Source organism: Vulpes vulpes, chromosome 3 (genome assembly GCF_048418805.1).
Source record: "Vulpes vulpes isolate BD-2025 chromosome 3, VulVul3, whole genome shotgun sequence".
Taxonomy (NCBI): Eukaryota; Metazoa; Chordata; class Mammalia; order Carnivora; family Canidae; genus Vulpes; species Vulpes vulpes.
The window spans coordinates 30,172,683-30,281,026 of NC_132782.1; the positions used below are offsets into that span (position 1 = coordinate 30,172,683).

The 108,344-nt window shown below is 39.0% G+C and overlaps 1 protein-coding gene across 2 annotated transcripts; it reads right to left on the reverse strand.

Moving 5' to 3' along the window:
- Window positions 1-4,434: 4,434 nt before the first annotated feature.
- On the reverse strand, window positions 4,435-104,371 carry CALCRL (calcitonin receptor like receptor). Of its 2 annotated transcripts, XM_026013528.2 has the most exons (16): window positions 103,889-104,362; window positions 84,548-84,615; window positions 48,285-48,375; window positions 48,019-48,107; window positions 46,853-46,945; window positions 44,449-44,584; window positions 41,843-41,953; window positions 41,637-41,749; window positions 40,112-40,203; window positions 23,443-23,569; window positions 20,120-20,273; window positions 18,605-18,665; window positions 18,453-18,519; window positions 13,078-13,296; window positions 12,883-12,924; window positions 4,435-7,494 (listed from the first exon to the last, which is right to left on the reverse strand). In XM_026013528.2, the coding sequence occupies exons 5-16, from the start codon at window positions 46,901-46,903 to the stop codon at window positions 7,279-7,281; spliced, it is 1,389 nt and encodes a 462-aa protein (XP_025869313.1). In that variant the 5' UTR covers window positions 46,904-46,945; window positions 48,019-48,107; window positions 48,285-48,375; window positions 84,548-84,615; window positions 103,889-104,362; the 3' UTR covers window positions 4,435-7,278. The 2 variants fall into 2 exon arrangements, with proteins under 2 accessions (XP_025869313.1, XP_025869314.1); XM_026013529.2 differs by lacking the exon at window positions 84,548-84,615 and having other exon boundaries at window positions 103,889-104,371.
- Window positions 104,372-108,344: the final 3,973 nt, after the last annotated feature.

A 108,344-nucleotide genomic window follows, 5' to 3' on the forward strand; every position in this document is an offset into this window, starting at 1 on the left:
GCAGGACCATGAGTTGATCAATAGGCTTATTATCAACTGGTACAACTAGCTGTTGTTGTTTTTTAAAGATTTTATTTATTTATTCATGAGAGACCCAGAGAGAGAGAGAGGCAGAGATAGAGACAGAGGGAGAAGTAGGCTTCCTGCAGGGAGCCGGATGTGGGACTCAATCCCAGGTCTCCAGGATCACTCCCCGGGCTGAAGGCGGTGCTAAACCGCTGAGCCACCCGGGCTGCCCAACTAGCTATTTTTTTATGGCTTTTGCCAAGAATTATTGAATTGTGACTGACTGAAAATAGCAGGTAAATGTAGAGTTTAGTACACATAATAAAAGCACGAAATAGATCTCTTGGAAAAATGGAAAAAGTCTTAACCATGTAAAAAGTACTTTTCAATTGGGGTCAGGGAAGGCTTAGGGTAGAGCTCAATTAGGGAACATCTAACTCATTATCCAAACCAAGAAATGTTTATCTAGGAAAATTGCTCAGGCTCCTTCCCTAATATCTGTGGAGCCAGAGGCAAGAGTACAAATTGAAGCCCTTATATTTGACATATTTCAAGTATTTAAAGGAAGCCAGAAGAACATTAAGTAGTTTTGTTCTTTCTATATTTACAACAAAATATGCCAAACACTCAAGAAGATTAGTTTCAAATTTAGATTTCTCAGAATTCTTAGAGTTTTGTGCAGGGATGTGCTGGTATTGGGTGAACAGGCCCCTGGCCTCAGAAAGCCCTTCCGCCCATCCTCAGCTCCGCTTGTGCTCATGCAGATCTAAGTGCATCCCCCAGCCTGCACATCTTATTCTATCCACTTCTCAACATAAATAACGATGCTACGGCTACTCCTTGAGACCAGGGGTGGGCATAGAAGAGCCGAGGTCCATCATCAGACAAGGACATCCAGCCCAAAGACTTGTATAGTTCCTGAGTATGAGGCATGAGCATAAGCCATTTGGACTGGAAGCTCTGGGGTCCCAAGGTGCCCAGGACGTGACTGGGGGGGAAGATTAGGCTCTAGGTGGACATGTTTTCTTGGCTCAGATAACTTCCAATCACATGGAAAGAGGTCAATCTAGAATAAGGCCAGAGTTGGGGTTTCTAAAGCACCAGGACAAGAGCACAGCCCCTTTCTCATGGATCTGAGGCCAATGCTACAAATGCTAAACTGAAATGACACCAGGACAACATGCAACAACCCTCGATTCTTGAGAAAACTGGAATGTATTGTTAGCTTAAATTTATGGAGCACATACTAAAGGATGAACTGCAGTCTAGAAAACTCCTGCATACATAGATCTGGATCAAACAGGTGTTTTCTAAAAAGAGCCCTTTGTAGATTATTGGAAATGAAGAGTATCCTTATGCAAACTTTGAGTGAGTAACACTAAATATACGAAACAGATAGAGCTGGGCAAGGTTTCTGGACACAAAACCAAAAGGGGAAGAATGATTCTGGCTGCATTTGTTACACGAGCATGAAAAAAAGAAAAAGGTTAAAGTGACCTAAATGAACTTTAAGGAGAGATAATTTTGAAGTTCGGGAGGAAACTGGATGTCCCATGAAGAAAGAAGATCAAGAAGACAGCCATCAACAACTGTCTGGACATAGACTTAGGCAATAAGATAACTTTTACAGAACTCTTATTTCAGAAAAGGAAACAGTATCAGATTTATAGGAAGACTGTAAATTTTAGTTTTGTTATTGCTTTATTAGGTGATGAACAATACATCGGGAACTTCTGAGGAAACAATGGGGTGTTACGAATCAAATGTTTGTGTTTCCCCCAAAATTAACATTGAAGCTCTAACCCCCAATATGACTCTATTTGAAGACGGGGCCTCTACAGAAGTAATTAAGATTCAATGAGGTCATAAAGGTGGGGCCTTGATCCAATATGATTAGGATCCCTATAAGAAGAGATAGCAAATTGTTCACTCATTATCTCTCCACATGAACCAAGAAGTCACGTGAATGCACAGTAAGATGGTGGCCAAGCCTAGAAAAGTGGTTTCAGAATGGAACTTTGGTCTTGGTACCTTGCTGGCACCATGATCTTGGACTTTCCAGCCTCCAGAACTGTGAGAAATAAATTTCTCTTGATTAAACCACTCAGTCTATGGTAGTTTTGTTATGGAGCCTGAGCAGACTACAACATGGAGTAAATAGAGACTGGGGATTAGATATATAAATATGTTTACAGGAAATGTTGGATCATAATGGGATAGAATATAACATATAGCCTGAACTAGGATAAAGAGGTCAAGGGAGGGGTCCTGGGTGGCTTGCAACTCTTGACAAAACTTTGTTGATCTCAGATTCATGAGTTCAAGCGCCACATTAGGCCTGGAGCCTACTTAAAAAAATAAATAAATAAAATTAAAATTTAAAAAGAAGTCAAAGGAAAGTTAAAAATAGATTTTGAAGGGCAAAGTGAAAAAGCAAAAATATTTTATGAAACCTCTTAAAATAAAATTACATCATAAAAATATTTGAGTTTTCAGGAAGCCAGAGAAATGCCTTCTTACTGGGGTCGAGAGAAGCGAATGTGGATGGAATTTAGAAACAACAGGCTATCCAGCCAACTTTGTTATAAATGTAGGCTGAATGGTGTTCCTTGGGGTTTAGGTGCCCCTACATTGTCCATGAGTGCGGTTTGCATCCCTGAATCTATTAAATCAGTGAAATTATATGCAAAATCTTCTCTGCTTATACTAATAACTCGAAACAGACAATTGGCTTGCCCACTCCTTTCCCAGGCGAAAATTAATGAGGAGGATGGCTGTTTTCTACGGACTCCTATACTTACCAGATGATCATTTCAACGCATTTTCCCTTTTAAAGCCACAATGGCAACCATACCAGTCATGCGACTTGCTAATAAGCCCATTTCTTACACCTGGTATTCCAGGGATGGCATGTTTTTGAAGAAGAAAAAATGAGAACGGAAAAGAATTACTGATTTTCTGGTGACAATGTCATCTCGCTCCCTATCCAGATTATCATTTTTGGCTCTGTCTCCAGCAAAATATTTAAGAGTGTAGTCTACACACTTCTCCTCCCCATTCTCATGTGCTAGTAAAACTGTTTTTAACTGTTAGGCTACAAAATATGGCAAAGCTTATCTCCTATCTACCCCTGCCCCTTGTTTAGAGCTTTCATAACTATTTATGAAATTGAGAATCATCACGTCTGTTTTCAAAATAATTATCTGCCATTATTTTTATTTGGGCCATATGTACTTTACAATTTATCGAGGGGCAGATTGACATCTTTATGGCGATCTTCCTATTCAAGAACATCAGGTGTCTTTCCATGATCTGACTGATTATTGTGATTGTTCATAGTGTTGAAACATATTTCACTCATTTCTTATTTAATTTGTTCCTATATATTTTACCTTTTCTTGATGCTGCTACAAATTTGCTCCTTTTTACCCCAGCGCACCTTATACCTGGTGGCTTTATCTACATATGGGAAATACTGACCTGTGTACATTTACTGGGTGGGTTGCTACATTTCTGAATTCCCCCACTGCTTAGACGAGCATTTCAGGTGCGTCCAAGTCTATCATTTCTTTATGTATTTATTATACTTATTGCATGTGCCTCATATTGTTCTCTCATTGAATAGGCAAGATATAGGTTAGAGTCATTAAAGTGTCCTTTCTAGTGCTCTCTTGTATGTCCTTGAGGATTATCTTTACCTTTCATTATTTTGAACTATTTTACAGATACATTAGTTGTAGAAAACTGATCATGAGATACATTATTCTTGATCATAGAAATAAACATTACTCAGTAGACTGCAACTGATTATTGCCCTAAGAAGAGAGCGTGTCTTTATAAATTCATTTCAGCATTTCATATATTCTATATGATATTTTGAATTCTTCCATGAATCGTTGTGACATCTTATCCCCTCGTTAATGAACTAAACAAAATCCATGACATGGTTTCATCTTATGTTTGTGAGTCATGATTATGTTCTCTTTTTAAAATTGTCTTTAAATAGTTTCTTTCCTTCTTTTTCTTTCTGCTATTCAATACAAAACTACACAATGGAATACATTGGAGAGAGGAGAGAAATCCCTGTACATTTTCCTATTTCTGGGCATCCTTTCTTTCATCCAAGGAAGGAATTTGAATATATTGCAGGTTGTGTGGAGTATTGTAGCTTGAAACACTAATTCATAATATTTTTTCATATCCATAATTTAAAAAAAAAACAGTTTAAGGGGTGTTTTTCTGGTTTACTGGAGATTTTAAAGAGAGTAAAAGAGATATAGTCATTGATTTTAAGTAGTATTCCACTGACCACTGTAAAGAATTAGGTTTGTAAATTATTTGGGACTTCGGTACACATAAGTGAAAATCAAGTTTAACTCATACCTTTAATATTTTCATATGCTCAGAAAATAGAGATTAAACATTAAGTCGACATAACATGATTTATTTTAATTGATCAGAATATCTTGTTTATGACTTACAGATAAAAGAAATGGTGGTTAAAACCAAATTATTAGCAGATTAAAACCAAAAGAAATTAAAATAAGTTCACATTTTAAAAAATTAAGCAGTAATTACAGCACTATGCCTACCACTAATTCTATGTACACTGGATTACACTTGAGCAAACACCAAGTTCCAGAGTGGATATTTTACAAATAAGTGCACTGGAAAATAACTTTAGAAAATTAAAAAAGGACAGATTAGAATTTTTTTAATTAAAATGTGACTTTCACAAGTACTTACAGAAAAATAGATCTATATTTTGAAAGTTAGAAATTTCCCTAATTAGTCTTTAGATACCAAAAAAGTTTCCTTTTAAAAAGTATTAATTTTATCTTTTCTTTGTAAGACATAAAGGAGATCTTAATCAGCACTTCTGCTTTAGAGAAGTCTTATATTTAAAAATATTATTCGTAAAAAAATATGGGTATAAAACTAACACTGAGTAATTATTGGATGCTTTCACCTGAAGACTGCAATAGATAATTCTCGGCCAGAAAGGAAATCTGATCTGAACTTAATATGATAAAATCACAATAAAAAATACTGGAAAATTACAGTATTTAGAACTAGAATGCCCATGGAGAATTTGAAATTTTCTACTGTAACTTATGGTTGAGACTTGACGGTTTGTCTGGAAGAATGTGGAAATATGTGCACCTTATCAAGCGAAGGATTGGAATCTGTGTCTTTGAATAATAAGCTAAAAAGTGAGTTTATTTAAAGGAATTTTTGTATAATTTGGACAGTAGTAAGTAGAGAACAGCCTGCATTCCTTCTTAAGACAGTTTGCTATAAAATCCATAAATCTGAAACTGACAGCAAAATCTTTGCATGTACACAGATAAATTATAAAACTATCGACATTATTTAATTCTTACTAATTTAGATAATCTTCCTGGACAATTTCAAATGACTTCTGAACTCACGCTCTATTGACAGCTTAAGAAAGAAACTATGATTACCAAGTCATTAGTTTAATCCATTTTAAGCAAATTAACACACATACACAAACATAAAGTGATTTCTTCTCAAATTGACTTTTACTAATTAAAGGGATTTTCGTTTTTCAGAAATTTGAGTGGAAAATAACATTAGGGAAACTGAATCCTATTTAAATGTCACTTTAATTCATTAGCAAGGCTTGCTTTCATCTTAATTAGTCCTTAAATGTTCTGATAACAATTCTTCTTCACTGATATATTCAAGTCTTTCACTGATTTTTAGTATTGTATAGTATGGTAGCTCTAGTAAAGTATTGGGGAATATATATATATATATTTTCTAGGTCTTTTTTTAAAAAAAAGTAATCTGGAATATTTCCAAAGCCATATATATTTATACAGTAAGAGAAAAGTAACATTTTAATGGTGTAAAAACCATAAGAGTGGCAGATTGGCATTTATTACTTAGGAATCCTTTAAAGCTTCTAGATTAGAATGCAAGTTCATCGTCAAAATAAAAGAAATATGTCAAGCATATCTATTATTAAGTTATGAAAGAATCACCTAAGCTAATGTAATAAAACAATGGCCTTGAGTTTTTTTTAATAAATATTTTATATCTTATCATAGATATTTCCATTTTCTTGGTTCTCAAACAAACTTCTGATGCTGGCATCTGGTTGTCTTTAAAATATTTACCAAATATAGAATTCCAGACTCTATTTTATTATAAAATCAGCCCAGACACAGTATCAGATATTAACAAGCATACCTTGTTACATTATGCATTTGTTCTTTTAAAAACTTACCTAGATTGTATGTATTTGATTTGAGACTATAAAACAGAATAACAGAGTATTTACAAGCTTATTTTCACAACAATTTTTTTTTTTTTTACAAATTTCCAAGAAAGTAAGAAATCCTTCACTGATTTCCTTCATGTAAAATAATTGCTAGGTTGTCTACACAGTAGAAATGGAAGGGGCAACACTTCTATTTACAGGTACAGGGAAACTGACTCCCTTCCACTTGTGTAGTAAGATAGGAAAGTAGCTGAGAAGGTGTTTGTAACATCAACCAACACGTCTCCGTAACGATACCAAAGTAGGATTGCATGTCCTACATCCTATTCATCTAATCTAAAAAAACAGATGTGAACTGGATATAACTGTGAAATATCAGCCAATGAGTAGCCAATAGCAGTTCCGCTCAATCACTTTTCTTGGAGAGAAAAGGGTAAGCCAACAGAAATGGTTACTTCTTTATCAAGTCCATTGGAAAGTGTAACTAGAAAAAGGGCTAAAATACTTGCTGTGTTTTAAAAAAAAACTGCACCAATGAATATGGGAGAAAGATTTTAAAAACACACAAATGAAAAGTTAATTTTTCCTCTGTGTCCATAGGCCTTAGCTAGCTCTCTAGTCAACAAGAGTAGAATCGCGCCCACGGTGTATATGAACTTTTAGTCTTATTTGTCTGTGAATTCATGCAGTGTTATACTAGAACTGACACATACCAGCCTATACGAGTTGACTGTGCTCGTATTTCCCAATTTCACATTAGGTAAAGTCAAATTGGTAGCCTGAAATCAGCCGTGGTGGGAATATACCATAGAAACTGGAAAATATTACAGATCAGGATTTTTTTTTCCCCCAAAGAGCTAGTTGTTCAACATTTGACAACACACTACTGAATCGAAGTGCGGGTTTTCTTTGTGGCATTCAAGAAATTCATTTAATGTTGAAGTCTTCTGGTTGTAAAGTCATGGATCCAAGTCCTTTAATTAGGAGTGGCACAAAATAGTTAAGCAGTAGTCCCTCGATTATCAATCATATAGCTTCTCTGGCTTTAACACAACATTTTCAATATCATGGATGCTTTTTCCATTTAAGTGTTCGCTAGGACAGTCATGACTATAACCTGTACCATCACTGATTGTTGACACTGTGTAAGATGCACTACGAAGAGCGTCTGAATGGGAAAAGCTGTTTCCAAATTGGATTTTATATTGATTCCAATTTCTTTTCAGAATTGCTTGAACCTGTCAATCAAAAAGAAACAGAAACGACAAGAGCAATCCATTATCTGAAATAAAGATACTGTATTTAAAAGTACAATTAAATAACTTAGGTAAAACTTAAAAAAAAATAATACCTCAAAGATGTTAATTAGTGAATAATATTGCTTTATTTTCTTAATTAAAAAAATTAAATTGGGAACATTAGGAAATTTAAATTTAAGAAATTCACTGCACTACTCTTATTTTTAGATCCCATTAATATTGTTTTTTAAAATTTTATTTTTTTATTCATGAGAGACACAGAGAGAGGCAGAGACACAGGCAGAGGGAGAAGCAGGTTCCATGCAGGGAGCCCGACATGGGACTTGATTCTGGGACCCCAGGATCACGCCCTGGGCCGAAGGCGGTGCTAAACCGCTGAGCCACCAGGGCTGCCCCCATTAATATTTTCTATGCTTTATCTTTGAAGCTTTAATAATGCATATGAATGTATTATTGTCAAGTAAGTAGTTAATCTAGACCTCCATTTGCAAGCTTGCATGTGTAACAGTTTTATATCAGTATCTTAATAATAGAATAAGAATATAATTGAGTATAAAAGAAGAGACAAAAGATATAAAAAGAAAAGAAGTTAGGGATACAGGGAATATAAATCATCATCATCATTAACAGCAACTACTTTTTATTGAGTGATTTTCATGTGCCAAGTATTGTGCTACCTTTTGAAAGAATGATCAGGGATTTTGTCCTCCTGAAGCTTATTACCCAAAAGCAAGAAAGTGTGAACAGGCAATTACAAATGGGATAAGCCTGTGAAAACGTGCAGGAATGTCACCGCTCCACTATATTGTGTTTGGATTCCCCTCTGACGGGATGACTCTGATACTTAATGACTCCCTTCTTCTCTAGGAGTAGAGATTGGGACTGGTAGGCCATATACAGAGACACTAAATATGTCTCATGTTCAAAACTGAGAAAAGAAAAACATGATTTTCTTCATATTGAGTCAGGGAGTAGAAATGAGCATATTCAAATGTATCTCCAACATGGTAACCTGGATATTTCCGGGTGTCTGATGACCGGGCAGACCAGTGTGGGCCTATCTGCTCCTACGTTGTGAGCGTACTGGCCACGTCCCTATGACCTAAGCTAGGTCTGTCCAAACCATGTCAAGCTTTGAATGGTCTTCCCCAAGCTCTCTACTGCTCTCTGACACTTGGATTGCTTCCTCAGAGGGAATCTGAGTATCACTAGGAACAATTTTCCAGTAATCCATGTACCAGAAATGTATTCATACAATAACTGTTTAACTTTCTCCTAATTACATAGAATTCCTCAACTTTCCATTCACTGTATTCATGTGTAAAGATTCATATTAAGCTTTTAGAGCTGGTTTATTTCACTCTTCATTTTTTTTGGTCTAACAGATCAAGAGAACTCCTCCAAATTATGAACGATCTATTACTAATAGTCATTCCTAGAAGATGTTTTAATGAGAGAACTCTGTGGGATACTTCAAAGTCCTTTTAGAGTCTTCTGTACTCTGTCACTTAAAATGAACACAAAGTTTTTACTGTCTCACTCTGTCTCGGCATGTAGAAAAGTGAAAGACACATATACAAAGTCAACAGGTTTCTTTAGTTAGAATTCAGAGTGAGTTATTAGAATTTCAGGTACTGCATTAGAAATGCAGTAAGTGTTTTAAAAGTTGTATTTTTATGAAATTCAGAAGCTCAGGACTTTCAAGCTTATTTGTATATATTAACTGCATCTGAAGGGAATAGCTTAATTCTTGTGAATTTTCTTTGAAATACAAGCATTTATAGGACAACAAATATATTTATTTTGAAAAAAAATAAATACTATTGCTTCCTTCATGGTTTAGTATTGCCTTTCTTAATTCTCCAAATAGCATGTTAATTAAAGTAATTTAAAATAATATCTGCATATGTAATATCTTCAAAAGCATAAGTAAGTGACAAATGGGATGTCTTTAGAGGGTGCTTTTTAAGACAATACTAAAAGATTTATAACGAAAATGACTTGGCCAATTATCTAGATATTTCTTACGGGAATTATTTTTTGTCTTGATTTTCTGCTAAATTCACTTCACTTTGTTACTAAATGATGGACTGACTAAATATATTTACTATATAGTTTCTGCTTGCAAGGAAGTGGAAGGTAACTTTACACAAAAGATTCTACATAAATGTAGGGAAGCAGCTGACAAGAAGACATATCTTAGCTGTGAATGTAATACTTATGTTCTTAAAAATGAAAGCTTAAATTCAACTCCAACAGTCAAAATGACCTCTGAAATATCTGTTTGCTCTTAAACTATCTGCTTTGATTACAATCATCACCCTATTTCTTCCTTATGACTAAATCGTCAGAAAACCCATGGAAGTTCAATTTCCTGAACTGTGTGGACTTATTTACTGAAGTTAAAAATGAACCTAATTAAAGACCCACGGGGCTTGTAGGCATCTGTTTATATTATTCTCTATAAGGATTCATATTTTTCATCTGCTTCCTCTAATACAATGTCCTACCTGTTTGACAGAACATTAAAGTGGCCACTTACGATACACTTTTAGTGAGAAAACTGTAATGGGGAAAGATAACAAGGGAAATTGCCATTGGAAGGGAAGATAGCCTGATGTTATTAAAGATATGAAAACATTTTTCATTGTTTTACACAGGAGTGTTACACAAATAGTGAGGCCAGCTGTTTTTAGAATGTGACATTACAATTTTATATGCCCGTTAGCACTTGATAAGGAATCAACTCTATACTCCTTAACCTAAATTAATTAAATAATAGTTCATAGAGCTCCATATAAAAATGCTATCTAGTTCTCATCATAGAATACTGGTTTGCTTATTCTCAATAAATCTTTTTGTTCACTTTACGAAAGCATCCCTCTCAGGTGCAGCTAGATTTACCCGTGAGGTTAGGGAGGGCCCTTCTCCTGACTAAGTCTCTCGTTCATGCTAAGGGTCCACAGTTTGGGCTGAGTGGGCTAGAGATGTGATGAATGTGGCCTGAGCATTTGGCCCACCACAGTTATTTAAATAGTGATAAATGCAAAAAAGAAGATTTGGGCTAAAAAAAGAAAATAAACAAAATGTGAGAGTCAAAAAAAAAAAAAAAAAAAAAAGAAGAGTAGAGACTAAGCTAAAGGGAAGCTGTGTGACCTCTGTGGAAAGCAAGCAGGAAACGTAAGCCTGAGCAAATGATTTTAAGAAGTACATGACATAGTTGGAACTGCACAAAATGAATTTGGCAGCTGGTACCTTCATGTTATGAGAGTGGGAAAGACTAAGAGGCAAAGAGACAAGAAAGGAGGGATGATAGTATTTCTTAAGATGAGAAATGAGTCATCTGCAAATAGGGACTGTATCTTGAGAGGAGAAGAAAGGGGGACACATATTGGAGATGTTACGAGGAACCAAAGGACTTGGCAACAACTGGGCTCAAACACTTTGTACTATTGTAATTTTTTTACTGCCAAAATTTTCTCAATCTTAGAGCATGGCGGAAGATCAAGGTCTGTTGTGTTCTGCTTCCACGGGGGATGTGCAGCAAGAGGGTTTGGCATCAGCTTAGATATTCCCCGGGCAACTCTTCCAAATGAAAAGTCCAACTTGAGATAGATTCCAATACAAATATCACTCCCATTTGTACGTATATTTTTGAAAATGAATGATTTGACGGACCTAATAAGGACTCTGTACTGTCCTGGTCATTGATGGGGGGGCGGGGGGCACGGTGCTAAGACCTTTGGGTTTCTAGCTCACACTAATCGTTGTGGGACTTGTGTAAGGAACGTGCCTTTATTTCCCTTGAATAAAAGTGGACTCTGAGACTCCAGGAGGTTCAGAACATTGCCCCCCAGGTATGACAGCCAGGAACAAGGTGGCATCTCTGGGGTCTGAATGCATTGCTGGGTCTATGCCTTTATTCTGCACTGCTTCCCGCCACAAAACATTTTACTGGGGGTGATGATTTCTACATTTAGAAATCACCCTTCATAAAAATGAAATCTGTGCCTGCAGGAACAGAGGTGTATAGTTTGCATTGCATGTTCTTTGGCACGGAGGCCATTTCTCTCGCACCTACATGTAATTATAAAACCCCATATAGGCAACAAATAAGACCATCTATTCATCGAGGAGACAATCATCGATTTATAGAGGTCCATAATAAATGCTATTTAAATTTTAGTATCAAAACAAATGATTTCTCTGTTTCTTCCTCATTGGATTATCCATCTGTACTTCTCGTCGGCTCAGAAAAAGTCACTCTCATTCACCGTATAGCAGAAGAATCATGGAAACACCACTTAAAGATATGAAAGACAGCCTACTACGTTTGAAAGTTCTATGCTCCATTGAAAATAAATAAATAAATGAAATTTAAAAATTTAAAAATCAATAAAAGCAAACGTGAGACTTCATTATACGCTAAGGGAAAGAAGTAAACTACCATTGCAAAAGGAAGCAATATTTTATAGTATACATGATTTCCAATGTCGATGTATTTTTTAGGGATAGTTCACACAAAGTTACACCTACTGGTTCATACGTTTTCCGTCTGAAGCTTTGTGATAAGCTTCACAGTTACCAGGTATTCAAGTCTCACTCGGGTGCTGTCTAGATTTCTAAACTCTGTTGAATTTACCAAAATCCTCCAACAGGTTAAAATTTGTCAAATGGATTAAAAAACAGATGAAGGGCTTAAATCAGTACCGCCCAAACCACTGAGCTCTAACACTGTTCATATGCATAAGAAACACAGTCCCAGTTCCTAAAACACCTGAAACTTTCTAATCAGGCGAGCCATGGATCTTGAAATCTTGAAATGTCCAGGAGCACATCACCGTGTTACAAATGACAACATTCTGTTCTCCTAAGTTTTCTACTAACTGCATGTCCTCCCTGTATAACTGAGAGTTTAATTTTTTAAAAATCGTTTTGTAACCACCATAAAACTGTTTTCCAAGAAGACCACATTATGAGCGAGACAAAACAAAAAACAAAGGGAGAACATGAAAATGAACCAATTCTCTTTTCTATTAGAGTGTATGTTTTATGGGTTCAAGGATTGCCTAGCACTACACCTAGGACAAAGGCCAGACTTAATAGGATTAGTACAGGAGGTAGGTCAGAGGCTACATGAATCAAAGTCATTGATGGAGTGTTTTAAAGTGAAGCCAGATTTGCCCTACTCTTGAACTCCAGGATGACCCAAGCTTTTGGGAAGAGGAATTGCATCCTACGTTTTTATCCTGATCAAAATGGAACTTGAAATTGTTGTTCCTAGAGAATGCATGATTTTCTTTCTTTAAAGAAAAAGATCTATTACAAATAGAAAAGGATAAAAGGAATAAAAAACAAGTGCCATACCTCTCCATTAAAGAAACAGAAAATTGTAGAAACCAAAAGACCCTGTAAAAGAAAAATAGAATTTTCTGATTCCAAGCGGAAAAGACACATTATTTGTAACCCACATGCTACGTACATAGTCAAAACCAAACCCAAGCTATGTGCCATTTAACACCAAATTTCACAAGCTGCCTTCCTGATTCCAGGACACCGTACCTGGTAGTGCATGAGGATGTGCATGATGTAGTCATAGATCTCCTCGGCCATCCTTCCTTCAGGTCGCCACGGAATCAGCACGAACTCAATGCCGAGCAACGGCACCAGAATAAGAGTCGCTCTCACAGCTTTCATGTAGAGATTGGATTCCGCTTGGTGAGTGACTTTCAACTTGGTGATGAGAACACGTACGATATTTAATAGAAAAAAGAGATTCACCTAAAAAAAAAATAAAATGGCATACTGAAAATTATTTAATATTTAAAACTAAGGCTTATCGAAGGATCTTTGATTTTTACGTCTTAGATTATTTTCATTGTATAAGAATACGTTCTATTACAGAGAATATAAGACTTACATATTAATTAATATTTCTAGAATTGTTATTTGTTAACAAGCACGTCGGTTTTAATGGAGTTAGGTTTTAGAAAAATAAAATCATGGTGGAATCATCGTGGAACAGATTAAGGAATATCTGAGTGTTTTTCTCAGTTCTTTTTCTTATGCAATTTTTTTTTTTAATTTTGCTATGGCCCCCAAATTAAATCTTTTGAACATTTTCAAAAAGCTCAAATAAAGAATTGTTTATAACAAATATTAATTTTTCAAGTGTCTCCTCTGTATCACTGTCCATACTAGTATTTCCAAATACATATTATACCGTAATAACCATTTTTATCTTTTTGGTTTCTCCTTCCTTTCTCTTTTGTAACCCTCACAGCTCCCCGAGACAGCACTGTAAGTGTCTTCATCATTCTAAGGAGGCTGATGGTACGTTCACACCAGCTGATGTTCAACCCAGATCATCCTAGAGCTAAGGCAGCTTTGGCATCCCCAGGGGCCTTCTGTTAATTACTTTCCGTAATTACATACTTGCTGTGTGTTCACAATTTTCCCCAAGAGAGATCATTCTCTTTGAAAGGGAGATGTAAAACTTCAAAAATACGGAGCCTGGGTGGCTCCATCAGTTAGACGTCTGCCTTCGGCTCAGGTCATGATCCTGGGGTCCTGGGGTCAAGCCCCACCCCGGGCTCCCCGCTCAGTCTGCTTCTCCCTCTGCTCCTGCCCCCACCCCTGCTTGTGTGCACGTGCTCTCTCGCTCTCTCACTAATAAATAAATAAAATCGTTTTAAAAATAAAGCTTCAAAAACATAGTGTGGTTACTAAGTTAGGAAACAGAGCTCTGCTTTAATCTCTCTCTCTCTCTCTCTCTCACGTTGGATACCACTAGCTTAATCTTTATCCAAGTCAATACCTTTTGTGCTTGTCTATTTTTCCTGTCCCATATTTTACACTTTCCATAAGATTATGGCTCTTAACTGCAGAGGAGCCCGACGGGGGCTATATTATGCTATATTCTCTTTCCTTTTTCTTCACCCTCCCTTCTAACATGTGTGCTTTAATCCTCTAAAACTTTTAAAACTACATGCTGCTGAGTAATCTGTATCTCTCCGCCTGCATAAGTTGGAACAACAACGATGGCGTCTCATTTCACGTAGACAACAATGAACAAGTAACATACATTTGCTGATTTAAGGCATGTGGTATGGAAAGAACCAGGCTTAAAAATACTCCACTACTATTCTTAGAGAATTTAACGGAACATATGCTCCAGAGATCTACGGCTCACTGCGATCCTGACAGAAGCACATCTATGAAAAGTAACATGGTGATAGACCCAGGAATGTCTCTGCTACAGACAAAAGCAGAATAAGCCATTTCAACAGGTGTGAGAGGGAAATATGACAAATCAGCACAGCAGCTGTTATTCCGTCCATCTTATTATAATCCCTTCCTAAGCGCCCATTGCTGTTTTAAAGTTTTGACTAAGTGGAAATTATTACCAGCCCACAGAAGAAAACACAATAATGCCTTTTTTTCTGCTTACAAATTCAGAATATAAAATATTTTATGATCTCTATATGCAAAAATCAAAAAATTATAAAATCAGTAGAAATGTTGCAGTTTAGATGGCTGTTATGTGGAAACTTCCAAATGCAAAGGCCTTCCCCAAAATGGCAAATCTGACTTAAAAATGTGAACCCAGGAGCCGGAAAGTCATCCTACTTTATTGTCTGCAAATATTACCATTTATTTTGAATAAGAATGGAATAGGCGTTTTAAATTTCAGATGAGCTATATCTGAAATCTCATTTATCTGAGAGCAGAATGAGTGAAGGTGGAGAAAAGAAACTCGTGTTTACTCCAGTACTCATAGGGACCCCGTAGATGTAGGCACCACAGGACGTTTACGTGTGACGATACCGTCCTGGGGTCCCTGGAAGGAGGCGGTGCACATCAGCACGGGGATGCAGGAGGACTAGAAGCCATCCCCAGACCGGGACAGCCCGCTTAACTGCACACTGAACTGACTCAGAAATCTCTCCCTGAACACAAATTAGATGTGTCTTCTGTCGACTTCCCTTTGGCCAGATCCCAACAGTGCTGTAGCCACTCGAATACCACCCTGCTCAAGGGGAAACGGGTCAGGGGAAGTCTGAGGGGAAAGACACTGATTGAGGCCGAAATATTTTCTGTGTCAAAGTTGCACCGAAGCATGTGACCATGTAGACGGCAGCCAAGGCCCCTCCCAAGGCCCTGGAATCAACCAGAACCAGTGAGGAGCCCTAGGACTTAAACTAAGACACAACCATTTATCCTGTTAGAAAAATAGGCTCCTGCCCTGTGTTCAAGCCAAGAAAATGGAAAAAGACTCACGCAAACACTGTGGTTTTTCACTTCCCTTCTTAGGAGCCGCCTGATGGGCTATGTTTCTACGTGACCCTTGACCCTTGACTGCACCACGAATTCCCGCCTCCCGAGCTGACGTGCAGGGGCTTTTCCAAGGACTGTGTCGGCTGCAATCACATTCTTCACTTGCTCAGTGCTTTGACTTACTTCCTGACCCCCCCGGACATAGGCATTTGAATTACTTACCCCCCTGCAGAATCAGAGCTCTCGGACTAAAATTTTGCCTTATATTTGTTCTGCAAGCTCCTGCGTGGCCGAACAACGCATCTGAGTTCTTTGAACACGCCTTGGAGCAGAATCACGGTATTGTGGGGAAATTACAAGAAACTTTTAAAAAGCGTTTTTTTGGGAGAGTTTATTGTATTCTATGCACCGGGCTGACAAGATGCATCTCATTTAGTCCTTACAAAACCTGACGAGGTATCTGATCTTTTTATTCCCTAATCACGGGAGGGAGCACAATGGCACTGAGAGATTAGACACCAGAAAACACACACACACACACCAAAAAAAAAAATAAAAATAAAAATAAAAATAAAAATAAAAATAAAAATAAAAATAAAATAAAAAAATTAAAATTAAAATTAAATTAAATTAAAATTAAAAATTAAAATAAAAATTAAAAATAAAAATAATAAAAAATAAAAATTAAAAATAAAAATAAAAATAATAAAAAAATTAAAATTAAAATTAAAAATAAAGCAGAACTGGCTCCGATATAGACAGCCTGATGTGGGCGAGCTAGATTTATCGCCGGCTCTCTAGGACGATGAGGCCGGGGTATTGTAAGGTGCAGCTTAAGTGCAGTGTGTCACCGTGTCCCCAGGGTGTGCAGGGCAGAAAGGAAGGAAACGCCTCTGCCTGTGAGATTCTCACTAGCGTCTACATTAAGGTATTTTAAACTTCCCATAGTGATTCAATGAATCCCACATGTTAATTTTCCAGCTGCCTCTTGCGTAGCCAGGCGCAGCTCAGAAGTTCAACACTTGCCAGGCTAAGCCCTTTATCTGTACTAAGTCACTGAACTCCTTGTTAAAAGGACTAGAGGTCCCTATTGTTATTTATCCTTCATTTTACCAATAAGGCACTTGAAATACAGAGTGATTAATCCCATTGTCTCAGGTCCTACAGCAAGTAGAAGGTGGAAGGAGAGCGTTCAAGGCCAGGCTTTCAGCCTCCAGGAGTTTCCCTTCCAGTTGGGACAAGCCTTTGAGGATGGCTTCACCAGGATTCTTTTTTTTTTTTTTTTTTTTTTAAGATTTATTTATTTATTTATGATAGAGAGAGAGAGAGAGAGAGAGGGGCAGAGACACAGGAGGAGGGAGAAGCAGGCTCCATGCCGGGAGCCCGATGCGAGCCTCGATCCCGGGACTCCAGGATCACGCCCTGGGTCATAGGCAGGGGCTAAACCGCTGAGCCACCCAGGGGTCCCCTTCACCAGGATTCCAATACCACTGTACGCTACACTGCATCTAGCAAATATAGCAAAACAATAGAAGAATCTCTGTGTAAAAAAAAAAAAAAAACAAACATTTGAAAAGAAGGATTAGGAAGCTCTGAATGTTGACTGAGAAACATGCCACCTTTATCTTTTTATGTATGATGGAATGTCAGCCGTAATCCTAATCTCAGACATTAATTGCGTTCTGGTCTCTAATGCTCTATGGAAAAAAAAAAGCATATTGATGTGAATTTATTTCCCCATTGAAATAATGTAATGAAAACACAGAATGTGACTGTTTCCCTGTGACCACACTTGAAAACATCCAGTTGGTGTGTTAGTATTAAGTGATGATCATTATAATAATAAAACAACAGGGTCGCCCGGGTGGTTCAGTGGTTGAGCGTCTGCCTTCGGCCCAAGGCACAACCCCAGGGTCCTGGGATCGAGTCCCGCATCGGCCCCCTTCATGGAGCCTGCTTCTCCCTCTGCCTGTGTCTCTGCCTCTCTCATGAATAAATAAATAAAAACTTAAAATAATAATAATAAAACAACAGCTTAACCAATACTCTCTTTTTCCAAATTAGACTCTTCTCTTTATTGAAAAATCCCCCTCGTTACCATCGCAGGTGTAGAGGTTTTCCCACTTGCCCTTCCCTGTCGTCAGCTCTACGCTCTGCTCTGCGCCCAGGAAAGCCCAAGGCCTCTCTAAGGGCAGCATCCCTGCCCAGGCTGCTTGCTCTCTGACATTTACGGCATTTGGCCAAGTAATCAGGGCCGAGAAGAGAGAAGTTAGAGTATTTCTTCCTCCTTCGTCTTCCCTGCCAGACTGTGGTTTGGGGCAGTGGCTGTGTTCCTCTACTCGGGGCCACCGCTCCTTGGGACCAGCCCTCCCAGCACCCGCCCAAGCCCAGTAACACTCTCGTCCCCTCGTAGGTCTAGAACCATTAACGACTTCCCGCTACAGGGCCCTGGTGCGGGGCCATTCCTTACCAGTTAGCTCCTTTGCCCTTCCTGCCAACTCCTCAGCTGGAACACTTTTGTTAAACCGTCTTCAATTAAACACTGTGAACATGTCATTTATGTCCACCAGGATCCCGAAAGATCCCATAGGTCAGATGATTCGGGGGATAAAGTTGAAATATGAACCATGATGAAAAAAGGGAAAATTTAAGTTACCTACCAGTAAAGCAGCACAAATCGGACCATGGATAATGTAGAGGAGATGAGTATCGGAACTGATCCAGCAGCTTGGGGAGAAGAAACGGGAAAATCATGTCAAGGATTTTCATTTTATTTAGTTCCAATAGAAATCGGAAAGAGAGATTATCTTACTTGTCATTGTAATACAAGCTTCTCGCAACTGCGTGTATACAGGCGGGGATCAGTGGAAATCCTGTAAATAGCAGATAAAAAGAAGATAAACAGGCAACCTTCTCTACAGATGGAATTCCTAAAATGTGTCATAAAATATGAAACTCGGGGGTCTCTAGGAGCAAAAATAACTGGTCATTATATGAGTGAATATCATCTGTACGGTCAAGCAGTAAATATGGCAAAGTACGGGGTGTTGATATATTCAGGTTTGTGTGTCCGTGTGTGTTTTCTTCTAACAGAAGTCGTTCCGAATCAGTGGACTTCAGAGCCAAAGGCCATAAGTGCGCTGCCTAAGCCCCAAGGCTTAGGATTTATATGTATTTTCTGTGATAAGGAATTAGCCAGTATTTCAGAGACGGTCAGAGGTGGGAAGTTGAGACTGACCAAGTGAAGGAGGAGAGAGGGTTTATGTATTAGATGTTTTGCATGTTTTTAGCTTCCTACTTCAGATCTTTCCAACATGAAATGAAGAAACGTTTTATAAAGGCGACCTACACGAAATATTCCACGTACCCTGGCGATTGCGTGTGTGTGTGCCCGTGCCTCTGTATATCCGTAGCTATTGTCTTACTGGGTAGACAGGCAGGTTGATGTACATAACTATAATTTCAGTTATGTCCTGGAAACTAGTCTAATTGAGTTCATTTTCAGCATTTTATATTTTGCACTATTCTAGTTGTTTTTTAAAACATACACTAAAGCACAAACCAAGAACAGACTCTTAATTACAGAGAACAAACAGGGTCACCAGCAGGGAGGGGGCTGGGGGGTGAAATAGGTGATGGGGGTTAAGGAGGGCGCTTGTGATGAGCACGGGGTGACGGATGGAAGTGCTGAAGCTCTCTATTGCACAGCTGAAACTAATATAATACTGTGTGTTAGCTAACTGGAATTAAAATAAAAACTGAAAAAAAACGCAGAAAAAAAAATATGCTAGAGGTGTATCGTTATTTGCTGCGTGAATAATACCACAGCAGGAGACTGTGTGGAAAAAATCTTTTGTATGGCTTTGTTCAACTACTGATCTCTCTATTCTTGAGATAAAATGTTATTTTTTTAAAAAGCAAACTTTTTTAGACTGGAATTTCAAAGCTGGCTAAGCCCAGTGCGTAGGGATTTTTGCACATAGAGAAAAGGAAATTCTAACAAGATGAAGACCGAATCCCTAATTCATGCTTCTAATTCTATTGTGTTAGCCGCTGCATGTTTAGCCAAGATACACACCGGAATATTAAATAGAAAAAAAAAAAAAAAGCCCAACAACATTGTGTTATTGACCTGTGACTCCTGGAAACAATGAGTCAGTGGTTCTCAGTGTATATATGTTTCAATTTACAGCAATAAGCAAAGGTTAATCACCCGATGTTGTTTAAGGATGATTAAGAGCAAGTATATTTTGATTACCAGGGAGCTCTGCATCCTCCAAGAGCTTTCTGAAAACGTGAGTCCGCGGACACGCGCGCTGGCACTTACCCCAGCCGAGAAAATAATACCACATCAGGTGTTGCTTCTCCGCAAACACCGCCACCACAATGAGGGTGTGGAGGTAAATGCCTTCACAGAGCATCCAGAAGTAGTTACAGCCCATCAGGTAAAGATGAATAAACTGAGACACTTTACAACTGACCTGTGACAAAAAAGAAAAAGAAAAAAAAAAAAAAAAGAAAGAAAGAAAGTCACCAATAGTTAGTGTGTGAATTCACATGTAGCCCAACGGCCTGGTGTAGCTTCGTTATACAGAAACATGGAATTTTCTCTCCTCTCCACAAAATCGTACACACTCATGACTCAGATTTGGAAAAGGCAAGTCTTCATCTTCATCCAGTCTTCAACCAGGGACCCTGAAAAGTTATAATGATATATACCCCCCCCCACCTCGCGGGAAATGTGTGAACTCCAAATTTATTACAGGGATGAACGTGTATTTTCCAAATACGCTTTTTCAGGACGAGTGCCCAATAATCAAAAGTCCTGCATTTGACTGCTACCGATGCAATCATTACTTAGCAAATAATAATCTAATGAGCCCATCTTTTATCTTAATCAAATATGAGGTTTGAAGATTTCATGTAAGTGCAAAGAAGAAAAAGTTAGGGTTCCTTCCTCTTTTCCTGCGATCTCCACTTTCTCTTCTCTAAAGGAGATCAGAAGAGGAAGTTTCAAGCGCAGAGTAAACATCAAGTCAGAGATATGTTTTGCTCCCTTAGAAAGGAGAATAAATTTAAACCTCTCCCAGAAATATATAGCCGATTGCTCCCATCAGCTTCCAATTTCCAGTCTGGTCAATAAATATTTTGTGGCAGTTATCATTATTTTTCTAAATAAACTTCTTTTTCCATTAAAGAGAAAACCAGAAGTGACATACACTAGAGAATACACAGCGGGACCTCCTAGGATAGTAGTCGTGATGTGCATGTTAGTTAGCTTAAAATACTTTTAAGAGGTCGTTCTATTTAATCTTTAATTCTGTGGAGCACTATTTAGCACCCGTCACGTATTTTACGGGTAGAAAACTCAATACTGGAGAAGGTAAGTGATGTGCTAATATTCGGACAACATCGATCGAAGCTACACCCTGAACACGAGTCTTGTAATTCCAATTTTGTTTTCATGCCTCCACACAATACCTTCTTCCCGCGGACGTTTGTAAAACCTGTTCTTCCATTAAATACATCGGCAGAGAGCACCGCGTTAAATTTTAAATAAAGTATCTCAATGTCAAACGTAACTTATAACAAAGTCCTCCCAAGGGTACAAGTGAGTTATCCAACTATATTATAGAGAAATAAGAGAGTTTCGCTTCAAATTTTTGTATGTTCTAGTTTTTAGACATGCATATCTAATGGGCTTTTTACTCCTGATTTCACTTAAAACATTCATCTATAAAGCCACTGTGATATGGGCAGCCCGGGCGGCTGAGCGGTTGAGCGTCGGCCTTGGGCCCAGGGTGTGACCCCGGGGTCCCGGGATCGAGTCCCACGTCGGGCTCCCTGCATGGAGCCTGCTTCTCCCTCTGCCTGTGTCTCTGCCTCTCTCTGTGTCTCGAATGAATGAATGAATGAATGAATGAATGAATGAATGAATATATAAATGAATAAATAAATAAATAAAATATTTAAAAGGCCACCATGATAAAAAGCACTTAAACATGCTTCATAGAAGTGTTTCTATGGAGGGCACTGCTGACATAAACAACGGATTCCCCGAGAACACCCCAGAAGCACAGTACAGCTCGCCATCTGTACGGTAAACACGTGTAAATGTGAGATTTCGAATCTCTGGCTCCGCAGCTTCGTGACAAAGCTTCTCTTCGCTCTAGAGAAAGTCCCTCTCGAAGGGCAGGCCGCCAGCCCGTCCTTTACGTTGCTCATTCTGTCCCAGCGCCTTTCCTGGCCCCGTGACAGCGAGAGTGGAGCATACACAGGGCCACGCAGTCCGGGTGCATATGTGCAAACGCTGCAGGGAATCTCAGGATTATGGAAATTACCCTAAAACACATGTAAAACGCATAGAGTGTTGTTTGTTGATGCCCCCAGTGCAAATTCCTTCCCTTTCCTGATTTCAGTGACTAGGTGACTTCATCTTCAAAAGACCACGTGACGGACACCCTGCATACACGCTCCTGCACAAATCCGGGTCCAGGGCTCTCGTACGGATACCACAAACACTATGGTAGCAGATGATCTTAAATACTTGAAAATATGTTTGCTATTTATGCCGATAACGTTAAATATGGCTCAGATGTGCACTTAGCTTGCATAAAAGATATACACTGATGATGTACATAAACTTTAGTTTATGTTTTGAAAATATGGCTTTTGTGTTAGGACATAATTAGAATTATGCTTTTGGGAACAGACCCCACAATACTGAGAAGAAGCTGCTAGGGAAGCAGGGACGGAGGGGAGCGGGCGGTGCGCGGGACGGGGAAAGGGGAGTCGCAGATACAGGCCTCCAGGGTCGGAAGGAAGGAGTCACAGGAGCGCAAGGTGCAGCGGGCAGATGTCACCACTGACGCTGACCAAGCCTATGGGCCAGGGTGGTGCAGGGCGATGGGCAGGAGCCACACTCCCCGGGAGCAACGCAGAGCGCTGTGGAGTCACTAGGTCACGCCCCGGAAACTCCTGTGACAATGTGTGTCAACTATACCTCAATAAAGAAATTCCAAAAGCAAAACAAATTGTGCTTCTAGAGGGGTTAGGAGGAAACAATTCGTAAATATTGGCTGAGATCCGAGGACCTGGTGGAGTCCTTTAAAAGTCCAACCTGAGGAGACGTTGGCATTACCCAGGGGGTGTATGATTCATTTTCCCACGGGGTTTTATTAACTATTGAAAGTCAGCCCGATCCCAAATACATCATATTAACGTCTTTCTGTCTTCACGCCTTGTGTGTTCGACCTACATCTGCAGTCAGTTGCTTCGATTGGTTTCTTAAATTCGATAGTGAATGTCACATGGTCATAAGCCCTTCTTGTCCCACCAGCAGCAGGACTCCAGCCATAAAGGGGGGGGGGGGGTATGTATGACGGATATGAATCATGGAAGCAAAGAGACACGTTCCTCCTTTGGACAGTCAACCTTCACAACCTGGGGGGGTCTGAGATGCATCTGCCTGCGCAGGCTGGAGTCTAGATGCACGTAGTCCTTATATGCCAGACCTTAAAACACCAACATCCAGTCCTGACACACAGTCACACATATCAGGACACCCTACACCCCCACCCCCCACCACCCCCCACACGTTTCTTTCCCTCTAAACTCTTGAACCGAGGGGAACAACCTCGTTTTACTTACAGGATTTGTGGCCACTAACGCCTGGTTGTTGGCCACGGCGGTGAGATGAATGATCGTCACAACAGAGTTACAAACAAAAGAGAAGAAGAGGTTTTTGTGCAAGGTGATCCTCTGGCAGCTTAAGCTCCTAAAAGGCAAGAGACACCAAATATTTCATTTTTTATTTACAATCGTCCGAATAAGACACATTCACAGTTCCTAGTAGCTGCTCCAGATCTGCGAGAATCATTTTTTTTTTCTCCTCAAGATTCACTCACGATAGAATCTTAATTAGAGAAAACTTGTGATTCCTTAAAGAGAGACAAACGGGTTGCTTCAGTGCAGGTAGACATACGCAGGAATAGAAATCTGCTTGTACCAAACTTTTACGTAAATTTCTTCTGTGAATCTCTCAATGTGATTGATATTTTAATTTATTCTGGAAACACAGAAACTGAGATTCAGTGAGGTTAATTGATCAAAAGAAAAAAAAAAAATCCTGCAGCTAATTAATTTGAAAACTTTGGATTTATGTATCAGAATCTTACACAGATCACGCTCTTTTCATCATGCCACGTCGATTGTTCTGTCCAAATAGCCTGTTTATGATAGTGTGTGGTGGTTCTATCCACAGAGTCTCTGGGTGGTGGTAGTGATTAGCACACCAACCCTGAGAAAGGTAACGTTGTGTTCAGGATGGATAAATTGATAAAAAATATATACTCAGCCACCAATGATGTTTGTTCACCTTTCCTCAATTTTTTTCTATTTGAGCCAGCCACACGAGGGTATAAAAATATTACCACCTTGGGCTGGAAGTCCTCCCACATAAAATTAAAGAACTGGCCATTTGGAATTCATATAGAAATGAATTTTAGGAAAAGTCACTGTTAATGATAAGTCATGCGTTCCTCGGATCGAAACCACATCTCCTCTACCGGATTGCCCGCGTACGACCACCTTACCCGGGCTCAAAGATCAACCCAAGTTCTCCCTCCTTCATGAAGCATTTTATCCGATCGCTTATATTTAAACTAATACAAAGGAATCCATTTGAAACTGAATATTTAACATCAAAACAAAACACTTGTGGGAAGACAGGAACGATTTCATTACAGAGACTTAAAAGTTCATTTTGTACTTTTACAGAATTACACAATATTACTATGGTCAACCTAGATAATCCCCCCTCCGTAACACAAACTAATGACTTCTCCTCTGGAAACTTCCAGGAGATTATAATTTAATTTTATCACTGCATCACCTTACCCTAAATAAACTATGTGCCCGGGATATTATAGCTAGGCTGGAGGCCTGGGTTGTCTATATTTAAAAATGCAAGGTTTACGCTGCGTTGTCTCTGAAATTTCTTCCAGCTAGAGATCTGCGATTTTTATACACAGCTTTAGTATTTTAAAGGGCCTAGAAGCGAATTCAATCCAAACTAGTATTTACTGATTTTCCATACGTGCCTTCCACAGAAGCGGGTTCTAAGAAGGAAACTATGAGTGGGATGGTTCTGGGTCAGTCACTGAGCGTGACAGTCATTTGGGGGCAAGTGTGCCAAGTCCAGCCGGAGTCCTTTAAGACAAACAGCTGGAAGATGCTGGTATTTTTGTATTAGGGTGTCTTTGGTCCGACTTTGCAGCGCATGAGAGCAATGAGAGGCAGGCAGGGACCAAACAGAGTATAGATGACATTCTATAGAGAAAAAAAAAATCTTCAGAAGTTTTTTTAACAGAGAAGTGGAATGACGGCTGTTACTATTTAAGTAAAGTCAACATCGATGCAAAGGTGGCTCTATTTTGACAAAATAGGGCAGCCGGGAGGAGAGCTTTGTGTTCCCTGAGAGTGAAGCAAATAAATGAATGTGAGAATAGGTCTAGAAAAGAATATTCTTTTCCAGGCATTTGTATCATGAGTGGTTTTTTTTTTTTTTTTTTTTTTTTTTTTTTGTAATCACTCTTTTATGATGAACACTATGAACACATAAAATTTGTCCACGTGGTCTTATTTTAAAATGCCTTCCTTGAGCTTACCCTGTGTCCGTGCAGTGCCAACTATTGTTTAGGGAAAAACTGCTTAATAGACACTTTTCTTTTTTTTTCAGAATGGAATTTGAATAACTCAACTATCATCATGGGAAAAATAAAATAAAAAATATTTTTCTTAGCTGGCCTATTTTGCCCTTTCCTGCTGAGCACACTTATATTTAGGTCCTTTGGTTAAGACATGTATATAAACAACAAAGCTTCATAGTTTTCAAATTATGACCAAAATACTGGGAAGGTTTGCTTAGACAGCAAATAAGAAATGTTTGTAAAGAGTAAGTTGTAATGAAGGAAAACAAACACTAAAGGAGGCCTGTGAAAATAGCAATTCATGATAGAAGAGCCAAAGGATGAGCTAAGGAACAGTAAGTGAACAGCATTTATATTGACTATTGGTGTTTGTAATATTCATGTTTGCGAAGATTAAAAATAAGTAGATGAAATGCTAACTGTAGTTAGTTGAAAACAATTTTAATTTTTTTAATTAAATTTTAATTTTCTTCGTGCACACTTAAACTTCCTTTTCTACTCTAGGAGAGCGTGTATTTCTGTTCCCCAGAACAGAAATTTCTGGGGAACAGAAATACACCTTTCTGATGAATCTGCTCCCACCTCAATCTGGCGTGAAAGTTAAGAACTTTAAAAATGACCTGCTGGCATCTACTCTCTTCTAAAGATAGAGTTACCATGAGTCCACTAGCAAAAATAAATTGCTTCTAACTCTCTTACTCTGTGATACATGGATATTCCACACTTTCCCCTTGGAGAGCCAAAATAAGGCCATATTATGGGCAAAATTTCGAAATAATAAAATGAAATCCTATTATAAATAAAATATCTAACATAAAAGCCAAACCAATCCTTAAGAGGATGCATGAAATCATTTCAATACAGAGACCTAAAGCTTATTTTGAGTGTCTTACAAAATTATCTAGATAATACGGTCCACATACATATTCAAGCCAAATACTTCTGCTTTAGAAACCCTATATCCAGTTTAACTGTTCATGTGGTTGTGTTGAACTGAACCACTGCAAAGTAAATTCACCTTGTGCTGTGTAAATATGTCCCACTATCTACAATATTCGCCTATGGCTGTGGTTTTAGTTTTTTCCAATTCTTCCTCCAGGTCCTGTGCAACTTAAATGCAGACAGATGCTATCTGACACATGTTTTCTATCAACGTTTGGGGTAAAAAATGTTCCCATTTTTCTAGTGATGCATATTGTTTTTCTCTAAACATATTCATTGACACATGTAAGTTCATCAGCATGAATAAAATCAATTGGTAAATGAAAACCAAAATACGTACACGGTTAAACACATTGGTTTGTTTACATAAAACCCTACAAATATCCAGGTATTTTTTTTTCAGATGTCAACCTAAAACCAGTTTCATCTACTCTAAGTTTTAAAATGTGCCTATTTTACTCAGAATATTAAAACAATTGTTTCATACACTTGGAGAATGTTTTACAAAGTCTCTCTGCCTTCTTTGTAAGTTATAATGTCCCTTTCTACCCTAGCATAGCCACAGAAGAGAAGATGTGGCTTGTGGGTTTGGATTGTTTCCACCTCATATTTTTACATATAATTATTTTAGAATACTATTTCAGTACATAATTTGATGAGCAGAATGATCGAGGCAGCTGATGGAAGCATGTCAACAACCCATTATCCTTCATGTGTAAGGGACCTATGCCTTTCAGGTCTCTTTTGGAATGATTAGGAGGAGGAACCATCCAATCCATACACATACTTCAAAGTGGGTTTTGAAACGTGGCCTGAAGGTTTTTAATTTAATTTTTATTTTTTTTAATTTTTAATTTTAATTTTAATTTAATATTACAAACACCTGGACTGTGCTACCTACTGACACTATGACTTGGGCAAGTTATTTTAAAACTCTAACCCTTAGTTTCTACATCTGTAAAATCCAGGTGACAACAGTACTTCATAGGATTAGCTGTAAACTGAAGTGAGATTATTAATCACGTCTAGAGATTAGCATAATATCTCATCCATGTTAAGTGAGCTATTATTTAACACAGTTATCACGTGGCTGACTTTAATCAAGTTTTCTAATGGTCTTCTCTCACAAATAATAAAACAGCATCAAGTCTCACCTTAGTAATCTAAAACTGTCCGTATTTTAGGTAATACAATGGAACGGTGAATTGCCGTCTTTTTGTCACAAAGTAAAAGAATTTAGCGTTGGAAAGACAGTGTCCTGTGACGAAGAGCAATAGATCAAGCAACCTGATTTATCTCCCAAGGAATTTCTTCCTTTCCAGAGTTGTCTCCAAATTACCATTTTCATTATCATACAGGCCCTGAATATGAAGGACTTACATATTTATTTGAGAGAGGACACGCACGCCTGTGGGTGAGGAGGGGCAGAGAGAGGAGAGCGAGAATCTCAAGCAGACTCCCCACTGAGCACAGAGCTTAATGCAGGGCTGAGGTCATGACCTGAGCTGAAATCAAGAGTCAGACGCTTAAGCGACGGAGCCACCCAGGGGGCCCCATCCAGGCCCCAAATGTCACCCTGCCCCGCATTCAAAGTTCAGCCACAGTATCAACAGAGTACTTGCCTTTGTCTTCCATTTGGTTTTGACCTGAGGTAGAAATTTCCAAACTACTTTCACTCATTACTATTCCTGAGCAAAACTAGTAATGAAAAGAGGAAATATAAGCAATAGAAGAACAGCCCGGTCTACCAAGTACTGCTTTCTTATGCTAGTGTGTCTAATTTAATTCCCTAATGCTTAGCTCTTTTCCCAACAAGACACTAACCATGTGTCTGGGAGGACAGCTCATGCCAGCTGGAACACTGCGAGAAAAGCAGGCAGAAAGCAATAAATCTACTACAAGGAGAAGGAGTACAGCTATCTTTTGTCTACGGAGGGGACCATGGACTGGATGGGTTCGACACAAAGTGATACACTCTCTTGGTAGCTCTCTCCGGAGGCTGCTGCGGGTCCACTTGGTCGCACTAGGAAGACCACAAGAGTGTTTCAACCGAGGTGATCAACGGATCCAAGAAGCTCCTGCTCCGTCAGACTGCCTTCTGCCTTCCTTCCAAGACTGCTCATTTACCATAACATATGAGTACGGGTGCACGAGGAACAAATGGGCGTATTTTGTGTGGCCAAATGGTGTTCTCGCATGTGTGAGCTGCCCCATGCAAGAGCGCTTCATGGTCTTCTAATGGGCAGGAAACCAAAAGTAGGAACAGTCAGGCCTCCTCTTACACCCCTCAAAAAACCCCCCTTAGAGATAAAATTTATAACAGTAGCTGCCACCATTAATTGAGCTTTTAGAACATCCCAGACACAGAGATAAGTACTTCACATTCATTATGTCATATAATAATAAGCCCTTGCAGTGTCATTATCTTTTTAATAAAATGGAAGTAGGTTGCTTCCGATCACAATCCTACTAAGTGATCTGTCGAATTTGAATGTTGAATTTTAAGAACATAATTAAGGTTTTTGTCTCTTTTACTATACATTTCATCACTGAGAACTGTTTATTGATGCATAAGTAGTATATTTTACACTATTTCTAGATTTTGAGGAAACACTTATGAATAATACAGATGTCATTCATGTGAGAGTAGAGGGTAAATACACACATAAGTTACGTCATGGGATTCCTGATAGTGTTACATGTTTTTTAGAAACTAAAATAGGATTAAGAAATAAAAACTATGACCAAAATGATGGGGAGACTCAAGATAGAACTGAAGAGGAGAAGATAGGGGAGAAAACCATTCCAAGCAGATTAAGAAGATACCCTGAGCCAAAGTCTTTTTTTTTTTTTTTAATTAAGCTTAGAGTTTTTACAGGGCACAAAGAACAATGTGAATAAAGGCATAAGGCAAGACTCCACCTTGTTTTCTTTTTATTTCAAGTTGAAGAAAGTAAAAGAGCATAATTTACTAAAAGAATTTTTGATTCTGAAGCTCATACTCATTTGTGTTACATTTTAATGTTCTGTTAGCAAATGTTAACAGCGTATTATCCAGTCATTTTTGGTTTTTGTTTTTCCTAACTAAGAAGATGGTACACGTCGTAGGGTTTACTTTGGCTTTCTCCTAATATATAGTCATATCTGTGGGTACAGTCTAGCAAAATAAACTAGGCCCACAAGAGTGGAAAACCAAATTGCAAAATATATCATGACTTTGAGGAGGGAACGTTATATTATTTATGCTATTTCAGATCATGAAGTTTCAATCCATTCAAGTGCCTACAGTCTTAACATCAAGCAATGGGTCATTTGTTTTCTTAAAATGATTTGTCATTCTATTTCCGTGAAAATTTAGCTATGCTTAAATAGCACCTATGTCTTAACTTGCTCACGCAAAATAGATTACACTTATGAAGAAGTTGTATATTTATCAAAAATATTAACAGAAATATGTGATCCTTAACATTTAGTTATAGCTTTAAATAATAAATTTGCTGGTGAAAATAAGCCCAAGATCTTTAATTCAGTTACTACTTTCTATTTCTATACCTGGGACTCTTCTCCGTAAACCAGTAATAGCAATTATATTACAGTGGAACTGATTTTTGTTAGAGAAAATCTATTGGTTTTTGTACTACTCCCTCCTTTTTTAAATCTGATACTCTAATGTGGGAATACAATGCTTTTATTATATAATTACAGTGGACATATTTAAAAAGCTTTCCAACCAAGACTCGCATTACTGAATAGGAATGTTTTTTGTTCTCACCATGTTTAGTTTGAGGCGGATGGATTTTTCACCACATTGATCAAAGTTCATTTTTTTGGAAATAGAATGAGTATGATCTAATAAAATATTACATGAAAAACTATGGTTAATTAACCAATATTCAGTGTTAAGCTGAAGGGAGCTTAGGATACATAAAGCAGAAGAAAATGTGTCTTGGAACCCTAGTGCATTAAGGAACTTACCAGGAGCGAAATGGACCAAAGAGTTGAGAAGGCCAGGATGATCCTGGGGAGGCCCGGAGACAGATGTTACTCAGGGACCACGTGATGACTGTTTCTGAACTCAGCCATTGTCAAACCTCTGATAGGGCACATCTGCCAGGTTTTAAACAACTTACTAAGTCAAAGTTCTGATTTCCCAAAACAAACATGTCAGGATATGGTCTGTAGAGTAAGACTCTGTGCTCTATGTTCCTCTGTAGGATCTCCTTACATGGTTAGTCTTGTTTAAAATTGACTTGACGGTTGAATCATGAACAGTTTTCAGGTGACAATTCTTAGCTTAAAGAAGAAAACTACACGTTGTTCTAGTTCAAGACATATGTGAAGAAACTGGAATTGAGTTAAGTGTTCACAACATTGATTGACTATATTTAGAACAATCTAAGAAAACAAAGATGAGATTTGGATCACTTGTCCTGAAAAGCAGAAATATAAGCATTAAAGGATTATTTTATCAGGAAAGCTGGGCCTAGGGATGCCTGGGTGGCTCAGTTGGTTGAGTGTCTGCCTTCAGCTCAGGTCATGATCCCGGGGTCCTGAGATCGAGTCCCACATCGAGTCTCCCTGTGGAGAGCCTGCTTCTCCCTCTGTCTCTCCCTCTCTTTCTCTCTGTGTGTCTCATGAATAAATAAATAAAATATTTTAAAGAAAAAAAAGAAAGTTTGGCCTATCAACTGCGTAGAATTTTTGCTGAATTTTATTTAGGACCTTAACTACCTAGAAATGACATCATTGTCTATATAGTTGCAAATGTGCAACTTGGCTTTGAAATTACTTGGAGTCAGTGTCTGAAATGTCAGCAAAATTAAGATGTCAAAAAAAAAAAAAAAGAGCCATTCCCCCCCCCCCCCCCCATACAAGTCAGATGTTACATGTGCTCCTTTATGTGCAAGAAGATGGAGCCCTTTATCTGGGTTGAAAGTAAGAGCAAGATTTGTTATGCTCTCAAATTTTAAACAGTAATTAAAATATAATTTATAACTAATTCTGGTAAAGTTTATTTATTTTTTTTATCTAAAGGGTTGTGCTTTGTTTTTCTAAGGATCATTATGAGTAAGAGTCATTGCCTCTCAGGGCTTGGCAAATCCCAAAGCTCTGTCTCTCTGTTCTCCTCCCTTTTGGTTCCCTTTCTTTTTATCTCTCGCTCTGACTCGTTCCTTTAATTGGTTCTAATATAAAACTGAAGTATATCTGGTAAATAGTGTTTTGAGTTCTCTGTTTCTAATTTAAAGCATGGATGAGTAGGAGACTTTTTCTTTTCTCTCTCTAAATAAAAATAATAAGCAGCACCCTAAATCAACTTTTTTGCTTGGTTCTTGGTTCTTTTTATTAGGATGGGTCAGTAACCCTGAATTAACAGACAAAACATGTCACCTCTACCAAAGACTGAGCAAGAATGACTGCAGTGCGGGGAGCTGGGTTAAGAAGCAGAAAAGAGAGAGGCACCTGGGAGGCTCAGTCGGTCATCGGCCTTTGGCTCAGGTCATGATCCTGCCTGGGATTGAGCCACGAGTCAGGTTCCCTGCTCAGCAAGGAGTCTATGTCTCCCTCCTCCTCATCCCCTCCCTCTACACCCTTTCCCCCCTCCCCCCTGCCATCCCCCTTGTCCCTCCCTCATCCCCTCTGCCTTCCCCCCTGCTCCTGCTTGCTCTCTCTTTCAAATGAATAAATAAAATCTTTGGGAAAAAAAGAAACAGAAAAAGAGGCTGCTAGCTTTTCGACACACAATGATTTTATGTGAAACCTCAATTCCTATAGGATGTTTCCAGGTTGGTGGGAAGAACACTAAAATTTCTAGGGCTCTTGACTCTTTGTAGGGGCTTCATTAACCATTCAAGTCAGTATTTTCTGAAGTGGTCTTGGTCTTCCTTCAGTCTAGCCACAGAGTATCCTATATAGTTTTATACATTTTCTTCTACTGATTAGAATTTTAAGGAGTCTTACTCTAATGCTTTTTTTTTTTGTTGATGGCAACAAGGAAGGCCAGATAAACTCAAGGGACTTGTCTAAAGGTCACAGATAAGTCATGGGAAAGTCAGTCTTAGAAACAAACTTCCAAGTCAGTTCATGTCTTTCATTCCTCAAGAATGTTCTGAGTGCCTACTACGAGCAAAGTCTCGTGCTAGGTAAGCCCTGGAATGTGTTATAGACAAACAAACAAACAAAACAGAGATGATTTGTGCTCTCGCGGAACTAACTTTGTGATGTTCTTTCCATTACTTGCTGTTCAGGGATGGTTGGTAGGTAGCAGCTTTTACTGTTTTGGTAGATAGTTCTGAGGAGCATATCATAGAAGTGTCTCAAAATCAAAGGCTACAAATTCTTTAATATGGCTTCAAGTACTGAGTTTAAAGCTAAATGGTATCTTGTGAGCATAGTTTTATTAATTTGACTAATTCACTTAACCATAAATTTTTCTGGTATAGTTATACGACTAATTTGTTTATGAAATTTTTCATTCACGGTTTACTTATTTTTCTACATGAACATTATGGCAATTTCTTTATAAATGTAGCACATACAAAACTAAAAATTGTGTTTTTTTCATTTCTGTTTTAAAAGCGCCCACTGGTATAATGTGCCTATCAGGGCTAAATGTTTATATAAAAATGTTTTAGTGGACTAATAAGACTGACAACTATGCCAATAATAGATAACGTTTCCAATTAGACATTCCATGTGACACTGAATATATACTATATTAGTACTTATATCAAACCTATGATGTAGATACTCATACAATAAGACGTGAAATTAAGGATTACAGAAATGAAAGAACTTGCTACACAAGTTCTTTGAATGACAGGGGTGGTATCTGAGACCAAAGGTGCCTCTCTAGAGAACATACTCTTAAGCACTCTCTGTGAGTCAGGATGTCTGGACATATAAAAACGTATTTAGAACACTGTACCTTGGTCTTACTGGGAAGAGGGTTTTTGATGATTAACCTGAAGCCTGAGAATGTATAATAAGAAAAAATTATACAATAAGAAAAAAATAATTTGTAGTTTCACTTCTTTTTGTTCAAATGCTCCATTTTTTCAAAAGACAAAGTCAAATAAAATTACTACACCAAGCAGAAAGAAAACAGATTGGGAGGAAGTCTGGATAACTTAGTTAACTACTTAGAACATAAATAAAATCAGGTGTTGGACTAGGTGGGTGATCTCTTCACTGGTTGTGGTTTACAATTTTTACCTGTTGAAATTTTTACCCATAATTTAACATTTATCTCAGTGAGGTTATCATTTTAGGAATCTTCTGATTCTATGAGTCAGAATGAGTCTTTCCTTCCTCTGTCTTCCTATAGCTCTTTGTACCTCCACACTAGCTTTTTCTTTTTCCACTTTATATTACTATTAGATGGGGCTAATTAATGTTAGATGACGACTTAGTGCAGTCTCTGTGCCTACATGATGAATATGGTCCAATGATACCATTAGTACTTCTTTCTTACCATTTATTGAGAAATTGCTACATGCCAATTACTATGTAAATCTTCTTTGTCCAGTATTTTAAACAACATTATGACTAAAACTGAGGCTTATTGAATAGTGGAATCAGGCTAAATCCAACTATTAATAAGTGGCAATGACAAAATTTGAATATATCCCACATTTTTAATTACTGTGTTACACTATCCGTTAAAACTAACTTATGCCTGAAATCAGATACACATTTCTTATGGTAACTCATAATTAAAGATTTTTTAAGTTCATTAGAGAATGAACAGTGAATTGTACTATCTGCATAAAGTTTAAGCAATGTAACTAATTGAAAACCTTAATTTTTCTTTAATGTGGAGGCAAGAACTAAATTCCACATGTTGGCAAGACATTCATTTGGTTTACCAAAATTTTGTGTGGCATGCTAGATATCATGTATAAGAGCATGGAAATTTTAGCAAATAATAGATATATAAATTCATTGTACACAATGTTCTCAGTTTTAAAAACTTGCTTTCTTTATGAAAAAAAAATAAGGCCTATTTATATTAGAATATGAGAACAACATTTGGGGCAACAAGAAATTTCTAGTTACTCTTTTAAAATGAGGTATGTGGGGTGCCTGGGTAGCTCAGTCAGTTGAGTACCCAAGTGGGTGCTGGCTCAAGTCATAGTCTTGGGATCATGGGACTGAGCCCTGCATAGGGTTCCACACTCAGCATGGATTCTGCTTGAGGTTCTTTCCTCCACCCTCTCCCTCTTCCTCTCCCTCTGCTCCTCTCTTAGCTCATGCTCTCTCTCTCTCTCTTAAAAAAAATAAATAAAAATATTTAAAAAAATAAAATTATGAAATAAAGTGAAGTATGACTCTACAGATTGTATCTTTAAAACTAAAGTACTTAGCATATATATATATATATATATACGCACACACACATAGTTATAGTATTTTATAAAAAGTGTTTTTCCATAGAGAAAATAAATTGATTCTAAAGTTTTAAACTTAAATATTTCAAGTAAAAATTAAAATTACTTGTATTAGTTAAATAGTGTTTGCATTCTTAAGTAAAGTGCCTAAATACATGGGGACGCCTGGGGGGCTCAGCAGTTCAGGGTGGGACCCCAGGGTCCTGGGATCAAGTCTCACTCTGCCTGTGTCTCTGCCTCTCTTTATCTCTCACTAATAAATAAATAAATAATTTTCAAAAAAAAAAACCCTAAATACATATATAAAAATATTGAACCAGATTTTCTTTAAATTACTAATCAACAGTACAGTTTTTCTGTATAATTTGCTTTTAGCTTATAAAATACTTTCACAAACACTAACTTCCCTGATGCTGAACTTATGCATTTTTATTTTAAAAATATTAATTATTTCATTATAATCCTCTTTATTAAATTACTGCTCATTCAGAGATGTGGGTTTGGAAGTAGCATTATGGATCCTTAGGACTAGCTATGAACTAACCCAGTATAGGAATCCTCCATTTCAAAACTCCCAATAAATTGACTTCTAATTTCTGTCTTGAGTGACAGGATGGCCAGTTGGTCAATTGGTGGTTCATTCTGGTTTGTTTAGCTGTTGGTATTTTTTATTTTTTTAAATTGACCCAAATTACTTTTATGTTACTATATAAACTCTATTCCCAAGTATAGTCATTTGGATTCGTCGAGTCATCTAATGTGCCCCTAATAGATCTTGTCTTTTTCTGGCTTGGTACCTTGAGTCCCTTATCAGTAGACATTATTTTCTTCAATTGCTTCACTGTCAATAAGCCAATTCTTATAACATCTGCTTTTCCTCTTACAAAATCAGTCCACAGTGGACAGAGTAAGTGACAGGTCTGAGTAGAGGTTTGGAATTGGATACTTTGCATTTATTGGTATATTCTGGCTCGTAGCATTGTTTTCACTTGGCAGTTTTCATCATTTTCACTACTGCCTCAGGTCACAGCAAGCATTTGCTCAATTAAATCATAGACTCTTTCATGAAGAAGCTTCGTTAATTTTACATTTGACTTTATGGAATTAGTGTAGGACTTTATTTACATCCTTGCTAAATTCAAACTTATTTGGGACCATTCGACTTGGTATTTGAAAAGACAATTGTTCTCGTTTTGACTACTGATTTTGGCATGTAATATACTCGCTATGCTTCTTAACTTTTTGTCATTCAGATATTAAATGTGCTTGAATATTTTGGCTTATTACATGGAAAATAAAAAGACATTATTTAAAGGGTCTCTGGGATGCCTGGGTGGCTCAGTGGTTGAGAGTCTGCTTTCGGCTCAGGATGCAACCCCAGGGTTCCGGAATCGAGTCCCACATGGGGGTCCCTGCAGGGATCCTGCTTCTCCCTCTGCCTGTGTCTCTGCCTCTCTCTCTGTGTTTCTAATGAATAAAGGGTCTCGATTGTAGGGCAACAAGAAATTTCTAGTTTCAAAATCGATAGAGATAGTTTCTAGTTTCGATAGTTTCAAATCGATAGAGATAGGTGGTCTCCTTAATGGCAATTAAAAATGTTCTCTGCATCCACTGTCACTAGTTGCAGTTTTAGAAATGCTGGATTAAGGAATTCGGGAAGATTTCACTGAGGAACTGATGCTTAGATCTGAAAGTTGAATACCTTTAAGTAGGCTAGGGTGGGAGGATAGGCAAGATATTCAATTAGAGGATACATTAATGACTTTGATTTTATATAAATTACAGTAGAAAGATTTTATGATTTTTAAAGCAAAGGATGAAAATATCCTATCTGTATTTGATCCAAAGCTTTGAAAATATTGTGGCTGCATTGTTTAGAATTAATGAAGGTTGTGAAAATGGATTTGCTGCGGCTAGATAAGACAAGGCTGGTGGTGCTGGCAGTAGAGGTGTAACTAAGCGGATAGGTTGGAGGGCTGTTGCAAGGCTGACTCCACAGAGGATGAGGAAAAAGGACAGGGAAGAAAATTGACAAGATGCAACAGATTACTGCTGGTGGTATTTTCTCAAAGCCTGGTCACTCTAAAAAAAAAAAAAAAAAAAAAACAAAACTGCATCGGTTTAGGAGGTACATATTATGAATTTGTTTCTTTTTTTTTTTTTTAAGATTTTACTTACTTATTCATGAGAGACCCAGAGAGAGAGACAGAGACACAGGCAGCAGGAGAAGCAGGCTCCATGCAGGAAGCCCAACGTGGGACTCGATCCCAGGACCCCGGGGTCACGCCTTGAGCCGAAGGCAGACGCTCAACCCCTGAGCCACCCAGGCGTCCCATGAACTTATTTCAAATGTGTTTATTTTGAGACACTTTTGAGATGATGTATTTCAAGAACCATAAAAATATATATACCATTTGACCAAGAAATCCCAAATCCCTGGGAATGTAGCCTAAAAAAATAGTGCAAAATATGGGAAAGGTTGTATCTGAAAATGTCCATTGCAGTGTTTTTTATGAATAGGAAACATTGGAAGTAATGTTAGTGGTCAAAAATAGAGGAATAATTTAGCAAATTTTTGTCAGCTTACTAAATGGAATATTATTCAGCCAATTAAATGACTAAATAATAGTTTTTAAAACTCTTTAGGGACATGGAAAGAATTATATAATGTTAAATTATAAAAATAGTTAACATGCTTTGTACATAACAAAGCAGTAAAAGAAGTGAATATGAACTAAACTGCAAAAATATAAGAAATTGCTCAGTAGGGTATTAAAATTATAGGGTATTAAAATTATTTAAGTAACATGCTTAAATTGATTTTTAGTTTTAAAAAATATTGCAAACTTAAGTGGAAGTCTTATCTCTCATGATTATTTGTTTTTAATTAAGGAGTGAATTCTTTTTCCTGAGGCTAGAAATAGTTAAAACTTGCAAGTTTTTTCCCAAGATTTGTAAAACAGTCTTAAATAACTCGTATTATTTCTATTTTATACCTTTAGGATAGAGGCTGATCTCCCTGAGATTCAGTCATAGTTGTAAGAGTTTTCATGGTTAAAAAAAGAAGCTTAGCTAATATTAGTTACGTTTAAATTAATTCTCTCAGTATGTTTGTGTGGTATGGGACAGTGCCGTAGATATGAAATTTTCATGAACTAAAAATCTGAGTTCTAGGAGTACTGCATAAATTTAATGGCAATTAATTGCATTATTTAGTTTTAAGAGCTGAGACAGTCAAATGGATAGTTGGTATTTTTAAATTATAGAGACTCTGTCTTCGTGAACAAGAAAAGGAATTAACCATATCTTTGTGAGACTGTTTAGTCATTTTAATATACTAAAGGAGAATTTGAAATTATAATTTTATTTTGTTTTTAAAGTCACTAAATATTAATTTTCATTGCCATATTTCACCAATAAGTTTGTTAGCATCAGCAACATTTCTTCACGTTGTCCATTAGCATAAAGTACATATTAGTATGGACCAGAGGACTCTATTGAAAAATTATCATTTTGGGCACCTGGGTGGCTCAGTCGGATAAATGTCTGCCTTCAGCTCAGGTCATGATCCAGGATCCAGGGGCCGAGCCCCACATCGGGCTCGCTGTTCAGTGGGGAGGCTGGTTCCCTCTGCCCCTCCTCCCATTCATGCTCTCTCTCGTGCTCACTCACTCTCTCTCTCAAATAAATAAATAAGTAAAATCTTTTTAAAGATTAAAAAAATAAAATTTATCATTTTGGAAAATGATTTATTTTCTACTCCTAGAACAGATATATTTAATCTATTATACAATCATAAAAAAAGTTTTCCCAACTCCAAAGACAGTAGTCATTTAAAAAATCATAAGTGAGGTAAGAATATATTTAAGAGTAAAGACATGAAGTTTTAATAAGCTATATGTAAGCAACTGAGAGGACATAGCTCATTCTAAAGGCATTGACTGAGAACTGGCCATTTGTTTTGAGCAAGAACCTTTTGATAACTTGTTGCAAAATACAGTATAGTAAATTTAAATCTTTAAGAAATGTTTTCTGTATTTTAGGATAAAAATTCTTTTCGATTAACGATACATTTTTACACAATTTACTAAAGAAAACGTCAAATATAAAGATGTTCACAAATACCTAATTAGCTTTATTCAGAGTGGAGTCTTCTGAAATCAGTTCCTAGGGGTGCCTACATGATGTTATAAATCAAAAGTGCCATTAAAAAGTATCTATGTGGATTCCTCGAAATAACTGATCTTGAAGATTTTTTAAAAGTTTTCCAAAAACAGCAATTCTGATGCAATCTCTAGATCCTGTGATTTTTGGAGCCATGAGATATGACATTAGTTGGTGGGTTCATCTATTATTCGATATACTCTGAATATTTGATGGACGGTGAGCCAAGAGCTGCTGCTCTAGTTACATGCATCTAACATCCAGCTGCCTGATGATTCCTGGGTTTGGATTATTGGGATGCGCTACTACTCTAGCTCGTTCTGAGGCTGCTAATGTCCCAAGATAATTGTTGAAGAAGAAAAGAAGAAGATCATGACAATGGTAATGAAGATACAATGAAATACAGCTACTCACTCTGCACACTGCATTCTAGAATTATTGTTGATGAAAAATTATGAAAACCATGTTAATGCATAAATTATTCTATGCATGGTTTGGAATTTACTTTCCTATCAATTTAAAAAAATCGCTTATTGATTGGTTAAATCAAGAAATTGGAGTTGACGCTTCCTTCCAAAAAAAGGAAGTAAATTTCAAGTAAAATTCAAAATATAAGCGAACTATATTAATGATGACCGCCCAAACAAGGAAAAGTAACCTAACCACACTATATTTAGATTATTAGATTTAATAATATTTATAAAATCCTACTGCCATTATTCACACAAAACACCAGTTTCTGTACTGTACCATGTATACTGACACTAAAATTGACCTAGAAGTTGAAATTTCAATTAAGAAGGCCTATAATGTTTGAGTTTCTAAAACAAATATATTTATATAATGATTTTGGCTCTCTTCTTACGACATGACTTCAGTCTTATGTGTCTACTAATTTTGTAAAGTTTGGCTTCAAATTTTCATCTACCTCTGCTCTATATATTTTACAAAGTCAAGATAAGATCAATATATTTCACATTATTTAAATTCAATTTATTTTAAACATAAATCATCTATATTTCATATATATTATCAGCACATGACATAAACATGTGCATGGCACTGCATTCACCAGGGACAACTAGTAAATCAAAAAAATATTTTACATGTACTTACTTGAAATAAAAGAATATGCCAAGCGAGATAAGCAGGGAAGCAATAGATAATCCGTGTCCAATTATAGTCAAGTAGAACAAGTTCAGTGCAGTCTATAATTTGTGTGAAAAAAAAACAAGTAAGCTCATATCAATACAATAATCCTCCATGTGTATAAGCTCGAGTCAACAGAATAAATTATATTTTTTAAAAATATGTGCTCTCATAGCCTTACCATTTCATTTAGCTTGTGGTAGATACTTGAACACATCTGGAATGAAGAGTGTCTATGCGAACTCATCAAGTGACATCAAAATTTATGAACTGTATATCCTTTTTATTTAAGCAATTAGAAGTCATATGATAGGAAGGAATATTTTTATTGATCTAGTTTGTGTAACATGTGAAACTAGCATTTTACGTTTTGAAGGATATTGACCGTTTTCACTCTATCACGTTGTGCACATTAAATCAAACGCTATGTAATTATTTTTGCATGTTTACTTTAGAGAAGGCTTTCTTTCCTACTGAGTTTTTCTTTTTCCTCTGACAAATTTGAAACCCCAAGACGGATCTCGATACAGTAATTATAGGAGCCTCTGATCTGAACATACAAATCTGTTTTTTCTCATGGTTTTGACTTTTCCTCTTTGGTTTTTTTTTTTATTTTCCTGTATTCCATCTATTTGTAACTTATTATTTTATTGTATATTTTTATAATTCTCTTTAAACCCTTCTCTGAATAAGCAAAGAGTATGTGATTTATAATTATAATGGTAGCTGACAGCCAATGCTTACTATATGCCTGTAGTTTTCTCAGGTTTTTCCTTGTATTCAGTCAATCCCTATGACAACCTAGAGGGTGGGTTTATTGCTATCTTCATTTTATACACAAGGGCAGGGAGGCAGAGAGAGGGCCTAGCTTGCCCCAGGTCACATAGGTGGTAAAGAGCGGGAAGAGGAAGTCCGATTGCAGGACTCGGCTTCAGTCACCGCCGACCACCTGCCTCTGTAGTCCCCCAAGTGCAAATACATACAGGCACTTTCTATCCAATCTTAACTGTTGTGACAAATCGTGACTAACCTTGACTTCCCTGATGGGGCTAAAGGTAGGAATGTGAGTGAGAATAACCCTGCAGCCAGTCAGCCAGTCGATAGGCAGCCTCCTGGTGAGGGACAGATGGAGCTGTTCAAACCCTGTTGGGCTCACCTTGTTTGCCTGAGCACAACTCCTGAACTTAGTTCTCAAAATTCCAACACCAAGGAAGTGTTCCTTTTTCTCATACTTTTAAAGTATGTTTTCTTTGGGAAATTTGAAACTCCAATACCGACACATTGACTTTTAAATACACTATTACCTAACAGGATTGCTTCCTCCACGTCACGACAAAATGAATAATTATTCTCCATTGTTTTTCTCAAAGTATATCATGAATAGGTTTTACAATAAATGGAACACAAGGTAGATTTTCTCCAATCCTCCATCAGCAACTAACTTTTTAAACAGACAACGTAAATTACATTTCAGTCCGTACTTGTTCCCTACCTTCACTTTCTCGTGTGTATTAACGTTACACTGGGTATAATTGGTCCATGTTCTGTTGCTTTCTGGATGTCTAAACCAGTTTCCATCTTGGTCACAGATCTTTGTGACTTTTTCTTTAAAATTAAAAAGGAAAGAAGACACAGTAATTTAGTCAACTTAGGTTTATGTAATATCAAGCAGATTTCTATGTGAATTTCTGCTTTTACCTGATGGATCGAAGTCCTGAAAGTAATCAGGGCAGTGCTGCATGGACTCGGTTCCAGCTGCAACATCGTTCCAGCATAACCAACCATCCCATGTTCTGTTGCAGTAAATGCCTGAAGGGAAGAGTAAGAAAACAGCGATTACTAGTCCCTCTAGTTATACGTGAAGACAAAGTCTTACTGGTGGGTCAATACTGACATGAAATACAGACCACCGACTGAAAATGAAGACCTCATATAAAATCTATAGCTATTATTTAAATTTTTCCCCAAGTAATTATTGGGATAACTGCTAAATTAAATTTAGAAATACCTATAAAAGTATACTTAGAAGTTCAGCTTTAATTCCAGTTCTCAAAGGTAGCTATTTATTCAATAAATCAAGTGGTCTTTGATAGTTGTCCTTAACCGGAAAGGTAGTAGTTCCTAAGTGTTCCTCCACTTAAAATCTTTTAAAATATGGGAAATTGGAAAATGTTTTATCTTAGAAACTGTGTTCTTAGGGCAAGGTGTTAGTATTTTCTGGAAAAAACAAAAAAAACAAAAAACACTCCAGTGTTTCCTATTTCATTACATTGGCCCTCACAGATATTTCAACCCCTCTACCAAATTCTAGCTCTTACTTCCTTTCCTTTCCTTCTCAAATGGAGTAGAGTGTTTAACATTCTGATGATTTCCGTTTACCAGCCTGAAGAGAAGGAACCTCTTACGTGAAAAAAAAAATTATGTTTTTTTTAAAGGCATAGAGAAGTAAAATGGCCAGTGTTCCAATGTTAGAACAGTCTATAATCAAATAAAGTAATTTCCATCTTGTCAGGCAAAGCACTCATAAATAGAAGCCCGATTGTTGTATGAAATGTTTGTTATTTTTAACAGATTTGTGCTGCAATCTCAGAATCAACCTAACTTTCATGGGAGTAGGAAAAAAAAAATTCTGTTGGCCTGAAAGTATAAATAATTCTAATTAAAAAAAGAACTCAGACCATGTCAGTTTTTTCTCCTGTGATTTTCAGACACTCATTTAAATAGTCTGCCCTCATACGTTACTAAATAAAATGCATTTTGTGGACTATCAGAGAAAAATTCCTGATAGAAAACATTTCAAATAAGTCCTTATCACTGGTCCAAAAGATTCTATTTAGTTAATGACAACCCTGGCAGTAGGATAGAGCGCAAGGCCCAGAAGTTACCACGCTGTGTGGTATGGCATTTGAGTGAGACAGGAGCAGGTATTCCATTAAGAGTTTCTGTGGTCAAAAGATTGGGGAAGCACAACGTTAAAATAAAGACAGTTCTTTATTGGAAGACTTTCTAGAGTATTTAAAATCACAAAGTGTGGTATGAAGCTCCAACAGGAAGACTGATTATGCAGTGATTCTAAAATTATTTTATCACAAAATTATCTCATAAAGATAGTTCTACTATTCAATATATCTACATGACCTGGAAGGAATTAATTTAATAGTTTTAAACTTATAACACTTAGATTTTAATGGAATAAAGCAAGAAGCCAGATCAATTAATACAGAATTTGTACACAACTCATGTACTTGATAATTTAACCCCTATTGACAGCGTCAGATAGTTTGTCATTGTCTGATACACTTCCAAGATATCTTTAACTGAATAAATTTCTCATGATAAAAATGTCTAGTTAGATATATCTAAATATTTCTCCAAAGCTAAGCAAATTACATTGTTCAGTTAGACTCTTCATTAAGAAGAATTGTTCCTTAAAATTCTAAATGTCGCCCAATGTGGGACACTTTTTTCCCTCACAAGCAAGTTCATTTTGTCAGTTACAAATATTAATAATGTCTTACTTTTAGCATTTCATTTATATAAGAAACATTATATATCATCAAGTATTTTTCCAAAAATTTTAAGATCTTTGTTTCCACCGATAATTTAGCAAATCGAGCTTTGCTTTGTTTTGTTGTGAGTTTTGCATTTTATATTTTGAAGCTATACCCTGTCTTTAGGGTTGCCAGATAAAATACAGGGCCTCTTTTTGTGTTTGATTTTTTATTTTGTTTTTGTTAAATCTGGCAACTCTGATTGTGCTAGTCATCTTTGTATTGTCAGAATCAAGGCAGATATCTGGCATTTAACAGGCCCTCAGTAATGTTACAAAAATGTCTAAGGAATATCTTAACTGAAACAGAAGAACTTAGGCTCATTAGCATTGCTAACAAATGTATTATGCAGAGCACGTGTTGCAAAAAAAAAAAATTGTGATTTTATTATGCAGACTCCCATCCAGCAGCTTGTGGAAAAAAAAAAAAAAGAAATACAGATTACATAAACTGAAGATCAACAGCCACTGATTTAATTCAAGACACACATTTGATATTTCAAATATCTTTATACCATAGAAAAAGTTACTAAAAATATTCCTGTTACACACACCTTTTATTAGATTTTTTTAAAAGGAGCCAGATAAATTATGACATAAAATAATCATACATAATTAAGAATGTGCACATACAGGAAAGCTAACAACTAACCCATTTTTATTAATGGACCTAAGAAACTCATAAATGATGTAATGCAGTAGTTTTCTTTTAAAAATATATCAAATGCATTTAAACTTAAATAGTCCTATTTACCTTCTGTTTGTTGAATAGGGTCTTGCATAATTTTTTGGTAACACTCGTATTGAGCTGTCATGATTTTATTTCTAGTGTAGACACCCAACTGAATTAAGTCATCAATGTTCTCCTCGGATTCTGCTACGCCGAGAATCTAAGGGATAAGACACACAAACAAAACCTTCAGAATTGGGAGACGATCAGAGCACAGTGATGTGCTACGTGGTCTCTTGGCTCTGGGAAGAGAATCCCTGATTTGGAGTGTTTTCCAGTTTTCATGGTTTAAATATCCCCACCGCATCTAATTTCAAGTGACCCCAAGCAGCTGCCAGGGCAGCCCTGGCAAGGACAGTCTCTAAGGGGCTCCCCGGCGCCTGTGGGAGCTGGCTGTAGGACGAGCCTTCTGGAATACACAAGAGCCATATGCAGGAGCCACCTCTACTTTTCTCACCTGCTCTGTGAACAGGAGCAAGACATTGAGCCCCCTGAGCTGCTGCTTTCTTGTCGTAAAGTGGGACAAAATTATATCGAGGTAACAGGAGGGAAGCATCGGACACATGGCAAATATTCAAAATCGTTGCCATTTTTATCATCATATTTTGATAAAATATTGAGAATATTCATTTTTGCTGTTGGTAAAGAGACTTTTCATCGTACACACATCAGTAAATGTTTTGGACGAGGTATATATTTATGATCTTCCAGTTCAGTAGCACTGTTTTAGGCCTCACTTCTGTTTTAATATCTTCATGACTTTTCATTCCTGTTTTGTACCATGAAGCCCCCATATTCTTTTAATTTTTTTTAAGATTTTTTAAAAAAGATTTTATTTATTTATGAGAGACCCAGAGAGAGAGGCAGAGACACAGGCAGAGGGAGAAGCAGGCTCCTTGCAGGGAGCCCGACACGGGTCTCGATCCTGGGACCCCGGGGTCACGCCCTGGGCCCAAGGCAGACGCTCAACCGCTGAGCCCCCCAGATGCCCCATGAAGCCCCCTTATTCCTGATTCTTGTTCTCTAGCCCGAATCTGTAGGTAATACATTCTAAATAGTAATATTCCCTCAGTGTACGGCACCCTCATTTTCACTATCACCTGCCCACCATTTAACATTTACTCTAATTCTTTGATTAGTTTTAATCTCCTAATAAAGATTGATGCAGCAGCTGTGCTGCACGAGCAATAAATGTAAATTTACAGCATCAGGAAAATTAATATTTTTCTCCTGTTTTCAGGAAGTTTGTAGAATTGCATAAAACCAGTATCATTTTTTGTCCTAAAAACTCAGATTTGCGTACTGTCTGAATGAATTCAAGAAAAAATGGCCACAATCCTTAAATTACAATAATCAGATTGGTAATCTGATACGGAATTATCTGCCGGCGAGCAGAGTTGGCAGGTGCAGCTCTTTGGCACACTCGGGAGGAAGCGAGCTGAAGAAACAGGAGTCTTGCTTCTTGAATTCTCGTCTATTTACCTAAGATAACATCTGAGCAGTGCAGCGTCTGGATTGCCCGAGACCAGAGAATGTTTTCAGATACAAATGCTGACGGGAATGTAGTCTTGCTTTTTACTCCTCTAGTTTTTCTATATTTTGCTTGAGTGTCTTTATTTGAATCTTTTTATGGGGATCGCTTGAAAACACCACAGCAAAATTATTTGCTGGCACAGAATTAAGTGGGATTACACCTCTCGGTTCCTAATACATGTAATGAGGTAGGAGGACAGTCCCTCTTTTAACGTGGGACAGAGAAAAATGTGAACAAAATATTTCTGTAAATAAAGTTCTAGGTTTAAGGAATATGATCCCTCCACTAGAGCCGTGGCCTCACATTCCCTGCAGACGCGGGCAGGGGCGTGCAGGCGTGTGCACGCTCAGGGACACACCTGCCCCAAACCCAGCATCAGTGCCTGTCAGAAAGAGATGCCTAATACGTGTTGGAAAGAACGGATAAGGAAATTAATTTAAAAACAGTGCCTGGTTTCAATTAATATAGACTCATCTATTGGCAGAGTGAGAGAAACCCCAGCAGGTTGCAGCCTGCTTTTTAAACAGATTTAATGCAGAATCAACAGTCTATGTACCATGTACAACGACACCACAGAGCATTTCATTTTTATTTCAATCGCTCTGATAATTACCTTCCTCTGAGGTCTTTGACATTTTATCATTGACCGTCCTCCCTCTGACATCCCACCCCCACCGCCACTGCCGATAGTGCCTCCTATCGAATTAAAGCCTGGAAGTGTGCACTGCAAGAGAATAAAGTATTGCTTTGTTGATTAAAAATGTGCTTATATTTATGCATCGAATAATTGCATGTTATTCTGTTGTTCGTAACCCTTCTTAATATTGGAATATTGGCATATTGGAAGTTAAAACCAATAACCGTAAATAGGGAGTTGCAGGAATTTATGCTTACCATAAAAAAAGGCAAGATTAACAGGAAATGCAGGAAACACTCTTTCTCCATCTTTGAAGCCAAAAAGAAATATGCTATATAATATAAAACAAACTGCAAATGAAACAAAAAATATATATATAATTAATATTTATGAAATAGACACAGATGGTAGGTACTCCACGGTAAATTTTTTTAAACTATACAATAGTTTTGCTTGAAGAATTTGATTAATAGTTTTCTGTATTTCAAATGTTAAGAACATTATGGCTTAAGGTATTAAAGAACCTAAAGACATTCTAGTCTTACGAACAGGAAAGCTTCTTACATATGAATTTCTAAGTAATTATAAAACATCTTACTTTCCTTGCCTTTACCAAAATTGGAATGAAATGATTAAAGTCAAAATAAAGAGTGTCACAAACAGAACATAAAAGCACAAATTTTGAAAACGTATTTTACTATAAAGCTCACCTTTATTTTCTTTTTTTTTCACCTTTATTTTCCATCAATATTAATCTCATTTTTAACTTTCTGATTCATCAATAATTTATGGGGGAAAATTCTTCTCAGGCCAATTTCTTGAGAATCAACAACCATATGTCATAAAAATGGCCCTTATAACTTGATAGAAATTCATCATTTAATCAGGAAATAAAAGATTCCCCAAGTCATCTATGTTATTAAAATGAGGTTACAGGAAGTGGACAATACCACATTAAGTATTTCTGTTAAATATTTCTAACGGTAGATATAATTCTGAGCTCATGAAAATGGCTCTAAAGCAATACCCCTAACTTCTTAATTCTTAGAGACAAACACTGGTGGGATTGCTTACTCCCCGTAAGGCCCATGAGCAGCCTACTTTGACAGTATTTTTATGAGATAGAAATTTTCATGATATAGTCATAATATAATATTAAACTGAATGTATAAGAAGTATTTTTCAAGGCAAGGGAGATTTTTAAAATCCAGTTAATAGATATTTGCCAGATAACAATGAACTTAGATTTAATTTTTTTAAGAAACTGGTCATGATTCTTAATATACAGCCAATGTTCGAGTAAGAATTACCAAAACCGTTCCCACATATTATACTTATTATCTGTATTATCACATGCAATGAGAGCACACGAATTTCTAGAACATAGAGTCTGTGTCATTGCTTGCCCTCACCAATGACTCACCTAGACACAGCTTTTCCTTTTAACTGTAGCAATCTTCACGATAATGTTTGTCTTCTATCAGTTATGCTGAGTTTTTATTATTAGTTGATCTTGAAAAAAAAATAACCAAAAATTCAGGATGCATTGTATTAATTTTAGATATTAAAAACATTTTGTAGCAGAAGGAAAACAATGAATTAAAGTTTTTGCAATTTAATAATTAATGAGTTGATATTTTAGTTTTTATTACATTTTACTATGAGAAAATCTAATTTTCCAATACTTACATACACAATTGTCTCCAGACTCAAATCACATTTTCCCTCGGATCATATCGGACATTGTCGTGAAGAATTTCTTCAATCCAAGGGTCATGACCTAAAATAATTGATTGATGTAATAATTTAATGTCATTTCAATGAGCCAACAAAATTTCCATGATTTCCATGAAAATTAAGATTTTCAAAGAAAATACTGCTATTATTATTAAAGTATTTTTATTAAATATTAAAGTATTTTTATTAAGCTATTCCAATTTTTTTAAATTTATTTTTATTTTTATTTATTTATTTATGATAGTCACAGAGAGAGAGAGAGAGGCAGAGACGCAGGCGGAGGGAGAAGCAGGCTCCATGCACCGGGAGCCCGATGTGGGATTCGATCCCGGGTCTCCAGGATCGTGCCCTGGGCCAAAGGCAGGCGCCAAACCGCTGCGCCACCCAGGGATCCCCAAGCTATTCCAATTTTTAAACATCTCTTTGGCTTATAATATATTTGGGTTTTTTTTTTACAAATATTTGTTGTTTTCCATTATATGGAGAAACTTACATTAATTTCCATTCATCTGCAATGGTTAAGATAGTGAAAATTTGAATTACACTACAGCTTTCCTTTGAATGACTTTCTTTAATGACTCCTTGGAATGTGTCCTAGTTACATATACCCATTTCCCTTGCCGGTATGGTCTCTGGAAGCCAGAAACGACATCTGATTGATCCATGTATCTTTGGGGACTGGCAGTTAATTTACATTTGCTGTGCAAATGCATGAGGAAATGAATGAAAAAACTAAACCAATATGCTGCTTTAGGATTTTAAATTTACACTCAAGAAAAATAAGCATAACTATTAAAACTGCCATTTCTTCTGTTGGAAGGCTCTTGATAGTTTTGAAATCTATACTGACAATGGAAATCGGGAAATCAAGTTCTCACATCAGCATTTTTACTTTCTTAAAAAATAACGTCCTGAAAACTAGGTTCTTTAAGTTCTGTGGCTGTTTGGATTTTGAATAAACAGTAGTTTACTGACTTTGGAAGTCTTTATAAACGTTAAACCAAACCTAAAGCACTGGTAGTTCCCATTTCTGTGTGTCACTATATGGAATCCAGAAGTCTACGAATACGAATGAAAAGAAATATCATTCTATTTGGAAATGAAGTTTTGTTTCTTTTTAATGAAATAATGCTTTGACGATTTACACATGAGTCGGGATTAAATTAACTATACTATATGCCTGGCACAAAAATTGGAGGGAAAAGCGCTTCACAAACACACTTGGGGTTTTGCCCAAACCCAATGTATTTGAAAAACATTCACCCGACACCAGCAGCTCTTTATGTTGCTTATCCAATAGGCTTCAGAGTCAGATGTCCAAACAGTATGTCAGTGAGGCACCTCTTCGCGTTTACTAGATTATCCTGGCACCAACAATTTAAGAAGACTTCATTCATTTCAGACATTATTTGCCAAGGCAAACAATTGTGCTTTCATAGCCTCCTTCCCTTCGTCACCTGATTCCGTAGTGACCTGGGAAGCATGTTATTAGTGACAGGGCCGTTTCCGGTGGTGTAGACTCGTAGAACTCCTCACCCAGGGCCTGCTCCGCGGCCCTGGTCCTGTCAGGTGCAGCAGCACGTCTGGGTGGCACCTTTCCAACCCAGAGGGGCCCGTACTCTCCACGCGGCCTAACACTTGAGCGTCTGCACGGTGAAGGGCCTGTGGCCTTTCCTTGCCAGCAGACCCGTGGTGAGTGGTGGTTAAGGAGCCATCGCCACTCTCATGGCAAGGTCTCGAGGTCGGTAACCAAGGCCCGTGCTGGGCATGTGGGTAACACCCTGAGGATGGACCCGAAGGTCAGGTGGAGCCGAGGCTCCTGGCGGTGGATGCGAGGGCACGAAGGTCACCAGAGTATGTTGGGCCGTGCTCCTCAGCTTGCCTCCCTGGTTCTCTGCGTGCTTCTAGTATGTTCACTGAGCAAGTCCTTCTCTCTTCCATGTTTGGCTTTTTCCAAATTTATCTTTGCTAAGATACGTTTGATGGTAACTGACCGAAGCTCTTCAGCAAATCATTGCAAATCTCAGGTCTTGTTAGATCCTCTACTGACAGCTGAGCTGCTGTGGCCTTGTGTGTACTGTGGTCCCAGCCAGCTCTACCGAGAGGTGAGGGAGCCAAGGGTCAAGATAAATGACCAGATCCGCCATTGGGCCTTTCCAAGTATCCTCAGATTTGTTTAGGAGGAACAGGACTTATTCAAATCCAAGAAAGCTCTCATTTAAACTCTTAAGTGAATTTGTGATCACAGCATCCTAGTAGTAGGTGCGGGCACTTTCTCTAACTGCCAGCCTCACGGGTCCTATCAGCTCTGTTTTATTTTCACTTCTCAAAACCAGACAAACTGGAAGCTTTGGTTCTATAATGAGAAGCAAAATAATTTTCTTTACTATACACGTGGAATAAAAAAGAAGCTTATTTCCAAAGAGTCTTCATTCTTCTTGTCCAAAGAATCGCCAACATAAAGTAAAAATGACTTATTTCATCACAGTAAGAACTTTGAAGAATGTCGTAAAACCTCAAAGAACTTTTGAAATATAGTTTCCTAGTTACTCAGGACTTTTATGTGATCTCATTCGGGTTTCATTTCCTAAAATTACCATTGATCTGTACCACAAGACATTTTCATGGGCCTACATTTCCAAGTCCAAAACTTTGATTTATTTTTTTTTTAAGATTTTATTTATTTATTCGTGAGAGAACCAGAAGGAAGCAGAGACGCAGGCAGAGGGAGAAGCAGGCTCCATGAGGGGAGCCCGATGTGGGACTCGATCCCAGGGCCCCGGGGTCACTCCCTGAGCCAAAGGCAGATGCTCCACCGCTGAGCCCCCCAGGCGTCCCTCAAGTCTAAAACTTTTAACCAATCTTTTCTTGCTTACTTCAGTGTAAAATCAGGTTTTATTCTACATAAGAAAGTTTTAAATCAGGGTGACTTAATCAATACGAAGTTATCAGAACACAGAAGCCTAAGTCCTGTAAATGCGCAGCAGTGCCTTGCAAACCTGCTTTTCATTTTCTCAAAATCGTATCATTCTTAAATACGCTTTTCATCAATGTGTTTTTCTCTTACCAATTCTTAGGTTTAGCTGAGTTGCCTAACCCGGATACTAAAAGGATATGTTCACTTCCAAGGTTAAGAAAAAAAAGCCAACTTTTTAACTTCCATTCCTCCATTTCCAGAATATCTTGGATTTCTGTGCCCCCCAGGCCATGCCCTCTCCTTCCATCCATCCCGTCACTGGAAGGCGGGCGAGCAGAGGCATTTCCCGCACACCCCTGCTTACCAGCAAGCGTCCTCAGCCTCGTGTGGGCACGGGGCGGGTCTCCTATTAGCCCACGCCTTCCCCTTAGGGCACATTCACTGGTGACATTTCTCAATCAAAAAGGGGAATGGGCCGCGCCCCAAGCCCGGGCCGCGTGGACGGCAGATGGAAGCTCCTTTGGCCCAAGAAGGCGCCACTAACTCACCACATCCAAGTACCAGACCCTGGTTACCTTTCATTTTCCCTTCAGTGCTTATTTTTTTGGCAAAACCTGTCTTTCTGCTGGAATTATTTTAGCAAATTACTGTCTTTACTTCCAATAAAATCTGTAAGAAATAAATGCCAGTGTAAGGTCTTAACTCCCCACCCCCATCTCGGTCTGGAATGTCCTAGACACTTTCAATCCATGAAGCAGTAAGAAAACTCAAAGACCAGGACTTCTTCCTAAGCCTCTGGTACGCACGTAAGAGACTCGAAGAGAAGGGCTTTAAACAAAACAAAACAAAACCCAATATCCCTTGCGGCTTCCGTGATTTTTTAGACGATTGAATGAATGGGAGCCACCAAGTCGCTGACGTAGCATAAGCCACTGTTCCTCGAACTGTGCATTCTCGCCTCACCTGCATCAGAATCACTCCCGGAACATGCTGGACGCGGGAGAATGTCAAGGCCGCACCACAGACCCTCTGAATCAGAACCTTTGGGAGAACTGGGACTCTGCGTTTTTGGTGGGACTTCAAGGAAATTCAGGCCTTTTAAATTTTGGGAAGCACAACGTAAATACAGCAGCCTCCTTGGACCGTGCTGAGTCCTGGACCCGCTCACACGCCTCTGGCTCTTGGTCCTGCCAGACTAGGCTATTCTGTTTTTTTTTTTTTTTTTTTAAGATTGGTTGATTGAGGGGATCCCTGGGTGGCTCAGCGGTTGAGCACCTGCCTTCGGCCCAGGGTGTGATCCCGGAGACCTGGGATCGAGTCCCACGTCGGGCTCCCCGCATGGAGCCTGCTTCTCCCTCTGCCTGGGTCTCTGCCTCTTTCTCTCTCTCTCTCTCTCTCTCTCTCTGTGTCTCTCATGAATAAGTAAATAAAATCTTAAAAAAAAAAATTTGGTTGATTGATTTGAGGGAGGGGGAGGGAGAAGGAGAATCATCAAGCACACTCTCCACTGAGTGCAGAGCCTGACCCAGGGCCGGATCCCAGGACCCCGAGGCCGCGACCTGAGCTGAAATCAGGAGTGGGTCACTTGGCGGATGGAGCCACCCAGCTGCACCCCTGCAAGACTGTTTTAAAAGTAACTACGAAGGGGACTGGCGGGATCAGCCCGAGGAGCATGTGACTTTTGATCTTGAAGTCATGAGTCTGAGCCCCACGTCGGAGGTAGACCTTACTCAAAAAATCTATCAGGTCTAAATCCAGCAAAACGGCCTGCCACGACCCCCTGCACAATGCACGTCGCAGAGCTGCCAAAGTACTCAGATGACTCTTTTTCAAACGTTGCCTGTAATATTGTGATTCCTTTTTGTGTGTGTCTGTTTATGCCACTAGATGGAGAGCACAGTCAGAGTAGGACACGCATTTGCTCCGTCCCTGTAGCTCCAAACCCTAGGCGAGCCGAGAAGGTCCACATGGGGTGTTTTGAAAGGATCACGTACAATACGGAGGTAATCGAGTTGGAGAAGCTGGAGTTTGGGGTGCTCCTGGCCCCATGAAGCACACATTTTCTGACACCTTAAGAAAAACTCATTGACTGGATTCAGTGCGTCTTGATGGGGCCTCGGGATAAGCGTGTTTTCAGGTTGCGAAGTGACCCCGGTATGCAGCTCGCGTTGAGAACCGGTGGTACTGCCAGGAGAATCCCGAGGGAGCCAGAATCATAAGCTTCCAGGTATTTCCATTCCCTAATCCCCGGAATGTGTTGTTGTAAGGGTGTGGGCCTTATAATAGTAAGAGTGTCTGGGTCACCACGAGGTGTCCTGGTGGGCTGGGCTCCTCCTCCGAGGCCTTCCCAGGGGAAGCGGACGGTCGAGTAGTCAGCCACAGACATGCAACAGAAGAGGAGACGAGAGACGTGGCCCCGTTGGCGGCTTTGCCAGGGAGCCCACGTGCAGGGACCCGAAGGAGCCTGGAGGAGTGGCCCCCAGATGAACAGCCAGCCAAGAACCGGAGACCCTGCTCTATGACCTCAAGGACCTCATGTGCCAACAGCCTGATGCATCGGGAGCTACAGTCTCTCCCAGAGCCTCCACGAGACAGTTCTTTGATTTTTCCCTTGTAAGACTTGAACTGGAGACACTGGCCGTGCCCCCGGGGCTCCTGACTCTGTGACACGGGGAAGGAGTGCTGTTTGAAGCTACAGCCGTAACAGGACCGTGACTGCAGGTCTCCGTCTGATCAAAAATCACATTTTCCCATCAAATGTTAAGGGGTGACTTTCTGCTTCACCGCTGGCCGGTCATCATTCCCCCCAAAACTGGGCAACGCAGGCAGGCCCCATGGTGCAAGGCCCTCGCCTCAGCTGCAGAATTGCTTCTATCTGTCCCTGAATTGTTAGCTGATTTTAAGAAACGCATTTCAGCTCTTTCCTGCGTGGCGCACCCAACGAGAAAATGAGGACTTAATCTTGGGCCTCCTTCTTTGCACTGCAGACTTATTAAAAGAGGCGGGCGTGCTGGCATCAAGGGGCAGGGCATCAGCCTCCAGTCCTCACGCCACCTGGACTCACTACGCCTGTTTTCCAAAGGACAAGGAGGATACAAACAGTGGCTTGGTCAGTGTTGCCGAGGATTTTTATCCTAACCCATCTCGTCGGGTTGTTCCAAGCACTGAATTGGGTGATAGATGTAAAAAACTTCTAATAAGCACCCGGGAAGCACTAGCTGTTGCTCCTCTCGTTATTACGCTGTAATATTAATTAGTCATGGCAACGTCAACCCCGATGGAATGAACCAGAGAATTCCAGCAAACATCTTAGTGACTTGGCCAAGGGCAACCAGATGCTTAGGGCTTAACCCCCAACCTAAGAACTCAGACTCTCCAGCTCTACATCTGAAGCCCTACAGCCCAACTGTACTGATGGAGAGATTTGAGCCATTTTTTTTAGATAGTTAAGGCTAAAAAAAGTGCTGTAGGATACATCACTGTCTTTGCTTACTCAGTTATTTTGTCAAAGCATGCAATTTTCACATTTCATTTCACTTTCGTTTATCAGGCACATTTACATTTCTTTCTCCTGCAATTCCCCCTTTTGATTCATTTTCTTAGGGAAGTTGGGATATTTTTACTCCTTTTTAAAACTTACATTAGTAAACAGCTTCACAACCCAGACTTGCTATTGTGGTAAAGTACCAAGATTAAAAACCACATGAGGAAAAAAAAAAAACAACCCACGAGTTTTAATTTAAGAAATACTTCTAGAAATTCAATTACTCATCATACCCTATTTATTGAGCATCTACTTTCACCGAGTTGTGTCAGGAGATGGAAGTGAATGTTAGGATTCCTCAACAAAAATATTTATCATTTTGGAGAACAGTAATGAGTTCATTACTTTTAGACAGAGTCCATACTACTAAGTCCATAAGGTTCTAAAGAGGGGAGATTTCACCAACATTTGAGACAGGAACTTAGTCCTGGTGCTCAGTCAATATGTTGCCATTCAATGAGCTTGAGCAAGGTACATACCTTCCCGGGTATCTCATCGGTAAAATGAAAGAGCAGGATAAGATCATTTGAACCCTGAGTAAGGATTCAAAATTTATGTAAAAGACAGGAGCAATAGTTTTGTTTAAGCTTAATCCAAATCAAAATATCCTGGAAACCAACCCATTTCTGACACTGTATCTTCTGGCTCAGGAAGACGTTCCCTAGGGCTCCTCCTACTAATGGCCCAGAGGAATTTGCATTTGAATCTAAGGCAGTGGAACCAAGACCCATGATTTTTTCCTTTGCTGCATAAGAATTCAGGGAAAAGGTACTTCAGGCCAAAAGAAATCATATCCTGATTTCACTTCTTCATATGCTGCGTCTTTCTAGAGCTCTTCTTACTTTTGAAAGGCCATTTGGGGCAAGTCTAGTTTTCTCTTCTCCACTGCAGAAAACTAAAATTAGAAAAGCCAACATACTTCTTCATAAAGCCCCCCGCCCCCTCCAGACTTCTTCAGAATGGGATCTGATTAGTTCATTTAAGCCAAGCTTATTGACACTTATTGACACTTATTGACACTTATGACACTTATTGTCATAACATATTATAACAGCCTACATGCTCCTGGGACTAGAAGTCAACAATTTATGAATTTGAGATACATTGGGTTTTTATCTCTTTTGCATTTTAAAGGAAATGACATGGGCTAAAAAAGAATTTTAATTATATAGCTCCAGAAATCACAGGGCATTTTAGGGAATGATCCACAATGCATAAACTCAACAAGGTAATCAATGAAATGGTAAGGAAGATGATTACATTTAATTCATCAGAATCTTATGAATGACCTCATATATAAAAGCACATCTAATAGCCAATTTTAAAAAGCCAATAAAAACCTCCAGAAACTGTTTTACTTTTGAAGAGACATCTGAGCTCAACTACAACTATTAAATTCCACATGCTAAGAAAATACATATTATAGATATTGTCCTACTAACCAATGACACAGCTTTCCCTCTTCCAGGGAGACGGTAAAATAAAGTAACATCCAACTAATATTTAATAATTAGCCTAATAGAGGGGCAACTGTGATAGGTGGACGCAGGAGTTGTGCTGGCTACAAATTCTGATTTGAAAACCCAACTCAGCCTCCCACTTTCAAGTTAACTTCTGTAAGACTAGTTCTCTCATTTGCAAAGTAGCCCCGACACCAGAAGGCTATTGTGAAGATGAAATGAGATAATGTCCATGGACATTTTAGAATTCAGTAAAGTCAGCTATTGTTTTTATTGTTATTATTGTTATATCACATTAAAATTCTTAGAAGTGTAACTAAGCTTATACACTTTTTTTAAGTTATTTGCCACAATTTCTACAGCATTGTAAGTGAGAATTTATCCTATATTTCAAGGTAAGTGAAAAACACCCTATATTCCAAGGGGTTGGTCATATGCATTGTTAGTTTATCATCTGCTTTAGAAAAAAAATGTTTGTTTTTTAATTCTGTCATTGAAGTCAGTTATGAAAATATCAAATAAAGTGAATGGTAACAAGCATATTCCCAAATATGATGTCCATTTAGTTAATACAACTGCATATCTTCTAATATTGAACTTCTATAAACTAAAGCTCTAGCAAATTGTATGCATTGTAATCAAATAGTTGCATCTTAAAGAATATAGCATGCTAATCCAATTAAAACAAGATTTAAAATCTCCCAAATCTGAGTTTAGTCTTAGGTTGACTATGATAGCCTTTACTGACACCATATTGGAACTAAAAATATATATGTATAGACTCTATGTTTACTTGCTTATCTAATGAACATTCCAGGTTGAATAGCTGAATAGCCATTAAAGACAGATAAAAATGTGATTAAATTTGGGGCTTCATTTTACACTCTGAAGTATGTGCTCATGGGAATAATTTTCCCATTGTGGGCATGATTAGCCATTTTCCGGTGATTTTGGTCACCTTCTTTTTATTTGAAAGAGGCAAGGGGCCAAATCTCAGCCCAATTAGTAAAAGGTGGGAGGGATACTGAAAAAAAAAATGCTTTGTACTTGATGGAAACACTCTCCCTCCAGGAGATCTAATATGGAAAGAATTGCTTGCTCAAAGAGCATAGAAACAAAATATATCTTTCCAGATCTTTGGATGAAGAGCTTTACACCTATTTCCCTTTTACAAAGTCAGGAGTCAAATTCCATGTGAAAACATGTTTTCTTCCAAAGGCAATAAAATCAGAAAACATATAATTCCCTTGGAATTTTAATTTAACGTAGCAGTTCATCATCAAAGTTGTATTTCTGTTATTTGGAGCTTTCAATTTTTCTTAAAAAATCAAATGTATGCAGTACCTCCTGGTATATTTCAGCATTTGAGAACCACAGGAACTCTGAAGATCCTGTTGATCCAGAACAATATTTTTTTTCCCTGATAAAATGCACCCCACTTTCCAGTAGAAAATCTATTCCCTCTGGTTCGAGTCTGTCCTCCTGGTCACAGAGGTGGGAAGTCACTGAAATCTGGTCAGATTAGCATAATCCTCTGACTTGGGTCGGTCTAGGTGTGGAAATGCAGTCAAGCTACATCATCAGCACTCTCTCTGGGACGTTTCTACTAGACTTATCAGGGAAGATTTTCAATTTCTAGGGGTTTGCATGGGACAAGGTTATTGGGCTATCATCCTGATGCATTCATGCTACCTTGCCATACGGAAAAAAAAAAAACAAAACCTATTTTAAAAAATGAGGCCAACCAGCTGAAAGCTAGGGAATGAACCTTAGTTCAGTCATTCTTAGAAATTAACCCAAGTTTAAAAAGCTTACATCCTTTGTCCCTCTCCCACTCATGTTCTCTCTCACTCACTCTGCTGTTTTTCAAATCAATCAAAAAAATCTTTTTTAAAAAAAGCTTACATCCCAACTATTTTCCTTCTATGAAGTTATTGCTAGGAAAAAAAAAATGAAAGAAGAATGGAAAATAGGGAGGAAAGGAGGGGGAAGGAAGAGGGCGGGAGGAAAGAGAAAAGTCAATGGGGTGTGTCTCAGGCAAATGCACACTTTATTTAAAATTAACCACATTTTCCATTATTTTTCTAAGGAAGTAAACAGAATGTTTTAATACTAAAATAAATTAAAATTTTTTTTGAGAAAGAGAGCACGAGGGGGGAAGGGCAGAAGGAGAGGGAGAAGCAGACTCCCCGCTGGGCAGGGAGCCCGACATGGGGCTTGATCCCAGCACCCCGGGATCATGACCTGAGCCAAAGGCAGACACTGAGCCAACTGAGCCACCCAGATACTACAAGAATACTGAAATGTGCTCCTTTACAGGATGTCTATTTCTTACAACCGTTAAACATAGTTCCATCTTTGTATTTTTTAATATATTCATGTATTCACTTACTGTAAACATTTACTTAGAACCTAGTATATTCCCAAAGGAATGTTACATGCTGGGGATCCAGAGATGCTTTAATTTATGCTCTGAGAGATGGTTAAAACCTTAGAAGAATAGGTGTGCACAAATATGGATGATGGAGTGCTACAGGAAGTCAATAAATGTCTTTTTAGTGTCTGATCAAATGGAATGATGCGTCCTACATGGGAATGATTTATGTGTGAGTGTGCGTGCCTGTGCACAGATGCATGTGGAGAGAGCGAGAGAGACATAAAGAATAGGACACTTGAGTGCAGTTTTTAAAAATCAGTAATTTGAAGTGACAGATGTTTAAAGATGCAGGTACACAAGTGATAAGGCCTTCCAGAGACACAGGGAGGCAGAGTGGACATGGTATTTTTTGGTCACATTCAGGAGGTTTTGTTTAATGCTGTTTAAGGCTAGAGATGTTTGCGTAGAATGCCTCTCTGATTTGCTGTGGTGGCAAGTGGGACCCTGATTAGCAGCGACCAGCTTAGGTCTAGACTCAGTGACAGGCACTGATGATCCATCACTGATGTGTGTTATGGGTACCACCCTGCGGATGAATGACATGTATTCCAAAGACTTGCTAAGTCCACTACAAAAAATAGTAGTAGTGGGATCCCTGGGTGGCGCAGCGGTTTAGCGCCTGCCTTTGGCCCAGGGCGCGATCCTGGAGACCCGGGATCGAATCCCACGTCGGGCTCCTGGTGCATGGAGCCTGCTTCTCCCTCTGCCTGTGTCTCTGCCTCTCTCTCTCTCTGTGTGTGCCTATCATAAGTAAATAAATTTAAAAAAAATTAAAAAAAATAGTAGTAGTAATAGTAGTGGTGGTGGTGGTGGTGGTAGTAGTAGTGACGATGGGGGTGGTGATGGTGGTAGTAGTAGTGGTGGCGGTGGCGGTAGTAGTAGTAGTGATGGTAATAGTGATGGTGGTAGTAGTAGTCCTGGTGGTAGTAGTGATGATAGTGGTGATGGTGGTGATGGTGGTGGTGGTGGTAGTGGTGGTGGTGCTGGTGGGGGGGTGGCCGTGGGGATGGTGGTAGTAGTGATGGTAGCCGTGATAGTGGTAGTAGTAGTGGGGGCCTTAAGCAGTAGGGCTCTGTGGCAAGGTTTTCCTTTCACAGAGCGGAAGGATTAAGCCAAAGGCGGCGGCCAGGGCAGCTCTAGGGATACCAGTGGAGGCTCCGGTGACTTCCAAGCACCTGCGCCAAGAGAGTAACCACGAAGGCTAGAAGTGAGAGTAAGAGTAACGGGTGGGGACACGAATAGTTAGCAGAGTCCGGGAACCCGGTCCGCGTAGACGCTGCTGGAGGCAGGGAGGCCCGCCCGCCCCCCGGGGAGCAGCAGCGGGGCCACTTGGGGTCGGAACGAGGAGCGAGGGGGCCCGGGCCCAGGTCCCGCGGGGTGGGGAGGGCGTCGGGGACGGGGACGAGGACGGGGACGAGGACGGGGACGAGGATGGGGACGGGGATGAGGACGGGGACGAGGATGGGGACAGGGATGAGGACGGGCACGAGGACGGGGACGGGGACAGGGACAAGGACGGGGACGAGGACAGGGAAGGGGACGGGGACGAGGACGGGGACGAGGACGGGGACGAGGACGGGGACGGGGACGGGTGCGCCTGGGCCTGCGGGACGGCCCCGAACCCACCCCACACGGCTCAGCGTCAGGGTTCCCTCCCGGGACTAAGTCGGCGCGCTGGAGGGGGTAGGGGGAGGCTGGAGGAGGGAGGGGGGAGGCTGGATGGGGGAGGGGGAGGCCGGAGGGGGAGGGCTGAGGCTAGAGGGGAGGGGGGAGGCGGAGGCTGGAGGGGGAAGGCGGAGGCTGGAGGGAGGGAGGGCTGAGGCTGGAGGAGGGAGGGGGGGAGGCTGGAAGGGGAAGGAGGAGGCCGGAGGGGGAGGGCTGAGGCTGGAGGGGTAGGCTGGAGGGGGGAGGGCTGAGGCTAGAGGGGGGAGGGGGGAGGCTGGAGGGGGAAGGCGGAGGCTGGAGGGAGGGAGGGCTGAGGCTGGAGGAGGGAGGGGGGATGCTGGATGGGGGAGGGGGAGGCCGGAGGGGGAGGGCTGAGGCTGGAGGGGGGAGGGGGGAGGCTGGAAGGGGAAGGAGGAGGCGGAGGGGGTAGGGCTGAGGCCGGAGGGGAAGGGGGAGGCCCCGCCTGGAGGAGGAGGGCTGAGGCCGGAGGGCCCGCGGCCCTGTGAGCACCGCCACGCGCGGCGGCCACTATCGACCCAATTGTGTGTTTTTTCCTGTTGCACAAACATGTTCCCAGAAGACTTTTAAAATAGCTGCTTTCCTGCTAAACTGTCGTGTCAGGCACTTTTTCTGAACCTGGGCCCGAGCAGAGCAGGAGCAGAGCAGGAGCAGGAGCAGGCCGCGCTGAGCCCCCCTCCCTCCCCCTGTACCCCCCTCCCCCCGCACCCCCCCCAGTCCGGGCCCCAGGACCCCGCAGCCCCCGCCCTGCAGCGTCACGAAAACGCAAAATCCCCGGGGACGCGGGACGATTTCCCAAAGAAACTCAAGTGTGAAATCTGTGCACTGAAGTAGGATTTGTTTTCCCCGTTAAAGGGAAAGAAAAATGTCTGTACGGGGCGAACTCACTGATGAAATTAAAAATAAACCGGATTTATCATATGCGAGCTCCCTGGGGACCTAATAAGCCGATCTCTTTTTCTTGGAGGAAAATTAAGGCTTCAGCCCTCCCGAGGTGACCTGGGGCCCGTGAGCCTCACGCCCGGGGGGCCGCTTCCTGCACCTGCACCCGCACTTGCACCTGCACCCGCACCTGCAAGCTGGCCCTGAGGGTGTCTGTCCCTGGAGCGAGGGCTGGGTCCCCCGGGGCCCCTGGGAGCATCAGGGGGGGAGGGGTGACGGGCGAGGTCAGCACGAGGTCCCCCGGGGTCCCTGGAGCATCAGGGGGGGAGGGGTGACGGGCGAGGTCAGCACGAGGTCCCCTGGGACCCCTGGGAGCATCTGGGGGGGAGGGGGTGATGGGTGAGGTCAGCACGAGGTCCCCCGGGGTCCCTGGAGCATCAGGGGGGGAGGGGTGACGGGCGAGGTCAGCACGAGGTCCCCTGGGACCCCTGAGAGCATCTGGGGGGGAGGGGGTGATGGGTGAGGTCAGCACGAGGTCCCCCGGGGTCCCTGGAGCATCAGGGGGGGAGGGGTGACGGGCGAGGTCAGCACGAGGTCCCCTGGGACCCCTGAGAGCATCTGGGGGGGAGGGGGTGATGGGTGAGGTCAGCACGAGGTCCCCCGGGCCCCTGGGAGCATCTGGGGGGGAGGGGTGACGGGCGAGGTCAGCACGAGGTCCCCTGGGACCCCTGGGAGCATCTGGGGGGGAGGGGTGATGGGCGAGGTCAGCACGAGGTCCCCCGGGGTCCCTGGAGCATCAGGGGGGAGGGGGTGACGGGCGAGGTCAGCACGAGGTCCCCCGGGCCGCCGCCTTCCCACCAGGCCTTTGCAGCCCGCCCCGTAGGAGGCACCTTCCTCCACGCGCTAGAATGTCCCTCTAACAGGTGAGCGCACACCTGAGGTTCAGTCTTTCGCTCTTCACCGCGGGAGGAAGCAGGGACTTTGATGTTCTGCACACGCCGGCCCGGGCCTCGCGGCGCGTTATCAGCTGCTGGGTCTTATTTGCCCGCTATCGGCCCGCGAGGCCAGGGGTCATTAGTTGCAGATAAATGGGGCAGGTGCAAGACCTAAGAGGCTCAAGGTCAGAGAAAGAAAAGCCTGCGGCAGCTCTGAATAAGCCTATTTCGTTGCCCAAAATACTCACAACATAAGGACACACACATACAAAACAACTAAAATGATTGAATTAATACTGTTAATAATTAGTGAAATTCATTGTTTTGTGTTTTAAACCGTAATGTGGTCCCTTACTATAAAATAGTGCCAGTGCGGGGCTGTGATGCAGTTGGGCTTTATCACTTCATTCTTACTGTCAGGGCTTGATTCCGGGCCACCCACCATCATCCCAAGGGGGGAAAAATAAAAAGTTGATATGTCTGTGTGTGGCAAAGAAATAATAAAACAACGAAATGATTTTTGAGCTAAACAGTACTTTCTTGTGTAAAATTGCATATATTTTGAGTTAGTTCTTAGTATTTTATGAAAATTACTTGTAGGAAACAATTTATTCCCAATTTTTAAAAATTGGAATTTTTTTAAAAATCCCAATTTCTTAAAAAAAAATTTTAAAAATTGGGAATAAATTCTTTAGTGAAGATATACAGAGTACTCTGTTTACAAATGAAACGAATTTTCTGCTGTCCAGCCTCATCATGAAGTGCATCTTAGGAGGATTCTGTCTCTGGACGAGAGAGCGTAACAGTAGGTAAGAAAGAGAAGGAAAAAAGAGGAGGTACAGGGGAGCCTAATATCCTTGGTTGCCTTCTATGGGTTTTTAACCATTGTTTGTAATGCTACGGAGAGTACTTAAAATAAGCAACAAGAAAGAAAAGCCTCTTAAATGAATGTGGTTTGGTCCCGTTCTGCAGAGTGTGTGTGTGTGTGGGGGGGGGGGGGGCAGAGAGAATGAGATTGAGAGGGAGGAGGAGGAGGAGCTAAATGAGAAGATAGGACCTGCTTCCTGTTTTATTTCCTACTCAGGGAAGGACTGATGGAATCAACATCCTTAAAAATACATGGTGACTACTCAACTGGAGAATCTTCAAGTCTGATGTAAAAAGAGTAGAGTTTTTTGGGGAAAAAATAAGCTATTTTATACCATGAAGCTAATAAGGCTTTATGAAGGATCTCAGGAGTGTCCTTGCAGGCCGTGGCCTTCCCCGCGTCCTTAAGAAGCCCTCTCTGGGCTTATCCCGCAGTCGCCCCCACGTCCTGCCTCTTCCACCCTGTGCTTCATGCTCCTTCTGCAGGCGTCCCCATCCGGCACCTTACAACACGGGCCTCGAGGAGGCCCCATCCCTCATCTTCCCCACTAAATGTGAGGGCTAAGTCGGGGGCCTTGCTTTCCTGATCCTTAGGTCTCCACGGCCTCACCTGATGCCTCACCTGATTGGTCCTTCTTCATGAAGAAGTAAACAATACCCATTACCAAGTGTATCCATAGTTCTAAAAGTTACCATTATTTTAATGATTTACAAAAACTGATCACAATAAAATTCATGTGTATTTAGGAAGGATAAAAGAAAATTTAGGATGGTTTATCCCATCCACTTGTTTTTCTGTTTGTTAGGGTTTTTAATGGTTTTAATTTTATTTTTTTTTAATGATCTCTACATCCATTGTGGACCTCGAACCCCCAACCTGGAGATGGAGGGTCACACATCCTTCTGACCGATCAGGCCACGCATGCCTGTCCCACCCATTTGTAAAATAAAGAAAAACACTATTAAACTAGTCAAAAAAGTGTTCTCTCGTTCTTCTGAAAAAAATTTTTAAAGATTGGTACGTGACTACATCATGGCAATCAAAAAGGGGAAGTTACGAATAGTTTCAAATGAACTATTCTAATTCATAAATGGTGCATGTTCACAAGTTTAGTAGGATATTTTTTCCTGTTAATCCTAGAAATTTATGACAGCATTGACTTTTGTATTCTAAGAGGGAAAAAAAAATCCAGATCTAAAAATAAAAGAGTTGAGAAGTCTTTGGGCATAAGGTAAGAACTGGGATACAGGGAGATATAGACATAGACTGATACTAAAGCTTTCCTTGGCAGTAAGCGTATTTAGGTAAAATGTCACTTTAAAAAAATTCAAATAGCATCTGATTAAATATGAACAAACCCAGGGTTCAAATTTTAACCAAACCTGAGTATTATAGAGGAAATGGAGTGAGGGCTGGTTGTAGCAGCAGATGTGACCCAAGGCTTCTTGCACATAGCGCATTCAGGTTACTTATATTCTCACCTCTGTACACTCTTGTCTTGGCTCATATATATATATGAGCAAACCTATTTATTTTTGGTGGTCTCAGTTGTATTTTATTTGTAAAATAAGGCTATTGAACTAGATTCTTAAGGTTCTTTTTTGTTCTTTAGTTCTATTGTTCTGAGTGGAAAATACTGTTATTATATTCAAGATATATATACATATATATAGATATCGATGCAAATATATTAAGTATTGAAGGCCAAGCTAAAAAAAAAAGGAACTTTTCTCCACTAATTTATTTCAGATATACAGACAACCATATATTACAGTTTGCAAAATAATGCTAATATGATGCTCATAAAATTCTGTCATGTACTGTGTACCTTCCTTTCAAAAAGTGATGAAGATACAGAAGCTCAAAGGCCTCCTGCAGAAATAAATAAATTAATTCACTATAACCTTGCACTGGACTATTTTGTTCTGTACAAGTGAAAATTTAAAAACTCTCTTCTGCACCTAGTTTTCGTTTTCTTTGCTCTTGTGATAATCCAGAACAATTTTTATATTTTACTATAATTCGTCTACAAATTACCCCATCTCAGAAAAGCTACCAATACAATTTGAGTAAAAGAAATTAAGCGTTTTAATCACTGTATGGTGGATGGTGATTATACTCCAGGGATAGCTAAAGAACAGCAATAGCTAGACCAAGAAGAAAAAAGAGATTAAAAACACAGTTTTCTTTAACATTTTTAAGCTAGCCTCTCGTTTTTCCATGTGCAGTTCATAATTAAAATGTTTCATGGGGATCCGTAATTTGCTTTTTCCTAAATTCTTTCCTAAAAATTAAGTAGCAATTACATTTTAAAGAGAGTGCACATAAATTAATTCAGATCCTATAAAGTGCTTACACTCAGCTAAAGGTCTGTCCTTCTCCCCTTACTCTTCCTCCCCGACTTCGCCCCAAGTCCCCAGGCGGCACCAACCACTGGGAGCTCTTTGTAAAGCAGTTTTACATGTGAAGGCCTTTAGTTGACTCAGTTTACCAAACAAGGATGGGTCACACCCCTGAAATCCCTGGGAAAGTGTTTTAAGCAGCAAAGATTCCCCCCCCTCCCTCCCCTGGATCAGCTTTTCAAACTCATTTGTTTTGATTCAGGAATTAATGTTAGTTAAGGCCCGGGTTTTCCTCTGGACCAATGAAGACGCTATTATTGTTTCTCAGCAACTGTGAGGGAGAGGGAGAGGGAGAGGGAAGGAGAGCGGGAGGGACGGAGGCGGGGGGGGGGGGGGGGGGGGGGGGGGGGTGGAGAACACGCCCCCCTGAGTGTGGGACCCAAAGGCTACCCCAAAAGGAAGTGAGGTGGGCAAAAAAAATAACAAGAGACAGGGAGAAAGAAAAGCAGGAAATGAACTATCAGAATTTCCCATTTCAGAGATTCCAACATTCGTTCTGTCTTCCTTGGCATCATCTATGAGTTCGTGTGACTCTGATCAGGGGTCATACCTGAAATCTTGCAAGGTAACTGCCCCATCTGATGACTGGGCTACCTGTCACTGCTACATTTTTACCAAATAAATTCTTTCTGTCCCCTCCCATAAGAGGAAGGCAAGGGGACGTTGGAGGACCATGATCTTACTTAACACTGTTACAAACCAAAAGGGACGAGGGGACAGGAGGCCAGCTGAGGACCAAGCAGGAGCTGACACCCCACAAAGACCCCCACCCCGGGGGATGTGCGTGACATTCCTCAGGCACCCCTGGTGGCCCTAAAGCCAGGGGGAAGGAAAGACAAAGAGTTACCTTACAGAGATCATAGTCCTACGGACTGGAGTCTCCCTCCGTTCACAAAATGTCTTGGTGAATTACGAGAAAAAAGGTTTTCTTATCAATAACCTCACTTCCAGAAGGGGACTCCCGACCTTCTTGGTGTTAATGCTTCACTAGGGAGATGAACAAAGTAACTTGACAACGGCAAGGCCTCCGATATCCTGTAGGTCCTTTGAGCTTACAGAAATTCTGTTGAAAACCTCCCGTTCTTACTTCCCCCAACGCCCAGGGATATGCTCAGCCTCCCCTCACAACCCCCGGGCTCTTGCAGCCTGACGCCCAGTCCTCAGGCTTCAACAAAACCACCATTTTTGCACCAAAGACATCTCCGGAATTCTCTCTCGGTTGTGGGCCCCGGACCTCATCCACCAAACCTCACCTATATTCCAAAACTTCATCAAAAAGGATAAACGCAGATTTGGGGCAAACTCTTTCCAGCAAATAAGGATTAAGAATAGGAAATTAGGATTAAGAAATAAGGATTAAGAATAAGAAATTATTCTCCTCATCAGCAATTCTGATAGAAAACTGCACAAAGTAGTTGTCATTGGCCTGATTTTGAAATAATCTTTTTGATTGAAGCCGTAACTTCTGTGCTGACACGTACAAAACTTTGATTTACGTCTCAAGAGGTATGAAGTGTCACAGAGGCCAACCCAGAATGTGCTCTGCTCCCATGGACGTCTTAGGAGAGGTGAGAAGGATCGCTTTCTCGGAGTTAGTCATTGATGAAGTCTGTATTTCATTGAGTTCTGATATAAACCGATATTATGTATCTAACAGGCAAATCCTTTTACCTCCATAACCTTGGTATCTACATAAAATATGGATAATGATGTTATATCCCATTTAGGGCTGACGTAGTAAGTAAAGAACACGTTCTGGCAGGTTAGTAGGCACTTGATGAATGTTAGTTATTATTATTATGCAAATTTAATATTGGATATCATCGTCACCCAGCAGGAGGAGTGGAAAGCTAAACTGGGACATCAGTAAGCAAATATTTTATTCATACAAAAATTTCACTTTTGGGAGGAACATCTTTTCCATCATGTTTGGGAAAGCTGTATAACTGTAGTTGCCTAAGAAAGTCAATTAGCGTATTTTATCCAAGGAGGCTTTTTAATTCCCCAGTACTAGTCAACAATATTTCACTTATTTAAAAAAAAAGTTCTTTAAATAATAAGCTTATAAAAAAATGACCACATTTCAAACTCACTGCTCACATCTTCATGTAGAGAGTGGCATGTCATAATGGACTCATTTAAATCCACTTTTATAAAGGAAGGTCATAATTATTCGCTGCCAAATCTGTAGGAGATTGAACACATGATCTTTCTTTTATCATCATAGAATGGATAATACGTAAAATCAAAGTACATATGTGGATCCTGGCTACAAATAGTGTCTGACTGGCAACGTATATATGCCATCTGCTACCACCTACCCAACAGACAGAAAGCTGACAAACACATCATCCCCAAATTGCTGTCTTTTCTGAAGCTCATAGGAGAGAGAGTTGTGCTCATTGGGAAATTAGTAAGTATGGGTGGTTTTGTTTTTTTAAAGCAGCCAGAGAAATGAGTCTCCTCTTTTTGTACGCATCCCTAACCCCCGCACCCCCTCCCCGCTCCGCACCCCCTCCCTTTACTCTAGAATTCCACTCCCTGGACAATAAAATATATTGTGTTCGTTGACTGGTTGATTGATTTGGTTTAGGAGTAGACGCTGGTGTTGTCTCAATAATCTCAGCAGTTCAGAATAATTTAACAAATCAAGCCCTACAGGGAAAAAATGAAGTAGCAAGAGCCCCAGTGGCAGTATATTGAAGTTCCTGAAGAGGTTTTTGTGCATTCTGTTGGTCAAAGTGTATGAGCTCTAGACAGGATATGGGATAGATATATATATATATATATATATATATATATATATATATATATATAGCATAAATCTCACAGAGGAAGACATGGACATGACCAACGAGCACATGAGAAAATGCTCTGCATCACTGGCCATAAGGGAAATACAAATCAAAACCACCATGAGATCCCACCTCACACCAGTGAGAATGGGGAAAATTAACGAGGCAGGAAACAACAAATGTTGCAGAGGATGTGGAGAAAGGGGAACCCTCCTGCACTGTTGGTGGGAATGTGAACTGGTGCAGCCACTCTGGAAAACTGTGTGGAGGTTCCTCAAAGAGTTAGAAATAGACCTGCCCTACGACCCAGCAATTGCATTGTTGGGGATTTACCCCAAAGATACAGATGCGGTGAAACGCCAGGACACCTGCACCCCGATGTTTCTAGCAGCAATGTCCACAATAGCCACACTGTGGAAGGAGCCTTGGTGTCCATCGAAAGATGATGGATAAAGAAGATGTGGTTTATGTATACACTGGGATATTCCTCAACCATTGGAAACGACAAATACCCACCATTTGCTTCAACGTGGATGGAACTGGAGGGTATTATGCTGAGTGAAATAAGTCAATCGGAGAAGGACAAACATTATATGGTCTCATTCATTTGGGGAATATAAATAATAGTGAAAGGGAATATAAGGAAAGGGAGAAGAAATGTGTGGGAAATATCAGGAAGGGAGACAGAACATGAAGACTCCTAACTCTGGGAAACGAACTAGGGGTGGTGGAAGGGGAGGAGGGCGGAGGGTGGGGGGGAATGGGTGACGGGCACTGAGGGGGGCACTTGACGGGATGAGCACTGGGTGTTATTCTGTATGTTGGTAAATTGAACAGCAATAAAAAATAAATTTATTAAAAATATATATATATATATATAGGATCTAAGGCCATTCCACGTTAGACAATCTAGATAAATGTTGAGATAAATGCTTCCTAAATGTTGGGAATGTGGCTAAAATCAGTGCTTATATGCTTGCCTTTGAATTTCTGACCAGAAAAGAGGTTTTGGGAACCCCTAGGAAACAATGAGCATAGCCAAGGTCATTTCTCAAAATGCATCTGTCAGGAAGCAGATCTATCTTCAGGCCATGATTAGCAAACAAAATAAATCTGTTCTTTAAAGGGGCATGCTTGAAAAATATTGAGGAATGAAGGAAAGAGAAATCTTTTTGAAGAATCTGAGAAAGATAGATCTGAAAAGTATGCTTACTAATATACAGAAGATTTTTTCATAAACCGTTGTGGCATTTAATAGTGTCTCTGGTAAGAAATTAGCAGTATCTCTGATCTGAATTTGACATTCAGTCATTAAAGGGTTTTTAATTATGTATAGCTCATGAAATATTTGGCTGAAAAAATTCCTTTTTTGAAGGACTGATTTGTAAGATGTTCCTACACAACAATTTAAATTGGGGAGTTATGGGCAGCCCAGTTGCTCAGCGGTTTAGCACCGCCTTCAGCCCAGGGTGTGATCCTAGGATCCTGGCATCGAGTCCACGTCGGGCTCCCTGCATGGAGCCTGCTTTTCCCTCTGCCTGTGTCTCTGCCTCTCTCTCTCTCTCTCTCTCTGTTTCTCATGAATGAATGAATAAATGAATAAGGGAGTTATTGGCATATAGAGGACACGATGATGTTTTTCTACTTAAGGATTCAACTCAGTTATTATCTAGGATAACAAGTTTTTAAAGTAACTCTTACTATTACATCTTTTTTGAAATAATTTCTTAGAAACTGTTGGCTTTATGGACTAAATTTTCTTCCAAAAATTTACATGTTGAAGCCCTAACCCACCATGTGACTATATTTGGAGACAGGGTCCTTAAGGAGGTAAAATTAAGATTAAATGAGGTTGTAAGTGTGGAACTGGAAGAGACATGAGGAATGCACACACAGTGAGAAAAGGCCATGTGAGGACTCAGTGAGAAGGTGGACATCTAAAAACCAAAAAGGGAGGCCTAAAGAGAAACCAAACCAGCCAAAACGTTGATCTTGAACTTTCAGCATCCAGAGCCATGAGAAAATTAATTTATTTGCTCAAGCCTCCCAGTCTGTGATTTTTTTTTTTTTTTTATGGCAGCTCTAGCAGACTAACAGTTAGGTTTTCGTCAGTTCTCAGAACCTGAATCTAAAGTGAAACCTTAGAAACCTTGGGAAAATTTCCAAGAACTTTATAAATGGTATTATTATAAATTATCTCATTTTAAACACTTTTTTATTGATGAATGGGCCATTTCATTTATTCACAATTTAGAACAAAGAAATATATTTTAATTTGCAAAAGAACAATTCATACTATATGTGCGGTTAAATTAAAAGGCATTAAAAGGCCTTCCTTAGATTATTTTAATAGAAGCATAAATCTACCTCTGAAGGATCTATAGTATCTGTCTGACAGCATTATAAAGATGAATAGCATAATATTAAACCATTAAATATAACAGTTCAAAAAATACTATAATTAATAACTCTTAGTTCTGGAGTCACATGCTCATCTTTTTTGGAAGCAGAGACTGGCTCAAATACCAGCTTATCTTTGCCCTACTAATCATTGAACCTTCAGTTGTGATTCCAAAATCTATAAAATGTAATAGATGCTAACATTTCTTTTTTTTGTTTTGTTTTTATTATTATTTTTTTGATGCTAACATTTCTAAGAGAGCTTTCGGTATAAGAACATTAAAAATCATTTTCATGGAGTGATTGAAGTTAATGAAATCTATTATTTCATGTTTTTAAAAGATCATATCTTTCCAAGATAATGAATGCAAGATAGAAGTCAGACTTTTGTATCAAGCTTCAGTTTGACGAAAAGAATTATTTAAATAACTAGTTCTGGATGAGATCAAAGTTTTTTCATGACATTGTGACTTAATGTTCATGATGCATATGTTGGAAAAATCTCTATTGAAACGTTATTTTTTCAAAGTGTAGAGATAACATTATAATGAACTTGGCTGAAAGTGTAGCTCAAATAGGTCACTACTCATACTTTTTCATAATTTTTCTTCTCCTTTTGCCAATTTTTTAAAAGAAAAGAAGGGGACCAGTAGGGAGAGGCAGCTGTCTCTGTGATGAAGAGCATGCATGATGCCTTTGCCAAGTTTCATGTATTTGCCTACAGCTACAAAGAGCGCGGCAGGCCAAAAAACATCTATTAAAAGAATACATTGAAACTGACTATGAATTCTTGTCAACTACTTCCAAGAGGAAGATAAATCCTTAAGGGTTCATACAACCGAATTGGGAGTCCAAACCCAACAGGAGGTAATACGAGTTTACTTTTCGAGAGTGTTACATGTTTGAGTGGTATATTCAGAAAAAGAAAAGGAATTCTGAAATGTACCTGAAAGGGATATAAGACAGTAGAGTGTTGGGGAAGGCTAGTGTTCAGACAAGAAATGAAAGAAAATTTCTAATATCTAGTCTTAAATTATTTCCACATCAATATATCAATAATACATGTCTAGGAGTTTATCTCTAAGTAGACTTATAGCAAATATTGAAAGTTTTGGATGGGTTTTAAGAAATAATTGAGTTAAGGGTTTCAAAGCCATTGGAGAGTTTCCTCTGAACACACTCACTGCTGACTTGTGAATGCTGACTTACAAGAATTTACATGTTGCCTTCTTAGCTAGAGCTATCCAAGCCATGAATAGATTAATCCTTAGGGTTTCGTAGAGCAGTAGCAAGACCTCCCACGTGGAAGTCGCTACCCTCATTTTTTCCGATCTGAAAATGACTTTATTAGGAAGCATCACACACTTTCGTTATTGCCAGGTGACTCACGTGAAACCACAAGACACTTTGAATCAAGTGAGTAATCCCATAGTTCACATACTATTTCCATGAATCCAAACGCCTTGAAACCTCTTGGCTCCACACTATTGAAATATCTTAATTGTCATTAAGACTAAATTAAGACTAAGACTAAAAAACTCTTTTTCGTGTGGCTGAAATCTTCTTAGACCCTGGAAGCCTGTGGATATTAAGTCATGTTATCAATAATCCACAAATTTCTGATTTTGTCTCCCCCTTAGAACCCAGGTCCTTCAGCATCCTGCAAAGTCTCAAGTGTCCCTTGAAATCCCTAGAGATGCTTCACAAGCCAGTCTCTTTCAAAGGACCAACCCACACCATTTGTTCTCTAGCATTCAAACTTCCTTGGTCTAAGTCCTCTGCCCTAAAAATCACTGTAGTGACCTTAATCTTGCCATGACTTACTACTTCAACTTGACAATGATATCACAAAGACTCTATCCTAATCCTCTCAAAGTCTTCAAATCTAGAGGCACCAGCGTCCTTCTGTGTTCTGCACAGAAATGGTAGAAAATGGCTTCTAAAGAAAAAAGGCCTCTAACTTGACCCTCTGCTGTACTGCCCCCTGAACAGTTCCTGACCAGAGTTTTACTAATTTTCTCATGAAAATGTTGCTTCCATCTTCAGGTCCTTAGAATCCCCAAACCAATTCAAATGACCAGTAAAGTATAGGCACTAGGCCATACTCGGTCTTTATGTTTTCCTCATCACAGGTTAGTTCTCACAAAAGAAAACAACCTACTATTTTCTTCTTCAGTAACATCCAAAGTCCCTCTGTATATTTTTCAAGTGTATAGATGCTGGTGCAGGGTACTAGGAGGTAAACTTTGGACCGGGCATCTCATCCTGGTTCCTCTAATTAATAAAAGGAAAGCAGAAATTGTCAGGATTCATTGAGGTAGCATTCAATAATCCATTATCAAAATATCAAAAATAGATATATTATCTAAATACGATCTAAAATAAATTACGGTAAACCAAGGTTTAATTCAATGTTATTTATAACAATTACAATCAGGATTATAGGATAATTTACATAGTAATAACTACTCTTTATTGTTTACTTTGCTAAGCACGGTCATAGGCACCAGAAGCACACTATCACATTCAATTTATTACATTCTCTCTCTTATTTTTTCCATTCAATTTGTTACATTCTCTCTCTTATTTTTTCCAGGTAAGGAAATTAAAGCTCAAAGTCATCTCACTCATGAAGTTAGCAAGCTAAGATTCCAACCTGAGACTCTCTGGCTCCTAAATATACCTGTTAACCAGAACTACCTTTGGACCCTGTTATATTTCACTCTCCCAAATAGTCACTGGCTATATAGATATTTATCAGCACTATTTCAAAGTTTATATGAAACATATGCTCCCCCTCCCACCCCTATAGAACAAAACCTTCACTAAAAGATCCACTATCGTGGAGCATTTGCTTACTGTGTGTGCACCACCGTGGTACATCCTACAGAGAGGACATGAAAATAAATAATCCTTACTGTTCTCTCATATTCAGCTTGGTTTCTTTGCCTATATTAAGAGCATTAAAATATACTTTGAGAAAAAAAATGGACCATAATAAGTAATGCTATGCAATTTCTGCCTTGAGGTTGTTCATTTTAGCAATCACATACAATTTGAGATCTTTCTGACTCCAAAAAGTATCTTTTTTTTTTTTCATAATAAGCAAAACAGTATGTAACATGATTTTTTTGGAAGATTATGTAGTGAGATATCTATAAGCCATACATGCATGACCAGTTAACAGCTGAAGAGAATTAATTATAGAAGACACTTTCAACTCAGTATTTTACCTTCATATTAGCTACCCACAGTAAGTACCCATATTTTACATAGAATTCTAGTGAAACAGAGTAGTGAAATGATTCAAAATAGAACATCATCCGCCAAAATTTAACTCCATGCCATTCATAGAAATTAAAAGGACCTAATGGTTTCATTAATAATAATAGTAATCAAAGCTTGTATTTGATGCAAATTATATGTATTGTGTTTATTATTTTGTTTAAATATCATCATTTCACAAAACAAGATCAAATAGGTACAAAACATTTACTTTATGGATGAGGACACTTAGGACCAGGGAAGTGAAATGTTCTGACCACATTAATGCAACTGGTCAGAGGAAGAAGAGAGACTAGAAACATGCCCCCTAACTGAAATCCCTATTTGTAACCCTATGCTGTGTCAGAGAAATCATCCCACATATGCGAAATCCTGTGAACGGAGCCAACAGCATTTTCAAGATAGAATGTGCACAACCGTTTATAACTACAAATGGTCATGTGTTCTTTATTACTGAGATTTCAATAAAAAATATATATTTATATATGGGTTCAGGCATATTTAAAAATCGATGACTTAAAAAAGTTACATGTAATGAACAGAGTCTGTGCTTTGTCTCTATTTTTTCTACTTCACCAATGTTTGACGTCAGCTTGATGCCCCTGCCCACTCTGGTTTTATTTTCCATATAAAAAACATTTTATCTGAAACCTTTTTCAACATAAAAACCTATTGCCTGGTGAGTTTCTTAAGGCCCTAGTGCGAAGTAGGTTGTTACATAAAGGGAAAAGAAATACAATAAAATGACGAGACCTGGAACAGACACCATGGCCACAAAGTCTCTACACACACGTGTGCACTGTCTGTTCATTGGGTAGCATTTTCATCATGTCAGGTTATGGAGAGCAATTTCAAAAATTTGATAGTTCAGATTTTTTTCAACAGATACGATCACAGTGCTTATTTGAACAGAGTTGGCTGTAAAACCGCATGAGAGATCTTGAGGCAACAACTCTCCTGAAGTTTAAGACACATCAGCATATGATGTGAGCCCAGTTGGAAAATAAGTTGACGAACTCAGTGGACATTCGATGGGACATGAAACCTAAAACAGTGTGATTTCTTGAAGTCTAGATTTAACAGGATGTGGCTGTTTGGGGGCATCATGAAGGGGGTTTATTTATCAAATCTAACGAGAGTGATATCCTAAGGATAACAATATCCTTCATGAGAGAATGCTTAAAGTTTCAAGTTCACCATATTAGAGAACATCCAGAAGAACATGGAGAAAGATTAGGTCTATGTGAAGACTGGAGTGTCGTCTATAGATAATTTCTAAAAGACATGATGATGTCATCTGCAGTCATTGTGTAGAACGGTCACTACAAGTATATTGAAAAGAAACATGTTAATTTTGGTTGTGATACGAGGTTACTATTTTCTTTCTTTTAACCGTTTTTTTTTTATTTGCTTGTTTCTCAATTTTTTCATCTAAAAAAATGTAGGGGGTTGTATCAAAAATCTGTAAGGATACCTGTGGTCCTATAAAGCTTTAAAGCTAATATTTTAGAGTATCGAATGTGAGGCTTTTGAAAGCTCTGTGCCAGACATGGTAGCAAAGACTTCTAAGTTACAGAATTGTAATCCAATAGAAATTACAATTCTATTTACATTACAATATTTAGATAGAGAGGGCTTATGGGAGAGAACATAGCTGTTCCCTGTTCCCAGCTAAAATTTAGCAAAGATCAATTTGACCTTCAAAGACAGTAATAGGCAATAATAATAGAAGGTAATAGAAGAATTTTTCTTTCTTTTTTTTTTTAAAGATTTATTTATTAGAGAGAGATGAGCACATGTGCAAGAGGGGGAGGGGCAGAGGGACAAGCAGAGGGAGAGACAGAGATCCTCAAGCAGATGCCCTGCCAAGTGGGGAGCCCCCACAGGGCTCCATCCCAGGACCCTGAGATCATGATCTAAGCCAAAATCAAGAGCTGGATGCTTCACCGACTAAGTCACCCAGGTGCCCCTAGAAGAATTTTTATGGCTACAAGGATATACAGGCCTTTCCAAACCAGGCATTGCAAAATGTAGACCAAAAAGATAGTCTGATGCTTTTTAGCTTAGTATATCTTTGTGAACACACTTCTTTCCCTTCGTTTTTGTTTCGTGAAATTTTCCCCCAGAACGCGTTTGAAGTTCAGCTAACGTTCTTCAAGGTTACATCTATGTATGTATGTATGTTTATGCATGATTTTCCACCGAATATTCTATCAAACGTCATGTAGAATCTGAGATGTTATAGAAGTATCCAATATTATTTTCCCTTGGAAAGAAAACACAAAACTTATCCTATAGGATATTATTGGGGAATATTTTTATGATCAGGATATAACCATAAATTCTAAGGTCTGCTATGATTCAGAAAATTTACACTAATGATGGGAAAATTCATTCTAAAGTATTTTGTGACCTTATGTGTGTATGTGTGTTAGTGTTTCCAGTGCTGTGGAGTCTATGTGTCATAGCACTGTTTTCTGGATCCTTTACTGAATGTCCAAAGACTTTGGAAAAAATTGAGAGTAAATAGGGAATAATAAACTTTTCCTGGAAATAAGTAACTATGATTAGCACACTCTTTAAAGTGGAATCCCAAATGATTTAAACCTAGAATTTGTTACCAATTCTGCAGTAAATGTGAAAAAACAAGTCTCCTCTATTTGAGAGATAATAAAAAATAATAACTTCAGCGGGGCATAATTTTTCCTCGTAGATAGGGGCTGTCCTGCTGAAAGCCTCATGAACAGTAGCCAAATTTTGTTGTTGTTTTTTTAAATGTGGACATGCCCAACGAGGTCAATCTTCATGGTGGGAATTGATAGCTATTGGTTACGTAAGTTTCTCTTACTCTTTGGTGTCATGTAGACAAAACAGTTGACAGAGAGTTGAATTTTCAGCTGGAGGTTTGGATGTCCTATAAAACAGCCTAAAACAATAAAAGTGGGCCTAAAGGCTGTCTTGAATTAACTAATTGTCACCAGGTCTATTTGCCAGGTTTATTGAATCATAGCGTTAGTTTCCTTTAAATCCAGAGTCTATTTCTCATGGCAGGCAAACTTCAGATTCAGCATATTAAAAGCTACAACAATTTGTGTTGGTTTTCCTTTGTCTTCTATCTACAGCAGTCTGAGAGAGCAAAGAACTTTTAGCCACAGCAGGAATTTCCTGTAAAATACAATAAATGACTGTGCTTTCCTCATATGCCACATCCTTTTTTAATTCCTAGGTCCTAGGCATTTTTCCACTGCTTTAGGTAGAAATTTTGCTCCCTCTTCCAGGAAGCAATACATGTCAATGTTTTTTCAGCTTGTTAATGATTAGTAGACATATAAATAGCATATCATTAAATACATTAGCAGAATTCTATACATTAATGGAGCAAGCCACTAAGAGGAAGGCTTGCCCAACTGGCACTATTTATTATTATTATTTTCTTAAGATTTTATTTATGTATTTGAGAGAGAGTGTGTGTGTGTGCTTTTGAGTTTGAGCAAGGGGGAGGGGCGGAAGGAGAGCCCTGGGCTGGGCTGACCCTGGACCATGACCTGAGCCAAAGGCAGCCGCTTTGAGCCACCCAGGCGCCCCCCATCTGGCATTTATAAGTATATTGTGACTAATAGAGTAACATAAACAGAAAATGAGATAATCCCAGAGAGATATAAATATGGGCAGTTTAGGAAGAGCGGGCTGGAAGTTAATAAGCAGCTCGTTTATAATCCTGATAGGTATAAATGAAGTGGCATGATGTAATTGGTGATTTTACTTTGTCACACTCAGGCTAGGGTGTGCATGTTCTGGGAAGATGAAAGATTTTGTCAAAATCACTATATTCCAAAGAAAGATAAGTAATTTGCTTTGAAAGGAAGCTTAAGGAGGGCCTGGGAGATAGGATGGAAGACAAATGAAACAATAGTAAGATATCTGAGCAAAACAAACAATGTTTTTGGTGGGGGGTGGGGAGGCACGTTTTTTTTTAATGTGGGGTTTTCCTAGATAGGGGAAATCCACATCCCATCAACTATTAGAATTCATCTGGAGTCTGACAGACTCTGGCTGGAATTTGGCCTGAAGGGTCTGATTCTTAGTCATAAGGATGGATCTATCCCACTGAACAAGCTTGTTAAATATCTTAACAATCCCTCCGTAAGATACTCTCTGTACAGCTGATTGCTGACTTTATGAGTCCATGCATCTTGGTAGAAGGTTAGGGAGTTTTCCCGTATCTAATGGCAACCTCTTTATGTTTTTTTTGCGAATGTATAAAGTTCTTCATTATCAAAAATAAAACTTCATTATCAAAAAAAGTAAGCTGTTTGTTAATAATCAGAAATTACAGATATAAATTATTATATATAGAATTATAAGCCCCGGTTTCAAAAGGAACTTTCTTAACCTCCCTATGATTTATTATCCTTAATAACAAAAGAGAAACCTTTTTGCTATGTTCCAACCCACTGCTTATAAAGCCGTATACTTGTTTTACTTACTAGTAGCACCAACGGCACACTTCCACGTGATATATGTAGTATCTAGTCACATTACCCCAGATCCGATTAGTCTTACTGTAATTAAGCCAGAAAGATGGAGAGAGGCAGAAAATCGATCACTGAGTGAGCAGGACATTTTAAGGACTGCAATGTTTGTTGTCTTTCTTTTCCTTTGAAGTGACTGCATGGCTACTATGCAAGCCTCTTCTAATCTTTTTATAGGAAGATTTTCAATGAAGTCTTTGCTTCTCAAAATCTTCTATGCAACAAAATATGTACCTTGGTGAAATTTTATTAAAAATTTTTCCCATCCAAATGACTGTCAATGAATGCTTTTTAAAAATCCTACCTGATTGTATTACCATTACAATTTTATTAGAAATAATAATGATGATGATGTTGATATTATAGTAGCTAATACTTTTGAAAAGTTTACCAAATACCAAGCCCTGATAGTACTAAAGGCTTCTATCTCTACTTCTATCAATTTATGTACGGGGTGGCCACCAAGTCTGGAAACATAAATGATGCATCATAGATGATTTTTCTCGGTGGCTCAGTTGGTTAAACAACCGACTCTTGATTTGGGCTCAGGTCATGATCTCAGGGTTGAGAAATCAAGCCTCAGGATGGGCTCTTCCCTAGGTTTAGGATTCTCTCTCTCCTTCTGCCCCTGCCCCTTCTTTCTTCCTCCTTCTCTAAAATACAATACTAATAATTTCTCACTTATAATAGATTAAAAAGTAATATTTGGCTTTTGGACTTTATGATCACCTTATTAAAAAGCACGTATGATAAGCACTATGTTTTTCTCAGGTTTACCTATGAGGAAAGTGAGGAACAAGTAGCTTTACTAACTTCACAAATGGTTGGTTGATTAAAAAGTGGTTGATTAAAGGTTTTCAACCAGGTAGTTTGGCTTTAGGATTTATACTCTAGATCAAATCATAGTAAATTTATTATAAATTTTGAAACATGATTTTTAAATGCAAAAGTAAAATTTTATTATTAATACATAGTTAAATGACATGAAGAAAAGGGGGAACTCATTTTGAAGGAGGCCTGGGTGGCATCAACGTCAACATTGTCCCTGTCCTCTTATTTATGGCCTAACGTATTGTTGGCACTTTGCAGAAATGTTTTGTAGTAAGACTCAAAAGTGTGAGAGAATGCCCACATATATGTGTGCATGTGTGTGTGCATAAAGAAGTAAAAGGAAGACTATAGGGCAGCCCGGGTGTCTCAGTGCTTTAGCGCTGCCTTCAGCCCAGGGCGTCATCCTGGGGTCCTGGGATCAAGTCCCACGTCGGGCTCCCTGCATGGAACCTGCTTCTCCCTCTGCCTGTGTCTCTGCCTCTCTCTCTCTCTGAATATATAAATAAAATCTTTAAAAAAAAAGGAGGACTATAAGAAAGGAGAGGTAAAAATGAAGAACTGGCCTACAGCTTGAACCCTGGGGATTTTCTAATGGCAAGAGTTAGAATGGGGTTTAAATGAAGGTTAAAGATATAAAAATTGATTCCTATAAAATAAGCTGTTGCTGTCTACCCTTAGGAGTATCCATACCCTGGTTTATAGATCACTGGTCTAAAGTGTAAGACATATTAGATGATGAAATTCAATTCTACCTAAATATTGAGAACCATTATGCTGAGTACTACAGTCAGAAAAATGATTAAGGGTTAAATTATAATTTAATGTAAAGCAAATGTGAAAAGGAACAGATGATAAGTAAATAAATTTATGAAAATTTATACTATCTACACTGCATATAGTGTGATTTCTATTAAATTTCAATGACTACTTTTTTAGCTATTAAATATGAAGTGAGTATTAAAATTCTCATAACAACTTAAGTTATTATCATAACATTGGCATCAGAAATCATCTTATGGAAAGAACTGGGTTTTCTGGATAAAATACATTAAAGATGACATTGGGCCCCTCACTGGCTCAGTTGATACAGCATGCAACTCTTGATCTAAGGGTTTTGAGTTCGAGCCCCAGCAGGGGTGTAGAGATTAGGTAAAGAAATAAAATATTTAAATAAATAAATAAATAAATAAATAAATAAATAAATAAATAAATAAAATAACACTTGGAGTGGAGCAGGCACATGGCCATAAATGTTAGCAGGTGCTCAAATAAAAAGAAATCTTGTCTCCATACATCAGTATCAGAAAATGTATTATTGTCTCTTCTGGAAAGGAATCAGGCAAATAGGTGATAAAGAGAAAGAATAAAGAAAGTCAGAGTGGATCCAGAACAGTGGAGAGAGGCTGGAAATATATAAGATACTGGAGGGATAGGTGACATTTTAAAAATGGTGATGTTCACCATTTAATTTGAAGTGATTTGGAGTTTGCATTGCTAGTGTGTCAGTTTCTTCTGAGTCTTCCATTATGAAAATCTGCAATGAAGTCTACGATGCTCTAAAGCAATTTATATGTATACAACTTTTTATGAAGGTCAAGGAAGGAAAGGGCTATTTCAGGGATGAGAATCAGGTTAAAAGTGAATTAGAAAGGCATTTTCAGAGAAACATATTTTTAAGGGATACCAAGGCACTTGATCATGGCAACACTGAATTTTGAGGTGGGTGTTTGACTTAGATTCATTCTTAAATTTGCATGTGACATATGTAAGTTAACATAAATAACAAGTATATATAACAACTGTTCCTCATCAGTTGTGCTAAATTCATTTTGTTTAATTCATAATTTTTATTTCAATCATTTTTATTGGAAACATGTCTCATTATACAGCAAGATGAGAACAGGTATTTGGGGGGACATTCTAACTATTAGGAATTAAATCCTTTGATTCTTTAAAAAATACATTTAAGAATGTATTTTATATGTTTTTATACCTATATTTATAATAGGTCATATCTCCTGGAAAAATTGTCTTCTAGTTCATCTGTTTTTAACTCTGAGCAATGGGACAGTTTGCTATAACACTTACAAGGGATGGTAGGACAATCATGCATGGAGTTGATCTGTTGAGCATGGTTCAAAGACTAGACATACAACTTTTCTGGAGTAATTTAATACAATTTACAAACATCAAGTTCCAGCTTTACCTCGATTTACTTCCTACTATTCTAACCAAACTGACTCACTACTGATTCTCAGCACTATTCATATTTTCTGAGAAAAATGTCATCCTGCTCTGTTAGGAAAGTCTTACCCAATATTCAAGAATAAATACTCCTCCTGCAGATAGAGCCATTTAGAAGAAAATATATAATTATTTTATAGCCATAAAATAATTTTCAATAAATAGGCATTGTGTGTTAGTAGATGTAAAACTAAAATATATGAAGATGCTTAATTATCTCCCAAATAATCTATAAATATCATGCTATTAAGGTAATGAATAATTCTTTAGAATAAAAAGATTTTATTTATTTATTTGACAGAGAGAGAGAGCACAAGAGCACAGAATGCGGAGCAGTAGGCAGAGGGAGAGGGAGCCTGATGCGGGACTCGATCCCAGGACCCTGGGATCACGATGTAAGCCGAAGATAGACACTTAACTGACTGAGCCACCCAGGCACCCCAAGGTGATGAATAATTCTAAAGTTTAACTGAGCAAATAACAAAAAACAAAAAAAAAAAAACAAAAACAAAACAGATGGATCTTGGAATCCAAAATAATTTTGTTAATAGAACTTAATAAATACAACAATTCAGTTAAATTTCAAATCAGTAATAGAAAAGACTAAATATTTAATGAAAAGTGTGAATACACCTGTCCATCAATTTGGTGGAAACACTTATATCTGAGATTCAGTTTCACTTGGATTAAGAGTTAAATGTGAAAGTGGACTTGTCACATTATTAGAAATCTAAAAATTAATATTGCTGCTATGTTGAGACATAGAAGAACTTTTAGTCAGATTATTAACCTTTAGTGATAACTAGAAACAGATCCTTCTATCGCCAAAATTCAATCCAGCCAGAGATAGTCTCCTTAGTTTTTTCCTCTTTCCCACCTCTTAGCCATTGATTATGTTTCAGAGCCTAAGTGATGATTTTCTAAATAAAGCAGCGCAAAAATATTTGAAGTTAGCCTTGAGCTGTCACAAATCACTTGGTCGCGAAGAACTTCAGATAGTACCTTATGTTGTCCCGGTCCTTAATTGAGCAGAATTGCTTTCAGAGTTTCTAGAATCTCAGAGCTGAGTGGACCTGAGCAAGTCTCACAGTGAAGGCCGCGAAGGCCGCTTATTCTACAGACTTGGAAAGTAGGAGTTTAGGAGACTTCTTGCCTCCTCTCCCCCAGCCGTGGTCGGCGAGCTCAGACCAGGAGCTCCCCAAGTCCCAGTCCTGTGCTTCTTTCATTAGGTTCAAGTTAAACCACACACACGAGTCAGACTAGTATCATAGCAAATGGCAGGCCTGGGTCTCAGTTCTATTTTTCAGCCTCCCTAGAGACAGTTTTCAGCACCTTTCCTGCTGGAATTTAAGCACATCGCCTTAAACTGTCCTTGTTACAAATAAGATTTTAAAAAGTGCAAAAGAGGCAGGAAACTTCTCCCCAGAAACGGACCAATACTCAGATCAGAGATCAATCTAATGAAAACAGTTTAAATTAGCACCTTTCATGTTCAAGCCACATCCGATTTATCTCCTTCGCAGTATCCAATAAATGTTAAAATTTATAAGTTGGAAAGACCCTTAGAAAAAAATATCATGTCATCCTCATAGTTTCCACTGGTACACACAGGCAGTGGAGGTCAAAATCGGTTTTTGCCTAGTAAGTGAATTTCCTTCCATTTTATGCTCTTTCCTATATGTCTTCGTTAAGCAAAATTGGGACTTATAGAAATTGATCTGGCTCCACTTCACATAAAAAAGTTCAGGAAAAAAAGCCCGGCTGTCAGATATAAGTAGGCATTTTGAGCATTCAAACCTTGCTCTAAGGAACAGTGACTCATATAAAATGTAATGTGCTAAGGAAGCTGACACATAAAAGGATAGAACAACAATGATGAGTTCCCAAAGACGTGCTGTGGGAAAAAGAATAATTATAGAGGGCCTATTTTTGGGTCCAGCCGAATGACTTGGGAATTTGAAAATCAGAAGAAGGAATTATACCACTTAGCTCCGAATTTAAGGTAAAATTATTTAGGAGCCTTTTTTCATTAATGCTATTATCGTTTATCGGGATGATACATGATTGACTTGTTAACTACTTTGCAATCTAAAAATAAGTTAGGACAGGAAAACTAATTTTGTCAGGAAGGGGGCCTTAGGGTGTAATAATAATTGCGTAATTAATATGTTATCTGACAGGGAAGTACAACGCTAAATATAAATAAGAAGACACATCTGTCTACAGCAGTAATCTTTTTGGAAGCATCCCTGCCCCTGAAGCTTGTAATTAATGCCCAGGATTAAAATGGAAACTGTTTTTGGCCAGGGAGTTCTAAAAATAGTGCCTAGAACAACTTAAATCTTTGAAACAGTTTACCCCCCCCCCCGCCCCGTTTTCCTGTTTGCTTATTTATAAGTGATGTCCTAATCAAGTTTTACAATTGCTTGTAGGAATAGAACAGCACCAGTGTGATTCAGAAAAGGAAGAACCCTAGAGAAGAACATTATTTAGTTCAAACGAGCAATCTAGCCCTATTATTTAATAACATCAAACATAATTCTGTTTTCTATGTACATATATACAGTTATAATAAGGTTAGCCACAGATATTATATACGTGCATGTGTGTACCTGTGTGTGTGTGTGTGTGTGTGTGTGATGTTTGTGGCAAATATTAGCAAATCACTAATATCACTAAATGTGATAGGACCCATTCAAATTAATTTAATGCTCCTAGTTTTCTGGCCCAGGGAACAAGAACTTGGGGGCTCAATGCATATCCAAAGGTCCCAAGGAAATGACCTTGTAGGTTTGTCCATAAGTCCATCTCTACCAGTATTTTGTTAGACTCCCTTTCAAAATTCCCTTTATTCAGGAGCTCTTTGACATTAAGTTATAAATCATTCTGTGAAATCTTTCTTATTATTGTTTACATGTTCGTATTGTTTTCAACTTCATTGGAAAGTAAACATGTTCCTTTCTTTAGGTCCTGAATGTTCTTTTGTAATGTGTGCAATACCTGAAAGTAGGGCCATCCAAAGTTTTGACAGGTGGCAGCACAAGTGGTTGGTGTATCATCGTAGAACCCTGGATGACAAGAGAACATTCCTGTGAATTTGGCAATATTATTAGTGAATAATGGGATTCCCTAGAATTTAACTTAAAGTTAGATACTAGTGAGTTTTTTTTTTTTGTTGTTGTAGTTAAAACCATAAACCCCTGTATTTTAAATGTTGAATTTTAATGGGAAGTTGGGAGGAGAGGTATCAGGCACTTTGAGGTCGCCAGGTTGCCATCATGCTAACCTGGAAGTAATCAAAAACTTTGTTCTTGGCACTTTATTTTTTAATAATGAAGATTCTGAGGGGCACAAACATGAAGGATGGTCCCTGTTGTTTAAGATCTTAGCAATAGGAAGAAGTGGATGCCCTGAAATGTTCAGGAGAAATGTTCCAGAAGGGAAGGATTGGTCAGTGGTTCTGAGGATGGAATATATCACAGGTTCAAAGTATAGGGAGAAGTTCTGGGTGATCCAAGTGGAATGAATGATGGGAAAAGAGTGTCATAAACCTGTCAAAGAGGGAGTAGAGGCTGGATGATGGCAGTTTAACATTTAACTTTCTTTAAACAGAGGATATTACCAAAAAGTAAGATCCACCCACCACCGAACAAAGACTTAATGTATATAAATGGAGTTTGAATCTATATTTTTTAAGATTTTATTTATTTATTCATGAGAGACACAGAGAGAGAGAGAGAGAGAGAGGCCGAGACACCAGCTGAGAAGCAGGCTCCCTGTGGGGACCCCAATGTGGGACTCAATCCCAGGACCCTGGGATCACTCTCTGAACTGAAGGCAGATGCTCAACCACTGAGCCACCCAGGCGTCCCTATAAATGGAGTTTATATGCATCTTTTCAGACCCAAACTAATGTTGAAGACAAGATATAGCTACTTGTTTATCCTGCTGCACATTTACATGGTAATTGGGCTTACTGAACTTCAAAAATGTTAAATTTCTGTTCGCAAACTATTCATCTCCATTAGTTCATATTGTGATTCGGGAGGCTTTTGTTGAACTTACTTTTATGAATCATCAATTTGTTTCTACTTCGAATGATAATCTTTGAATGATTGCCCAGGATGTCTATGGAGCCATTAGGGATATTTACGTGAAAGCTCAAACATGTGAAGAAAGCTATGTTAAAAGCAATCTCTGCAATCAAATCGTTGTGTCTCAAAAAACATTCTTGGATTACTTTGTAAATGTATACACCTGCACATATTTTTAATAATTCATTATATAACATTATAGATTGTGTAGTAGTATATGTTATAATTAGCGTCGTGATCTTGTCTTATTAAGTAGATGTGTATTTTTACACCAACAAACACTGCACAGTTTTAGAATCTGGATTTTCTTCAAGCTATTTTGAAAAAAGTAGAAACTCTTGTCAGTCTCGGCTTTACTGGCCTATGTATGGAATTCAGAGGGTTCAAAGTTGAAGTTTATTTTGAGGGATGCCTGGGTGGCTCAGTGGTTGAGCATCTGCCTTCCGCTCAGGGCATGACCCCGGGTCCCAGGATCGAGTCCCACGTCGGGCTCCCTGCATGGAGCCTGCTTCTCCCTCTGCCTGTGTCTCTGCCTCTCTCTGTGTCTCTCATGAATAAATAAATAAAATCTTAAAAAAAAGAAGTTTATTTTGAGTATTTTCCCAACTTGCTAAAAAAAAAAAAAAAATTGCACATGAAATAGAAAGGACCGTGTAGTATGACTGGTTTTCTTCTGCATGGCCCTGGAGATTTTATTTCACTCCAGCTGAAAACACTATGAAAGAATCTTTCCATTCTTTTGGTGATTTGGGATGAGTGAAAAACAAGTATGTCAGTAGTTTCTTCTGGCTATCAGAAAATTTACAGATGACATAATTTTGATTAGTAAACATGTTGTACATGGTTTTTTAATTAATTTATTTATTATGTATTTATATTAATTAATTAATTAATTAATTTTAGAGAGAAAGAAGGAAAGAACAAGAGAAAGCAGGATGAGGGGCTGAGGGAAAGGGAAATATCTCAAGCAGACTCCCCGCAGAGCATGGAGCCTTTTGTGGGGCTTGAGTTCACAACTTTGAGACCGTGACCTGAGCCAAAATCAAGAGTCAGGCACCCCAATGTGTTGTACATTTTTTTAAGGATTTTATTTATTTATTCATGAGAGACCCAGAGAGAGAGAGAGAGGCAGAGACACAGGCGGAGGGAGAAGCAGGCCCCACGCAGGGAGCCCGATGGGGGACTGGATCCTGAGATCCCAGGGTCACGCCCTGAGCCAAAGGCAGATGCTCAACTGCTGAGCCCCCCGGGGCGCCCCTGTGTTGTACATTTTAATATCATAATGCATATGTCAGCATAGTCTGACTTCCACTGTCCTCTGAAAAATATCTGTATCTGTAGCACCAGAGATTAATTAACATTCAAGAAGAAAAGATGCCAAGAAGAGATAAAGCCTCTAGGTTTAAGCCCAGATAAAACTCAAAAGAACACCTATCTTCTTCAAGTAGGGCCATTGGCTGACCTGATTAGACAATGAGATCAAAATCAACTAAACCTCCTGAAAACACAAAAGAAATACAGCAAACAAGAATAACAGATAAACCTTCTTCATGTAATGTGGTGATTTAACACAACAATTGAGCTACAAAAAATGCAAACCTAAGCATACTGATTAAGAGGAAATCAGAATACTGAAAAAATATATTGGCTAAATTCAGCTGATGTGTACAAGGGCAATCAAGGGGTTTCAGAAATGAGGGATTATGTGAAAGGCACAAGCTCCAATGCGTTCTATAATATTTTTATGAATAAGAAATAATTTTTACCGCAGTAGAAAGAGAGACAGCAGCTCTTTCAAGAGATTTATAAGCTCCATAAATGATCTTAACTATGCAAAAGTTTATAAAAAGCATACAACACATGTCATTATGCATTTGTTCAAAGTCATAGGATGTTCAACACCAAGATTGAACCCTGCTGCAAACTGTGGATTCGGGGTGATTATGCTCAGGTTCATCAGTTGTAACAACGATGCTACTCTGGTGATGGACATTGACAGTGGGGGGGGTATGAATGGGGACGGCGCAGTAGGGGTAAGCTTTGTTCCTTCCACCCAATTTTGCTGTGAACCTATAACTGCTTTAAAAAATGAAGCCTATTACAGAAAAAGTGCACATGCATCCAAATGGAATTAGTCATTTTCTTCCTTAATTTTTAAAATAGGTTTTGATGTGTCTTTGATGGGGTTTTTGAATAAAGGAAATAGGAAGTTAGGGATATGATTCTAGGGATTATCAGTTCGTGGTCTTGTCACGGTGAGAAATGCTATTCATACACTCGGAGTTCTAAATGTACTAAAATACACTCTTTCCCTGGACCGCCTAACAAAAACGAGATAGTTAGTCCTTCTTTTAAATAATTATAAGCAAAAATGGCTTGGCCATAATTCTATAGCCTCAAGTCACTGCTACCCCATTAAAAACAAATGTTTCAGAGAAAAATTTTAATTCTTTTCACATACAGATTTTCGGTGATGCATAATCAGGGCAACGTACATTAAAATCACGATGAGATATTATGTTACTCCCACTAGACTGGCAGAAATTTAAAAGTTTTAACCATAATGGAAAGTGTTGGAAAGGACGTGGTGCAGTGGAAACTTCAGACCCTGTTGATCAGAGTATAAATTGGTACAAGCACTTTGAATTGCTAAAGTCCTGAAATCCCACTCTTACGTAGATTCCCTGAAGAAACTCAGGCATGTGTGTACCAGAAGATTCGTGAGAAATTCACTCGTTGCTTCATCGTTTGTAACAGTAAAATGGTGGAAGCAATCCAAATGTCTCTCAGCGGGAGCAGAGAAATGCACGCTGGAACCCTCATAGTGGGGGGCACTGCAACCGTGGAAAGGAAGAAATCGCAACATGCATTAATAGGGCTGCGTCCCCAAAATGCTAAACGAGAGAAGCAAACTCTGGAGGCTCTGGTTCAGAGGGATGGGACTTTCACAAAAATAGAAACAGCAGAACTAAAAGACACGTTGCTTAAAACATGTGCGTATGTGACAAAGCCCTTAAGTACCCTAAAGTACAGCAGAGGAATGACAAGTGCAAGTTTGGGGTAATGGTTTAACCTCTGGGGCCATGTGCCATGTGTGGGATTTAACTGAGAGGAACATGATGGACACGCCGGGTTCCAGGTAGACAGGCATCGATTTGTTTAAATAATATATTTGTGGTATGCATAATCCTGTGTGTACCCGATTCTTACAATTATAAAATAGTTTTGTAGGCACGGTATGGAGAGTGTGACTCCGTACCCTGGAATTAGGTGTTCGTTGTGGAATTATGGAGCAAGATGTCAAGATGCAATGTCTGTGGAAGAGGCCAGGGCACTGGGGCGGGGAATGTGGCTGCCTCACACATTACCAACCCAGTTTGAAAGTTTACCTCCTTTGGTCAGAATATTGTTAAGATTAGACTCCCTTGGAATATTTCACACTGAAGACATAGTCCATGCACAATTTAAAAGCTTAAAATTTTGTAAATGTGACTTAAGTGTGTATGACTTTTTTTGACTTTCGGTTACTTTCCTAGTTATATGGAGGAAATTTTGGAATGCCAGGGGTGAAAAGCTCATAAATCAGTTTGCATGTGTGTGTGTGTGTGTGTGTGTGTGTGTGTGTGTGTGTGTATTTACCCCTGAGTCCAGTGAAGGAAGAAAGGGTCGATAAAGTTGTATTTTGGATTATTACCAGGTTCTCAAGACTTTTAAGTGAGGATGACTCAGGCAGGGAAAATGCACCCCCACATCACAAAATTAGTAATTTTCAAAGCCAAAATTAGAAGAGAAAGTAACATATATGTTTTGTTATTTGTGTGCAGTTCATGCAATCAATGCTTGCTCTTTTATTACTTAGAAAGAGAATCATTTGGTTTAAACGTGTGTCTGGTTCATGCCTTGATTTTGTTGTTGTAAATTTGGACCTGATTGTGTTTTTATGTCCCATTCTCAGCATATCCAGAGTTCAGTAGAGGGAACGCTGATTTCAGGGCCCACAGGGCTCATTCAAGGCTTCTCCCCTCTCCACGCTGAGCCTGAATTGGTAGGTCTGAAATGAGCCCGGTCATTTGTATTTTACCAACCAGTCCTGCTGCTTTCGATGTGCTGTGATTAACCCAGCTCCATGTCTGCGCTGCCTTTTGAGAAAGTGTCCCCCACAGACTACACTTGCCAGTGGGTCAGACTCCATGAATCCTTAATTGTGCAGACATTATCTTGACCAATTGGGCCCAAGCCTTAGAGTCTGATTATCATCCAGGGGCTGGTGTTTGCTTCTCACACCTGCTTCATAAACACTCCTCGCCTCTTATCAGAAGGAATAACTTCTAGGCTTAACCCTCAACCTAATTTCCCAAACCAAAGGGCAGGTAAAGTCTTGCTATCTGAGCTGTTAGACCAAGCAGCTGGAAGGCATTTGCATACTAACGAGGTAGACATGGCCAAGTATTCACAGCGTCTCCGCATCTTAATTTATGCAGTTCAGGGCTGGATTTTTACTTTCTAACCTTTGTGGCAATAAAATATATCTTATTGAACCAACTTATCTCCATTTATTGCCTCTTTCATCTTCTCTTTCGTTTTCTCTCTTTGGTTCACTCCCCTTTTCTTGATCTAATTTCTTTTACTTTGAAGGCCCATCTCTCGCTCTGATTTCATGTTCACACAGTGAGCGATAATTTCTAAGTCAATTACATTCTGACAGTCATAGAGATAGAGATAGATAGAGATAGAGATAGAGATAGAGATAGAGATACAGAGATATAGAGATAGAGATAGAGATAGAGATAGAGATAGAGATAGAGATAGAGATAGAGATAGAGATAGATAGAGATAGATAGAAATAGAGATTGGTTCTGTAGATAAAAAATTTTCTGAACCTTTTCTTTTCTCTGCTCTCCAGATTGGCCCCTCACTCCCTAACTTGTTCCTTTCATGTCTTGTTTTATCAGCTTCTGGGGGAATCTTCAAACCCTCCATCTAGTCATTTACCAAAGACACTATCACCAGACCTGTAACAAAATACCGTTGTTCTGGATTAACTCCGAGGATGGGAGGCATGTGAAGATGGAGAACACATTTGTTCCTTTAGAGACATCGGAGGTGAGGACAGTTGGAAAGAGGAATTAGTTAAAATAGGACTAATTAGAGAATTGTTAATAACATTTGTTTGGGGAGGGACACCTGGGTGGCTCAGTGGTTGAGTGTCCGCCTTCCACTCAGGGCGTGATCCTGGAGACCTGGGATCGAGTCCCATATCAGGGTCCCTGCATGGAGCCTGCTTCTCCCTCTGCCTGGGTCTCTGCCTCTCTCTCTGTGTGTCTCTCATGAATAAATGAATAAAATCTTAAAAAAAACACACACACATTTGTTTGGGGCAACATCATGAACTTCAAAACTGATTTAAGATCATATTTTATCCTGTAGGCGAGCTAGCTGTCTCTGGTGTTACTATGAATCTTCTAGAATAGAGATACTTAACACAGTCAAGGTGATCTAGCGTATATAAAGGCTGAAAAATCACTAAAATAATATATGAATATTAGGATATACCTTTAAATCCACTAAGCAGTGGAGAGCCAACTGTGATAATTAGTGAAACCTTTTTAAATTGTCAGCAATTTCTTATGTCAGGCAATTACTCAAACCTCAGAACAGCCTTTTTTTCATCCTACAAGTAGCACTATTAGAAAAAGTTCTCAAGATTATGTGGTGTCTCTGCTGAATCTTGATGAGAGAGAACAAATAGTTTGGCACTGCCTTTTTCTGAATCAGACTGCTGGGAGTGTCTGTCATGGGAAGAGCTGATTACTAGCTTGAGAAAGTATAAAGTGAGTCTGCTCCCTGTAAGAAATTAGTCATTTTTTGCAGTCTATTTTTTAAATGAGTTCCTTATTCTTTAAGTTCTTATTTTATTTTAAAAGATTTTATTTTTTAAGTGATCTCTACACCCAGCGTGGGGCTTGAACTCCCAACCCTGAGATCAAGAGTCACATGCTCTTCAGACTGAACCCACAAGGCTCCCCTGTACAATAATTTAGTACAGAGTACTTGCATTGAAACTTTTATTGGGGCTCTTATTGATGTAAAGTTTATTTTTAAGTGCTTTTCCCCACCATTTTGCCAAGCCTATCTAGATTAAAAGTTGTCAATTGTCTCTTGGTCTCAGCTTAATTTTATTATTATTAATTTTGTCTATTTTAAGCTACCTGGGACAAAGAAAATATGTTATAGAATATTGGGTTGTGATGCTATATGTAAACATACTAGAAATAAATTGAATGTAGACTAATCCTTAAAACGAAATACATTTTTGTTAGGGCATTGGTATCATTTATGTTTTGTAATCAGAAACAGATTATAAGCACATTATTCGATAATGACCATATCCAATAAAGCCAGGAAGTTCAAGAAAAGTTAAAGAACAGGAAAGGATGGTGCCAAGAAGAAGCTATTTGACAATTTAATGTTTGGAGCAATACTTCATTTGGGATGGAGGGTTGTTTAATCCAGATAAGTTTTGTTGCTTGAGGTTTAAAAGTCAGTCAGATAATATGTTGAAATAAACAGTAAAATAACTTTAACATATTTTATATACGTATTTTCTCTGAATATTATGAGCATAATTTGAGAAGTCTTTTTCTCAAAGGAAGATTATGGTTTCCATAAATGACATGCATATCTGGGCTCAGAAGAAAAAAAATCTGATTTTAATATTTCTAGGTGAATGAATGATTAGCAGTCTGTTTTAAAAGAAAATCAAGTTAGCTATATGAATCTCAACACATAGAGAATCTAAATTTAAGACAAATACTGTTATAACTTATGAGAGGAGTCCATTCAGAAGATATATTTTGTGAAACTCCACCATGAAGTTTTCAAACAAACCACGACTCTACTTGATGACAAATATAGATTTCCATTTAGAAAATAGTTCTTTGGCTCTACATTTGGAAAACTTCCAAAACTACACAAGAATGAAAGGGCATTGACAGTTGGCATTCTTTTTAGAATTGTCTTTCCATATTTACAAATCAACGCTTAGAAGCTTCATGAATCATAGATTTTCACACACATAACTCATCACTTATCAAACAGTCGTATAATTTTTGTGAATTAAATTTGGATTCTACATATATACATATTTTTAAAAGATTGATTCGCTTTTTTTCAATGTCACTGCTATGGGTTTTTTTCTCCTTCTATAGACTTTTTAGGGTTATTGTCCAGAAAGGCAATCAGTAATGGAGCAAGACTCTTGTTGGGAGGCCACAGTTGGCAGGTCTGCCAGTTTCAACAAGAATTCCTGCCAAGTTCAGCCATTGTTTAGCCATTTGGGGAAATGCTTCAACATTTTGTGTTAAAATGCCCAGCAACCTTCTCATTTACCCTAGTTTGAAAGGTCACTCCTTGGAATTCAGTGAAACCTGAACACTAACTACATTACAGAAAGCATCTTTACTAATTTATTTCCCTTTACAAAAGCAGTGGAGTGATAAATATTAGGTTGACCTAAGAATAATAAAATGATAATTAGTTTCTGAATATTTTCTCCCTCGCCATGGGTTGTGTTTCTAACACCTCCAAAGCTTCAGCTCTAGCATCTCTTGTACACTGCATACAAAAATCACATAGAGTCGCTGTTTAGTTTTCTGTGGAGACAAAGAAACATATTCACTCACTTAATCACTTATTAAGCAATACTTAAGCACCTACTAGGTGCTGCCATTTATTTAGATGCTTGGGATATATTAGTGAATAAAGAAAAAAAACAGCAGAAGTGCTTGTACTTGTAGAGCTTCCATGTTAAAGATACGGACAGAAAATTTGTAAATTATAGTTGTTGGTTTGTTGAAATGTGATTGGTGTTACGGGAAAAAGCTAGGACAAACCAAAATAGATGAAGATGAGCCAAAGGGTCATGGTGGTGCAGGTGTAGCTGACTTGGAATAGTGTCTAGGTTAGGTCCCAGGGAACAGTTTGTACCTGAGCAAAGACTACAGGGGGCGAGGGAGCTGGCCTATGGATTACTGAGGCAAGAGCATTCTGTGCTCCCTGATGGAAACCCATGGATAATTTTTAATCTTACTTCAGATAAGGTGCTTATCTTTTTTAAAATTTTATACCAATCGATATCAGAAATATTAACAAGAAGTAAATTTGTCTGTGGGGGAAGGAAGAAGAAATACTGAAGTCTGGAGTTCAGGAACTATGGGCCCACACATAAGAAAGATTAGCATTTTCTTTCATATTCAGGTGCTGTAATGGTGGGTATGTGATGAAGAGTAGAGGAGACATGATAAACTCAGAAAGTTACTCCGTTGATTCATTCAAATACGTTTCCTGTCATTAATCTCTATTATAATCTTATATCAATAAATACGATGCACGATGTTTGTTGTTAATTACAAATTTAATTTAATTCTAAAGAGTTATCTGAGTTAGGATTGATAGAAAAGATAGAAAAGCTCCTACGTTATATTTACAGGCCGCGTCCTCCCATGATTATGAAGTTCTGCAGTTATATCTGGGAATAAAAACATAGGCCAGAATGGAGACCAGTCCTTGAAGTCTATAAGACTTTGAGTAGTTAGAAGTAGAATGTTGTCTAAATGTAGAAATGTAATTTTTTGCTTTTTAAGCATACGCTATTTCAGGATCTACATCATATTTACACTCAATGAAGTCCTTCGAAGACATATTGAGCCAGAGTCTCCTATTTCTAAGTTAGAAACTCATTAATTAGATTTATTTACCTTACTCAGGACTCTGGCTTCAGAAACTATATGTAACATGAACAGTTTTGAACATGTAGTCCTTTATGGTACAGATAGTACCAGAGTCGATAGAGTTGAGAGCTTGCAACTTTGAATATGTAGTCTTTTATGAAGTTAGAATTTAGTGAATAATCAGCTTTCAGGGTTAACCTGAAAAAAATCACACAATTAATGGATTTTCAAAGGATGTTTGAGTTATACAATGACCCAAACATAAACTCTCTGTTAATTTTGGTGTATTTATTTTGAAGGAAATAAGCTGGAATCTAGTTCTTTAAATATGGACATGTATTAATTTTATGATCAAAAAGATTCAGTTCACTGTTTTCTAATAATTTTGAACTGATAACATGGAACACAGCACAGGAAATCCTTTTGGAAAGTGCCTAATTAAGGAGGTTAACTCATGTGAAGAGTTCCAATTAATTAAAATATTAAACAATATTTAGGAAAATCATTTTTGGGGCTTCACCCCTGTCAGTTTGTTTTTGACCTTAATACTTGCTCATATCTCATTTGAAGACTTTCCTGTTCAAATTAATGAAACCAAACATTCTTCAAAGCTTTCTTTTTTAAAAAAAGATTTTATTTATTTATTCATGAGAGACACAGAGAGAGAGGCAGAGACACAGGCAGAGGGAGACGCAGGCTCCCTGCGGGGAGCCCGATGCGGGACTCGATCCCAGGATCCCGGGGTCACACCCTGAGCCGAAGGCAGACGCTCGACCCCTGAGCCACCCAGGTGCATTCTCAAAGCTTTATTTTTAAGACTATCTTTCTTTAATCACATTCTTTCTGTCTTAAAAGTGAACAATTTCTCACCCAGCCATGATGTTTGCAGTTGATATAGATGCAAGGAAATCTTTGTGTTAAAGTATGAATTGTCAAAGTCATATTAGAAGCAGTTGAAAATAAGGTATTTCAGAACGTCTTCACTGAAGCACATACTATGGTGGGCTAAGAAGAGTCCATTAGACTGTCGTTCTTTCTTTCAGAGTTGAGGTTTTGTTTTGTTTTGTTTTGTTTTGTTTTATAAAAGTTTCATCTATAATCCAAGGTTCCCAAAATGTAATCAATATGTATGAAAAATATCTCATTTGTCAAATCTTGTCATTTTAGAAAACATTCAGTCCTGACCTTGTGACAAGATGAAAAGTAGAGTGGCAGCCAGCAGGAGAGATGAAGGTGCATATTTTAATTGTGCTGAGCACTGAGGTGGAGCTGATGCGGTCCAGAGCGGGGTCCTGTTTTGCTAACCTGCAGCAGCAAGCATCGGGCCTGGCACATTGTGAGAGCTTGCTGAACTGAGGATCATCCTGTTGAACCCTTGCACCTCTCAAGAACAATAAGTCATATAACTTAAAAAACAAACTGTTCTCTGACAGAATTAAATTCTGGTGTGAAAAGAAAATTCCCCAAATAAGATAGGCTGCAATAAGAACAGTCTTTAATTTAATAAGAGAAAGGGCAATTCTGGAAGGTTTTATGAGTCATGTAGAGAAAAAACATGAAACATGCTACTTTTTTTTTTTTTGGAATATAGGAACCTTATACCCTGTAAGCCCCCCTTAATTATAATATCATTGTTTTAAATATTTCTTCTACCTGTAATCAGACTTCACCCCCATCCAAAAAAAAAAGGGGGGCCTCAGTCACTGGAGAATATATACCATGCTCAATGCTCATAGTTAGATGACTTTACATTATTAAGATGTTAATCATTTTCGATTTAACTAATGAACACACTGCAATTCCAATTATCATTTGAGGAGAAATTTTTAAAGAACTTCCAAAATCTAAAAACCTAAGTAATTTGGGGGAAAACAGAGCAAATATGGGTGAATGTCCCTCACTTGTTGTAACAGTTAATTGTATACATTAACTCGGCCAGGCTATGGTGCCTGGTTTGATCAAACACTAGTCTGGATGTTGCTATGGAGGATTTTTGTAGATGTGATTGACATCTAAGATCAGTTGACTTTAAGTAGAGGAGATTATCTGGATAATGTGTCTGAGTCTCATCCAATCAAGTGTCGCTGTAAGAGCAACACTGAGGTTTTCTGAAGAAGAAAGAATTCTGCAAAATTTTTGTTTTCCAAGCTAGTCTTGACTACTGGAGGCTGGAGAGTAACTACTGGGCATTTGGTGTGGAGGAAGGTGAGGGTTAAGCAGAAGTAGATGAAAGAACTTAGTGGAAGGAAATGCATACACAAAGAAAGGTGGGAAATTACCAAGGGCAGATTCCACTTACTATGTACAGGTATATCTCATTTTATTGTGCTTCTCAGCTATTGCATTTTTTATAAATTGAAGATTTGTGGTAATCCTGTGTTTAACAAGCTTATCGGTACCATTTCTCTGGCATTTACTAACTTCTTGTCTCTGTATCACATTTTGGCAATTCTCTCAGTGTTTCCAACTTTTTTTATTATTATTACATTGTTATGGGGACCTGGGATCAGTGTTCTTTCGTATTACTATAGTGATTGTTTGGGGCACCACTGACCTTCCCACTAAGTGTCGTGTGTACTCTAACTGCTTCCCCAATCTCTCTCCCTTTCCTTGGGTCTCACTACTCCCTGAGATACAACCATATTGAAATTAGGCTAATTAACAACCCTAGAATGGCCCCTAAGTGTTGAAGTGAAAAGAAGAGTCACATAACTCCCACTGCAGTGGTCTGGATAGAAAATCAAACCAGCCTCAACACTCACTTGAGCCAAAGCCTAATCCAGAGCAAGGCCCTGACCCTCTTCAATTCTATGAAGGCTGAGAGAGGTGACGAAGTTGAATAAGAAGTTTGAAGCTAGCGGAAGTTGGTTTCTGAGGTTTAAGGACTGAAGCCATCTCTGTGGCATGAAAGTGCAAGGTCAAGCAGCAAGGGCTGATGTAGCAGCTGCAGCAAGTTATCCAGATCCACCTAAGATCGTTAATGAAGGTGACTACAGGAGACAACAGACTTTCAATGTAGATAAAATAGCCTCCTGTAGGAAGAAGATGTCATTTAGAACTTGCATAGCTAAAAAAAAAAGAGAGAAAAAAGAAAAAAAGAAAGAACTTGCATAGCTAGAGAGGAAAAGTCAATGCCTGGCTTCAAAGCTTCCAAGGACAGGCTGGCTCTCCTCTTAGGGGCTAATGCAGCTGCTGACTTTGAGTTGAAGCCAATGCCCATGTACCACTCTAAAAGTCCTAGAGACCTTAAGATTTATGCTAAACCTCCCCTGCCTGTGCTCTGTAAAATAGAACGATAACGTTTGGACGATGGCACATCTGTTTACAACATGGTTTAATGAATATTTTAAGCCCACTGTCAAGAACAACTGCTCGGAAAAAAAAAAAAATGATTCCTTTCAAACTATTACCGCTTATTGAAGATGCACCTGGTCACCCAAGAGCTCTGATAGAAACGTACAAGGAGATCAGTGTCGTTCTCATGCCTGCTAAGACGGCATCTGTCCTGCAGCCCATAGATGAAGGAGTCATTTCAACTTTCAAGTCTTATTTTTAAGAAATACATTTTATAAGGTTAAAACTGCCATACATAGTGATTCCTCTGATGGGTCTTGGCAAAGTAAACTGAACATTTTCTGGAAAGGGTTCACCATTCTAGATGCCATTAAAAACACACATGATTCAAAATATCAACATTCACAGGAGTTTGGGAGAAGCTGATTCTAACCTTCAAGGCTGACCTTGAGGATTTCAAGATTTCAGTGGAGGAAGTCATTTCAGATGTGGTAGGAAAAAAAAAAAGAGCAAGAAAACTAGAATTAGCAGTAGAAATTAAGGATGCAACTGAATTGCTGTAACCTCAAGATAAAACTTTAACAGATGAGCAGTTGCTTTTTGTGGGGGAGCAGAGATAATGGTTTGAAATGGAACCTATTCTTAATAAAGATGCTGCGAAGACTGTTGAAATGACAACAAACGATTTAGAAAACTCCATAAACTTAGCTGACAAAGCAGCTGCAGGGTTTGAGGGGACCGCCTCCAATTTGGAAAGAAGATCTGCTGTGATGCAACGCTATCGAACAACATCTCGTGCTACAGAGAAATCACGCATGAAAGGCGTCAGTGCATGCAGCGGACGTCATTATTGACTTATTTTAAGAAATAGCTACGGCTACCCCAATCTTCGGCACCACCACCCCGATCTGTCAGCAGCCATCATCATCATCATCATCAAGGCAACGCCCTCCGCCAGCAAAGAGAGTACAGGTCACTCAGCTCCAGGTGATGGTTAGCATATACATTTAGCAATAAAGTGTTTTTTAATTAAGGTATATATGTTGTTTTAAAACATAATGCTCTTGTACTATACTGTTTACATAACTGTTGTAAGTACTGGGAAACCAAAAGGTTCATTCAACCAGCTTTGTCTATTATATCACTTTGTTGAGATGATCTAGAACCAAACCCTCAATGTATCTGAGGTCTGCTTGCCCTTCCACCTAAGCTTCCGGGGACAATATCCATTCACACCAGGGGGACCAGATTCCAGCCACTAATTGGAAAGGGAAGCAGAGGGGTTAAGAGCAAGACCTCTGGAGTCTGGATTGCCAGGATTCATTTCCTGCCACCTCCCCTTGAATCGCTGTGTGATTTGGGCACATTATAGAATCCATTATTTAAGGCGAGGTAAGTCTGCTCTCTTGCCTCACATTTGAAGACAACTACATAGTTAGGAAAACGTGCGCGTGCACACACACATTTTGTTTGACATTCTTTTCACATAGTTTTGATCCTCCTTATTTTCAGTTATAACATGCTTCATTCTTCTCTAGCACTTACCAAAGTTCCCCTTCAAATTATCCTTGGAAAGAAGGCAAAATTGTGATTTATGCCCCAAATACCTAAACAACTGGTATTATGCTAATCAGTGAATATGGATTCAATTAATACTCATTGTAGAATTTATGAAACTGATACTTGGATATAAGGCAGATTTATCTTAGTTTTGATTGATAAAACCAAGCCTGTGTGCTCATGAATATGCTGATGAACTCCCTGAGACTCAGCTGTGAGGAGAGAGGCACGGTTTACTAGAGTGCTGTTATTTACTGTGCCAAACGACATGCTCAGGAGTCACTGTGCTTTTACAAGAAACATAGTTGAGCTCAGGTTAACCTACACTCAAAAAATAATGACAGATTCATACAAAAGTTTATGCCATATTAACATTTTTTAGTTTAAAAAATACATTCCAAGGTAAGGGGAATAAGATTTCTCTGAAAATTGGGCTCTACCCAACAACCTCAATGAAGCAGAGCTATAGCCTTTATACCATAGCAGTAGGTTGGTTATGTATATATATATATATTTACTTATTTATATTTATGTAGGGTTGAGTTGAGATTTTTGTCCCTTTAGTTGCTAGTAAGGTAAAAAAAAAACATACATTTAATTAAAAGCACAAAGGAATGAAAGATAAAACTTGTTTTACATTTAAAAAATAAATACACTATTTTGATCATTTTTGCAAACAATAATATATCAGTGTGTTAGTTTTGTAGAATACTGCGTCTTGTAAGTAAACAAACTAAAGGAAAAAAAGAAGAAACCTGTTCTAGGAAAATATTTGCAATTTATCATCTGATAATTAATACTACTAATCTCATAAACATAGACTATCAGTTACAACCATTCTATTTTATTTTTAAATAATAGTAAGACTTTTATTGTGTAGTTAAAAATAAAATTCATTTCTTCATTTTTTGTAAATAATTTATTAAATTAAAAACTAATTTGATTTTAAGATTACACAAATATTGGAAAATGTAGATTGTTGACTTAATCAAATTTAATGTACAATATTATAATACTAATTAGACATGAAAAAATAATAATCTAGACTTATTGAGGACTTTTCTGTTTAAATTAGAATGGTAATATAATGTATAAAATATATTTCCTATCATTTCCATGGTTTGTTGACTTAATTATCATATATCTAATTATATGTTCTTTTTCCCTAAATAACACAAGCTCAATACTTACATTCCAAATTTTACAATTAAATATATTCCATCTATCACTGCTTCAATGTTATACTAATTAAGACTATATATCTTCAAATTTATAAACCAAATTATAGGTAGGTAAACCAAAATTAAGGTATGAAAACTATCCAGATACTTTGAGTTGTGTAACTGCTGTTGACGGATTTGGGCAGGAATTCCTGTGGGAATTCTAAACAAGGAAAATGATTGAAATATCTAGTAGGTAGCCCTGATCCTGTGTTTCTCATAAATTTTTATTTTCCATCTAATTTCATCAGAACATTTTCCTATATTAAATGAGAGGATTTCTTGAAATAATTTAATAGTGCTGCATGGTGGAAGTACTTTGGTAGAAAAAGAGAGCTTTCCTAAGAAATTATAAATGTTTCTAGTTCATGCATGGGCTTCAAACCCAGATAGAGACAAATGTTTTAAGCAGCTATGTGCAGACTTTTCATCTTAAGTGTATTCTCTGATAGTCTGATTAAATCAAGAACTTAGAGGAGCTACAAAATTTGACCCTGAATGTCCTTCATTAACACCGTTGCAATGGGACAGCTTATGTTTTAGGATTAATACTATCTCTGAATCCCAAACAAAGATAAGCTAGAGAATAAAGCCAATGATTTCAAATAATGTCCTTTAAATATATTTGTTTCTTGAAAAGTTGATATCATAATCATGATACCTCTAAAAACATTTTTTAAAGCTGCGTTGACAGTCATACTTAGAGTATGAAATCAGTTTTGTTTCATGAACGTACGTTTTGATCCTTTAAACAGCTTTTTGTTAACTTTTGTATAAATATCTCTAAGACAATTCTTAAAAATTAAGTTACTATGAAATTTTAACCATGGAGCTAAGAATTGAAAGCAAAATGATGTTCTAGTGGTCACAAAAATGATGTAAGTTAAAATATATGACAACATATTAACTGAAGTTTGATTAGTTTTATGTGTTTATCAAATAATTTTCCACATTAACGTAAAGCATATAAAGTCATCTTTCTTTGCCTTGATATTATTTTGAATTTCTTACTGAAATAAATTCATTATTCGTAAAATAATGTTAAAACACATAGAATGAATATGAAGGTTCTCTTAAATATGCTAGGGTTTTGGCTCCATTAAACTTATGCTAGGCATCACCAGTGAGTAGAGTATATACACCTTGGTCACTCATTTAATACAATTTTAAAAATTACAGAACCAGTTCTAATTTCTTTTTATTTTCCTGTTTTTCCAATCTTCTTTTTTCAGAGTGGATGATAAGTTTTATATATTCTAAAAGTCTACATATTTTAACTAACAAAAGAATATTTTGGAATGTGCTAAGATCTATCAGGAAAAAAAGATCTTGTAGTAATAACAGAAAGCATATTTCTTTAAGATAACTGAATATTACAGGTAGAACATGCCTCAGCTCACACTATTCTTATGATTTCTGAATCCTGTTTCATACTGAGTACTGGCCTTAAACTTTGCATTGATCTTATGATCCTATAGCATCTAGAAAAAGAAGTTAATTCTTTATGGCTGAAAGCATGCATTGATCCTCTGATATTCTCTTATCATTAAAGAAAGCAAACTTTATTTCAAACGCTCAATGATTTTCTCAAATAATAAGTCTTTGACCTTCAAAATTCATTGCTTAGTGGTTTTCAACCGTATTTTCTGAAAATAAAAATCATAAATCATACTATTAGTACAGTTGCAAAAACTTAATTAAGTTACGGAAGAAAATTATGGGGTTTTGGTTAGCAATTAAGTAACAATTAGAGAAGTTTTGGAGAGTTCCTTATTATAAAATATGATATTAACTCAATATAATACCTCCTGCTAAGAAAATAATCTAATTTAAAAAATGCTATTCTAATTTTTGTTACTAGCCCATGGCTTTGGATTAGGCATTTAATGTGTTCTCTTCATTTCCTTCCCCAATTATCTAGTGGTTATTTACAAAGTCACCTTCTAAAAACACATTTTCCTTTCCTGCACATGTATCAGAGAATTCAATACAATTAATGATTGAAAGGAAATCAGAACTCAGGCATAATATTTTTAAGAATCACAAAAAAACAAGACTTAATTGACGTTTCCATTATTTGGAGTAATTTATGGAAAAATTGAGTAGAAAATTACGAGGGAGTTACTCAGAATGAGTTTGTAGTCCACTGTTAATGCGCCAGATTATGGGTGATGTAGTACAAGATTTCCCCATTGAAGGACATTTTGCAGAGTATCATTACATAGATAAGAATATATACATATATATATATGTATAAATTAAGTCAGTCAATATAATCTGAGCCCATATCTGAATCTAACTTTTATAATAAATAAACTAAATCAGTCAGTATAATCTGAACTCAAATCTGACACCTAATCTTTCTTAGCAACAGATTTGTGATGTGTCTATACCAGCACTTAGGTAGACAATCGTCCCTTCACAATCCGGCACAATCTGTACTGGGAAGGAAGCATTAACAGATGTTTCATCTCAACATTACTGTAAGTTTTTTCTGGACATTCATTAAAAAAAACACACACTTTCTCTGTTTAATAATCTGATATATATATATATATATATATATATATATATATATATACATATATATATATTTGGGAAAACTTTGTTACTTTATGCACAGTTATCTCTATTTCACATCCTGCCCCCCAAAGCTTGCAGAAGGATACCAGACAAATTGAAGGAATATATTATTAACTAAAGAATCGTAAAATTACAGTTAATGTAGAAGTAACATTTCCTTGACCCTAGCTGGGTTCTTGTTTTTCGGTTTTTTGGTTTTTTGTAGCCCACTCCCTGATCCAATACAGCGGAAACCATTCAGGGTTAGCAAGGGAGAGACTTAACCACATCTGGCAACAATGAACAATGAAAATTCTATTAGCCCAATAGTCAGAGATGTATGTGTAAATAAAGGTGAAAGGCGAATGGGAGACAAACCTCATAAATCCAGAGTGATCACTTTTCTTCTAATTCTCCATTTTCCCCAACTGCAGAGTGACTGAGGCTCCAGGACCCCATACGTAGTTACTCCATCCCCCTTTCTCGGAGTACTGACAATATACAAAGTTTAAAGACCCTTCTTGGGGGGGGGGGGGGAATGTTTTCCAGCTGTCAGAATTTAAGCTTAGCTAATAGCAGAGCAAATTTTAAAGGGCATCGTTCCCCGATTAAGAGATTTGTTCGAAGTTTGCCTTTTAATCCATTTGGAGTTTTATTCCTTGCTCAGTTTGTCTTCCGGAATGTCACGGTGCATAAGAATACCTCGTAGTAATAGGCTGTGTACACAGTTGGGAGTAAAGCCCTGTCGTTTCCCTAACATTTGCAATAGATGAGAAGATGCTTGGACATTAGTCCGACCCCCACGTCCCACACAGACACCCTGCCAGACTAAAGGATGAGCCTTCGCACACGACATGTATTTGTTCTGAATAATGTACTTACCCGGCGCAGCTTCTAGGGAAATTCTTGGTGAAATAGTCTCAGGATGGAATTTGATTTTCTGAGATTCCGCAGAAGAGATTCACCCCCCGCCCCGGGCAAGGTGAGGAAGAGGCAAAGCCTTGCCAGGTGACCCCGCAGACAGGCTGGGGTCCGGTTAGCAGAGCTCGATGTCCCCAGATCAGGAGGTGATTCTCTCTGCTGCAGAGACACGGTTGTTCTGAGGAGATTGCAAGTGTTGTCACATTGTAAGTGCTCAGCAGCGAAGGGAAACATCAGAGCTTCCTGTTACATCACTCTGACCCCGCCTGCAGTTAGTGTTAGGTTACTTTCCTCCCCAAATAGCATACCCCAGGCAGGCAGCCCTCCTCTCCGCCGGGGCTGGAGCGAGGAGCAGCCTGAACACACAGACATCAGGTGCTGCGGCACCTCGGCAGCTGGAGCTCACCTGGACGGGGGCTGTCACTGCTTGCCACTGAGCTGCCTGCCTCCTGGAGGAAATCCGAGCGCACCCCCTGCTCCGGGGATCACAGGCGTCAGGGCAGTGTGTGTGGGTGTGGGTGTGTGCATGTGTGCGTGTGTATGCATGTGGGTGTGTATGTGCTTGTGTGCATGTGTGTGCATGTGTGTGTGCATGTGTGTGCGTGTGTGCATGTGTGTGCATGTGGGTGCGTGGGTGCTTGTGTGCATGTGTGTGCATGTGGGTGTGTGTGTGCTTGTGTGTGTGCATGTGGGTGCGTGTGTGCTTGTGTGCATGTGGGTGCGTGTGTGCTTGTGTGCATGTGTGTGCATGTGTGTGTGCATGTGTGTGCATGTGGGTGTGTGGGTGCTTGTGTGCATGTGTGTGCATGTGGGTGCGTGTGTGTGTGTGCATGTGGGTGCGTGGGTGCATGTGTGTGCATGCGTGTGTGCATGTGGGTGCATGTGTGCTTGTGTGCATGTGTGTGCATGTGGGTGCGTGTGTGCTTATGTGCATGTGTGTGCATGTGTGTGTGTGCATGTGGGTGCGTGTGTGCTTGTGTGCATGTGTGTGCATGTGGGTGCGTGTGTGCTTGTGTGCATGTGTGTGCATGTGTATGCATGTGTGTGCGTGGGTGCATGTGGGTGCGTGGGTGCATGTGTGTACATGCGTGTGTGCATGCATGTGTGTGCATGTCTGCGTGTGTGCATCTGTGTATATATGTGCATGTGCGTGCGTGTGTGTGTTGAACTGCACTTTGCAAAGCGTCGAGGAACTATTATCTAACTCGCCTTCGTGAGTGAACGCACAAACCATACCAACACGCATCATGATTGCCTCCGGGACCCCACTCTGACCGAGCTCTCAGACCCACAGCTATTCTCACACTGGTTTCTCACAATTAAACGATGAAACGTTTTCCTGTAGGTCTCTACACTTTTTTTTTTACTTTGTCCAGGACATAACTGAGTGTGTATGTGTCATAAACGAATCCCAGTGTGTGTACACATGCTCTGTGTGTGTGTGGTGTGTACAGACCCGTGGGATTGTTTTGTCGTTACATGTAGGCATGTATATTAGGGAAAGTAGCTTTTTGAGAACATATTTATAAATGTAAAATGACTACACACGTTTTGAAATATTGCACTTCATTCTGTCATTATCACCTATGGAATTAAAAAGTGATTGATATTATTACACGTATCCCTCAGAGTAACCCTACCAAAGATGTGGATGACTTACAACCAGAGTGATCATGTAAAATACGTAACATATTCTAATTTTATAGGAAGTGTTTTCCCTCAACACATAGTTTGATTCCAAGTGTGTTTAATAAATCATTGGACAGTATCGAGGAAGAATGCTTTAAATTTGAGACACATTTGTCTTTTAATGGCGAGTGTCTTCACCACTGGATTAATAATCCAGTAAATGTGTGAGATACATCAATCAGCATCATTGCTGAAACCTAAGCAGCTCCGGGCATCAATGTCTCCATCTGTAGACTAAAAAAGAGGCGAATCAAATAATATCTAAAATCGCTTGTATCTCTAAGAATTTGCATCGATAAGTTACGCGACATTTAGAACTAGATAAGAGCCTTTGATAATCACTCAAGTCTCCGTATCTTGGTAAATCCGAGCTCAGAGGCGCTGGACAACTAGTCGATTACTGACATTCGGGAACAAAATGAGATGCTCACGGTTTTCGTTCACGAATGAAAGAGGAAAGGGCAACGTAAATTAAAGGGACACTGTTCCCAAGGCACCTGCCCACACTTCTTATTACCCGGATCCATGGAAGAAACTTATTATACAACTTGGGTTTTAAGATCAGTGGGATCCAGGTGAATAAAAACACATGCATATAAAAATAGGGCACATCCTAATGTCTGCCTGCAAGCAACGGAGTGATGCACGCGTGCCAGTGAAAGAGAGGAAGACGCAGCAGTGCAGGTGCGGGCGACAGACGACTGTATGCGCAGGTGCACTTTGGGGGAGGCCCTGCCAGGCTGCTGGGAGGCACTTCGTTTGAGCATCTCCTCCAGCCCCTAAGAGGAAAAGTCAATGTTGCAGATTAGGCCCGGCCCCACAGAACCCCACAAACAAGGGCTCTTTCATCAGGCTAGTGGCCGAAACCCCTGAGGACGGCTGCCCTGAGTCCTGCCACCATGGGAGGGCGTGGGGTCAGGAGTCCCCAGGAGAAGCGGGAAGCCCGGAGGCCCCAAATCCCAGGCCGGGTTCCGACCCTCTCTCTGTGTGGGACCTTTCATGGGGCCTTTTATAGGTCTTGCTGTTCCTGTCTGCAAAGTCAGAGGACTCCCACCCTACAGTGTCCTACCCTAGTGGGCCTGTCCCTGTGTCCTCGCCTTCCGTGCTGAGTGTAACACTGACGCCTGGAAGGGTGAACGCAGCTGTCGACCCTAAGCCATAAAAATCTAAAACTTTTCCCAATAAGCTCGTGAAAGCATTGATTTTTTTTTCCAAAGATTCATTTACTTCATTTGCCCCACACTAGTGAAGCCTAGGGACCGCAGAGTCTGTGCTTTGAACTTTTGTCTAGGGCTGTCCCACCGAAGCTCTTCCCTCTGCTGTCATCGGCTGCCACCCCAAGGCCCTGCAGGGTTGTCACATTCACACCCAAGTGAGTGTGGGGCACGTGGCTGGAGCCCCTGCAGACACTCGCGTGGCGCTTTCCAGGCACACCTGTAGGCCTTCCTAGAGCTGATGGGCCAGCTGCCCCACTGACCAGATCCTTAAGAGTCGCCGTGTCGTGAGCTCCCAACGAAACAAATGGCTCGAGCGCTTCCAGGCAGCCACTCTGGGATCCAGGGGACAGGACAAAGGACGGAGAATGCAAATTTCTCAAGTTCACGCTGAAAGATCATGACACGTATTTAAGAAAATGAAAATATTTCGGCAATGAGCGAGGTGATTATTAGGCCGTGTGCTATGACTCCGCTAGCCAGCATCGTGCACTCGTACACACGTAGGATCATCTTTCTCCACACAGATTGAAGACACTCGCCACCCATCCTAGCGACCAAGCTTGTTATTGTGAGCCCAATGCGTAGTAGTCGTACTGGGGAGTTGGGGAAAACTAAGATGGGCCTTGCTGGGTAGCCGTGGGTAGCACACACTGACGCCTGTGAGGCCTCCAGCACCTGCCTCTCCGTGGTCACCGCTGTCACTACCCCCGGGGAGTCCCACCCGCCTCGCAGAGCGCCTCAGTAGGCTTCTGCAGAACTGAGGAACAACGTGTGCCTGGGACGTGATACACATGCTGCTCGGCAGCCTCGCTGTCCTGCACAAGGGTTGCACAAGGGTAGGCCCTGCACAAGGGTTGCACAAGGGTAGGGCCCTGCACAAGGGTTGCACAAGGGGAGGCCCTGCACAAGGGTTGCACAAGGGTAGGCCCTGCACAAGGGTTGCACGAGGGTAGGCCCTGCACAAGGGTTGCACGAGGGTAGGGCCCTGCACAAGGGTTGCACAAGGGTAGGCCCTGCACAAGGGTTGCACGAGGGTAGGCCCTGCACAAGGGTTGCACGAGGGTAGGCCCTGCACAAGCGTTGTCCACACGGCCCGGGTCGGGCTCGGAGTGCCATCGTGCCCCGGGAATGCACACCAGCTGCCGGGTGAAAGGCGCTTGGACTCCGGCTCAGGAGGAGGCCAGCCCACAGTCTCCGGATTAGTGACTGACTAATCCAGACTCAGTCAAATGGACCAAAATGTGGATCGATGCATTTCATTCTGCAGCTGCGCTGGCGACTTTGAATTTGTGCAGCTATGGCCTTGCAGGATGGTTTTGCTACAAAAGTGAACAAGACAAAACAAAACAAAATGCTTCTACTCGAAACGTAGCAGGGACAGACTGCCCCTGGGGACAATGCTAGAAAGATCTGTAGGAACGGCTTCTATTTCTATGATTATGTTGCAAGTTTTGTTTCAGGTATGAGCCCTGCGGTGGTGAGTCTGCGTTGCCGGTGCTCTGGAGTCACTA

Coding starts and splice junctions, on each gene's coding strand:
- CALCRL (XM_026013529.2), bottom strand. CDS start 46,903: ATGGAGAAAGAGTGTTTCCTGCATTTCCTGTTAATCTTGCCTTTTTTT. Junction 40,204..41,636: donor ATACACACGAGAAAGTGAAG/GTAGGGAACAAG, acceptor CACAAATTATAG/ACTGCACTGAACTTGTTCTA. Junction 7,495..12,882: donor TCTGTTTCTTTAATGGAGAG/GTATGGCACTTG, acceptor TTTGATTGACAG/GTTCAAGCAATTCTGAAAAG.